The 140625-nt window shown below is 36.5% G+C and overlaps 1 protein-coding gene across 2 annotated transcripts; it reads right to left on the minus strand.

Annotated features, from left to right (window-relative positions):
- Nucleotides 1–39046: 39046 nt before the first annotated feature.
- Nucleotides 39047–117171, minus strand: LOC145663961 (uncharacterized). Of its 2 annotated transcripts, none has more exons than XM_081730194.1 (19): nt 117052–117171; nt 111359–111773; nt 107317–107459; nt 104812–104839; nt 99884–100098; nt 95500–96846; nt 89137–89369; nt 85179–85631; nt 82712–82816; nt 79327–79523; nt 75219–75405; nt 71473–71914; nt 63782–63927; nt 60184–60511; nt 55702–55823; nt 53714–53850; nt 49308–49511; nt 45754–45924; nt 39047–41093 (listed from the first exon to the last, which is right to left on the minus strand). In XM_081730194.1, the coding sequence occupies exons 2-19, from the start codon at nt 111740–111742 to the stop codon at nt 40977–40979; spliced, it is 4959 nt and encodes a 1652-aa protein (XP_081586320.1). In that variant the 5' UTR covers nt 111743–111773; nt 117052–117171; the 3' UTR covers nt 39047–40976. The 2 variants fall into 2 exon arrangements, with proteins under 2 accessions (XP_081586320.1, XP_081586319.1); XM_081730193.1 differs by having other exon boundaries at nt 104812–104982; nt 107289–107459.
- Nucleotides 117172–140625: the final 23454 nt, after the last annotated feature.

A 140625-nucleotide genomic window follows, 5' to 3' on the forward strand; every position in this document is an offset into this window, starting at 1 on the left:
ATGGATACCCAACAGGGAAAGCGTGGGAATGCTTTGTTCTGGATTTTGCGTTTCCGAGATCCAGCGTCACCACCATTCCCAAGAGTGAGAACATTGGGGGGTGCCAAAACCCCCCTACTCCACCCCACCCCAAAAACCTCTTTTGTCCTTCCACTTCAGTTCAGTTTCCACCATGCAAGGTTTCCCCTTCCTTTAGTCTTTCACTTCTTGCATCTCCACCCCCTTAGAGCGTTATCTGCCCTGTGGCCATGCCGCACTATTATTATCTTCACAAGCCATCTGCAGCTATCTGAGAAACCTCTCCAAGCCTTTACTTGGGATCTGCATCCCTAAGCAGTGCTCCCAACTTATGCTTCAGTTGAATTAGAAACAGAGAAAAAAATCGAATGATTTGACACTAACGAAGCCGTAGAGTCATTCAAACGAAACTCTTTTCTGTATCTCGATCACCCTAGTAGTCTTGCTTCAGTATAATTTCTTATTGTAATCTTACTTCTGCGGGTATAAAAGTTTCAGCTATTGTATAATTTTTCCCGTGTGACACACAATAAAATCAAGTAATTTGACGAAGGCCGCGGAGGCTTAGTGGTAGAGCGTTCAATTCTGGTGTATGGGATCCTTGGTTCGATTCCACCTCACACCAAGTGAACTTTGTAGTGGACAAACACCGTGTGCGTGGGTTTTCTCGTGGTTCTCCCGTTTTCTACCACTTTCTTCATCCCACCATTTCCTTCATTTCTCATCATCATCATCTCCTTTACCCTAGCCGGCATAATCGTGGGACGTAAAACTTAACATTTCATTCAGTTTACATAATTTGACCGTTTCACTTACCTGACCTGACCACTTCACCTATCTGATTCCTAATAGGACACAGCCAAGCTAACAGATGTCACTACAGGCGCTACCTTCCTGCCTGATGTCAATAGATGGCGCTAACGTGCAAGCAATTTGCAAGATTTAAAACTATTTTGACCTAGGCCTACTTGATTAATTTTCCCACATTAATTGTATAGGCATATACAGTTTTTGACCGAAGGCTGGTACTTACCCGTTTAATTAGTTGTCTAGCCGAGGAGACCTTTAGAAATGTTGGTATGAAGAATAATGGAGAATAGTATTATGCAGTCATGGAAAGCTGGTGTCTGACAACTATTTGTTTATTGAAGTTTAGCGTCCCTTTTCAGCACCAACGCTCAATGAGACGTGTACCTACAGTTTAAGATGAAATCCGAACCACTGTAATGTGTTCAATGCTTTCCCAACGATGATTGAACTCGGCACCACCATGTGCACCCTAAGGCGCGCATGTTAACTACTAGACTACCGGAGTGGGTTGTTGGACTTGTTACAAACAAAACAAACGGGAAGGTTCTTCCCCATCACTGTAATGCGCTATTACGCTGTTTCTAGGCAACCAAGGTCACTGGTCGCGCTGTTGCCGATAATTGAATATTGAATCAAAGTACTATTTTTTTTTTTTTTTTTTTTTTTTTTTTTGCAAATAATATTGCAAATCATCCATTAGAAACCATCCTGCCCGAATATTAAGGTCATAAAATTATGATTTGTTAAACTGCTTCTAAGTTTGTCGTCGAAGTTCCTGTCTTTATTGTCAAAGAGCCTTTGGCAAACAGCGCCTACAACACACCACGTATTCTGTCCAACTGTCAGACGTCAGCTCTCTCTAGTCGCACAATAGTTGAGTTAAGCGGAAAAATAATAAGCAAGTGATGGAAACAGTAAGGAAGAAAACCACATTATGTGTAATTAAAAACCAGAAGAGAAACTGGCTGGAACATTGACTGACTAGAAACTGTAACTTGAGGAACGTGATAACGGATATGGTAGAAGGAGAAGGAGGGAGAGATTGGAGACTATTAAAAGAGGGAGGGAAAAGGCTACAATTTGTGTAGGTAGGAAGGAAAGAGGCTATAGTTTATATATAAAGGCAGAAAAGAGGCTACAATTTATGTAGGTAGAAAGAAAAGAGACTATAGCTTATATATAAAGGCAGAAAAGAGGCTACAATTTATGTAGGTAGAAAAGAAAGAGGCTACAATTTAAGTATATAGGAAGAAAAGAGGCTACAATTTATGTAGGTAGAAAGGTAAGAATCTACAATTTATGTATATAGGAAGAAAAGAGGCTACAATTTATGTAGGTAGAAAGGAAAGAGGCTACAATTTAAGTATATAGGAAGAAAAGAAGCTACAATTTATGTAGGTAGAAAGGAAAGAATCTACAATTTATGTATATAGGAAGAAAAGAGGCTACAATTTATGAAGGTAGGAAGGAAAGAGCTGTAATTTATATAGATAGGAAGAAAAGAAGCTATAATTTATGAAGGTAGGAAGAAAAGGGCTGTAATTTATATAGATAGGAAGGAAAGAGGCTACACTTTGTGTAGGTAGGAAAGAAAGAGACTAACAATTTATGTATATATGAAGGAAAAAGGCTACAATTTATGCAATTAAAAAGGAAAGGGGCTGCAATTTATGTAGGTAGGAAGAAAAGAGGCTATCATTTATCGACGGCAATAAAATTTTAAAATGTTACGTCAAGACACAGAAGTTGCTATGAGACCCGTAGTACATGTAAATCATCTTGGTTTGGGACGAAAATCTTTCCAATAATTGTAGAATGCATATGATGAGGTGATCAGATAGAGATATGAAAATTTTACTTTGGTTTCAACAATTGACTATGAAACATCGGAAGGAAATTATCCAGGATTTTGTATTTAAAGTACTTTCTATTTAAAAGTATTAGAATGAGATTTTCAAGAACAGCAGATATAGAAGGAACAATTACCGGAATTCAATCCTTCGTCTTCTGAGTAACATTATTAATAAAGGATTGTGGAGTTTTCATTTGGACTTCATGTGAAAGTAGGATTCTTGTCTAAGGATTTTAGGTGAATGTGATACAGAGATAACCATTTTGTAGTTGATTCTCACTCGAGCTCGTACTGACTAATCACAATGAAGTTTCACACTAGCTGAGACTTGTACTCGATCGAGCTCGTGGTCACTACCCTCAACGATACTGACGCTAATTCGAACTCCCGCTCATGAACATCATTGAACTCTCGCTCGGTAAGAGATAAAGTTCGTTGTCATTACTGAGCTCCGTTATCCTCTTATAACTCATGTTCAAACGGGTTATTCTCATTTATTAAGATGGAGGCCGATTGAACACAAGAGCCCATTTTGCGAGTTTGGCTAACTGTAGTGATAGGCTAGGGCAATGGTTCTCAACAGGTGTGTCGCGACACATTGGTATGTCGTGCAGTCCCATAGAGTGTGCCGCGAAATTCTAAAATTTAATAAACCAATTAGAATCAATTTAGATACAGCCTGTGCCAGTCATTGTCTCCAAGGGCAACAATAATATCCAGTACTACATAGAGTCACTGCTTTTTATACACTTATTGTCTTACACTATTATTAGTGGAGTACGCAAGGAGGGTTTCGGGGTTTTATCCCTCTTAAGCAAGATATATGGAAATATATACATAAAGAATCCTGGAGCTAAATGAGATTTAGAGCTTGAATCCCCCTTGACGAAACTTCGTGCGCCACTGAATTACTTCTATAATTTATATTTTTTAATTTAAAAAATCCAACTAGTGTGTCGCGATGTCGTAGGTGTATGGTAAAGAACATCATTAGTGAAAAGAGGTTGAGAACCACTGGACAAGAGGTTTGAAATGGTTAGGGCTTTTGACTCCTGACACATACTTTGTTAATGGTATAGTGAAGGCAGTAGATAACTAAAGCGTAACATTGATACTTTTAAACAGAGAATATCATTGTATCATTTCACTGGTGAAACTGAGGCAAAAGTCAGAATATATGACTGAAAGATTCGAACTCTGGGCTTCTCGATTGCCGAGCAACAAAGTTCACAAAGGTCAACCCACTTACTAACTATTATTGACTTTCTATTTAGATTCCCTCAATTGTACTGTTTTACTAGATTTAAAGAAAACATGAACCTTGTTGTGATAAAATTAACCTAATTCTCGCCTGAATACAAAATAATTTTGAATACTCTCCTTCTCCGGCCTATTTAATAGAACAAAACGGTACTTTTATTCCTAAGAGCGTAGTTTGCGACAAATAAAATGGAATTATGTTCATAAAAAAAAAGAGAGAGCGAGGCTTTAGACACAAAATTCGCTTAGGTCACGTGAATATGATCTCCCCTCTGGAACTTAGCGAAAAATGGAGATTGCCTGAAAAGATGCCTTTGTGTTCAGCGTCCGATATGCACATCATGCAAGAGAGAAAGAAGAAAAAAAAAGAATGTTCTCATTGAATGGGGAGGCACGCGACCCGGGTGATGTCATACACTGTCAATGCGAAGAGAAAAGTGAGGAGAGGAGAGGTAGACAGGAGCGGACAGCTGTCCCTCAATAAAAGCAGTCACATGATCTCTGAAACTTGCTTGCTTCTATAGAATCCAATAAGCTTCGCTGGCTTTTAGAGCTTCCCCATCCCTTCTTTATATCCTGAGGAAGAACAAACCAACCCCTGGATTCTGTTTTCGGAAGACACTTGTTGGCTTAAACCTCATCTTTCTCCCCTCTTCCCAACATCCTACACTACGAAAAAAAAAGAAAAAGAAAGAAGAAGACCAGTGCTTGTGCTTTATTTTTCAGATTTGTCAATTGAAATGCAGATTGCTCTCTATTTAACATACAGGCTAATTTTTATAAATGCGAATCCAGTGAAGCATTTGTCTTACTTAAAACGCAGTTTGGGGTCTCCGGTGGGAACAGATGAGCTTTTATTCAATAGTAATACGACAGAAGTGGTTTCAAATTTAATGTAATTCTCTTTCTTTCTATCTTTTATCCTCATGGCATTATTGAACTATGTGAAAATTTAGGTTACTAAAAAACGTATCATTTCAATTATTTTTCTTTTTTCATTAAGATGATGTATGGTACTCATTTATCTCAGGATTTACAACGTTGTATTCAGTTGAATGATGTGTTGTCAGCGCATAGTTCCATCAACTATCTCCGAATCAATGTTAGCGTATTTGGTAATCCAGGTAGTTCATTAATTTCAAACCGAAAAATCGGGATCTGAACTCAGGAACCACGTGTTACGAAAGCAATGTGTTAATATTCTCAGTTATCGTGTGAATTGATCTTAGGGTTTTTCTTACCATCTCCCAATGATCTTCCTTTATATTGCCTCTCCTGTTCTTAATGCCTACCCAAAGATAGTTTAGAGCTGTGCTGTGATTCTGTTACACAGGTATCTTAGGGGTGAGATAGCATGGAATTGCGTATATTGTGAGGATTGATCTTGTATGATGATTGAATTTGTACTTTGAAAATTGAATTTTACTTAAAAAAGTAAAAAAAAAAAATCCTTTGCCTTTTATGCAACCAGCACATACGTTCTGAAATGTTGGTTGCATAAGCACCAGGCATTGACTTGCTTCATTCAGGCTATGTGAGACAGTGAGACGTTCTGAAGTGTTTGTTGCATAAGCACCAGGCATTGTTCTGTTTCATTCAGACTATGTGAGACGAGGACTTATAGCTTAAGGAATTTTAGTTTGCAACTGTCACTTGAAATATGACAACATTTCAAGTATTACACAGTTATTGTTACTAAGCTGAGAAGTTCGTTTTTGCACATACTAAGTTTTTTTATACTTAAAATAAGTATTTGAATTTTGGATTATAATTTAACTTGTAAAACTCAACCCGTAGATGGGAGCGCGTATGGAGAAATAACGTAGGTTTATTTTAGAACAATGCATTTTGCGTGACTTTGTGGGTGCTTTTTTGAACGACGACGACAACGGGTTTCGCGCCCAAGAGATCGTGCACAGCACTGATGATTTTTTTAAAAGTTAATTATAGCTTGTATATGCTTAGCTGGGAAAATTCCGATTTTTATTTGTAATATTGGGATCAAAATCATTGTTTAATTAGCTTTTAACTATAACAGTGCGTGGGCGACGAATGAGTGTTTCGAAAATTAAATATAGAGAGACAGTTACTAGAAACGTAACAATTGTGCGATTAGTTTTTTTTGACGTTTAATTATATATGGCTATAGAGTTGGAGGCAAGTGCACTAACACATATATAAAATATATTAAACCGATGAGAGAAGGTTTTGAGATTTTTTTTATGTATGAGGCTTGGTTAATTAAGTTTAAAATTAATGTTATTTTTCTTATTTTATTTAAATGCGATAAATGGGCTTGGGGTCGGTGATATCAAACAACACGTAAACATCAACTTCATGTGCAAATTCGGGAAATATGCTTCGAGACTTCGATAGCTTTAAATACGGTTAAGCACCATCAGATTTTGGCTCTTCCCAAAGTTAAAAATGGGCCTCAAAGGTACCCGTTTCGCCACCGTGGAAGAAATCAAAACCAACGCGACGGTTGAACTTCGGAAGATACCAAAAGATGATTTTCGTCATTGTTTTTCAGCAATGACAGGAGCAATGAAGAAAGTGTGTGTGTTCTGAAATTGCCTTTTTAAAGGAGACTAAGGTAAGTATGTATTTATATTGTAGTAAAATAGAGCTACAACAAAATTCCGAGAACTTCTTAACTGCCCCTCGTATTTCAGCAATGTACAGTGGGAGCGCAAGGGATTCCCCACAACGGGGAATTCCCAGACCCTACTCCCAACATAATGTAGATTAAATTGATGGTACTAGGTTAACTTTTCTCTGTAGTTCCGAGTCTATAGTAAGGTTTTGTTTTTCAGCTTCGTCAATTACATTTTCGTTTCCTTGTATTGTAAGCGACTTAAAGGTGGACCCAGAGTAGGCAAAAAGTAAGCATTGACAACAGTGAATATGGAAGGCGGGAAGGCGGAAGTATTAGAAACCTCATCTCCACGATTCTTCGTGTTCGGAATAACGCGTGCCGCGAAATTACTGATATATTTTGACATTATTATCATGAGAGCCCTCTCGTGGCAATATGGCTAGCGTGTGCATCTTTATGCAGAAAACCTGGGTTCGATTCTCGGCTGGAGTTCATGTTCAAACCCCCAAGTTATTAAAAACCAGATCTCAATTGCTAACTGGAAAAGTACTAACGCTTCAGCGCAAAAAAAATTAAATCATCGTTTACGGACCCCAACTGATTCTCACATACACCTCTGTTCAGCTACACTACTCGTACACTGTCTATTATGACTGATCACATTAGTCAAATTTATAATTAGACAACCTCAGGACTGCACTGTGCAGGATCCGTTGTGATTGCGTCACAAGTGCCAAAACTACAAGAACTTTCGGTGAACCTTTAGACTGGCTGTTGTATGCATTTTTGAAAGGTTTATGTATGATTACCTTTAAGCTAACATGTACCGCCACTTCACAGTTTCTCGTATTGGAAATAACGCGTGTTGCAATGTAGTTTTTGTACGCTTTTGGGCACGTAAGGTGAGTATACGCTGTTATACATCGGTATACGCCGTAGAACTATACTTCCGCATATGCCCCATTACTTCCCTGCTTATATGGAATATATACAGGGTGTTTCAAAAAACAACCGACAACGTTTGCGAGGTGATTCCTGACACCAAAATAAGACAAAAAGTATAGACCAACCTGGGTGCACAAATGCTTTCTTTCGGAGTTATAGGCTGCCGAAAACCTGTAAAAATGAACTTTAAAAGTTCATAACTCCACAACTATGGGATCTACCGTAGTCGGGTCAAGACTTCACTTAGAAACTAGTATGTGCCCTATCCAAATATCCAAGTTTCAGAATCCTGTGATACTTCCACAACAACTTTTATAGAAATAGTTAGAGAGTACTTCAAATTATAAGCCCGTAGCTACACTCCCTCTATAAAAATTACTTCATGAATACCTTAGGATTCTGAAACATATATTTCTGGATAGTACACATATTAGTTTGTAAGTGAAGTCTTAGCCCGACTACGGTAGGTCCCATAGCTTTGGAGCTATGGATCTTTAAAGTTCTTTTTTTCATGTTTTTGGCAGGCTATAACTCCGAAAGGAAGCATTTGTGCACTCAAGTTGGCCTATACTTTTTGTCTTATTTTGGTGTCAGGAATCACGTCCCAAACGTTGTCGGTGTTGTTTTGAAACACCCTATATATATATATATATATATATATATATATATATATATATATATATATATATATATATATATATATATATATATATATATATGTTAATAACCAACGACTTAGTTTTAATCCCATTCAAATGGTTTGTCTTGATTTTGTCGAAAACCATGCAGCATAATTTACCCTTCATACTCTGTACTGTCGTCTTGTCAGTGGCATAAGGGAAAAAACGTGATGCGGGTTATACCTTAGTATTAGTTGCATCTTAATAGGTGGCCTGACTCGCGAACAGCATCGATTTTTAAAGTTTACAAAGCCAAACTCGTTTTATCCGATTTTCTCAAAAAAAAATGAAATATTTGAGTTTTACGTCCCACTGATGACGTTGAGGCTAAAGGAGACGGTGAAGATGAGAAATGAATGAAATGAAGAAAGTGGAAGGAAACGGGAGAACCCCGAGAAAACCCACGATCACGATGCTTGTCTACCATAAAATCCACATGGGTGAGCAGGAATCGAACCAGGGACCCCAAGCACCGGAAGTGAACGCTGTACCACTGAGCCACCGCGAATTTCTCAAAAACTACGTGTGATGATTTACACTCATAATATAACTTTGTTCAACACAATGAGATTTATTAATTGGTACAGTACATTCTCGGTTAACCGGGCCCCAGTTATCCGAGATGGTTATTTGAAGTATTTATAAATACTTACTTTTATTTTAAGCTTAAACGTAATACTTTAGTGTTAAACCTTGTTTTCTAATTTTCTGAATTTCATACTCTAATAACTGGATATAAACATACACTATTAATTAAAAAAAAACACTTGGCGTAGCAGCCCTTTTTTGAAGAGCTGAGACGCTCCAACGCCATCCGTTAGCGACCAGCTGAACTATATCAAGCACAGCGACGAAAAGATGGTCAGGGCGCTGCGTCCCCGTCTCTAACAGCCGTGGCAGTAGCTTTCTAGACCCAGTGGTCATCACGTCTTTTATTCACGTGACTCCCCAGTTTGCCTCATGACGTTGGGTGGAGGCCGAAAATTGGGAAGCAAAGGCCGGGAATCGAACCCAGGACCACGCGGACGTGAGTCCAACGCTATAACCACTTAAGTACAGTATCCGTATTAATGTTAAATTTTAATACAAAACTGTACTCGGCGAAAATAAATTTTAAAAAATTAGAAAAATTAGGTTTAGTTCCACTTCATTGAAGACAAACAAGTTTACTTGGCGTTGTTTGAGTCCTCTGCCGACCGACCGGCAGCGAGAAACGAACATCCATGTTCACGTAACAACGGACCTTTCCGTTCCGCTTGGACTCTTTCGCCCATCCTCCCGAGTTCTTTCCGGCGGTTACAGACATCTCCTCCTTTTGCATCTGTAATTAAATTTAAATTTAGTGTTCTTTAATTTTAGTGAAGTAAATTTAGTGAATTAATTTTAGTGAATTAAATTTAGTGAATTAATTTAGTGAATTAAATTTAGTGAATTAATTTAGTGAATTAAATTTAGTGAATTAATTTTAGCGAATTAAATTTAGTGAACAAATTTAGTGTTCTTCACGAACAAATTCATTTTACTATATCATTGTTAAAACCTTTTTCCCTTTAAAATAATTTTCCTATACACTTAACACTTGAAGTGTATTGATTAATAAAGATACTTTACATTCATTTACTTGTTTAGAAACGTCTACTTATAAAATAACCTCAAAATGCATTTCACCTCCATATTATCTGAGAATTTCGTTATCCGAGGTAGCCTCTGTCCCGATGACCTCGGATAATCAGGAGTGTACTCTATACAGGGTGAGTCAAAATAATATTCCCGATTTCAATGAATTTTTGTTTTTAAATAACAAATATGTTTACACATATTGATTGATCAACTCAAAAAGTTTTTTCTAACATATTATAAATATTCTATATGTGATCCACTAGTTACATGATACACATCTAGTCTAATGAATCTCTCGAGATATTAGGGTTCATAATTAGAACTGGAAAGAAATTTAACAATGGTACTACACTAACAAAAATGTATTATGCCTATGTCCGATCAAAACTGGAATATGCTGCTGTGATCTGGAACCCATCACAACAGCAATACAGACACCAACTGGAAAAGGTCCGATCTAAATTTATCAAATACTTGATGTACAAGACAACTGGAATCTATCCATATTATGAAAATTATCTAACATTAATAGACAACTTCTGTATTTCTACACTTGAACAAAGACGAAATGTGACAGATTTGATTTTTCTCCATAAAATAGTACAAAACAAATGTAATTGTACGGATCTCATATCAACATTAAATTTTCATGTCCCGACACTTAAAACTCGTGCTAATAACTCTGGTCTGTTTTATTTCAAAAAAGCAAGGACCAACGTATTATTGAAATCACCAATTTGGAGAATGGTGTTCTACTTATAACAAAATATGTATCAAACACAAAGAAATTGACATCTGCAATATGAACTCTATGTTTAAGAAAACTATTGTAAATGTATTATGTAATACACCAACACTATAATTGGGCTTATGTCTGTTGTGTTGATGGCAAATAAATAAATAAATAATCAAGCTCTGCCAAACTGTTTCTAGCATGTCAGGGTCGATATCGGTCATAGTTGCAGTGATGCGCTCACACAATTCAACCACAGTTGTAGCAAGTGGCTGCACAAAAAACGCGGTATTTGATGAAACCCGAGAGGAAGAAATCGCATGGGGTGAGGTCTGGAGATCTTGGTGGCCATTTCACGAAAACCAAGCACACAACGCTTTCTACTGGCTTGTAAAAGCCATATTGCTTATTTCGACTAAACTGACTCCTGGTGGCGTCTACGTAACTACACCTCTGCAATAGAAAGATTTTTAAAAAAACTTTTTGAGATTATATTCTAGAAAAAAATATATTGACAAGAAAAGTTCATTACTGTTCAAACAATGAATTAACGATATCGGGAACATATTTTTGACTCAACCGGTATGTTTCATCTTTGAACATTTCCCCTCGTTAAACTTATAAATATTACAAAATTTGCCACAACCCATAGTTAAATCTCTTTTGGTGTACTTGTTGTACGTATCTGTAACTTACTTAACATTGACACAAGACATCACAATGATAATTCGGAACTGGAAAAGAAGGAATTAATCATTGAGTTGGTGTCGCAAATAAAGGCATTGGTTGACACTTTTCTCCCAATGTTAAGTCAATCTTCCCATTTGACAGCCATCGCAACTATTCACACGCCGTTGCCCTTTCGCTATTCCAACAATGACATAAGGAAGAGTGAGGGGGGAGAGAAACAATAGCTCCAGTGGAAATTACTAAGCAAAATGTAGTCGATGTGAAAGACCCTATCACCAATTATTCCAATCGAGATAGATGGACACCGCCGTTTGACAATCTCTTCCCACAGACTTTTGCTACATGTTCATTCTCTTAGCGCGCTCTTTCGTCAGTGTTGCCAACAGCTAAGAGATTAAACTAACTGTAACAAGTAGAAAACCTCCCATTCTATTTCAACTTACCTTTCCATTAGCTGTAATAATAATAATAATAATAATAATAATAATAATAATAATAATAATAATAATAATAATAATAATAATAAGAAGAAGAAGAAGAAGAAGAAGAAGAAGAAGAAGAATAGCGCTCCCTCGTGGCTATATGGTTAGCATACACGCACTCACAGCAGAAGACCTGGGTTCGATTCCCAATGGGAGCTTATGTGGTTTGGACTCCACGTTAATCTGTAGGTCCACGCTTGGAGACTCGGTGCAACAAGAGACGCTAAACCCCAAATCAGCAATAATAATGCAACTAAAGCTTTCCCGTCTATGAAGAGCTTTGGCACATTTTTAGAACTAAGTAGAACATTCTTAGTAAATTGATTTTTAAATCATTGAGAATAGTAAGCATTCTATTTTTTGTCCTAATATTCCTCCAAAAATAAATAAACATAGGAAAAACATCTTTGACTTGGCAAAACTGCATCTCCCCTTCGCGGTTCTCTACTTATTTGTCCAGCTGTGCGCGTAGTAGGGAAACGCGCGAGTGAGATTGTCTTTTGTCATAACAAAAGGCCAGTCAGGGTCATAACAAAAAAGAATCGTTTTGCAGTGGCCTTTTTTCTTCTTCTTCTTTTCCTTATAGCTATAATTAACAAAGAGTGATCAACGAAGAGAGAAATTGGGGAAAAGAATGGAAATTCCTCTCCCATCTAAATGAATTCTTGCCATCATGTTTCTACGGTGAATTTTGTTTCGTGTTCAATCTCAGTTAATGAGTGCAGTTATGAAAAAAGAAATTCATGACAAATACTTAAGGAATGTTGTTAGTTAATTGATTGTTGGCATAACAATGAAGATAAAAGAAGAGTCTACGATATTATCTCCTGTGTCGTGGACCCATTGTTTCTTCTTTATATAGGAAAGGGAATAGACTAATAGTTTAATACGCCGAGGTTATTCCCTGAGGAATGACGAAGTGGATGGTAAAGACACGCTAAACAAGAATAAAACAATTGAAGGAAGGAAGAAGGGAGGAAGGAAATGAGGAAATCATTAGAGAGACTATGAACACAATCAGTGGCGTGTTTAGGATTTTATTTCGGGGGGTTATGCACAACACTGGGAAGCAAGGGAGCAATTGCACACCTGAGTTTAAGAATTAAATGTATTTTAATTTAGGCATACCCCCCCCCGAAAATGGCAAAAATTGCAGACTGGTGAATCTTATGTGATATGATACACACAAAAATTTAACAGTGAATCTACATTTTATTGTATTCGTAGAAGAAAAAAGGAAGCATCCTCTTGGCCTACCTATTTTCCTGGGCTACTAATTTCCCCCTCTTGATTTTCTTTAATTCAAACATTTACCTTTCTTTATAACTAAACGATGGAAATATTCCTTTGCTATAATAACTAAAGTTCCGTTATGTTGATATCCGTGTAAATTGGTGTGGAACACCGGTTTGCTTATCAGCTCCTCTTAGTTTTTGGGTTACTGACGACTGACTACTTCATTCACAACTGATAACAACCAAAAGTATGATAGGAGAAACGAAAGAAAGTAACAACTAAGAAAAAAGAAACACAAGAGTAGGATGAACGAAAGAAGAAAAAAAGAACGCAGTTCTTACATAAAATGAAATTTAACAAATACAGTATTATTTCTGAACCAAGAGCAAAAGAAAATGGAAAGTCAATGAAATTCGTAGGAATAGTAAGAATTATTGTTGAAAATGGAATGCGAAAAACTAACAAATTTATTTCGGGGGGGGCTTGAACCCGTTATCTCCTAAATACGCCACTTAACACAATATACACACACATCGTGTAACATCCCACGATCATTCTTTGCGGCTGAAGGAGACGGTAATAATGACAATAAATGAAATAGCAGAATGAAGAAAGTGTGAGGAGACGGGAGAACTACGAGATAACCCACGCACAAGAAGTTCATCTACCACAAAGCCCACTTGACGAGAGATGGGATCGAATCTCGAACCTGACGCACCAGAAGTGAGGACATGTCCGCTGAGATGGACGCATTATTGTCCATTAAGTAAGTATATACAATTTTTACATTGTGAGTATCCATCATGGACATCCGCAAGGGAGAGCAAGGTGGTTCATGGCCCCTCCCTAGAATGCAAGTGAATTAATAATTTAAATAAGTTTCCAGGTAAGGGTAATATTTTGTAAATTTTTAACTGCCCAATATTTTCTTTTTTTCCTTTCTTTACGTTTCCAATATCCGTTGTAAAAATATGTGTTACATAATACTAGGCGATCATCAGAATACAAAAGCATTTTTTCTTCTTAAAACTATGAAGTGAATAACGGGCTTGTACCATGCAAATCCAGAGCTGAGTTTTATATGCCAGAAGATCATAAATATAATTTACCTTTTAAAAAAAGTTTGCCCCTTTTGCTAAAAATTCTGTAGACGCCCACGGTAACCCTCTTTATTCTATTAAATTGTGGTTTAAAACAAGGATGTTATAAAATAGAGGATCTGCCCATATATGTCCTATTAACCCAATGAAACCGAAAAACAACCGAGCATCGGCACGTCTAATTGCCTACTCTCGTTTCCGCCATGAATGTTGGCTCAAAACATGTCGATCTTATTGGGCGGAGCAAGCAGAGCAGAGATGGCGAAACTGTGACATATGGCTTCACTATTTTGTTCTATAGGCAAATCCTCTATTTTATAACATCCTTGATTTAAAATACTGGAGACATTTAAATTCATGAGTGGGGACCCTGAACAAGCTCTCATACACTTGTCATTTCTACTTCAAAATAAATACCATCATTTCCACTTAAAGCGGTAAATAGCAATATTTCTTCTTAGTAAAATACTTTTAAAGCATTAATTAAGAAGAAATTGTATAATAGAAGGTATGTTGAAAACAAAAGCAAAGAGAAGGGAGATAACTGATAGTACTAAAGAAGATAATCCTACCGCAAAAGAAAGAAATTAGCTTAGGATTGTAATTAGTGCTGGTATTATTTTGGCACACTACATTTTTGAAGATTTACAGGTAAAATTTAATACTTTGAATGAAAAGACATATTTATAGGGAACAAATTTTTGCAGATGACAGAATTAAATACAAAGTAATACGGCTGTGTTTTAGGTTTACAAGCGTAGAGTTACTAGTGTAAAATTATTACAAATGCTTCACGACAGATAAAATAAGTGAGTGCATATGAAAGATAACTCTATTAGATCTTATTTTCCGCACAGTGTACGGAAGCTGTATTTTATGTTTACAAGTGGAGCACTTCTCGTATGAAATTATGACAAGTGCTATTGAAACTCGTATCATTACCAAAACTCATTTCTTTTCACTACCCTCGCTTATGCGTATACCCACCATCGCTAACGCATGGGTCCACCAGTTTCGCCCTGCGCTGACTCGGTTAGATAGCATTCGTACTTCTTAGTATTTTTTTTTTTTATTTTAGTTTTTAAGTCATACATTAGAATGTCGTATTTATACGTAAATCGCAAAAGAATTGTAATTTTTCAACAACATCTTCTGATGGTCTTCTTTAATTTAATCTATGCTAAGTGAGGTATTTTCATATCGCCTAGCGCAAATCTTTCAAGGGATAAAAAGAAGGAAATTAGTGAAAGAAATATATTTTTTCAACAATTATTTTGAATGGTGTGCCAAAAGTAAACCTGCACGCCGTAATTCACAAAATTTACTTATACATTGCGAAAAGGGAATCCGAACTACCGTAATGAGTCTAAAGCTCTCCCGCTAGGAATCAAACCCAAAACCCCGCGCAATCAAAGGTACACACCCTAGTTACTAGAACAGCAAGGAAGGTGAAGCGAGATCTTCGTGGTTGTGTGGTTAGCATAGGGGCCTTCAGCACGGAGACTCGCACTTGATTTCCAATGAGAGCCCATGTGATCTGGAGTCCACGTTAAAAATGTAGGTTCATGACTCATATAGCCTCAGTGCTGCGAAAGAACTCCAAACCAATCAAGTAAACACAAAAATTAAGCTAACCTGAAATCTACAATGTATTTCATATTAGTAAAATCCTGGCGGGAGCTCATGTTGTTCGAATCACACGTTAAGCTGTAGGTCCCCGTCTCATATAGCCTCGGTGCTGAAAGGGACTCTAAACTCAAACTCAACCTCCCAACCAATCATATTAGTAAGCAGTAATTATTATGAGCACAAAATAGAAACATGTTCTAAATCCATAGATTTTCGCTCCGTTCACTCCTCAAATGATATATAAATTCGCGATAGCTGTTAAGTTGGAACAGTGGTGTGTTTACGATTTTGTTTCGGGAGGGGCTACGTGAATATGCACTTATATTTTTCCTTAAAAAATGCTAAGAAGGATTATTGTTGTACGTGGAATTTCGGGAGGAGGCTTGAACTCGATAGCCATCCCCCTAAATACGCTACTGAGTTGGAACAAGCAAAGAAATAATGTTTTTATTATCATTTTTTAAAATCATATTTTTATATTTGAATTTTTTTATTTACTTTTGTCATTTATTTGGGCATGGTTTAATAACACCCTCCTTCAAGTTTGGAGTATCAGAACAGTTAATGTTTATTTTTGCTGAAGAGATTTGGATAATTCCCGTTAATTCTACATTGATGGTTGAATTCATGCACTGGAAAGTTTTGGTTTTATTATGGATATTGTAAATTATATGCTCGATAAAACTAAGTCATCAAACTATCAGTCTCAGTCTCAGTCTCAGTCTTGTCTTCGCGGGTTTTGATTTGTTGAAGTGTCGGGCTATTGCCCCTGCCTTCCATTTCTTTTGTGTCTTCCTTGGCTTTGTTTTCTGACGTATATGTGGTGGTGGAGTCGCTACTGTCGCGCCCTCCTGTGTTTTTCCCTGTGGCTGGTTTGTTGGTTTACGATTCTCTCACGGGGGTCGTGGCATTCTGTAAAGTCTTCTTCGTGGGTTTGCATTTCCTATTGCTCTTATTGTGGGGTTGGTTGAGAGTTCTTTCTTTCTCCAGAATTTGGTGGATTGATGTCGTCTAACTTCCTCAAGCAACGGGAGGTCCAGGTCTTCGTGCAGTTGTGCTACTCGCGTGTCCCTGGAGTGGCCGGTTATGGTCCTAATCACCTTGTTTTGCAACACCTGCAGTGGACGTAGATGTGTTCTATACGTATGCTGCCAGGCATTGTGCCCGTATAGTAGTATCGGTCTAATGGACATCTTGTAGATGTGCCGCTTGATGTTTTGAGACAGGGACGCTGCGAGTAGCATTGGAAGTAGAGCCATGAAGCGCTGTAGTGCCTTCTTGGTGGTGCTCTGCAGGTGAGTGGCAAATGTTAGGCGTCTATCCAAGTGGATTCCCAGATATTTCGCCGTATCTGTCACTGTGAGTGCCGTCCCTCCCATCGTGAGATTTACTTCTCTTCGCTTCCTGTTACGGGTGAAGTCCACCACAGCTGTTTTCCTCGCGTTGGTCCTGATTCGCCAGTTCCGTGTCCAGGTTTCCAGGTGGTCGATGTGTCGCTGGAGATACAGCGTTGCGTACCTGAGATTGGAGTGACTGGCGAATACTGCAGTGTCGTCGGCAAATGTGGCGATCGTTGTGTTTGGTGATGTGGGGATATCGGCTGTGTATACTGCGTACAGGAGAGGAGATATGCAGGATCCTTGAGGTACTCCTGCCCTTGCAGTCCTTGGTTCTGTTGTGTTACCGTTGAATGTTACTCGGAATGTTCTGTCTGCCAGGTAGGATCTGATTGTTCGGATTTGATAGTGCGGGAATTCCTGCTGGATCAGCTTGTGGATGAGCCCTGCGTGCCACACCTTATCGAACGCTTTTTCGATGTCGAGAAATAGTCCCAAGGTGTGGCCGCCCTCGTTGAACCGTGCTGTGATTACTTCCGCTACTCTGACCAGCTGATGTTCGGTACTGTGTCCTGGTCGGAATCCGAACTGGTGGTCCGGGATTAGTTGATGATCCGATATGTGCTGTTGCAGCCTCCTCTGGAGTATTCTTTCGAATACTTTGCTGACGTGCGATAGGAGGCTGATCGGCCGATAGTTCGTAGGGTTGGTCCGTACTGTGCCCGGTTTCGGGATCATCACTATGTTGGCTTCCTTCCAGGTCGTTGGGAAGTGTCCTGTACGCAGTATACTGTTGTAGATGCGACACAGCAGTACTATTGCTTTTCTTGGGGCTTCTCTCAGCGCTGACGGAGGTATTCGGTCAATTCCAGGGGCCTTGCCGGGATGGATCTTCCTGAGAACTGTCCTGATTTCTCGTGGCGTTGTGAGTGCATTCGGCGGTAGTGGGTCTTCTAGTTGTGTATGCTCCATGCTGTGGTGGACGGCGAGGAGTATGCGGGCGTCTGGCTGGGTGTCGTTCTGCTGCAGTACCTCTTCGAGTGTGTTTGCAAAGAGCTCCGCCTGTTCCTCTGGGTCGTGCAGTAATCCTTGCGGTCCTTGCAGGGGGTAGGATCTGGAGCCGCTGGTCGGTCGTGAGATGGTTTTCGCCAGTCGCCAGAACTCTTGGTTGGGTGTCTCCATGGCTTGGAGTTTGTTTTCCCATTTTTGGATCTTCAGCCTTTGCAGCCGTTTCCGCACCCTGGTGGTAAGGCTGTTCCATAGCGATTTGTATCGATGGTCCCTGGTGCGTTGCCACTGCTTTCTTGCCCATCGTTTGAGTTGAATGAGCGCAGCGGTACGTAGTTCCTCGGGGCGGTTGTTGTTTTCGGGCTCGGTGGTGGTTGGTGTAGATGCCAGCCTGTATGCTGATCTTATGGATGCCGCGAGGTTGATTACTGCTTCTTCGACTTCCTCTGGTGTATTGACTGGGGTCCTTGTGTCCACAAGTTCTGCAAGAAGCTGGCGGTAGTTGTCCCAGTCTGTGGTGGTGATGGTTGGAAGCCTTCGGGTGGAGAGTTGGTGGTTGACTGAGATGGTCTGCAACACTGGTACGTGGTCCGAAGCCAGGGCGATTATGGAGTGGGGTCCATCCAGGAGTGCCAGGTTAGACGTCAGGATCATGTCTAGGACATCAGGTTCACCTCCGTTCTTGGGGTAGTGCGTGGGCTCAACAGGTGCTGCTGGTGTTAGGTCTACCCGATTAAGTGCTTGGAAGAGTATGTTGCCGTTTGCGTTGAAAACTTTGGAGTTCCACAGGGGGTGCTTGCAGTTAAGGTCGCCCCCTATGAGTACCCGATGGCCAAGTCTCCTCAGGTTCCGCAGGTCTTGTGGTTCCAATCTTGCTAACGGTGGTCTGTAAGCAGCAATGACGTAGACTGGTCCGTCCGGAGAGTGCAGGATAATTCCAGTGCCCTCGAGGGAGTGAAGGGTTGGGAGAGGAAGGGGCTCGTGGGGAATCGACGTTTTGATGAGGATACCTGTACCGCCTTTTGGTCCCTGGCGGTCGGTTCTATGGAAGGTGTAATTACGTATTTTGAATGGTATGTTGGGTTTAAGGTGGGTTTCTGTGAGCAATGCGATGTCCACACGCTCACGCTGTAGGAAGTCCTCGAGGTTTGGTTTTTGCTTGCGAATCCCATCCGCATTCCAATGTATGACCCTGAGGTCGCGTGCTACTTTCTGCCTCTTATTGGCTGCCATCATCGAGGAGTGAGGCGACTATCTCGAACATGATGGTGAACTTGGACGCTGAGTCTCTGGCATCTTGCATCTTTCGTAGGCCTGTCTTCACTGTGTCCAAGAACTTCTTTATGTTGAGCCCTTGGAGGAGGTCCATGATGTCCTTTATGGTGGCTACAAGGGATGCTGGGCTGTCAGTGGCGGTGTCTTCTGGATTTGCTTCGGGGCGTCTAGAGCGGCTGGTGGGCTGCTTGGTGGTGGTATCCTGTTGTCTGTCGTGCTGCGTCTGCTTGGCTGGTGGCTCTGCTGGGCTGTTGTTTTTCTTGTTAGTTGGCTTCTTGTCTGCGTTGCTTGGAGTTTTGTTGGGCTTGTCGTTTTGCGTGTCTTGTTGCGTCCTCTTGTTTTTGGCGGCTTTCAGGATGGGGCATCCTTTGTAATTGGCTGGGTGGTCTCCTTTGCAGTTGACGCACTTCGCCGGTTCATCTCTGTTTGTCTTCGGGCATTCTGATGTGAGGTGGGAGTTCTCACACTTCACACAGCGTGGTGCTGCTCGGCATGTTCGCTGTGAGTGCCCTACTCTCTGGCAGCGGAAGCACTGTAGAATTTCCTGCCCTCTGTAGTTTTCGACTTCCACTCTACAGTTAAGCAGGTACTTCATCTCATAAATGTCTTTGTTCTCTGGGTGTTTGTCCATTGCAACCAGGAATAGGGGGAACAGTGGGCGATTTCCATCGGGTCCAGCCCTGCCCCTCATTTGCGTGACGGAAGTGACTGGGTATTGCAGAGCTTTTAGGCCATTCATAATGTCCTGGGTATCAGTATCCATTGGTAGCTTTCGTATGACCACCTTCATGGGTCTGGAAGGCTTTGGGAGTTCGGTTGCGAATTCATACTGCTGTTGTGTGCAGTACGCTTCGATTTTCCTGAAGTCTGCCATGCTCCGGCAGTGAATTTTAACACACTGACTGGTGTTGATGACTTTTGGCGGTATGGAGCACGTTGCTGAGATGGTCTTGATGAACGTCATTCTTCTCACGATTCCGTAGATGTACAGAGGTGGGACGTGCTTCGCTGGGTAGCGTTGGTCTGCATCTTCTTGGGGGGAGGGGGGGTTTGGCTCCTTGCGTGAGGATCCGTGTTCATCACTGGTATCAATGCTTTCTAGAGATGCAAATTTGTTGCGAAACTCAATGTGGGAGTTAACTCCTTTGGTCTCCCGAGCACGGCGTGCCCTCTTCTTTGGCTTCTGGAATTCCCCGTCCGAGCTGTGATCTTCTGGTGTCTCTGGGTCAGTGTCGGACGCTAGGTCTGACATGTCGACTAAGTTGTCTTCGGTTGGTAGTGGCTGGTGCGCTGATGTCTCGTCACAGGAGCTTGGTTGGATACTATGATCTTGTGGAGAGTCCTGTGTGCTGGGTGTGGTTCTTTGCTTGCGGGGGTTGGCGGTTCTGCGCCGTTGTACTGCACCTAAGTTGCTGAAGTGTAGCGCTTTTAGCTGGTCCGCTAAGCTCATCGTGGGTGTGGGGGGCTTCCTTACGGGCACACTGCTTGAGGGGGGGGTTCCACTTGAGTTTGATGCGCCAGAGGCGTTGCTCTGAACGTGGCTGGTCATCTGGCTTTTGTTGGGATTTAACTGAAGCTGGCTCTGAAAGTTCACTGGGGGGAAAGAGTTTATTAGTCAGGGACCTAGTTTTTCTTTTGACTGGAACACTTATTCTGTGGTCCTGTATGCAGCGTACCGCGACAGTTCACGGCTCTGGCTTCACTTATATACACTATGAGCGGGCAATGGGGGCCTATGATTGGCCAGCGAAGTTGTGTTACTCCGACCAATCAGAGTCGAGCTTGTCGTTCACTCAGTCTCGGGTACACACAACTTCCTGAACAAAACTGAGTTTGTCTATCGAAATGGCGGCTGTGTGGCGTGCTTCTTTGTGCTAACTACAGCAAGCTACAACTAGCTACTATCATGCAGCATGCCACTTTAGCCACTTATAACACTAGCACTGCACTGAAACTTCCACAATACTCGCGCTAGAGGTTCCGATGAACGATAATAAAGTTTTTGGGGAAAATAAGAGTTTATTTCCACTGAATTTAAGAACGTTTACGGGAGCGTTAACAACACGCGTCTCGCGTAAATCACTATCCTTTTTGTTATTATCAAACTATTGTTTTATTTCACTACTATATAGCACTAATTATGCGAAGGAGTACCTCGTTCGATCAAACTGCATTGCTACTAATGCCATCTACCGGAGACAAGTAAAACTACGTCCTACAAACTAGAAACCAAGCCGCCGAAAGTGCAAGATAATATTAAGTTTAAATCAGTCGTTCTGAAGTAAGAAAGTAAGAATACAGCAGAATCTGTAATTCTTACCTCACGACAAAAGAAAAGCAATATATACATATAGGCAGTGGCGTATTTAGGGGGGTGGCTTCCGGGCTTAAGCCATCCCCCCGAAATCTTACTTAGTATAGTAAAGTAAATGAAATATCTTGCAGAATTTTCACATTTCCAGGCAAAGCCCCCCCCCCCGAAAGTTAGCAAAGCCCCACCCGAAACAAAATCGTAAATACGCCACTGCATATAGGCTATATTGAAATGGATGTAGAATAATATGTTCCAATAAAATCCAGTCGTAAAACTGGTTTGTTGGCCTTGAAGATTTCCCAAATGATCCTGAAGGCTTTATCAGTCATCACTGTCTCGCTCAAGTGTTTCTGAACCTCGGCTCATTTGCTAGCAATACAGATAATTCGTTTGTTTCCCTCTTTTTACAATAATAATAATAATAATAATAATAATAATAATAATAATAATAATAATAATAATAATAATAATAATAATAATAATAATAATAATAATAATAATAATATAATGTAACAATACTTCATCATAATCACCAAGTTATTTTTCCACCGACTATTTCCCACTTCCAAAATTGAAATTGCAGCTATAGGATGTACACAATTTTTGAATTTAGGAATTTAGGAAGGAAGGAAGCGACCTAGGACCTATATGTTAGGTCCCATCCTGGCATTTGCCTGGTATGAATGAGGAAAAACGCAGGAAACCTCACTCCGGATGGTTGGCCTAAAAAAAGCATTTTATACACTTTTTTGACCATATCCCCACCGGCAATCGAATCTGGGGCCGCTCACGCCAATTTTTGAGGCCTAAATGGCTTTGACTGATCGTTTAAAGAAGAACCACATAGAAGACTTCCACTGTCATAAAATGAAATGAAATCTTTAGGTTTTACGTCCCACTCTTATGCTGGCTAGGCTAAAGGAGACGGTGATGATGAGAAATGAATGAAATGCTGGAATGAAGAAAATGATGAAACAGGACAACCCCGAGAAAACCCACGAACACAGTGTTTGTCCACCACAAAGCTCACAACACAAGCTGGGATCAAACCAGGGACGCCATGTATCGGAGGTGAACGCTCTACCACTGCCCCCTCTACTGCCATAAAGTACAAGCATGGGATAAGTAATGTAAGCTATTATTAGTACATGAAAATATTTTTATTTATTTATTTTTACTGCCTAAGCTTTAAAATTTACGAAATTGTGTATATTTCTTTTCCACAGAATAACAACGAAAACTAAAGTTATTAAAAGTATGATCTTTCAAAATGTCAGGAAAATGAATGACTTTCTTTTTTAAGATCCGGAACCGGTTCTGAAAACCAGATCTCCAAGAACCGGTTCCTCGTGAAACCGGTTCCGCTGGAACCGAAACTTTGTGACCATCCCTACGCTAAACCCGAGCTGCTGGCAGACTGTGAACAATATGCTAGATGAAATGGTGGAAGCGACAGGCAGGCGCCCAGGCGGCGGCAGCTTGTCTCATTTGACTAAATAAACTGGGTAACTGGCCAACTCATTTGGCTAAACAGCCACTGATGGACCAAATTTTTTTCTGGGGGCACAAGCGGGTCTGGGCGGGGAAAACACAGCGCATGGTCCTCTTTGCATTTTTTTTTTGAAGGTGAACTTTGCGCCTCCTTTACGGGTCTTTGAGGGCTTTCGGATCCAGGTCTGGAACCGGTTCCTAAGATCCGGTTCTGGAACCGGGTTTTCAGATCCAGATCTGGAACCGGTTCTTATGATCCGGTTCTGAAACCGGGTTTTCGGGTCCAGGTCTGGAAGCGGTTCCTAAGATCCGGTTCTGGAACCGGGTTTTCGGATCCAGGTCCGGAACCGGTTCTGAAAACCGGATCTCCGAGAACCGGTTCCTCGTGGAACCGGAACTTTGTGGCCATCCCTAATTATAACCGGCCGCACATTGACCAGAGGACAGGTGCAGTTCTATGAGTAATGCAAGAAATCCTCGTACTGAATATCGACTCCAGCATTGTGATTAAAAGACACGGTCAACGCACTCAGGTCTCCGCATCATCTCCTGCTTCCTTCTGCCTTATCTTGGTTGTCCTGCCTTTTGATCAGTTTGCGGACGAACTAAAGCCTCGTAGACCGAGCTATGCGGGAGATTCTCAGTGTAAATGGAAACGGTCTTACGTACTATACAAGACGGAAATTACATATTAGCACCGAAACTTGTCGAGTCATATCTTTTTATAAACTTAATTATCAACTTCTATTCGTTAGAAGAACACACAAAGGAAATAAAGTATTTATCCTGAATCAACTTTTATTCGTTAGAAGAACACACAAAGGATATAAAGTATTTATCCTGAATCAACTTCTATTCGTTAGAAGAACACACAAAGGAAATAAAATATTTATCCTGAATCAACATTTATTCGTTAGAACTAGAAGAACACACAAAAGAAATAAAGTATTTATCCTGAATTAACTTTTATTCGTTAGAAGAACACACAAAGGAAATAAAGTATTTATCCTGAATAACTTTTATTCGTTAAAAGAACACACAAAGAAAATAAAGTATATATCCTGAATGATCGAAATCAACAAGCTCTAAAGCATTTTCATTTATTACATTTTTTTAAAATATATATATATATATATATATTGATTTGTTTTATAGATTAATTGAAGTTTAACGACCCTTTCCACCACCGAAGCTAAATGAGCCAAGACCTACAATATAAGTGAGATCCGAATCACTGTTAAGGATTTTATCCGAAGCATCAGGAATCAAACCGAGATTCTAAGCACATAAATCACGACCATTAATCGCTTGGTTTTGTCACAAAATATTCCTTTCATAGAAGTAAGAATGTACAGGATGTCCGAGAAGTCCCCATACTTCTAGGTTTGAGTATCACAGAGAGCAATGATAGTACAATTTTGGTTTATTTATTTAGTACACACTATAGTTGAGTACTTAAATGTAAGAACTATGTATTCAGTGGACCTGTACGTGCTCCGTAGTGTTGTACCCACAGAATGTCTCCATATTTTCCTCCTTGACATGTTGCGCAGTATCTGAGGAATTATCGTTCAAAAGGCTTCTTCCACACTTTCGCCCAATTCTTCATCTGTCCTGTACCAACGATGAAGGCCATGTGAGTTTCCAAATGATCTGTATGTGCTCCGTCGTGCTGTACTGTACACACAGATGTATGGGCCTCCATGTCCTCCTTAATATGTTGCGTACCGTCAAATAGGGTAAATAGAAACACATTTTTTGCTATATGAGTATATAATTATGGTCATATTAAAGATTTCACGTATTAGATTATTCAAAAAAAAAAAAAAACGGTCTTAATATGCTGATGAAATTCAGTAAACGTCATATTAATTTATCAACTCCACTTTTCTTCACCTTGATTTTTATGTTTCTATTCACCCTATGGGTAGGGATGAATAGAAACAATGACTTTATTTTCATTGTTGTTTCTTTTATATTATCGGAACGGTAAAAAGAAACAGCGTATTTGTTGAAACAAACTATTTATTTGATACCTGCAAGATATAAGTTTAATAAGACCAGTATTACATAAGTTACCAACTTATAAAACAATACAATGCACAAAGTAGGTACAGATGACCATACAGTTTTGATGATATTTGAAAAAGACTTAAGCCACTGAAATCACCAGGGAAACTTATCATATAGCTACTTAAAACATGCTGACGAACTCTTAATACTGTAGGAGCCGACAGTTTCGTCACAATATCCTCGTGTGGGACGAACGATTCTTCAGAAGTTTCTGAAAATGTCGTTGTTTTAGGTGCTCTCTTATGAAACACTCCCACATATCCACCATGTTCACATTTTCGCACTTGGGTAGTGCATACTCTCACCGAGTATTTTGCTTCCAATAAACCTTTACCTAAGCAAAATCACCACCTTTTAAAAAACCATAATCTAGTTCGTCATCGTCTGGAATGTTGTCTGGAGTGCTGTCTTTCACCTCTTCAGATAATATACCGGTTAAACTTAAATCTTCGTCACTGTTGTAAGCAGAATAATCGTCTTTTGAGCTCTCTGACGGCGAGTGTTCCACGTGCATAAACTTTCTTGTTCGTGAGAGATCCGTTCCATTACTGTCGGAGTAAGAGTGTCCAGGTTGAGTTTCGTTGTGATTTGATGAAGATGTATCATTTTCAGAAAACAAACCAAAATTCTTACCAGAAACAACATCTATTCGTACTCTCTTCTTTCGTTGTTTAGTTTTTTAATCTTCTCGCATGCTCTTCAGAACATCCATAACGGAACGGTCTACAGTCTGAGCTGCCTCTCGCTGTTCTGTTCCTTCTCGTTCAGTGTCTCTTTTTGGCACCATTCTCAGTACTTGGTCTCGACAAAGGGGGAAAATTCCACACTTCTTAAATCTAGCCCTGATATTTTCCTCCTTCAGTTTCTCAGACTTTTTTTTTTTTCAGAAGACTTGGAAATTTGTCCTTAGGGATGGTTAATTCATTCCTATCAGGTCCCTTTTTCCGCTCTTCAAGAAGTGTTTTTATTCACCTCACTAATTAAAAATTATAACAATAACCCATTATAGTTCTGAAAATTTTGATTAGAAATCATTTACAAAAGGAAAACGTTTACTACGAACCTCATTAATGACGCAACAAACTAAAAAAAAAATAAGCATATGTTCAAATGCAAGAAATATGAAAATGTCATACTTACCAACAAAGTTTGAGGAGCGCCAAAATACCGTGTAGAATTTCAGTAACACATTAATGCTGTTGGCGTCTACTTCAGTATTGCCAACTCACTAAAATATTTTGTCTCTGCTCTGAACACTTTAGCCGTATAAGACTACGTTAAGAAGCTTCAGTTTTGTTGATTAATTTATCGTCCAGATAAATCCAAAACTAATCTGGAAGATTTGTCCCTATTCACCCCATGTTTCAATTCACACCATTTGACGGTAGTATCTGAGGAATTATCGTTCGAAAGGCTTCCCCAGGGCCGGATTAAGGGGGGGGCTTAGAGGGGCTATAGCCTCGGGACTCCAGGTGGACAAGGGACTCCACTCTGCTCGAAATCTCAACTGGCTATCTAAAAAAAATCATCATCATAAAATAAAATACGACCAAAAATATGAAACATATTCCCTTAACTTTCCTACTGTAATTTCAAAGAAATATATAAGATAAAGTCAGCAGTAGCCACATATTTTTTCTAGCTCTGGGCCTCCAGATGGGTTAAATCCAGCCCTGGGCTTCCCCCTTACTTTCATCAAATTCCCCATCTGTCCTGTACCAACGATAACAGATATGTGACTTGATTATTCACACAATGAGTTGTCTGGTCTTCGTGGGGGTCATTTCATTACAGATGAAGATGTTGGAGAACCGCTTCCAATTGCTGGAAATCACGCAACTGAAGAGTGCAATGGGATAGAGCTCCATCATGCTGTACCCACACACAATCCACGATCTCCTTCTATTGCAGTTGAGATATTAACTATGTTTGCGGCATGTGTAAATAAAAATGTTCATTCACATATTCATAGATATTATCGTGATGTCATCCCAGCCCAAATAATTTCATGATATGGGTTTTGTTCGAACTTTCTGCACCTAATGAGGATTTTCCTTAGACCAATCGTCCTATGTGAACTACGATAGCCTATATCGCATGTTCGTCTGAAAATAATATCCGTGAGCGAAATAGAATTTGGAAAACATTTGTCATGAGGGTTTGGTGTTGTGTGAAAAATAACATGTCTAAAATGACTTATACTAGTGTCAAATTCAAAATTTACGGCGTCGTCGAGATGGATAGTAACATTCCCGATGCCGTTCAAGTCCAACTTTAGTCCCCATCGACAGAAGGGGGCATGGGAAATAACATGTCCAAAATAACCGATTTTAGTGTCGAATCCATAGTTCTCGATTGCTAAGCTGATTGGTGACGTACCCGCTTACTTTTAAGCCCAAGTTTATGCAAGAAAGGACATGGCAACCGATCCTAGAACTAACAGGAGCAACTCGATCAAGGACAAAAATTCGTGATAATTACAATGTTATACGAATAACATATTCTATTTGAAAATCTCAAAGCCTGAAGACAATTGAAGTTCTATTGTATGTAGAAAATTATAATCAGTTATCTTTCTAGTATTTCTCTCAATTGGGTTCTCTATTCCTTGAGACATTCCACACATTGACAAATTTAGAAACAAGCTTCTTTTTTGAGAGAGAAAAAAAGAAGAAAAGGAAGTGTATGACGTGTCTGTAGCAAATCAACATGAAAGATAAGAAACAAAAATTGTTAATATTTCGTGCTTCGCTCTGGTCACGCACTACCCCATGTCCTCATTTAGCAAATGTCATGTCTTCCTCTTTCTTCACATCATGCAGGCACGAATCGCGACTGATGGAATGTCATGGCACTCTCCGATTTTGGTGACATAATGTCTGAGGGTGGTAACCGGTGCTCAAACGGTGTTGCAACAGTTTTGCGGAAGTTTCCTTCAAGAGAAACATCTACGCAGTGCAAACATGATTTTGCAGCACCGTTTGAGCACGGTGGTATAAGGGAAGGAGCAAGTACATCCCCCCTCCTTAGAACCAATAGGTATCATAAGATCATCATTATTAAGTTTTTTTTTTAATTCTGGTGTGTGTGTTCTACCGAGAAAAAAAAAGTTCTAGTGCATTAGTGTTCTAACAGGTCTAAAAGGGACTTACAACTGATCTCGTCACGGGTGTAACGGGAACAATGATCACTCCCTTTTTTCTGTGATTTAAGAACAGTTAGAATACTAGAAATCTGACGTGTAAAAAATATGTTGAGCTGTTGTATGTATATACGATTGTACAGTTATCCTGTATCACATAGTGTCTGATAAAGCCAAAGAGTTAGTTGGCGAAACTGTAACACGTGTTGATTTTTAATGCAAATATATAGTTTTGCTCAGCAAATAATTAGTTTATATCTAAAAAATATGGAATTAAGATTTAGAGTACAACGTATGCAAAACTAAGAAGCAGTCCCTATATTATTCAAGTATTAACAACCAGGGCCGACACTACCATATATGCAACACGTGCACTTGCACGGAACGGCAACTTTCGAGGAGCGACGAAATCTGTCATAACTACGTATATTATTTAAAATAAATATTTCTTGTTGAAAACAGACTTCCTGATGATGGTAGTTAAATTTACTAAGCTGATCTTCTATTTGAATACTACAGTCATAAATCAAGTTTAGGTCGCAATAGTTTAAAGTCACAAGGGTAGTGTTAAGCAAATGGCCAAACAAATCCCAGCATAAATTGCTTGATTGTTGTCAAGTGCAAGAACTCAAATTTTAGAACAGTAGCGAACACCTGTTCCATTTAGTTAGTTATTACAGTTTTTTTTTAAATGTGAAAACTACTCTTTTTTGTTACAAACAAGTTTCTTATCATTGAAGGTGGAAACTTTTTTTTTTTAATTTGAAGATGTAGAAAGAAAATCAAGAAATAAAGATAAAAGAGCTAGATGCACTGGAATTGCAAACTAATGTATTGAGATTGAAGTTTAATATTGAATTTTTTAAAAAGGATTCATCATTCCTCTATAACTGTATTTCCTTTATCTTTCACTCACATAAAATATTACTTAAAGAAAAAAACAACCAGATTGTATTTGTAGTGTTTAGATCTTTCTGAGTGCGAGTGCTGTTTCCCTCTTCTTCGTTGTTCATGATGGGGTAGCTATTTAAAATCGTGGCTTTTAAGATTTGTTATTTCTGGAGAAAGGGAGGGCGGTAAATGATGTCATTGCACGGGGCGGTAAATTGCCTAGAACCAGCCGTTAACAACCCAAATCAATTAATATCTTCTCATATAAGGCATGCGAACATTTTAACCCAAGAAGCCAAACCCTTAATACAGTTATTTCCAAATGGTTATTGTATCACGTAGGAGCTTTTATGCTCGGAGGAGACATAAATAATAGGTGGAAAATATAACGGGACATGGTGATATAGCAGAAACGAATAAATTCTGGTAATGAAAAATCAATAAATTCTTGTAATGAGAAACGAATAAATTCTGGTATTGAGAAACGAATAAAATTCTGGTAATGAGAAAGGAATAAATTCTGGTAATGAGAAACGAATACATTCTGATATCGAGAAACAAATAAATTCTGGTAATGAGAAACGAATAAATTCTGGTAATGAGAAACGAATAAATTCTGGTATTGAGAAATGAATAAAATTCTGGTAATGAGAAACTAATGAATTTTGCTAATGAGAAACAAATAAATTCCGGTAATGACAGTAAATAAAATCACATGAAACTTACATTTATGAACGAATTTATGCTAGTAGTTGAACTGGTCAGTATTATAAATCCTCTCAAACCCAAGTACGCGAGATTTCAACTTCACCGATGTATTTTTTAGTTTAACTCCAAAAAAATCATATTTGAGATTAAAGTTGAGCCCGACAACAATAAGCTTGACTTTATATGATCTCTCATACTGCAAGTAGCCTATGTGAGGTTTTAACCTCACCAATATTTTGGGGGGATTAACCAAAAATCTATTAAACTCTGGGAAGCACATCTGCTTGGCATCAGTTTAAACAACAAAAACTTTTAACTTCAGCACGTACAGTATTTCTATGTATAAGAAATTAAAAAAACACAAATCTCCGGGTGTAGATGAAATTCCAGCTGGAGGCGAAAAATTGTGGAACAAGATACACAAACTCATTCTCCTTATATGGAACAAGGAAGAATTGCCACAAGAGTGGAAAGAATCAATCATTGTTCCAATTCACAAGAAAGGCGACAAAACAGACTAATAATTATCGAGGCATTTCTCTTTTGTCAACATCTTATAAAATCCTTTCAAATATTCTATTAGCAAGATTGACCCCTTACGCAGACGAAATTATTGGAGATTATCAGTGCGGATTTAGACGAAATCGATCAACTATCGACCAAATATTTACCATTCGCCAAATACTCGGAAAAAAGTGGGAATACAATACCCCGGTACATCAATTATTTATTGATTTTAGAAAGGCGTACGACTCGGTTAGAAGAGAAACATTATACAACGTTCTTACAGAATTTGGAATACCGAGAAAGCTAATTAGATTAATTAAGATATGTTTAAATGAATCCCAAAGTAAAGTCCGGGTAGGAAAATTTTTGTCCACGAGCTTTCACGTCGAAAATGGCCTCAAACAAGGAGATGTGTTGTCGCCATTATTATTTAACTTTGTGCTGGAATACGCTATAAGGAAAATCAAATATGGCAACCAGAGCCTAGAATTGAACGGTATTCACCAGGTTATGGCATATGCTGATGATGTAAATTTAATAGGGTATGATAGGAGAACAATAGAAACAAATGCAGAGATCTTATTAAACGCTCGCAGGGACATGAGTTTAGAAGTAAATGCAGAGAAAACTAAATACATGGAAGTGCGTCAGGACCGTAATACGGCAAATTGTGGATGCGTTAAAATATTAAGTAATACTTTTGATAAAGTGGATACTTTCAAATATTTAGAATTGATATTAACAGACGAAAATCATATTCACGAAGAAATTAAATGTCGACTAAAAGCAGGGAATTCGTGTTACTATTCGGTTCAAAATCTCTTGTCGTCGTGAATTCTGTCGAAGAATTTGAAGCTTAAAATATATAAAACGATAATCATGTCTGTTGTTCTGTATGGCTGCGAAACATGGTCACTTACTCTGAGGGAAGAACATAGACTGAAAGTATTTAAGAACAAGATCCTGAGACGAATATTCGGACCCAAGAGGAACGGGAATGGGGAATGGCGGAAACTTCATAACGAGGAACTACATAATTTATATGGTTCACCCAACATTTTTAGAGTCGTCAAGTCTAGGAGGCTTAGGTGGGCGGGACATGTAGCTAGAATGGAAGAAAGTAGAAACGCTTTCAAAGTCTTGACTGGAAGACCAATCGGAAAACGACCATTAGGAAGACCTAGGCGCAGATGGGAGGACAATATTAAGATGGATCTCGCAGAGATAGGAATACAAAGTAGAAGCTGGATCCAATTAGCTAAGGATAGAAGTCAGTGGAGAGCTTTTGTGAACGCGGCATGGAACCTCCGGGTTCCATAGGCCATAGAGTGAGTTAGTTAGATATGGTTAACCGTGAAAGTGTTAACAGATTGACTCCATCAACGAGCTTTGCCGATTTAATTGCTCTAGTAGTCTATTGCAAAAATAAATAAATAAATAAATAAAAATAAATAAATAAATAAATAAAAATAAAGAAATAAAGAAAAGAAAAAGTTCAAAATTTGCGTTTATGCAAGTCATCGTGCGGTATAACGGATGTACTAACATTACAATCTTATAAGGCCCACTAGCGTAATCTCAATAACATTACAATATCTTAAGTCTCACTGGTTTAATCCTAATAACATTACAATCTTATAAGGCCCACTAGCGTAATCTCAATAACATTACAATATCTTAAGTCTCACTGGTTTAATCCTAATAACATTACAATCTTATAAGGCCCACTAGCGTAATCTCAATAACATTACAATATCTTAAGTCTCACTGGTTTAATCCTAATAACATTACAATCTTATGAGGTCCACTAGCGTAATCTCAATAACATTACAATATCTTATGAGGTCCACTAGCGTAATCTCAATAACATTACAATATCTTAAGTCTCACTAGTTTAATCCTAATAACATTACAATTTTATAAGGTCCATTAGTGTGATCTTAATAACTTTACAATGTTATAAAGGCCATTAGCATTATCCAAATAAGATGTGTGTTGGCAATGTACGAGTAGCGCATGCTCAAAACTATCCATTTTTTTCTTTTAGCGTCACCTTTCCTCCTGTCTCATTACTTATTTCTCTGCATGTAGTTTGCTCAGCGTGCTAGCAGAAAATGGTGACGTCACAGACCTTCTAGTTGGCATTGAGTGCCTTAATACGAGAAATCAGAAAGTAAGGCTCTCTAATGCAAATCTTTTGTACTATTGCACGTAGGAAGTTGCTACTCGGCCGAAAAGTCCAGACCTTGACACACTTTGTGACAACAGAATCAAGTTTCAATGCCTCCAGACGTCCAGAATAAGACGTACATTAAATGGTCACCATGCTGTCTGCGTGCACACGAGAAATGCGATTTATTCGGGTTTTGTGGGCCAAAGAGTTGAGTTTAACGTCCCTTTTTTTCAGCAGCGAGGCTATATGAGACATGGATCTACTGATTAACGTGAAATCCGAACCACATGAGCTCCCGTCGGGAATCGAACTCGGGCCTCCCACGCCAAAGGCGCGTACGCTAACCGCTTAGCCACGGAGGAGCTCTTTGTGCGCAACAAAAGAGATGGAACCAACTCAGGTTAATAAAGAATTGCAGGTGTATGGCACAAATGTGATGACGGTACAAGCAGGATCAGTGTTTGATCGCGTAAGTGTGTAAGATGAACAAAGAAGCGAGCATTCTTGTACAACTGCAAACCTTTTCCTTGAAATTAAAAGGGTTGTACGACTCAATCGGCCAGTCTCATTGGCAGTTAGAAGTACAGCTTAATCTGTCACCTTGGCACAATGTGAGATTTTCCACGACAGTTTAGAATTCAAAAAAAGTGCAGCAGGTGGATTTCGCGACCACAAGAAAAACCGTATGAGGTGCATCCTTCACACATTTCCTCCGTTTTTATTATCATACTGACGATTTTCTGAGCCAAACCATCACTAGAGACGAAACTAGGTGTACCAATAGGGATTCGGGTTACCAATATGGAGTGCAATATCTAAATCAGAGCGCAAAATTTCCGGTCGCCATTGGCGAATAGAAATGTAGAGCTGGCGACCAGTTCAGTAGGAATGGTTTCTGCCTAAACTCACAGGACTATGTAGTTTTTGTTTTGCACAAAAATAATCCTTGAATTTGGTATGGAAAAATAAAACTGATTTTTAAGTACTTGCAACCAGATTTATATAATGAAAAAGTAGACCTTGTTTTAGCAGAGTGGACAGAATATAAACGTTGGTTTTCTTCATTAACGTTGAATCAGACACTGAAAACTCCATTGCGAGATTCCCCAAGTTAGCTTTCAATTGTCACATTTTGTGCAGTTTTACCTGAGTACTGCCTCATGTGAGAGAGGCCTGATCTAAATTTGCACATGGGGGCCGCGGTGGCTCAGTGGTAGAGCGTTCACCTCTGGTGCTTGGGGTCCTGGGTTCGATCCCAGCCCCCGCCAAGTGAACTTTGTGGTGGACAAACAACGTGTGCGTGGGTTTTCTCGGGGTTCTCCCGTTTCCTCCAACTTTCTTCATTCCACCATTTCATTCATTACTCATTATCACCGTCTCCTTTAGCCTAACCGGCATAACCGTGGGACGTAAAACTCAAAGATTTCATTTTTAAATTTGCACATGTGAGATACTGGCGACCATCATTTTTGGATTGGCGAGTACGTGTGACTTTGAAATTTTGTGCCCTGCTCTAAATCTTAAATGTTTTATTGTGAGAGATAGTATACATAGCAGTTTTGTTAAAAATACAGGAACATCAGATATAAATACCTATTAGAATCATCGTCAAAAACCGGTATAATAAACAACGTGGATAAAATTTAGATTAAAGCTCCAAATACCGTCAATCTTAAGGTGGATCACCACCCGGAAGTCAGTACATATTTTAGTTTATTTCCTTAACTACTGCGCAATGAAACGTTACATATTATAAATATTGTACTATAAGATAGAGTTATGTTTCAGTTACAACACAGGACACTGATTTATTTGGTTGTGTCTTCTGATATTGAAAAAGGAAACAAATAAAAGAAAATATTACATTCGTTTTACAATGAGCACACAAGATGGCAGTTGCTGTTAGATCTTACTAAAAGTGCTCATGTTTATGACATGTTTATTTGTATATGTAAAGTACACTGCTCCACAAAACTTAAGCAACTCGAAGAAAGTGGCAGAAAATAAAACGACACGATCACTGGACCAAGTATAATGAACAAACAGGCGGTCTAGATGCACAATGCAACACAAGTGAAGACGAACAATACAGTTAGGATGTACAGGGTGACCAAAACGTTCAGCACAACGATACCTCAACAGGTGAAGCTGGATTGTGCGAGGGCATAGGCTGTCAATATGGCGTGTGACCACCACGAATAGCTATACAGGCACGACATCTGGCCTCCATGCTGCAAATCAGAGTGTTTATCAAATCTTGCGGCAGATGGCGCCACTCCTCGAGGAGAGCTCTTTGCAGGTAAGGGAGAGTGCGTGCTGGTGGATTGCGCTGCTGTATTCGCCGCCCAAGAGCATCCCACACATGCTCGATGGGATTCAAATCCGGCGAATATGCAGGCCATGCAATACGCGTAATGTCTTCTCTCGCCAGATACTCGGACACAAGATGTGCACGGTGTGGGTGGGCATTGTCATCCATGAACAGGAAGTCCGGGCCAAATGTTCCGCGGAAACTGCACACATGTGTATTGAGAATTTCATCCCGGTACCGTTGTGCTGTCAAACTGCCATGTTGCACAATATGGAGGGCCGTTTTTCCATTCAGCATAATTCCACCCCACACCATAATGGAACCACCGCCATAGGACGGCCGTTTAGCAATGAAGTTTGGATGATAGCGTCCTCATGGCTCTCTCCACACTAAAGTCCGACCAGAATCTGACGCCAGGCTGAATCTCGACTCATTGGAGAACATGACACGCGCCCACTGGTGTTCTCCTCATGCAACATGTTCCTGACACTATGTGTAACGCGCACGTTTGTGCTCCAGTTTCAATGGCACACACAGCGTAGGCCTTTTTGAATACAGTCCTGCTCTATTGAGCCGCCGACGAACAGTTTCACGACTCACGCGTTGTCCTGTAGCCTGAAACAACACATTGGCCAGTTGAGGGCATGAAGCTTGACGGTTACATTTGACAGAAATTGTGAGAAATCGGTCCTCGACGGCCGACGTCTTCTTCGGACGGCCTCCTCCATGACGTCTACTGACTTCACCTCCATTTTGGAAGCGATTCCACAGCCTCGACATAACACTTTTGTTCACGTTGAAGTCCTGCGCCACTTCCACTTGCGACCGGCCCAATTCCAACCGCCCAATTATTCGCCCACGGTCAAAGTCACTCAAATGTCGTCTACCAGCCATTGCAAGGTGTGTACCCCACACAAGAACCACTAACTCAATGCTTGGAGCCTCGGACACTACTGGGCTGTGGTATACGCCTCATGGCATAAGTTGTTCACCGCGCTTGCAACGATGCTGCTTATGCGATAGAGTGGGTGCTCGCCTTGCTTGTGTGTCTCTGTGTATGTGCATGCCACTAACCAGTGTTGAATGGGCCCCACACGTCACTTTTACCATGTTCTCTCGGGTTGCTTAAGTTTTGTGGAGCAGTGTATGTTAAGTAACAATCTTATTATGAAATAGATATACTGTTTGACTGTTTCTCGTGTTGTGTTTCACATTTTATTTAAATATTAATTTACATTTAAGGAAATAGAGTTTGAAAAGAAACTTACTCAGAACGCCACAGTGCGTTGTTGCCGAATTCGTAATTTTAATTCCTGGATTGCAGTTCGAGAAACGAAACTAAGCTGTGAATTCCGGTAAGGATCTAAAATTAATTTCTCCAGTAAGTATCCAAGCAGAATTCCATTATAACTTCCTTTATTATCAGGCATAACTAAACACTATCTGGCAACGCCACACTATACAAGCAGCATTTAGCATAGCACCGGGAGCATAGCACCTGGTGATCCACCTTAAGAGTCTTCATCCCGGCGAAATTAAAATACCGCTAATTTTGCAGTAATTATGTGATATTTTCAAATAGATAAAAAATAATCGAAATGTGGAACAAGAGCGCCCTAGACAATATTATTTTAGATGAGAAACCGTTATCACGATTCACTTATCTGCTTTCGATTTCGAGCTATTTTGAAAATCGGCATTTATTTTCGCGTTTCTAAACAGCTGAAAACGGAAAGCCACTAGGTGACTTGTGATAACGGTACCTCACGCAAAATAATATTGTCTAGGGCGCTCTTGTTCCATATTTCAATTATCTTTTATTTATTTGAAGATATCACATAATTACTGTAAAATTAGCGGTATTTTAATTTCGCCGGGATGAACACTCTTAAGGAACTTTGGAGAATTCCAGAGCTACTTCGTGGCAAATTATGATCCACCGATAGATTACTCCTATCCGAAGCACTTTGGTATTGATGATGTTCCTGCTAAACTGAATAAACAGAGAGCTACTTCGTGGCTAAACGGTTAGTGTTCGCGCCTTTGGCATGGTAGACTCGGGTTCGATTCCCGGTGAAAGCTCATATGGTTCAGATTCCACGTTAATCAGTAGGTCCCGTCTTATATAGCCTTGCTGTTGAAAAGGACATTAAATTCAAAATCAACTCAACTGGATCAACAGACAAAAACTGTTAATGATGAGAAGACAGAAGTTCCAGCCTGCAAGAAGAAAGAAAAGCTTGTGAATATGACATCAGCATCAACTAAAAACAAGAGCACCAAGGTTGTCAAGGTAAGCACATTGTTAGAAATATTGCAGGGGTGGTTTGAAAATTAGTTTCGAAGCATGGAAAAGTGTATAATATGTGGTGAAAATTATTTTGAAAAATTGCTGTAAACATAGTCGCATTGCAAAACTTTTGTAGTCAACTTTGAGCATACAATGTGCATGTCCCCCCCCCCCCTCCAAAAAAACTTACTTTTAACATGGAGCTGGTAACACTGACGAGCTGCACATGAGTTGAAAAGGTCCCAGTATTCTGTCTACAGTGGATAAATAATTATCATTATGAACTTCAGGGATCGGAGCACCTAATGACACTGGAAAAAGGTACTTTGTAGACTAAATCAAAAAAGACTGTAGACTAATCAGTCTCCGATCATATACTTTACAAATTAACTCATTAAGAGATTAGAAAATGTAACATTTAAATTTTTTTTTTTTTTAAATGATTTACTCCTACTAAGATGCCGGTTAAGACCAGAAATAAAATAAACACATTTGCATACCATCCAAATTTTGATAAATAATTAGTTATTTTTTTTAAATTTTAATTTTGAAGACATTTGTAAAGAAAGCTGAATGATAACTTAGTTGCACAGTCTCCAATCGAACAAACTTTTATTTCTACCCCTGGATGAAGATTGGCTATTTTCATATTTACATCATCTGTAATTACATACAGCTCAGAAACAGAAAAACAGATAAAGCATTTTCATTTGAGTAAATTCCTCTTTTTCTTTATGCATTAAAGAATAATGTCATGAGAGAATGCCTCTTCTTTTCAACACTTTTTTTTTCTTTTCTTTGAAAAGCATGAATATCCTTGTATTCTTTGCGTTCCATTTCTTTCAAAGACATGACATCTTTCAACATTCCTTGAGCAATTTGTGCCTCCTTCAAGTCTCTCGAAGTCGATCTGTGCTTCACCAAGCAGAGAATTTTAAGATTCTATTTTATCATTGTGCATCCTCTTCCTTTCATTAAGCTTGTTTTCCATTTCTTCTATGTTCTTAGCATTTCTAGTATTTTCTAACCTCTCTTTTTCTACTTTTCTCAACTTCATTTTCACTTCCCTAAGCACTAGTCACTGTTCCTCCAGAAACTGCTAATACTTGTGAGCATTTTGACCCAAGGTAATCATTTTCTTAGAAATTGAAACGAGATGAGGATTATTATAATAAAACTTCAAAGTATCTTTCATTATCAGGATACTATGTAAGGTTCTACAAGGTATCTGTGTCTTATTCACTGTAAGAGCATTTCTTGATACGAAGAATTTTCTTTCAATATTAGCATTGCCATGAGACAGGCAGACTATAGCTTTTATCATTTCACTCACCAGAGGAAACTTTGGTGAACCATTCTCACTCACCAGTCCCATAAAGCCCAGTAACTGTCAATACATGAAGTGATTTCACTTCCAGCAGGTTCATCCTTAAGATGAAGACATTTCCATTCGTCAACAAGTTGATAAGGCAACGCTTTTGCTACAATTCTGATATATCTGCAGCTATTTTTGTGATTTTCCTACCTGAGGACTGATTTTCCTACCTGCAACTGTTTGTTTGATGTGAACAGAATGAGTTATTGAGCTTCTAATTAAACACTAATTTAACCTATAAAGTAAGACTTGGGCGCAACTACTACTAATCATAAATTCTATTCAATTAAGATTATTTTTTTAAAAAAACAAAGTATTTATTATATAAAATTATCATTATTACATTAATGTACAACAATAATTACAGTCTTTAAAAACATATGAACATTTACACAAATAGAGATCTTCCAAGACACAGCATTTGCACCAAGATCGTGTCTATATTTGGTCAGGAAATGCTTGCTGTAGAATTGGTATTGAGCCTTTTTTTTTTTTAACTTTCTTTCTTTAAATCTATATTTCTCACTATCAAACCACCACTGTATTTTTTTTTATTGCGTTCTGAATATTTTAAAATGTAATTCTTTGTACAGTAATTTGTACTATGAACGTTATCCATCACACAAAAATCATCGAAAAATGCTAAAAATAAGTACTGATGTGTGAGTAAACTACTAGAAGGAATTGAATATTAAATTAAGGGTGGGTAATGACATCACAACCTACAAAACGTTACTTCCAGAAATAAAGAAAAACTGTTCACTTGAGCATATTTAAAAGACCTGCCTATGAGTTGCTATAAAGAGGACAAAACTTCTTGAAATACCTTGTTAAGCTTACGGATTACAGTATTATAGTTAACAACCACGAATTATGTACTTTTATCTGAGAATTTCTAACTCAATATTTAATTTCGGAGTGGTTCTAAGCCACGACTTTTAACGTACCATATTTAAAATATATGTAAAACTAGACAGGGTGAGTCAAAAGCATCTATACAATGAAATTCTTTAAACACATGTAGTAAGTGGAAAATTGAAATTCTGAAGAAAATTCTGTTACAGAGTTGAACTTGAATTTGGCAGGAAATTAACAGAATGCATGACACATACATAAGGAGTTAATAAAAAGTATATACTGTACACACACACACACACACACACACACACACACAATCACATCAAAATGTGCACTGATAAAAATGATAAATTGTGTGTAGGCTGTTTTATAATTAAGTAGCATTATTATTTTATCAAAAAAGATCAACTACGTCAAGGACTAAAGTAATCAGTTATCAAATTGAAAATAGACCAAATATAATTTCTTTTAGCAATTCCCGTTTACTTTAACAAGACAATCAAATGGTCATGCTTTGTTGTATATTTCACGGACTTGAAGCTTTTATTATTATTATTATTATTATTATTATTATTATTATTATTAAAGGAAAAACAAATTATTTTCAACTAAAGAACAAATTGCCTTGATGCCTCCCTCGTCGCCTCCGAAAATATGTGCATCGAACAAGAAGTCAACACTTTACCTCATATTTTCTTGATGTAAATTTTTAATCTTTAAGTAGATTCCCACACAATTAGAAGTTTTCCACAATAACTGACTTGTTTTAGACAACATGACATTACTGCACAGTAACACTAATACGAAATAATTTATAAATATACTTTTGCTCATTATATACTTTTCCTTTTGTTAAGTGTCTATTTAAAGTATTGCCAATGAATGTATGGAGAAATACATAACGGTTCTCCACTTAGCAAATAAAAAATTATTTTGTTTCTCTACAACTGCAAAATTTAGTAATTGCAGAAACAAGTCTTTACGATACAAGATTGTCAATCAATGAATAACAGATATACTGATCAATTGTAGAGGCAAAATTTTATATTCCATTACTAGCTCTAAAAAAAATAAAGGAGAAAGAAAGTAAATACTTGTAAAAGTTTTAAATATGTCTTCAGAACTTCAATACTTTCCAAGATTATCTTGTAATCTGTGAGATTGTAAAATAATGAAAATCTCATATGTATAGAAAATTTCAGATCGCCATGCAATATTTATGATAATTAACTATGTAATTTCACTGTGCCGTAAACAAATAATATTTCGAAGTTAGTTGAAAGATCTTGGCCTCTTACAATTTTTCTCATATTGCTACAAATATATAAAAGAATTACCACGGTAATATTGAAAATACAAAATATTTTGCAAACATTACAAACAATTTTTCCCTCGTACTTGTATTTCTACGTCACTTGACGAATTCCTTACTGCGAATACACTCGATAAAAATTATACTCAGTATTAAAAAAAAAAAGTAAAACTGATATAAACAGTGGTGTCATATTATACAAAAGCGTATTGAAAAGAAAAAGAAATTACTGGAAGTGTTCTATTTTCAACTTCATGTTATAAAAATTTGAACACACTGGCCTCCTGAGATTTCTCATCAAATTTCCTATCCAGTCGTTTCTTCTTTGAAGATTTTGAGTCAGCCACATCTATGGATTTCCTTTTCGGCATTGCCTATAAAAGAGAAGAATTCATTAATTACTAGTAACAAAACAAACGAAATATATTTCAATACACAAACTAAATTCCAACGTCTAACAATCGAAAAAAGGGTTCGTCATTCGAACAGTCACGAATAGGTTTATTATTATTATTATTATTACAAACTGTCCTCGATTTACGTCAATACATCGTTCCAGACTTTTCAATTGTCACCACAACCTAAGATTTATCGCTATCATCATCATAGGTATTCTGACCTTACTGGCAGGCCACTTGCAGCAGCTGAGAAGCTTCCATGCTCCACGGTCCTCCGCTAACCTCTTCGTCTTCACGTATAATCTTTGTTTTTATATCATCCATTAATTGTAGTCTCCTTCGCTCCCTCCCTCTCTTTCCTGCCACCATACCCTCTAGGACGTCCCTCATGATACAATTTATTCGTAGGCAATGTCCCAACCAGTTTCTCTTCCTCTTCTTAACAATATCTAAAAGTGTCCGTTTCTCCCCCACCATTTCTAACACCCTCTCATTCATTTTCCGCTCGACGCAACTATTTCTTTCCATTCTTCTTCACACCCACATTTCCAGTTGTTTTTCATTACTTTTACGTAATGTCTACGTTTCCGCCCCATACAGTACAACACTCCACACGAAGCATTTTATGAGTTTTTCTCAACTTTTTATTCAAGGTCCCACAAAACAGACTTTTCTTCCTCCTAAAGGCTTCTTTCGCCATTTCTACTCTTGCTTTTATTTCACGTATGCACTTCATGCCATTACTAAGAATACTACCCAGATATCGAAAACTATTCACTTGTTCTATTTGCTCCCTTCCCACTTTTATATTTGGCACAGACTTCTTCGTTCTAATCACCATGGGTTTTGTCTTTCTAACATTTATTTTCATCCAATATTCTTCAAAGCCCATCCTCAGGTTTTCTAACATTTTATTGATTTCCTTTTCAGATCAACAAGCCCCATATCGTCTGCAAATCTTATGCATCTAATCATTCTATTTCCTACCGAAATGCCGTCATTATCATGTAAACTATTTTTCACTCTCTTCTAGATATATATTAAATAGTGTTGGCGAGAGGCAGCATCCTTGTCGAACTCCCCTTCCAATTGCACTCTCTTCCGTCAGTTCTTCCCCTATCCTAATACTCACTTGTTGGTTCATGTATAAGTTTCTTATGAGTCTTCGATCTTTCCATTCCAACCTTATCTTCTTTAGAACTCCCAACAACAATTCCCAATGCATGCGGTCAAAAGCCTTTTCTAGATCAATAAATACAACATACACCTCTTTCCCTTTTTCTATAAATCTTTTACCGATCGCCCTTAATAATCAAATAGTATCTCTTGTGCCCTACTTCTTCTGAACCAGAACTGCTCCTCCCCAACTTCATTTGTTCTTCCATATAACCTTCTGTTCAGTATTCGGAGCAAAATTTTAGCTGCATGAGATATGAGACTAATAGTACTATAATCCTCACATCTCTTGGGGTTCGATTTGTTAGCCATCGGTATCATGATCGTCTTCAGGAAGTCTTTTCGCCACACCCCTATTTCATGTATTTTATTGCATACTCGGAACAATTCTTTCTTTCTTTCTCTTGTATCCTATATTTTTTAATGAATTCGATTGATATATTATCTATCCCGGTTGCCTTTCCATTCCTAATCTCGGATATAGCCTTTTCAAACTCATCCCGAAGAATATTAAATCCTTTATCATCCTCGCCTACTTCATTTTCTATTTCAACATTTAGGCTACACAGTCTATCCCTACTCTCATGTAAGTCTTCAACATATTCTTTCCATCTTCCTATGACCTCATTTCTTTCGCTGACTACCTTCCCATTCTTATTTTCTACTAAAATCGTAATACACCCTTGTTTCCTCCGAAATTCCAGAATTCACCTCCTTATACATTTCCTCATATTTCCCAACTCTTTCTAATTCTTCTATATCCTCGCATTTTCCTCTGTGAAACTCTTCCCTCACTCTGTCTGTTTCTCTCCGTAATTCATTATTTAACTTTCTGTACATCTTTCTCCCTCTTCTGTATCAACCTGTTTCCACGTCTTCCTGTGCCATCCTCGTTTCAAGCACGTATGAATAAATACGAAACATTACTGTTTAATAATTTTGCAATGAAAACACTCCATAAATAGGGTACAGAACTTTATATCTTATATTTACTATAAGTTGCCTGGCATTAGCAGTTATTCAGCTCAATTAACTAGAACAACAGTGGCTGACTAACGTAAAAAATGAGTTCGTGAATAATGCGTTGTAAGAAGTGATTTTATAAAGGATTTAAATCTTGTTACATTTTGTAGTTAATAAGTTTACAGGGTTTTCCTACTGATCTGGAGAAATCTATTTCCCTGACTTTTGGCAGAAATTCCCTGAATTTCATGACAGGTGTCGAATGAAGTTGACATATAAATAAGGAATAAATAACGGTGAATATTTATATGAGAACGTTTATTCTATAGAGACAAATAGTAATCAATTGCTCATACATACATTCCACTCACTACTTCCCTTATAAAAATCTGAGCAATGTTCTATACTGTGATCATTAATGGTTGGCTAAGGTTAAATTGGTGCACAAGTAATGTTAGAAAAAATAAATTTTAAAAAATTTCCCTGATTTCCAGTCTTTTTCCCTGATCTTCCCTGACTTGCACCATTTTTCCTGAGTTTTCCGTGGCCAGTAGAAACCCTGGTTTACAGGGTGGTAAGAAACTATTTGAACAAACTTCGGGAGCTGATTTCCGACACCGAAACCAGCAAAAAAGTCCTTTGGATCTTTGGTCAGTGAGGGATAGTTTCGGCGATATAAGGTGCCGAAATCGTGGGAAAATGAACTTCAGAGGGCTGTAATTCAAAAACAACGCAACATAGAGTATGGTATAGAACATGACACTCGAACCCATACCTGCTCGATTGAAAAAATGTAGTTTCAAAGCTCCGCAAGATATGTGCGAGGTATTCCCCAAAGGAACTTATGGATTCCCTATAACCTGGCAAGTAATCCCTATGTTCCTTTGGAGAATACCTCGTTGCGTTGCTTTTGAATTACAGTCCTCTGAAGTTCATTTATCCCACGCTTTCGGCACCTTATATCGCCGAAACTATCCCTCACTGACCAAGTTCCAGAGGACTTTTTGCTAGTTTCGGTGTCGAGAATCAGCTTCCAAAATTTGTTCAAATACAGTGGAATCTCTAATTCGAAGTCCAAGGGGACACGAAAAAAATTCGAATTATCCAAACACACTAATTTTTAAGTAAAACTAAGGAAATAAAATAATTGTACTGTGTATGAAAAACTAATTAACACCTTACCTTTAAAGCAACACGTTTTTGTACGGAATTAGCATATGAGCCGCGATTCGACATTGTGCATAATGCCACCAATAGATCACAAACGAACCTTTTTGGCACTGCTTTTAGTTGTTAAAAAGAATTGCACAAATGCCTAGTACAAGTGATTTGCTAGTAGAGGACAGGGTTCAACGTAGTTCACACTTCTGCAGATGGGCTGGACACTTCCAGGTTATTGAGGAGGAGAGGAGATGCATACAACCACTTTCTGTCGGATTCTCTATAGCAGGAGGGAGTCCAGCGGAGGTTGTATTAACAAACGAAGCTTACCCTTTCCCACGGCTACCACTGGGTAAGATAACAGATAAACAAGAACCAGTTGAAACTGCATTGTTCTGTCGGGCACTGCAAATTTTTTCGTTGTAAATATTTCGAATTATCCAAACACGAGGTTCAAAAGTTCGATTTATCCACGATTTCTTACCATTGTTTTTAATAGAGTTTTCAAGGGGAATAAACTTCTGTTCGAATTATCCAAGTTCGAATTAAAAAGTCCGCTGTAGTTTCTTATCACTCTGTATAATGAATAGGAAGTTATCAGAACATTAACATGTGCTTGTACTCTAAAACGTGGTTGTATGACCACACTAAAATTACTAAACAATGTGGATGACTTATCTTTTCTGTCTCTGAAATAATACGAATCTAGAGCATTTAAAAGTGCGTATTCTGAATTTGTAAATTATCACCCAACGACATCAGTGACATAATATGTTGTTCTCTGCTTAAAAGATATAATTGGAGTACTGGCAATGATGAAGAATACTAAATAATTTATTTAGGTAACGTATCTTACTGTTATGATACAACCTGTAATAATTTCATAATTTCGTAGGTAATAAATAATTAATTTCAAATGTATTCTTGTCAAGTGACTTATGCTCACCCTATATTTCAAATTGTAACTAGTGTGAGTAAATAGTTGGATCTTATATTGTTTACTTAAACAGAACTATTATTTTTAAAGTTTTGAGCTAGTATACGGTAATCAAGCTAAGTTTTTTTTCAGTGATTTTAGTTTAGTGTCTCTTTCAGCAGCGAGGCTATATCAGACTTGGGGGCACAGCTTAATATGGGATCGAACATAAGCTCCCATCGGAATCGAAACCGGGACTCCCACAGTTAAAATAGTGATCTTGGCAGATTATGGCAAGAAAACCAGGAAAGTAATACCACAATACGATGTAATCCTAGGGCACATAAAAAAAGGTTAGTGATTACTGAACCGCTGATACCATCGGCACGAGAAGGAAACATACAGTGAAGAACAACTTACCTTCTTTCGTGCGCTATCCCCATCATCATCTTCCTGCTTTTCAGGACTAACTGCCGCAAACACAAAATTCCTTGAATGACGAGGACCAGAGACTGGGCCATCAGAACGGGTGAACTCTGCAAGTCTCTGCAATGCTCCATCATTTCTGTTTAGGAACGAACCACGCTTCCCCTGAAACAAAAAGAAATTAATCCAATATAACGAATTCTATGGACTACGAAACCTTAAATTCAATAATCATTGGATCCTATTCAACAATACAATATGGAGTAATTACTACCCTAACTAAAATTTAAATATACATAATATTCTCATGTTCCTGGCCTACCCTACAGGTCTCCTCCCCAAGACTTAATTAATCGTACATTAACGAAATAGTCAAAATATGAATACAATTATTCTATCATATTCTGTTTCAACAAGTATCACTCATTTACTTTACTCAGTTGGTAACATGGTAGCAGATTTTTGTTTCTTCTCAGATCCTTCCACCAATTTTTTTCTTTCTTTTCTTTTTCTTTTTTGTTTTTTCAAAATCATACTTTTAGTACGATTTTAAAAGCATCTTTTCGATCAAACCATTACAGAAAAAGAAAAAAGTAAGCGTAGGATTATTGTTTTGCTTTGTGCTCCCACCTCAAAAAGCTGTTTGCTAACAGCAATTTTCAGAGCAATAATGAAGCAGATTTTAGTTAATCACTTTCGGAGGTAGGACATTTGTACACTCACTCTGGTCTCAAATTTTCAAGAAGTGACATCACCCTCACACTATTATTATTATAGAATATCTGATGATGATCAGGTCAGTCAATTTCAAACTTTCTAATAAGTTGCCTTACTAAAATTTCTGCCAACGCCCAATCTCTCAGTGCGTTAACTCCTATCTAAAACAATCATTGGAGCTAGCTAAACATTGTAAAACCTCTTCTGATTTCTATGTTTCGCTGAAATCGCAAGTAAATAAATAAATAAAATAAAATAAAGAAGAAACATGAAACGAGAGGAGACAACTCAGATATAAACGTTCTTACCTTGCATCCGGGAATTAAAATAATCAAACCATTAGATATCCTCTGGCACTTTTGTCAATATCTTTACTTGTTCCTAAAACTGGTAACATGGCAGCCAGTGTTCTGTAAAACCCATTATGAGAGAAAAAAAAAATGAAATTCTCATTCACTTCACAAAAAATGTTGAACTGGGTACTTAAAAGAACATATTACGAAGTAAATAGGCTATTACTTCCCTATCTGAAGGTTGATATATATTTTTCTTGTTCGTAAAAATATTGGTGTAATGTTATTAATAGCGCTAATTCACTTGTCTGTCTCTTGCACAGAGTGTATTATGAATTCTGCTCTCTACTAAAGTTTATCAATATATGGCAGACAATGAAAGGTTAGCTAACTATATGCGACAGTCAGACAAGTGAATTACATTATTAAGAACACTGTACCAGTTCTTTTATGAATAGGAAAAATAAATATTGCAAGGTTGTCCATGTGCTTCCAAAATCGCGTGCTGGCTGTAAACACACTTCAGACAACCACAAAGACGGCGTCGTCAACCATCGCAAACGAACGCCAATTGACGTAAATTCAAGCAATCATTGACATTTCTGGATAGAAGGAGCCGGAACACCACAGAAGGAATCAATCTCCACCTATTGATCATCCATCACTCTCTACGACGCCTGGTCTCTGAGAGCTCCTTAACTCCCTCTCTAAGACGCCTGGTTATTGAGAGGCACCTATCCTAAACTCTCTAGGACGTCTGGTCTCTTTGAAAGTTCCTACTTGCTAAGATGCGTCTCAGCAAGCACTTAACCACTCCTAGGACACCTGGTCTCTGCAAGCTCCTTAACTCCCTCTCTAAGACGCCTGGTTATTGAGAGGCACCTATCCTAAACTCTCTAGGACCTCTAATCTCTTTGAAAGTTCCTACTTGCTAAGATGCCTGGTCTCAGCAAGCACTTAACCACTCCCTAGGACGCCTGGTCTCTGAAAGCTCCTTAACTCCCTCTCTAAGACGCCTGGTTATTGAGAGGTAACTATCCTAAACTCTCTAGGACGTCTGGTCTCTGAAAGTTCCTACTTGCTAACATGCCTGGTCTCAGCAAGCACTTAACCACTTCCTAGGACACCTGGTCTGTGAGGCCTCTCTAAGACGTCTGATCATTGCGAGGCTCCTACTTACACCTTGGCCGCCAGAGCCTTGGTTCCTATCGCCCTAAGATGCATGGTCATCGGGCTCCTACAAATTCACCAGCAAAGCACTAAGGTATTTAAAGGAACTTAGATTTTATCTGTAATATTTCTTACTATTGTATACAAGAAGAAACTTATATAATAAAAAGTGATGGGAAAGTCCAAACTCCCGTGTACCAGCTTTTAGCTAAAACAGAGAATTTTACAATATCAATCTTCAAATAGTGAAAAAGCCTATCCATTTTATACCGTACTTTTTCAAGTAGACAGTTCAACACATTTTGTGAAAGGGTTCTACAGTCAGGCAGGAACCTACCCACATTATACCAGTTTCCAAACGAGTAGAAGACATTGGCAAAGGTGACAGAGAACATCGAAATGAAATATGGATTTTTATTTTCCTTTTCTTTAACCCCCGGAGTAAGGTAAAGACGTTTATACCTAAGTTATTCAAAATGTATCCTCCAATTACAATTAGCAAATAAGAAGATAGTAAAGTTATATGGAACGCAAATATGGCTTTCTTTAGTCACAAAACAAAAGCAATAAATTTACTTGCATTCTTAGTTAAATCATGAAGAATTTAATGAATTATTCTATATCAAACTCGCCTGTCAAACTTCTTTGAAGGCAACACAATGAAGAAGAAAAATTTAAGTTCAATAAATAAGAAGCAGAAGACGAAGAAAATGATTGAAGCAATATGAGGGGCAATCAAAAAGTTCTCGGAATGACGATATAGTTCTGGCATTTGTAATGCAATCACAATGAATTTTGGACAATACAGTCCCTGGGTTGCCTAATTCTGAATTTAACAGGTGTGAACACGTCTTAATAAGTAGTATACGAGTAGTGTAGCTGAACGGAGGAATGTGTAGTGATCAGTTGGTACAATTTCACAGACTGAGCAACGCGTAAACATCAAGTTCGTGTGCAAATTGCGGAAAATCTGATTCAGAGAGTCTGAAAAACAGTTTAGCACCATTGGATGTTTGGCTCTTCTTAAGCTAAAAACTGGCCTTTTCCATTTCGCCAACATAGAAGAGATCGAAACTAACTCGACGGCTGAACTTCGGAAGATACCAAAAGAGGGCTTTCGTCAGGTTTCCACCAATTGCAGGAGCGGTGAAACAAATGTGTGTGTGTGTGTGTGTGTGTGTATAAAAGAATTCCGGGAACTTTTAGACTGCTCCTCGTATATACATGAACGTAAATAGTTTAATTCAAAATTTAAATTATGACTTGGGAGTTGAAAGCGAAAACATCAAATCTTTCTGACAGCGATCAGCCGATCTGATTTTATCTTCCAATCCAATAACATCTGTTTGGAAAACCATAATTACTCACCAATAAGTTGAACTGATTTTTACTGTCTGGAGATTGCAAAATCTCCGTTGCAGCCTTTTTGATCACAGGTTCTTTTTCTTTCTCCCGTGCGATTTCCTGAGTATTGTTACTAGAAGAGCTCATTCTCTTCAGAGCTGCTCTTCCAAGTTTCCACAGTTGACTATCATCATCCATAATAACGCCATCGTCCTCCCCCTTCTTCAGCTGAAAAGAAAAAAAAATAAAAATGTTATCAATTTACACTAGTTTTATCTTTCACTATTTATTTTCTTTTTACGTTCCAAGCTGGTACCCTTTACGCTAAAGGAGACTGTGAGGAATAAATGAATGGTAATAAATGGGCCCGGATCTTGTTGACAAGTCAACTTTTTTCTCTTACGCACAGGACAAGGCAAATTCAAATAAAGACATTATCCATCAACTCTACGTTCTAAAAATATATATTTTTTTTAGAGTCAACTTTTGGTCACTTTGCCGTTTTGAAGTTTCAGGTAATTTTTTAATATTTTAAGGTCACTTTTAGGTCACTTATGGGCTTTTTATTCTTTTTCTTCTACATAAGGAAATCTTAAAATGAAATCTCTTTTCACGCTTCTGACTATTGGGGTGGAAAAACTGCATTTTTAAACAAGTTAATGAAAACTAACCTGTACCAGGTTGACGAAAGGTGGGTGTTGGTAGGTGGCCAAACAGATAGTTTTGGGTTTGTGGACCACAAAGGATGTGGTCACGTGAATAACTTAAAATGGATTAGAAGGCGTACAAAGATTTTAAACATGGTTTTTATCTCTTATTTTCATGTAGTCTATACTTGCGAACTTTTATTGTTTAAGAGTGCTCCCTAGTTTCAACTCGGGAGTGAATTGACGCTTTCAGTACGTACAATGCCGTACAATGGACTGATCGATGGCATACAACTAACTGAAACAAAACTTTTTGAATATGAGTGAGAAAGGTTAATTAAGATCCAATAGATATTTTTAAAAATGTCAATGTTTAACGAAATAAACGTTTTTAAAAAAAACGCAAGTTTCAAGGTAAATTTTTGTGAGTTTTAGGGTCATTTTACAGGAATTTTAGTGTCATTTTATAGGTCACTTTTTTACAAAATTTTAGGTCAAGATCCGGGCCCTAGTAATAATAAAATGAATAGAGGACACTACTCATCATCCATATCCTGAGCAGGACTCGAACCCGCAAAATATACATCTTGTAACATATAGTCTAATGTCCTAAATCTCTTGACCATGCCAGTCGACTGTCTTTCATTATCTTGCATTTGCCAAATTGCTGTTGGGTTCAGTTTATCGAAATAACTAGATACTGGATTTCATGTGTAAAAACTAAGATTAGCAAAACAGAATCAGATAATATCTTACATTTGAATAATATTTCAACGCAAAGAATACAAATAAGTAAAAAAGAAGAATATACGATAAGAACACGAAATAAGTTACATACTTTTATAATTCGACATATTTTAATTGATTTCCTGGCGTTCCTACACCTGTTGTATACTTTTCTTTTCTCCTCTTTCTTATAGGGCTTCTGCACTGATGATGGTGACCGAATCTTGCACGAAATATCTGTTGGTAGTGTGTAGCATTTTGTTGTCGGAAATTTAGTATTTAAGGTAAGAGACTGATATGGGGTGCGTTATAGCTTTTTAAAGTAGTCGTCAATGTCTAAAATTCAAAAATGAAATGAAATGAAATGAAATACTTCAGACTAACGTTCCATGATTATAACTGTTAGGCTAAGGGAGACGACGATTAAAGCAAGTAAATGATGATGGAAGAATTGGTGGAATGAGAATATGGGAGGAAACGGGAGTACCCCGAGAAAACACGAGCACGATGTCCACTACAACCTTATCTGGCCGGGGATCGAACCAGAAACCTCACGCACCAGAGGTAAGCACTCTACCACTGAGCCAACGTACCCCCGCTAAAAATTCAATAATAAGTCTGCCACAAAAGACAATACAAGATAGGAAACACACAAACACAGTGACAAGAGCACTAGGGTATAATTATTTAAAAAATGAATAATAATTTCCTTTTGTCGCGGTTTAGAAGGCTCAAGTTAGTATGAATACTTAAGATAAGGTATTGTATTTTTATGTAGATTCTTAGCTTTCCTGTTCTTCATTGTGACAATAAACTTAACGATCTTACTAAACATGCCTTTTTGCAAGGCCCGAAGTTGAGCCTAAATAAGATTTCTCTGAGTTGAGACCTAGCTAAATTGCACCCGAGAGTGGTAGGAAAGCTGTTAAGGCCGACTTTCGAGAGAAAATTTATATGCAACTTCTGAATCCTCTATTCCTTATGTCACAAAGATTAATGCACTATGAAATATGAGTCCCTTCATAATGCTTTTAATGTTCTCTTTGCCATAATTCTGAGCATTTATTATGATTCTTGAAAATGGCATATGATCGTTTGGTCAAATTCGTGGTGAACATTTATGACATTACAACTAAGTATGCGTTAGGAAAAAGCAATAGTGTACTGTGACACATTTCTTTACAAACTATTACGAGTCTAAAAAGCCTTAAAACGTCAAACCCCAAAAGTTGTCAGAAATCTAAAGGGTCGCGACTTACCATTAACACAGGAACTTCAAGAAATGAAAATCAGGTGCCGAAGAACCAATTAGCTCGTTAGATAGACCTCATCATACTATCAGAACCCAAAAAAACTAAACTCAAAATCTAAAAAGTAGTTATAGTGCGTCCAGTAAGAGAACGTCTCTGACAGCTCGCAGTGACATTGCCACTACTCGCGTGTCAAGGTTTTTTTTTCGGTGCAACTGTAGTGGCAATTTAATTAATGGTATAAGACAGAGTGATCGTGGTTGGTAACACTGGTATCAAAGTAGGGGCTGCAATGTCCCACCGCATGTGGTAAGAAACGTCAGAGACCATCTCTTGTTGGCCGTGGTATAGAGAAACTCGACGTTAAATTTTGTGACACATGAGGCCAAAGTGAATCATTCTGAACATAAAATATAAATTAAAAATCAGTGCTTAATGGACCATAAAATTGAGTTAATTTCACCAAACTGCTTCCGACAAAATCGCCTCCGAACTTTACCACCTGCAACATTCACATACAGAAAAGGGGGCTTGTATAATGTGGGCCAAAAGTCATATGACAGTCCTAACACAGGAAAGGCTGTTCGAATTGAGCATCAATATTGCCCATAGATGATGTTTTGAGGATCTGGTAACCTCAGAAACACAAATGATCACTATGGCCGACACACTACTACAGCACAATCAGTACGGTGCAGAGATAGTCACTTCGCAATTTGGGCTTGCGCGTGTTCAGGTACATTATACTCAACGAGTCTCACGCTCACTAATTTTAATGAGGTTTACGCTTGCTCAGACTTGCACTCGATCGCACTCGGGTTCACTAATTTCAATAGGACTCGCGCTACCTTGATTTCGCACTCATAGATCTCATTGGGCACGGATTCCTTCCTCACTGAGACTCCCTATCTACTAACAGAGCTACTGCTCACACGGACTTACTCTCCATTATGGAGCCCATGAGCCAAACTCGCAAATCTGAACATCTCTCCTGCTGTGGTGGCAAGAGAGATGTATGCTACACAACACCAAATTTTACAACAGTCAATTATGGTAATACGAGGGCAATTTGAAGAAAGAAAAAAAAAAAAAAACCTCCGTTTGCGCATGTGCGAGAAATGGCCGGGAAGAGCAACATCATTCCTATGGCGCTGTGTGCAGTAGTTCAGTAGACAGTGAAATGAGAATGTGTTGCAGCCCACTCCTCCGCTATAACAACTGGAAATGAATGCTCCAATAGCAAAGCCCGCCAAATGTGAAGTACGTACGGTAATACAATTTCTGAGTACAAGAAAGCTTTTGGGAGCTGCAATTCATTGCAAACTGTCTGGGACCAAACGTGACGAGTGAAGGTGTAGTACGAAAATGATGTCGCATGTTTCAAAATGGGCGTCCACTTCTTGCCACATCACATACGCCAGCTCGTCCATCTGTAGTTAGCAATGAACTCGTGTAGGAAATTGACAAAACTGTCGGTAAAGTCAGTCGGTTCTTTTCACGCGCATGAAACAGTGGCACACGAAACATCGTTTAGATAATTACAATGCGTTTCACAATGCTGTCAGTGGGTGACTTCATTCCCAGGCGGGAGATTTTTTAGCAAAAGAAATTTAAAACCTTGTAAAATGTTATGACAAGTGCCTCAATTTGAATGGTGAAAACGTTGAAAAGTAATGTAATGTACTTTTTTAATGTTTATATTAGAATTTCTGTATCTGCGAGTGTATGTCATTGATAACCAAACGGTGGTTTTCCGAATTGGCCCCATAAAAGGTAAGCAAGAAGGAAAGAAGAAAAATCCACGTACTTCTTGTTCTCGAAGCAACTTCTCCCTCTCAAATCTCATCTTTCTCAGCTCTTCTTCGTCTTCTTCATCTTCATCTCTCCGTTCCTGACCCTCTTCGTCAGAGTCCAGAGCACGGAATTCACTCGGATCTACGTTATCTAGAAAAGAACATTTATACCTTTTTATATCTCTAATAAGAAAACACAAAACACTGACATCCAAAATAAGAGCCTAACTATTACTATTAATATTTGGTCTTACACACTTTTTCAATCCTCCTTTAAAAAATGATCAAAGATTATATATATATATATATATATATATATATATATATATATATATATATATATATATATATATATATATACATACATAGGGGCGGATCCAGGATATGATCAAGGAAGGGGCTGAACCATATTTTGCCGTTTTATTCAGTGTAAAACAGGATTGAAGCCCATTTTATCCAGTGTATATCTGAGCGTCAAGGGGAGGCTATAGCCACTATAGCCCCCCTTGGATCCGCCACTATATATATATACACCAATTGACAATCTCACTGAGCTGCACAAAATGATGTCGATAAGTCTAAAAACCTCATGTGTAATTCTCGAGAAGAAATTCATTTATAAACCTAAAAATTAATGCTGTACGCGAACCACATCTATTAACTGAATTGTTGAGTTGATTTTGAGTTTAACGTCCCTTTCAGCAGCGAGGCTATATGAGACGTGGACCTACTGATTAACGTGGAATCCGAACCAGATGAGCTCCCGCCAGGAATCGAATCCTGGTCTCCCACGCCAAAGGCGCGTACGCTAACCGCTTAGCCACGAAGCTCCCACATCTATTAAGACGACATTCATATTGAAGTATACCTTTATCAAGTTATTCATTGTAACACTGGCAAGACAACAGTACATAGTGTGCTTCATGAGACTTGGCTCGAAATTATCATTAACCCTTAAATTTTAATTTCTGTTTAATTAAAATATTACCAAAAGACAAGACACCCATCACTTGATAGATCACATCGAACTGAAAAAATCAGATGCTTGAGCGTAAATTTTCATATGTAGTTTTCGAAAAGAAACTAATTTTTATAGCCCTAAAACGTATGTTGTTCATTGCCAACAATTGGTAGTTTTTACTCTGTTTCTACCGTTTTATTTATGTAACGTATATGTAGAAAATACAGTGTTAACTATGTATAGTAAATTTTATCTTTTGTTCTTCTAACACAACACACATACCGGTATTCTAATAATTAGCCCAATACTACTTGTGATAAACATCATATGCCTTTACAGAACAAGAAAGCTACTGTATCAGTAGATGGAGTAAAATCAAACAGATGTGGATCTTCTTTGGTTAAATAATATTTTTACTTGAACTTCAAGTATTAACTTTCTCTACTTATTATTGTTGCAGAAATATTATATATATTTGCAAAATTGTGCATACAGATTCTGCATTGCTGTAGTTAGTGAGCGAGGTAGACTAGAGCAGTTGGCTTGCTGTGCAGAAAGGGTTAGAACTACAGCTCATCTAGAATACAAAAGCAGTATACGATTAATTTGTCTATGGACAGTACTTTCAAAACACGTTGGTTTTTTTGGCTTGCGTTAGGAAGACACGGAAAATGAAATTACGAGAGAAAACCATGAGGTTCATCGCCTAGGGCTGCAAATTCAAAATTCACTATATTCTGTCGCGGCTTTCTATGTAGAACGACAAATTCACAGATCTAAGCAATAAAGAACCTTAGATTTACCTGGCAATTTCATTTTCAGTTTATTTCTAACATAAGCCAAAGGAATATGACGGACTTTGAAACCTACTATTGAATTTGAATAACTTGAAAGATTAGTTCGTACCAGCCATTCTTGCAATCACCAGCCCATACAATTCTATTGATTTCAGTTTTCCTATTTCTGTGAGTATACTAACGATACTTTCAAGTAAGATTATAAGTATAACTACTGTAAGGAACGACTAAAGCTGAAACTTACCCAAGTTTTTCCAACGGAATTTTCGTTCTCTTCCTGGTCCGTCTGAGTGGAATTCACCATCTTCAAGGAATCTTTCTTGTAAAAGTCGAACATCTCTCTGATCCTCATCTAATACTCGTCGCCTGTAAATAGTCGAAATCTTTGGGTTATTCAGTTCTGTGTATAATTTAGTAGCAATCTCTAAATTTACGTGTATTAGTTCCTTTAAGAAATAAATAAATCAATTTTTTTAGGAGAGAAAAGGGTGCTTTTCGCCAACATCTTTCGTAGAAAGGCCAACTGGATTACACACACCTTGCGAAGAAATTGTCTTCTTCATACCAAAGAAAGAAAATGAGGAGTAGGAAGAAGAATGTAACTGATCGATGATTTGAAAAATAGAAGAAAATATTGGGAGTTAAAGAGGAAGCTGAAGATTGAGAAACGGGGAAAAAACATTTCCGGGCCCAAACATAAAATTAAAATATGTCGTTAGTCCCGCCAGGACCTGCCAGAAGACAGAATCGTGATTCACTTAATCAGTGTCAATTCATCGAATATTTTTGTATCGCTTCGTTGGTTGAATTTACTGTCTCTTTTCAGCACCAAGGTTGTACAACGCACAATCTACTGCAAATTAGCATACGAATTCCCCACATTTTATATTCGAGGCTTAATACTCCCACTGTGAATCAAACTCGGGACCATGCACACAACACAATGAACGGTAAGAGAGAGTTATTTTTTTGTTTTTAGCATTTAAGTCCATCTCTTCGTTTCGCACTTTTAAGTATCTGAAAATAACGCTTAAAAGATCTTTCCAAACTTCCAGCTTTTTTAGATTCTATTTACCGATCTTTATTTATTAGAATTGCTTTGTTCCATTTAGTGTCTGAAATAATACAGATTCTGCTTGAATTACTTGCACATTTAATTTTTGATCATCTATAGATCACTAGGCAGACGAGAAAAAACATGGCCAATAAAACCATGATTCATGTAACCTGACTGCTTCCTAACAAGAGAGAATGAATTTCCCCAATGTCCTTTCTTTCCTAATGATGATTTAAACAGACCAAAAATACGCTAAATAACTTGAACCAGATTGCTTTTCGTATGTACGATGTTTACTTCTGACTTACTACTGTTACTAGTCAAATAAAAAGTTGTATGAATTATTATATAAAAAGACTAAGCTGTTAAAAAAAAAAAACTTCAGGTTCATCACCAAAATTTCTTCCGAAGTAACGTGGTCTTACAGTTTCTGCGCATTTAAGTTCTATTCTGACTTAAGCAATATTTAGATGCTACTTAACGAACTAATATGATATATATCGAATGTTCATAAAGTTTGTACTTAGCGACGGACCCGAATCGTAAAATCAGGGTTCAACTGAAATTCTGGTATTGATTTCCATTATTTTTCCTGAATTCCCAAGACTGAGGTAAATCAATTTTTCCTGACCCGCAACACCGTTAATAGTATCATTTATGGTTAGGTTTAGAAAAAAAAAGTCATTTTATAATCTGTATCCACCATCCCCATAGTCGTCCAATGTTCCATTTTTTATTATTTAAATACATTATAAGCTAACTTTATTCCTGTAAATACACATAATGAATGGAAGTTCTTGTAACTGCAAGATAAAACACTACTACCGAACAATAAACACTAGCAATATCTTAAATATCTCAGCATTTTGAATACACTGATAAACTTAAACAAGTAAACATACAGGGTGGCCCATAATTATGTATGTTTGACTGACTGTGGTATTTGTAATTCTGGACAAAAAGCTTTGATATGGCAACACTGTACAGCAGAGTGTCTACTAAAATTCCAAAATGAAATTTCGTGACTTTTTCGTGACCTTTTCTTTACCAAACCATAAAATTTCCTAACATTTTCAAGAACGAATTTGGGTGCGAATTAGGCCGAAATTTCATCCATGCGATAGAAACGTACTTTGCTTGTGATTTGGCAGCGCCTACAACCGGCCATAGACATTTCTGAAGATGAATTTTGACGTTTTATTGAACAAGATTTTCCAATCTGTACTTACATTTGTACAGTTAAAAAAAAAATCGTGACCCAAAAGCTAAATTTCGTGACTTTCGTGACCGATAGACACCCTGTATAGCCTGAGAGTGGGGATAACGGTCACACTATGCCATACCAGTGCGAGAATGGCTGAACGAAACATTTCCGAACCATTGGATTGATTGATGTGGATCTATGGAGTGGCCAGCTTGATCTCCCGATCTGTTACCACCTGACTTTTTCTTATGGGGTGTTTTGAAGGACATGAAGTGTATCAACATCACATAAGCAATTTGGCCGAACTAAGGGAAGCTATCACTCAAAAGTTCCACAGAATATCCATACAGGTCCGTCAAGCTGCTTGCGATAACGTTGTTCTTCGTCTCCAGGCTTTGAGGTGCATTAGTGGACCATGCCATGGAGAACAGAGATTAAAATTCTTGTAAGGAAACGTATGAGAGTAATGTGTTTATGTTCACTTTTATGTTCAAGTTATTGGGTCCATGCAAAAGTTCGTGTGGTTCTTATATTTTATTTTTATTCTGCTGTTCTGTTAATTCAAATACAAATACAACATAGACATAACATTAATATATTCTACGAGTGTAACAATACATTGCATACATTTTGCTGTCACTCACGTTAACTCCCAATCACTCAGTGATGTATTCATCTCCACTATCTATGACCTGTCAATGTTCAGGTAGCAGTTCAATGCCCCGCCTATAGAACTGTTTTGGTTTTGACTGGAAGAAATCTGTTAGCCATTGGTCAAGAGAAGCTTTTCTGTGCTGTTCTTTCAGCAGTTGCTTTATTCCCGTACACTGCAGAAATTGTTCTCGCAGCTTCTGCTGCACTGGATCCTCGATTAAACTTTGAAAGTAAAATGTGACGGAAATGATCACTTTTCTCAACTTGACATTCCATATTAGTTTGTTTGAAATATATACAATAATACGTTCAGAATCAAGAAAACTTGTGTTTCAAAATACACAAACTCCAAACTACGGTAAAACAACGGAATAACAATAAACAATCGCTTCACGCCGCATTATTGCCAACCCAAAAGAAAACCGCACCAACTTATGCATCGACCCAATGTGTTGCTAGTTTCTTTATCGCAGTCTTTGAAACATAATATACATAATTATGGGCGACGCTGTGTATCATAATTTGGCCTATCTCTGTTTACCACGAACAAACCTAACTTACTTTTCTTTTGTAGCATTTAAATTTTTGATTTAACCTATTCTTCTTTCAAAGCTTGAAGTTTTGTCGTCTATCAGCGCTCCTCAAGTTTCTTTATTTTTACAGATATTTATCTTTCTGTAGCTTTTCCCTTAACATTTTTTTTTAAATCTGTTCTCATTCTTTGAAGTGTTCTTCGTATCTTCTGTAAGCAGGTTTAAAAAAAAAAATCCCTCTCCTCTGTGAAGTATAGCAGATTTCTCTGACTTTCGGCACATTTTGAAACATTCCCTCACACATTTTAATTTCCCTGACGTACCCTGGCTTTTTTAAGATCAACGTGAACCCTAAAAATCGAAATCTTGAAAGTAGATGTTTCAAGAGACAACTTTTCGCTTTCTTCAATACCAATCCTTTAAGAATACCTTTCTACTCCCCTTCACACTAGAAACAATTTTAACTGAGATCTTTTCTTATTAATTATTATGAGTTTACTTCTTTACTTTAAAAATAGCATTTAATTGAACACTGTTATGATATTCAGAGTTTCCTCCATTTTACATTTGTATTGCTTTCTCTATATCTGAATTCAAAATCAGTTTATACGAAAACAGTCCAGTTTATAATGTTTCTATAGCGCAGGAATGTTACCGATAATGTGATTCTTTCAGACAACATAGATTTCTTGAAGGATTCATACTGATCAAAAAAAGTTGTTGCTCAAATGCCTAGGTTAAGGTTAGATTTTTACCATTCAGGTGCTTCGATAAGTATAAACTTTATATTTAGATACTTTAGTAAAATTTAAATAAAATATAGGAGAGTCTCTAAAACTTGGCACTCGATAATCCGGCAGTTCACACCCTGGCAGCCAGTTTTTACAAAGCTAATTTGTTAATTTTCATTATAGACAGCTTTATGCCTTCATAAAGTATTTTTCTGAGATATCTCTTATCAAATAAATTACTGTACAGTGTGTATTCATTAATTTTCGTTTTCATGTATAGTAAAGGCTCTATGACTTCATAGAGTACATACTTTTCTTTTGTTTAAGGATAATTGGGCAGTTTATTCTCTGTTGTACTTTCAAGCAACCAATACATACGAGTACAGTACTATATTTTCTAAGAAAACACTTGTATTTTTTTAAACCCCATTCCCGATAATCCGGCATTTTCAAAAACTCAGCCATCCTTCGATGCACATTAGGCCGTTTTCGGGACTACTATAATAACATATGGAAAAAAAAAGGAAAAAGAAAAAAGAAAACTTACATATGAATTTTTTCCAATTCCTCTCTGACTTCATCCTCATTCAAATCATCCTTATCTCCTTCTTCTAACTCCAAACGGTCCAATCCCCTTTCATCTTCATCTTCGCTGTTCCAATCGGATTCCGAAAGCTCGGCTTCATTCTCCAAAAATTCTGGACGGAATAAACCTTTCTTCCCAGCGACAGTAAAACCTTTAAATTTCTCAACGTCTTCTTCCTTTTCTCTTTCATTTTCTTCAGAGTCATAATCGAACAATTCCTCCTCGCCTGCTTCTGGTTCCATCACCTCCTCCTCCTCCGAAGTATTATCTTCCTCCTCGGATTCGTCGTCTGCAATAGTACACAAACGTGTATTAACGAAATTATAAAAATGGACCCTTTAAATGGATGATGATACATAGTACAGGGCGCAAAATTTCCGTTCACCAATGGCGACTAGAAATGAAATGAAATGAAATCTTTAAGTTTTACGTCCCACGATTATGCCGGTTAGGCTAAAAGAGACGGTGATGATGAGAGATGATGACTGAAATGGTGGAATGAAGAAAGTGGGAGGAAACGGGAGAACCCCGAGAAAACCCATGAGCACGGTGTTTGTCCACAAAATCCACACATCGCAAGCTGGGATCGAACCAGGGACCCCAAGCACCGGAGGTGAACGCTCTACCACTGAGCCACCGCGCCCCCAATGGCGACTAGAAATTTAGAGCTGGCGACCGGTGTTCAGTAGGAATGGTTTCTGTCTAACTCACAGGGCTGCGCAGTTTGTTTCGCACGAAAATAATTGTCACTGACAGAGAAAAAACGGGATGTGAAGTTTTCATAATGTTGTAATTCACCCCTCCTTACTGAATGATTTGCTGACAATTTGGACACTGATCCGATAACTGCAATCGACAACTAGTACCTCAGTGCAGAGAGAGAGAGAGAGAGAGAGAGAGAGAGAGAGAGAGAGAGAGAGAGAGAGAGAGAAAGAGAGAGAGTGTGGTTACACAAAGTATTAAAGTAAGATTTTTTTAACATGTATATGAACTGTCCAATTCAAAATTGATTATCCTGAATCTAATTGTCTGGTTTTAAAATTTTATGCCCTGATGTAATCTCTTTCTTTGTCAAACCAAAGGCCGTGAGGGAAGGGGACCTCTCATAATTTATACGTGAGAGATACTGGCGACCATCATTTTTGGATTGGCGAGTGAGTCTGGCTTTGAAATTTTGCGCCCTGACATAGAAAATTATATTGTAATATCCCGCGCATGGCTCTGTTTACTAACAGTCACCACGTGCTCATACTTATGAACACCAGCCATGTGCGCCCTACTACGACTTACTACAGTGGCAGACGACAGGAATACCAGTGACACCACTGGTCATATGACGACGAACAACTAGCGCCACCGCCATACTGGAGCACCAATAAACCCAGGAGGATCAGAGCGGCTGGTCACCTCCACTCTCTCAGCTTGCCTGGAGCTGTGAGAGGAACCTAACCTAAAGCATTTAGCTTGCTCGGAGCTCTAGGCCTCCTTTCCCACCCATTTTGCTTGCTCGGAGCTCTGAGGGAATCCCTAACCTCAGTCACCTAGCTTAGGTGGAGCTTCGGGACTTTTAACTCTCCTCTGCTTGCGTGGATCCTAAAACCACTCCACCTAGCTTGCTCAGAGTTCTGAGGAAATCCTTTTCTAGTCTGTTCGGGCCTTGGGATACCATACTTTACCTAAGTATCAAAGGATTTTACATCATAGTGATTTTTGTAACATATTGTTCATAGATAATCGCACGTCCAAATCTCGTAGCTTACAAGAGTTATCTGGATTGGCATCACATCTCAAAGAAAATAACCACAACATTGTCAAATTCATGTTTGTTCGAAAAAGCAAAAACAGCAACTGAACGGAAAATTAAAGAAGCTTATTACATTCATAAGGAGAAATCGGCACTCAATTCAGATAAAGGTGACATAAATGCCATTTGGAGCAATGTTTTTATTACTCATTTTCGCCGTCTGGAAGATAATGAAAAAAGAAAAAACAGTAAACAACAGTGAACAGTGACAAGTAAATTACTATTAACATATGTCTTATTCTAGTGACAAGAAGATTTTTACTTCGTACATTTTTAAAATTCTTTTTATGGTTTAAATCCTTTTTAAAGGTGCCTAGGCTGACAATGAAGACTATGTTCTTCGAAAGTACTTCCTAGAGATAAGGTTTGTTTCTTGCGGTGACTATTAGCCTTTTATTTACATTATTTCTGATTGAATCATTATTTTTTTTATAAGCGTTATTATGGTTATAATGGTCTTGTTTTTTCTTGGTTGGCTTTTGGGCATGAAAGTATAGCTGCATTTATGCGATTTCTTGACAAAAGGATGGCTATAATTCATATGAAAGGTTTATTAAATGGAATGTAGTGGAATCTCTCCTCTTACAGGAGCAGCGTTGCATTGCTCTTCCTACAAATGATTTGAACTGTACTTGGGTTCACATCCATACATAGGAAAAAGGAAATCATCATCAATAAAAAGGAAATTGCATATTTTTATTGCATGAGTCGTCACGCAAATTAGTAACATTGTTTACGCCACCATAGCAAACCATCCGACTCATCCTACTAACCAATTACGTTACAAGTCCGTTCTATGTAATTCACTCCGCCTTATCCGTATTTCGGGTGTTATCCGGCCAACACCCTACCCGTAGTATATATGGACAAAATATACAAGAATACGTGCTCTCCACTCTCCGACTAGCAACAGCTAAGGGTCATTCTCGTGAGACACCATGCCATAAGAGGTAAATATATATATATATATATCTTTGACTTTGCTATTGACAAAGTTGCTATAATCGCAACTTCTATTCCCCTAGATAACATTAATCTTGTTGACTTAAGTAATGTTTTAAAGTTTCTCGGAGCCATGACTTACAAAATTTCTAGATACGAAGACTAGAACAGGTGCCAATTGGCAAATAAATGTTTTGACCTAGAGGATCTATTATGATAAAAGAATGAGGTAACTCTTTTGCTATGTTGTTTTATCTAAATTCTCTTGTTCGTGTTAATGTTTTTTTTTTTTTTTTAATTTTGGTTATTTTTATCTTATTTTAATAAATAATTATTACAATTAATCTGCATTATTTTGTTAGACCTGTAGTAAATAAAATTTCTTTCAAGCATATATCATCTGAGATTTCAACAGAAATCTCGGGTACGTGACTTCTGGGATTGTTCAGGAGGGGTAACAATGAATGTCTGCTATTTTATCCCGGACATCCTGAAAAATCGTTTCAGTTCCAAGAAATGTGGTATTAAAAATAAATCCAGGCAGAACTAGCTATCCAAACTAACTGTAAATAGGAATGTCATTTCCTATTTCGTACGTAAGAAAAGTTTAAATACAGCAGCTGGTCCCAATTTATATTGGAAACAATAAGAATGAAAATTGGATAAGAAATTAGCCAGCCACGAAATTAGAATGCGGAGCAACTCGATAAAAAAAACATAAGAACGCCAGCCGTTCATCTATTTGAAGCTGTACTCTCGGCTCTGAAGATATGTTCTTAATGAAGATTAACAGTTTATTGTGAGATTTATTACCTGAGTAATCAAGCTTCCTTTTCTTCCACTTTTTCTTCCGGCGACGGGATTTCTTGTTCAACACTGATTCTTGTTCATCATCTGACAGTATTTTCAACTGATCCCAAACTGCATTATCATTACCTCCTTCCCCAACTTCTAGAGTTCTAGGAAAAACAAATGTTAATAGATATAAAAATCAATACACAATTTACATGACGTTAAAAACTATTATAATTTATAACCTTTAAATTACTGAGTTAGCGTAAATGATTAGTTTTGAAAAGACTATATTTTCAAAACTATTACACGTACACAAGCACACATATGAAAGATATATGAAAAGAATCACAAACTCACCAAGTTTGCAGTGTGCGGCAGCACGAGTCCATCATCTTTCCGATCGGGTGTGGCAGTACGAGGTTAGTACCTGTCGAAAATGGAGGGAAAGCAAGAAAAGAAAAAGTTTTTGTGTACTTGAATATGCCAGATGTTTGTTTGTTATAGCTGCGCAACGCGCTTTCAGAGAAGAGTATGGAAAACAACCGCCATGTAAACGAAGTATTTTCCGGTAGTAGAGGCAACTCAAGGACACTGGTTGCTTGTGTAAATAAAAAAAAACACCTGGCCTCCCAGATCTCCTGATTTAACGCCCTGCGACTTCTTCCTGTGCGGATACGTTAATGACATTGTTTAAGCACCACCACTACCGCAATCCTTAGTCGAGCTCAAAGAACGCATCAGTGCTGCAGTGCAGACAATTGACAGGACTATGCTACAAAATGTACGGAATGAGTTCGAGTATCGTCTGCACGTGTGTCATGTCATCAAACATATTGAACATTTGTAGAGGGTGTATAAACTTGGTGAGTTTGTTGTTCTTTTCGTATGTGTAATATTTTTGAAAATATAGCCTTTTTAAAATGAATGAATCATTTATACTAGTCTTGTAGTATTAATAAAAATTTCCTTAATTTTATATAGGAATTATCTGGTATCTATTACACTCGGCGCAAAATAAGAAACGAATTGACATTTGAAGAAACAAGTTGCCACGTCATGAAAAGTCTGCTGAGGCGTCCGCTATAATACTCTCTCTAACGAAAATAGAGAAGAAAAAAAAACTTAACTTACGCTTGTTTGGAATGATAAGAGAGGTGTTCTTATCTTTATCTGTGTGAGAGGGAGAGAGACAGAGAAAGAGGGAAACAAAGACTGTTTATTTACGACTAAAAAAGAACAAGTTTTAGATTTGTGTGTGTAGGCGTATATGTAATAGGACAATTTTTAAAATAATAAACGAAAAAGTAAGTATTTCTTTTTAAAAAATCACAATACATGTAGCCGGGAGAAACAGCTACATTGTACCGGTTTAAAAAAACAAAAAAAAAAAAAAGAAAGAAAGAAAGAAAGAAAAAAGGAGATGTGCAAGAATGTAGCAACTACAGTGGAATAAAACTTGTGAGCCATGCAATGAAGCTCTAGAAGAGAGTTATAGAAGGAAGATTGAGAGAAGAGACTGAAATTACAGCAATTTGGTTTCATGCCAGGGCGATCGACAACGGATGTAATATTTGCACTTAGGATGCTAATGGAAAAGTACAGAGAATACCAGAAGGACCTTCATACGGTTTTCATCGACTTAGGAAGCGTATGATAAGAGTGCCATGGGATCTTATTTTGTAGGCACTGAAGAAGTGTACTTCGAACACATACATCTGTATAATTCAAGATGTGTACTGTATAATGGATGTAGAATAGGAGTGAAGAGCGAGTGCGGAATAACAAGAGAGTTCGCAGTTAAAGTAGGACTTCATCAGGGATCTTGTCTTAGCACATACTTTTTTGCAATTGTGATGGACGAACTTACAAAAGATATACAACAGTTAACACCGTGGAATATGCTATTTGCGGATGGCATCGTGCTGGTGAGAGCAAGGCGGCTCTGCAAGAGAAACTTGATGTCTGGAGAGGAGTATGGGAGAGAAAAGGGCTTAGAATTAGTAGAACCAAGACAGAATATTTACAATGTACTGTGAGGAAAAATGTAATCGGGAATACAAGGATACGACTGGATGAAAATAGTGGTGGTAATGAAGAAGAAATGCAAGTATCTGGGATCAATTTTGCAGGAAAATGCAGGAATAGAAGATGTAAACAGCAGAATTAGCAGCGATTGGATGAAGTGAAGAGAAGCGGCAGTAGTGTTCCGTGACCATAGGGTACCAATACACCTTAAACGAAAAGTTTACAAAAGAGTAGTGAGACCTGCCTTGTACAGAGCGGAATGTTCGACGACGAAGAGAGAGAGAGAGAGAGAGAGAGAGAGAGAGAAGAAAAAGAAATTGCATGTTGCAGAGATGAAGATGCTGCGATGGATGTGTGGAGTGCCACGGAAGGACAAAATTAAGAATGAAACTATCCGGGAAACAGTAAAGGTGAAACCAGTAGCAGAAAAACCTGCAAGAAAGTAGACTGAGATGGTTTGGGCATGTAAGACCCTTGGAATACGTAGGTCACCGAGTGGATGCTATAGAAGTGAGTTGGAAACAAGCCTAAGGCCGGCCAAAGAAAAAGTGGAGAAATTGTATTAAGAATGATATACTGCACTGTGGTGTCACAGCGGATACGATACAATGTAGAAACAGGTGGAGGACAGCGATTCGAAAAGCCGACCCCAGCTAACTGGGAAAAGGCTTAGAAGATGATGTAGCCAGAACCTATATCTGGATTTGAAGGTTTCCTTAAAACCAATAGGAGTTTTGGTTTTGTTATGTTTAAATTTACCTCTTTATCTCAACACCATCAATATGTGAGACATAAACCTACAGCTAAGTGTGAAATCCAAACCACAAGGATGTGAAAATAGAACTCTACACAACTTACCACTATGAAGTCGAATATTTAACAATTTTTTTTCTTCAACTGATCAGTCTATTCATTTTTCCTGTGCAAAACAATAAATTTCACGAATTATCACGTAATTACGGAAGTTATTACTTAATATAAATATTCAATATAAGGGAATACACAAAGCAATGAATTTAAAGCGTGAAATCTAGATTATATACAAATAGTAACGAGAGAAATTTATACAAGTATACACAACTAAAAAATTAATTCACGCGCATAAAAAAACCACACGTATAGCTTTTCCAACCCGGACGACAAACACTTTTGAACACATTTTACAAGGCAACAACATCGTAATGTTGTCCATTTCTATGGAAACCCTCACGTGAAACTACCACCACGATGTCTATGATTGACCCCTCTCTGTGACCTTAATAACCCTGTGACAGATTCCCTTATCAATAGAAATTTTCCCATGGTTTAGAACTGTCAATTCGATAGATTTAGCGTCCCGTTCAACAGCGAGGCTATATGAGCCGTGGACCTACACCTTAACGTGAGCTCCCGCCGGGAATCGAACCTGGGTCTCCCGCGCCGAAGACCTATACTAACTATAACTGTTAATTCATGTCTAATTTTCCTACACGTGTAGTCATGCCTACGTACGATTCGTTGCATTTGCATATAGCTTTATAAACACCTGAAGTACTACGAGTACTTTTTAATTTAATGATAATGGATATAGAAACACTATTCTCTCTAAAAGAAAAATGGGCGACGCTACATGCTCACTACTTCAATTTTCCCATTCTCAGAAGGGTTCAAGACACACTAATCTAATCTACTGAATTTCGATCTTAAATACTAAATATGTCCCTTTTTTCGAAACACAAGAAAAAAAATACGAATTAGGAAGCAGTTCAAGAAGTAATCCGACGAATAAGACTAGATGAATAGTAAGGTTCCCAATATATATTGTAGGAAAATAATAATACCATGTAAATTATTTGCTCTTTCTATAAAAATTTCTAAGTTTATTTATAAAACCAAAATCAAAGCAAACCACTTAGCGTAACGACCCATTTGTGAGCCTAAGCCTGCTCCAGCGCCATCTGCTAGCGATCGGCCGAACCACGTCCAGCCTAGCGGCGAGCATGTGATCAGTGCACTGCGACGCCTTGTCCCTAACAGGCGCATTCTAGATCTAGTGGCCTGTCACGTCTTGCTTTTCACGTAACTCCCCAGTCTGCCTCACAACGCTGGGTGGAGGCCGAAAATTGGCAAGCATTGACTGGGAATGGAACCCAGGACTACACGGACATACGTTCGACGTTCTAACCATTAGACTACGGTGCTCCCTAAGTTAATTTTATAGGTATCTAAATTCACCTCAACATTCAATGCAGGGAATTCTTTACATAATTAAAAAAACATTGAGTAGCATGGAAATTGGAAACACTAATACAGGGCTCATAATGATCTTGCCTCTAGTAAATAGTTGAAAAGTGACCAAAAGCACACGAAAAAGTTACAAAAAACTCATCATGCCCCTTTTTTCCTTTGTCAATTTCTCCATCACTTCTTTCTTTGTTTGTCGTTTTGTTTCATCTTTACTACTTCTTTTTGAGCTTCCTCCTTTCTTAGGTTTTCCAAGTATGCTTTGTAATTACGGTAAGCAGACTTAGCAGATGTAAGAAGCTTCTGAGTAAGTGGAACCAGTTCTGGCCTATTTAACTTCGCAATGAGGATTCTCAAAGCCATGAAATATTCAAATTCATCACCTGCTCTTAAGACGAACATGATGAACCACACAAACACACACAACGTTGAGCGGAGCATTAACTCTTATGATAGAAGAAAGAATAGACACAGAAGGGTTCTCAACCTCACTTGAGAGCTTAAGCATCCACCAACCATCCACTGTGCTTTAGAAAGAATAAAAGCTGAAGTGAGAATAAAGCTAACTATTTCACATGTGGCGGCAAGTACTGAAGCTTCCAGAAGAGTAATGGGTAACAACTTTCTGCCTTTTTCCATTTATTTTTGTATTTTTCTTAAAAAACTGGAAATGCAAAACATAAATCACACGGAAAAGTCACTTGACCTCCCAAAAAAGCAGGGTTTGAAAAAACCCGGGCTTTTTCCCTGGGCCCATATGGTTTTTTCGGGTATTTTCGGTTTTAATTGGGTATTTTCGGGTTTTTTCGAAATATTTCAATGTCTTTGGGGTAAAAGTGTTAAAATATGACTTATATCTGTGATTTATATTTCAAGATTGTCATTGTCACAACTTGCAATAATTTTCTACTTACTGCTGTTTTGATAAAATGGCCGCCATTTTGAAATTTTACATTCGATCACCGAGAAAATCTATACAACAAATTTAGCATATCTCGTGCTTCCACCATCAAAATTTCAACAAGACTGAAAATTGCGCTTCGTAGCGTGGATACTCGCTGTTTTGAAAAAATGGCCGCCATTTTGATATTTTACGTTGATATGCCACCAAAATCTATACAGGAAATTTAGTGTGTCTCGTGCTTGTATTCTGAAAATTTTTAGTTAAAAGGCCAAAAGTTGTACCCTGCAGTGTGTGTGGTAGAGGCAGACAAACGAGTTGAGTTGATTTTGTGTTTAACGTCCCTTTCACCAGCGAGGCTATATGAGACGGGACCTACTAATTAACGTATAATCCGAACCACATGAGCTCCCTCCGGGAGGCAAACCCGGTCCCACGCCGAAAACACGTACACTAACCGCATAGCCATGAAGGAGCTCGGCAGACAAACGAACAAATGTAGATCAAGTCATCCAGAAGCCTGACTGACTTTCGCCAAATATGAATACCGAAAGGGGTCTATTAATTTAAAACAAAGATACAATTCATGTTGTATGAAATAAATAAATGTTTTAAAATGTCTTATATGAAATTAACATCTTCCAGCGTAAATGAACCTGCCATATTTTCTTAATGAGAATACGGGGCACATCAGATCCCCCCCCCCTCCTCAACTTTCCAACACAATGATATGAACTGTAGTCTGGTTATGAACAAAAGTATAATAGGCCGCGGTGGCTCAGTGGTAGAGAGTTCACCTCTAGTGCACATACAGAACTCAAATCCATTATTATTATTATTATTATTATTATTATTATTATTATTATTATTATTATTATTATTATTATGTTCCGGAGAGGATCCGAGTTTCCATCAAGTGCAATGGAAAAGTAGCATTGCAAATTTCGCTCGCTATCAAGTCAAACAGGGTGGTGTTATAACTTCCTCGAAACTGTTACATGCAACAGCGTACTGTTCATTCACTAATTACAGGATTCCCAGCCAATGTCAGAATTTTTTGTTTTTTACTTTTCGAATAAGCTGATATTGACAGCAGAAATGGAACGGAGTTAAAATATGGGATATTTCCCTGTCCCGACTAAATTTACGGGGACGCGGGACACTCGGGCCCAAAAACTGGACACTCCCGTTTTTTACGGGACGTATGGCAGGCTTAAGCGTAAAATAAATAGTTTTATTGTTGAAGTATTCATTTCCGATCCTTCTGCGTTTAATTCGGGAATTTCCCGAACACTTCTTTCACGGTGTGCACATCAAAACTTCTACTAGTACGGAAATTTGAACTCAGCACTTGAAATAGTAAGCGTTACAAAGTCTTCGGAACTCCGAGCATTAAGCTTCTTAAATTTGACAAGAATTTTTACGCTACTGCTGGTGTTGATTCTACAGAATGCTTATTTGAAGAGTAGCAACAAATGACTGAATTAAACTGTTATTGTTGGAAAACCAAATTTTAGTTGAAGAACCTTGTGTTTTACATCAAAGGTAAGAAATAATACTAATAGTTTTACTAATGTATTTACATATGTACTATTAGTACCGGCACCTATGACCTTAAACCCGTCAAACGTATGAGTGATAACGTCTCTCGGTGTCGCCAAGTCGACGAGCATACTATTCACGGAAAATATTTTCTAAAGTACAAAATTGCTTATTTTACTTCAAATTGGCTATAAGCATAATCCATACATTAATTTGTTCTATAACTATCTTAAGCTAAGGTGCTTTTTTTTTTTTTTTTTTTTTTTTTTTTTTTTAATTCATTTAGTGAATTCAGAACTTTATAAAGGTCTTATGTTGAATGTTGTTGTATACCTTAACGTGAAAGCCTCTAATTCGTTCAAGGAAAGTCTAAAATCTTAAAAACATCACTTACAATGTGATCACCTTAGTTGTACCAATAATATACTAACAAAAGGTCAAAAACCCAGGTGGGTTTTAAAGTGGTTTTTTTCAGGTGGGCCCACTTGGACAAACCTTGCAAAAAAGTAACTTTTTTTTTTTTTTTTAAGGACTCTCTATGAGCCCTACTAATACTAAAATGAAGGACCTTCTTGGGAGACTAGAAATAGTTTAAATATTCATCTTATCCTCATTAAATCCTACAAATTCAGGATAAAACCACACTCTGAGAAGACGAGTTAGGTATGTGATCGAGTTCACTTTCCAAAAAACAATTAGTACGAACGAAGGCCTCAGGACCATTAGAGGTTGAAATATTGGCGATGAAACAAATAAAATGCACTAAAATGATAATTAAAAAAAAAAAAAAAAAAAAACATTACGAGTGCGCACAATTAATAATTAAAATTTGAATCAACAACCTAGTTCATTTGATAGCATTTTACAATCATCATCATCTTAATTTTGTTAGTGAGCTATTTAGAAAAATCAGGAAAAGAGTGCTGAGTATACAAGAAAAGAAAAAACTAAGTCGTAAAATTAGAAATCAATGGTAAGTTTCAGTTATTATCTATAGCTATCTGCTATGAACACCCACCTTTGAGAAACAGGTACTTCTACAGTATCCTGTCTTTGAATGCTGCCAACAACATTAGTGCTTGTGTTGGACTTCGTTTTGCCGTCATGAAGATCCGTCGTAGTATCTTCTGAAAACGTAAGTTTGAAGTCCTGCGAATCTTCAAAAGGTATCGTACTTTGATACGAAGCTTGTCCCTCCACTGCCTCCATTACGGAAGAACTCAAGGGCTGAGTATCAAATTTTCCTGAGCACAACTCAAGTAATTCATCTTCAGCATCTGCTGCGTTCGCATGATTAACGAACTTGCTAAGTTCTTTGGGGAAACCCTCCGGCTCTTCGGAATCGTTCACTTGGGACGGAAACTTTCCAGAACATATATCAGCCAGATTATCAACTTCGGGCGTTATTTTAGGATCAATTAATTTATTAACAGCTGCCGGGAAGTCCTTCTGTGAAGTACCTGTAACGTGAATATAACAGATTTTACTTTGTTCACTTAGTGCCAGACACACATAAAATACTGTCATGTTAGGTACAACTAGCCACTCTTATCCTCCGCTCCGGATACCCACACTATGAAGCATTGGGATGGTGCGAATGAGATGTCCGTTTTTACGCCTAGTGGGAAACCACCCTCTATAACTCAACCAATGAATAGGACATCAAAAATTCCGTACATTCAGACATTGCAAAACCACGCTCAGGAATTGTAACCACCATTCTACTTACACGTTTCTGTAATTCCTGAATCTTTAGAGTTCCAAGCTTTCGACTTTCCCCTGGAGTCTTGGTCACGGATAGTGTTGGAAAATTTCATGAAAAGTTTAAACATGAAAAGTTCGCGCGAAAGTTCGGCTCATTTTTTTAAATTGTCCATTTAAAAATCCCTGTAAAGTTACAAACATTTTGGTATATAAAATGGCTATATTAAAAATCGAAGTAAATTTTAGTTTCTTTTTTCTCTTTCTAATAGTACATAATTTTCACATTTTTTCAAAAGACGTTACGGAGCGTTACAAGCATGTATTTCAAATTCCAAGCCTATATCGTAAAACAGTATGTTTTCGGCAGAAACCTTCAATTTTACATGATGCTGACAACCGAAAACTTAAATTTGACTTGCACAAACAAGTTTATATCATAAACTCACGCATTACCAATACAAAATTAAATCATTTTATTTAATATTTTTTTTCTTTGTGGAAAGCACTGATTCAGTTACAATAATGTGTTTTACGTGTTTATCCATATCATGTATAATATCAATGTGTGTCAGTCCATCTTTTATCATTTTGGTGCAAATAACTATACTGTATAACACGTAGCTAGCTCACAGTCATCACACAATGTTCAGAATAAGTTATTATAAAAATGAGTGTTGCTAATTAGTAAATGAAGAAAAAGCGAAAGTTCGGGAAAAGTTCGGAAACGAACGTTCGAAAACGAAAGTTCGCTCATTTACATCTCTAGTCACGGATGTTAAAAACAGGAAGAAAAAGAACAGAAATATCAGGGAATAAAAAAGAACGGACTTACCAAGGGAAAGAGATGTACAAAAAACACGTTGTCAAGAGCGTCAGCGAGCTGCAGATGATGCTGAAGCAAAGTAAAATATGGCGGAGTTAATATGTGCGTCTTTCCTGTTTTTTGTTGGAAGGTTGCCAAGTCATGTTGTTTTTATCGTCACGCCAAAATGCTGTGAAAATTTTGTAATTACCGTCTCCAATTCGTCACTCAGCCATTCCTTGTCTAGATTTATTTTATTTTATTTTAAATGAATAAATAAATTTTCAAAAACCAGTCTCTCTACTTCACTTCTAGTTTTTTTTTTTTTTTTTTTTTTTTTCTGTGTTGCGCTTCTTTTAAATGTTTCTATAAACTTGACACCGGATTTTCCGCTTCTAAATCTCCAATGTGTTCCTTTACTCATACTTTTAAATTTCTCTTCGTTTTATCTATAAAACTCTCTTGGCAACTGCATTTTATTTCGTAAATACCCGATTTTTCATTTGGATCCATGTAATAACTCTTAAATTGGTTGATGTTCTTTTCTAAAAGTTTTAGGTAGTTTTAAAGCTGTACGAAAACTGTATTGTGTATAGATTCTATCAGGGTTGGCTGGTTTAAACCAAGATTTAAACCAGCTGTTTTTTTTTAAAAAAAAAAAAAAAAAAAAAAAAAAAACTGGTTTAAACCAAAAAACAAAAAAATGTTCGTAAAAGTGTAAGTGTTTGTAAAATCTTGATGAACACACATTTGTGGGTTATCACGTTTCACTCCCGTATACTATTCGTATTATATTCAGACCTAAATTCCCCATTCATTACTCAAAAAGATTATACTACAAAAGCAACTTTTTTTTTTTTTTTTTTTTTTTTTTACAAGTTTATAAATGTTTATTTTGTGATTTTTTTGTAGTTGTTATTATTGTTATGTAATTGCAATCGAAGAAAAATTCTAAATATTGTTTCGTTTCAATGTTTACTATTGATAAAATACATCGAAAATGCCGTACTTTTTTTTGTGTGTGTGTGTGGGAGGGGGAGGGGTCATACAGACCCTACGAGAGGCATTTAGTATCTTTGGTATCTATCTATGTATAAATGAGTTTGAGCCAAAGTGGACTCAAATAATTCGTATCTTTATTCCCTTTTCTTATTGATATGCAGATTAAGTCGGTGTATTTCTTTAATTTGGACCAATAAAAGTCGTTGTTAACTAACTTGAACTAAATTAGTTCTTCTGTACTCCGTAGTACTTTGAAATTGTTCATATGTAATTCTGTGTAATGGTTTCACTTGTGCAACTGTTTATCTTTTTGTCCTTCTGAAATGCCTCTTGACAGTTATATTAAGAAGCATGTAAAGATCAGTACAACGTATTTTTTTATCAGGATTCCTTCGTGAGTGAGTCGGCAGACGTATCGCATTTGTGGCCAATTAGTCCTGGTTGCGAGTTCAAATGAAGAACAATTTCTCTCGGATGTAACTCGAGAAGCGGTTTTTATTCCGCTTTAAGCTTATGTGACCCCTTCCAGCATAACCCGGTTGTTGCATAATAACATCAAGGCGAAACAAACTTATTTCTGTCCATATATGATATGAATATAGAGCAAATCATTTAAACCATAAAAACCTGGTTTAAACAAAAAAAAAAGTTTTTTTTTTTTAAATAAAAACCATGTTTTTGCCAACCCTGGATTCTATTTAATGCAGTTGTGAATCTGGGGAAAAATAGGCAATCCAATCCATTTTTTATCCTTTTATGTCAGTTTCATAACTGTCAGAAAGCGTGGCACTCTAAAGATACAGAAATTACAGAAACATGTACGTAGAATAATAACTCCGTACATGTTCAGAACAGAAAAAAGAAAAGAAAATTAAGTGAAATCTTAAAGTTTTACGTCCCACGTTTATGCTGTGTAGGCTAAAGGGGACGGTGATGATGAGAAATGAATGAAATGGTGGAATGAAGGAAGTGGTTGGAAACGGGAGAGCCCCGAGAAAATCCATGCACACGGTGTTTGTCCACCACAAAGTTCACTTGGCGTGATCTGGGATCGAACCAGGGACCCCACACACCAGAGTAGAGAACAGAAAAAAATTAAGTTCACAGATACACCATTTTTTAACTCAAGAGTACAATAACTTTTTATCTGTACTTAGCATAATCTAAAAACGTGAAACATTTCATAAATAAATAAGCCTCTCTTTTCGGATTGCTGATTGCTGAGTGTTTTAGATTTTATTTCTATTTCTTATTACCTGAGGAGAATTGTCCAGAGCAGAGTCCCAGCAACTCATCCATATTTTTGTCTGAGTCCGTTCCTTCATCATCAAACAATTTTTTGGGACTTCCATGTCGACGATTTCTGTTAGCTGAGTGGTCCTCTCGTGGAGTGCCTGGCAAAGAATCACACTGTGCGGATGACGACGATAGAGATTCCGTTGACTGAAATCATACAACAATTTTTAATCAATTACTTCAAAAATAACTCTATTTACTCTTCTATAACTAAACATTTAGTTATTTACACATATTATCACACAAATATATAAAAATACAACTATGAGTAAGCACTTCCACTTATCACTGCATGAAAGAAAGAAACTAAGGGAAAGGAAAGTACTTTAGGAAAGTCAGTCTTGGCACCACACCAGAATTTCACGTGATAATATTGTTAAGGTGGTGACAATAGGTTAGAAACTCAAACTATTTGACTGAGGAAGTGTTAAGAAGGAACAATTAATGGAATGTTGAAATATTACTTTGAATTTTAAATATGGTGCCCAACTGTTATTTTGATTTTTTTCCTATTTGGATCTCTCCTCCTCTTTCCCTTGGATCCGCCTATATGTATCCACAGTCTCAACATACGAGGGGCAGACAAGAAGTTCCCGAAATTTCGTTGTAACTATTTATTACCACATATAGATACATATTCACTAATCGCCTTCAAAATGGGTCTCCTGAGAACACAAATACTTATTCCACCGGTGCTACCATTGCTGGAAATAACGCTGAAAGTCCTGTTTTGGTATGTTCCGAAGTTCAGCCGCCGTGCTGGTTTGGATGTCTTCTACGGAAGCAAAACGGCTCGCAAAAACGAACATTCCTCTCCATTAGCCTTCCTATTCACCGGATTTAGCACCAGCGGATTTCTAGCTCTTCCCCAAAATCAAGAAGGGCCTCAAAGGTAACCGTTTTGCTACCGTAGAAGATATCCAAACCAATGCATCGGTTGAACTTTGGAACATATCAGAACTGGACTTTCAGCGTTATTTTCAGCAATGATAGGAACGGTGGAACAAGTGTGTGTTCTCAAGGAGCCTATTTTGAAGGCAATTAAGTGAATGTGTACCTATATGATGATAATAAATAGTTACAACGAAATTCCGGGAACGTTTTGACTGTCCCTCGTATAACACTTCAATTTTACAACACTCACTTCCATAAAAATTTGTGTTTCGGCTTAAGTCATGAACGTCATACTTACGGGCTGTGTGTAAAAAACCTCGCGTTTGGTTGCGCCTTGCATAAGGATACGCAATACAACGCATACAATCAAGAAAGTTGGCATCCCCCAACATGGTTACCTACGTTAATACCGTATATTTGCGTTCTTTTTCCTCTGTGACTTAGTTGTGCACTTATGTTTTAAACTGTGATTTAACAACCGCATTAGAATAACTAAGAGACTTAGAGTAGGACGTTTTCAACTTACACCAAACTTTAGTTTGCAACTATCGTAGGAATGAAACTGTGTCGTAACCCGAGGATTCTCTCTATACAGATTAAAGAAAAAATAACTAAAGAACATCAAGATTCGACGCCGTAACAGCATACAGTCACGTGATAATGTTGCTTGGTTGAAAGGGGAGAGAATTCAATGAAGGTAAGTAATTAATAGAAGAATGAAATATTTGTAATACACATTTTGTGTATCTTACTCAACTAAACTGTCTGCTCTTTCAACCAGCCCAACACAGTAACGTGACTCTATGCCATTATAACGTTTCAGCTTATTTTCCTTAGTTTGTTCTTTCTTTCATTTTTTCGATAAAGGATTTATCCCCACCCCACCCCCCACCTTCAGTCTGATGAAGTATAAACGAATGTACTTACTTACCCCTCCGTTCAATCTTTTTATTTCGAATCCTCGAGGAGCACTTTCTCAAAAGCTGCAAAGGCAGGGATAAAACTGGCAATCAGAATTAAAACAAAAAGGCAAAATGGCAACAAAGGCTCCAAAGCTCACCCATTACAAGCTTTCTTAAGTTATTATTATAGCTTTTCCTGACGATCACGAGAACTAAGTGGCACAGCAAATTTGTCGTTGTATACTTTTAACGATACTAATTACCAGTTTTATGACTTTTTATTTTTTGATACAAAATCCCGCCAAGTTTTAAATACAGGCTGGGCGATATTGATGGAACACATTTAAAATGCATTTGTGGAGTATGTTGAACACAATATTTATTATCAACTATGTGGAACACATTACCAAAGGATGGGAATTTTGCATTACGTTCAGTGTTTGGAGATTACATTCCTTAGATGGGCACCACCTTGACGAGAATATTCTTTGGTCCTAACATTAATGTTCAGCATAGTTTCAGCATAATCGATGTGTTTACGTGAAATTACAAAAGTCAAGCGGCGGAGCCTTGCTTGGGTGGGTTGTTATCTGCATTAACCTCAGGGTTGCCAGACTAAAGGAGGAGCAAATGTCAGTTACAATCACAGCTGTTTTAATTGCTATTTTGTAACATTTTTCGAGACGAGTGTTAGGATTTGTAGAAAAATAAATACATACATACATAAAAATGCTTGAAAATGCCACGCAAATTATTTTGATCCGATCCGAGAAAAAATAAAAATAATAAATAAATAAAAATAAAATGTTGAAATTCTGAAAAAAATAGAGCTCTTATTGCACTAAATAATGCAACAAAAAGAGATTACATCCTGTGTACATTCGGCATAGAGCACTGTGGGAACTATTATCGAAATCGGTAGTATATAGAATTATCTGGCCATAATGTTCTATGCCGAATAAGCATATATATAAAATAATAAATAAATAAATAAAAAAAAAACTTAAAAAGAGTTTTGAACAATCTTATTCTTGTGTTCCACAAATTTTAATCTAACATCTTTATGAATGTTCTTTATTTATCAACTATTTGTAGACGAAAAATAAAATTATCCTAAATGAAGTATCCAACTGCTGACAACAACTTGAGGCTACATTTGATTGATGATATAGGGTAACTGAAAAGTAGCATCAAATTGCCATCAACATTAGGATGCTTCAGTCAGTATAGGTTCATTTTTTATTAATATGTCTTCTGTTACGTCATTAAGTAATTTAATGTACACTTTTTTTCTTTTAATGGGAGTATCAAGTTAACTGTTATCTAAATGATTTTAATGTTTGATTCTACGTTAAAAAGTTTTGAATTTTCAACTAACAAACCTACTTTTATGATATGTCTTAAATTACACTGCTCTTCCAATTCATATCGTTTTCGAGAGTGATGTTTGAATAGCTTCAGTTTATTCTTTTGGTTTCTTAAACTTGGTGTACTGGCAAAAAGTTGTAAAGGTAGAAAAGCCAAGAGGAATAGCATGAGCTATGACCTTGAGGACCACAGTCAATACGGTTAAAAGATACTGGTGTTACCAATAGTGTTGCTAATCTAGCATAATCATAAACTAGACTTTGACAATGTCTAGCATTACTGGAGAGAAATGATTAAACACGCTTTGAATCTATCCTCACGCTTACTTTCCTCGCTTTCATTTAAAACGATCTGATCACTTACATTCATCTGTCCTAGTATTTAATATTTATTTAACTAAACGTTCAAATACATTTTTTTTAAAGCGTGGATAGCACAGAAAACAAAATTTGAGAGATAAGATAAGGAGTAATAAAGGTTTGCTTCTACCAATATCCAAAGGACAAAGCGTAATAATCATGCATACTGGCGGAGAAACTTTATTATTATTATTATTATTATTATTATTATTATTATTATTATTATTATTATTATTATTATTATTATTATTATTATTATTACTATTATTATTATTACTATTATTATTATTATTATTTATCTTTACAAAAATTTTATCTTTTTTTATTTAATCAACTTTACTTGAGAACTAAAAGTATTGAATTTTGGTCAAGTTTGTATCTGGAATGCGCGTAAGGCAAAATTAATTAATTAATCAATTATGAATAAATGAAAGAGAAAGAAAAAGAAATGAATGCAAGAAAAAAAAAAAAAACGAAAGAGATACAGAATTGTGAAAGCCAAACTTCCCACATTCAGCATCACAATTATTAAAACTATAACTTACCTTGCTTTTCGACAACTGAAAGGGAGTCAATTTCTGAATTGGTGTCAAAAAATCGAACAGTTTTCTCTGGCCTCCTACTGGTTTCTCTGGCTTCTTTAGAACAAGTGGGCCTTGAGGCAAGGCAGAACTGAGGAAATCAAAACTGGAGTCTCCTGAGCATACACTTGTGTCAAATTCCTGGTCCATATTCTTTTCGACTAGATAGAAAAATAAAATAAAATCCTCAGAATTTTTACCACTTACAAAACAATTGTTAAGAATAATATATTTTATATTCTATAGATTAATGCCAGGGCCTTTTTTTTCACTAGAAATGCAAAAATGGCAGTAAAAAAGAGTGTCTATTTGCAGGAAATTTCTCACTCCTTTTACTCTCTTGACTTTTTAAATTAAAGAATACCAACTACTTTAGTAAGCTTTCATTGTTCACCACAGCTGCTAGACTTATCTCCATGTTGTGTAACTGTTATTAATATTACTAAACAGTATTTTCTTGTCATATTAATAAAGCTTTTCATTATGACACTAACAAGAAAATGAAATGAAATTTTTGAGTTTTACGTCCAACGGTTATGCCGGCTAGGCTAAAGGAGACGGTAATGATGAATAATGATGGAATGAAGAAAGCGGGAGGAAACGGGAGAACCCCGAGGAAACCCACGCACATGGTGTTTGTCCACCACAAAGTTCACTTAGCGAGAGCAGGGTTTGAACCCAGGACCCCAAGTACCAGAAGTGAGCGCTCTACCACTGAGCCCCCCTTAACAAGAGTACACAGTATGATAAATGAAATATATAGCCCCAAAATAACAAACTCTTAAATTTTTATTTTTATTTAACTACAATATTGTCCAAAGACAAGAAATATATCAATCGATAGATTAGGGGAGGAGAGTGCAAATTAGAAGGGGAGTTCGACAGTGATGATGTCCCTCGCCAACAATATTTAGTTGATTTTGAGTTTAACGTCCCGTTCAGCAGCTAGGCTATATGAGGCCAACAATATTTAATATCTATCTAGAAGAAATAGTCAAAAAGAGCCTACAAAATGAAGATGGCATTCCAATAGCTGGTAGAATGATTAATTGTATACCGTTCGCAGATGATATGGCGCTTGTTGCGGAATATGAAGAGAAAATCAATAAAATGTTAGAAAACTTGAGGAAGGGCTGTGAAAAATATGGGATGAAAATACTTAAATGTTAGAAAGACAAAAGCCATGGTAATTGGAACAAAGCGGTCGGTGTCAAATAAAGAAGTAGGAGGAGAGAAAATAGAACAGCTAGATAGTTTTCGATACCTGGCTAGTATTATTAGTAATGATATGAAATGTAGACGTGAAATAAAAGCAACGATAGGAATGGCGAAAGAAGTTTCTAAGAGGAAGAAAATATATTTTGTAGGACTCTGAACACAGAACTGAGAAAAAGACTAGTAAAATGCTTTGTCTAGAGTATTGTGCTGTATGTGTCAGAAACTTGGACATTACGCAAAAAGGATGAAACGCGACTGGAAGCCTTCGAAATGTGGGTGTGGAGAAGAAGGAGCGAATTAGCTGGGTCGAGCAGAAAACAAGTGAGAGGATTTTAAAAATGGTGAGGGAGAAAAGAACAATTTTAGATATTATTAAGAGGAGCAAGAGAAACTGGTTGGACATTGGGTAAGAAGGAACTGTATCATGAAGGACGTGCTAGAGGGTATGGTGGCAGGAAAGAGGGAGAGCGAAGGAGACTACAATTAATGGACGATGTCAAAACTGAAAAATTGTACGTGAAGACGAAGAGATTACCGAAAGACCGTGGAGCATGGAATCTTCTCAGTTGCGGCAAGTGGCTTGCCCATAATGACAGAATACCTATGATGATGATGAATTATTACATTGTACCTAATACTAGCGTGACACAGAAAAAAAGTGATCCGTGGACCGACGAAGACTAGTTATTAGTATTATTTTCCTTTACGCCCTTTTTCAACTCTCAAAGTATGAAGATTAGATCTATTTTAAAGTGGGATCAGATCCCTACTGGGTTTAACTCTTCAAGTAAAAACCCGAGTAATCGTTTGAATCCCATTTTAAAACAGCATGTCCATTCTTAATATATATTTTGAGTAGTATAAGTAAGTAAAGTGAAAATTATAACTAGTCCCCACCAGTTAAAATTTAATTATAAGCTTTGAAATATCATTTTATACTTTAGGATAGGAAATGACAATTTTAATCTCATTCCCTAAGCTGGAGATAAATGAAACTTCAAAACGTGCACAGAATTCTTGAAAGAAAGTAGAGGTAGAGTAGGAGTAGAGGCAAGATTTTGAACAGGAAATATTTTTGTAACACTGATAAGGAAAGTGAGTGAAATGGTACACGAAGATCTGATGTTATATATCGTTGAGAAAGTCACACCGAGTACACCTCACACGTGCAGTATCTCGCTTGAATGGTGCCTATAGGGGGCCCATTTGATAATCCGAACAAAGCAAGCTCCAAAGCACCAGAAAACGTGAACAAAATAGGAAGCTATGATGTATGTTTTGAGACATGGTATATATAGGTTTAAAAGGTAGCTGAATACGAATCTGACATCAAATGTTTACAAATCAAAATGGTGCATCCAACAGGCGGACACAAATTACAAAAAACAAGCTATAGATCTACTACATGTATAATAATTACATTACGTTCTGTACACATCCCTTGCACTTTTTGTCCACCATATTGGATCCGTCATGTTGCATTTTGCACTTTTGACATTGGATTCGTACTCCGCGACCACTAAAAACTCTACCTACCCGCTTTCAGTTCCATTCCAGTGATTTCCATTTTGTCCGCCATCTTGGATCTGCCATTTTGGATTTTACAATTTTAGTATCCGATTCATACATAGTGATGTTGAATATCTCTATATACCCAATTTCATAGTTTTTTCCCGTCATTTTGATTTGTAAACATTCGTATTCAGTCAGATTCGTATTCAGCTACCTTTTAAACTTATACATACAACGTCTCAAAACAATTACATCATAACTTCCTATTTTGTCCATGTTTTCTGGTGTTTCGAAACATGCCTTGTTCGGATCTTCAAATGGTCTCCACGCTGCCTACAGGCCTCATTCAAGCGAGATATTTCATATGTGAGGTGTACTCGGTGTGACCTTTCCAACAATATATAATATAAGCAGATCCCCGCGTACCACTTCACCCACTTCTCTTGTAACAGCACATATACGAGTATACTAAGAAAAATTTCGTGTGTCTCATTCCGAAATGTACCTTATCATAACTCAACTACTAAATTATTGAGAAGTTTATTCTGTTTCACTAACTTAATTTAAGTTACCAAAGAAATGTATTAAAAACGTTGTTGTTATGATAAATATAACTTACGTTGCGCTGGGACCATAGAATCCGAAAGTTTCTCTGTAATCTGTGACGCCTGTGATTCAAACAGATCTGACGTAACTCTCCTCACAAGAGTTGGTGTTCTTGGCTCTGAAACAAAAATGAATGAGTTTAATCGGCAAATAATAAGATAACTGATTAAAAATGAAGTGAAATTTTTGAGTTTTACGTCCCACGGTTATGCCGGTTAGGCTAAAGGAGACTGTGATTATGAGAATTGAATGAAATGGTGGAATGAAGAAAGTGGGAGGAAACGGGAAACCCGGAGAAAACCCACGAGCACGGTGTTTGTCCACCACAAAGTGAGCTGGGATCGAACCAGGGACCCCAAGCACCGGAGGTGAACGCTCCACCACTGAGCCACCACGCACACTGTTTGTCCACTACAAAGTTCACTTGGGAGCAGGGTTTGAACCCGGAACCCCCGTGAAATTAGAAAAAAATGTTTTACGTCCCATTGCTGTACCTTTCAGGCTCAAGGAAATGGATGATTAATCAAAGTAAATGATAAAATAATCGGTGGAATGGGAATGTGGAAAAACCGCAAGAAAACCCACGAACATTATGTTATCCACCACCAACTTGCATCGTCTGGGATCAAACCTTGATCCCACGTAGAGAGATGTGCGCTCTACTACTGTCCCACAGTGTCCCGAAACATTATAATGATGTCTTTTTAAAGCATCCATTCGATACATACTAAAAAACCCTTGTATATCAATTATTTATTGATTTTAGAAAGCCTTACGACTCGGTGAGGACGGAAACCGTGTATAACATCCTTACAGAATTTGTAATACCGTAAAACAGGTCAGATGTGTTTAAATTAATCCCAAAGTAAAGTCCAAGTAGGAAAATACTTGTTCACGAGCTTTCACGTAGAAAATGGCATGAAACAAGGAAGGAGATTTGTCGTCGCCATTATTATTTAACTTTGTTCTGGAATACGCTATAAGGAAAATCAAAGATAGCAACCAGGGCCTAGAGTTGAGTGGTATTCACAGGTTATGGCGTATGCTGATGATGTAAATTTAATAGGGGATGATACGAGAATAATAAAAAGAAATGCTGAAGTTTTATTAAATGTTTGCAGGGACATGAGTTTATAAGTAAATGGGAAAAAAGTAACTAACTACATGGAAATTTGCCGGGATCGTAATACTGCAAATTATAGATACATCAAAATATCAAATAATACTTGATCCATAGGCCATAAAGTGAGTTAAAATTTCTTGCAATCATCATTATAACTAACTCACGTAATTCTTTTGTATATATATATATATATATATATATATATATATATATATATATATATATATATATATATATATATATATATATATATATATATATATATATATATATATATGTGTGTGTGTGTGTGTGTGTGTGTGTGTGTGTGTGTGTGACGGTGTAATTAAAACAAATATAGCTGAAATTTGATGTTATTTTTAAATTTTACCTCTCTGCCCTTTGGGATCTAGGAGACGATAAGACATGATGGTAATTTATGATTATACCTATTCAGGACAGATTGGTACGAATCCGAAACTACTGTAAATACATATTAAAAGCAATAAATGGTCAATGAAAAATGCAGAGAATGTGGAAACACATTACAGATTCAGCCGTATGATGGATGGCTTCCACAGATTATACGAGAAGACGTTACAATGTTGCAACAAGCTGCACCAATTTCTAGTCCATAACATGGAGCTAATCAGCGATACTAAACATTACAAATATAAGCCAAATCCAGTACTTAGGAACATCAGATACAAATTATACTGATATCTAATAATCAGAACGGATGTACCAGTACTTGCCAACAGACTGGACATTACTATCATAAATAAAATAGACAAGTGCCATTTACAATATTTAGTACAAAAATTAGCAAGTATCAAGATATGGCAGGAGAAATCAAAACAATATGGAAAACCCTTCCAACACAGGGTTTCTACTAATCTGGAGAAATCTATTTCCCTTATTTCTCCCTGACCTTTGGCGGGAATTCCTGGATGACGTTGATATACAAATAAAGAGTAAAGAATGGTGAATATTTATATATGAGAACATTTATTCTATAGAGGCCAATAATAGTCAATTGTTCATACGTACATTCCACTTACCATCCATAAAAATCTGAACAACGTTCTATACTGTGATCATTAATGGTTGGCTAAGCTGAAATTGGTATAAAATTAACGTTAGAAAAAATATATTTAATAAAAATTTCCCTGATTTCCAGTCTTTTTCCCTGGGTTTCCCTGACCAGTAGGAACTCTACAATAATCTGCATTTGCTAGAGATAGCCATCAGATTACTAAGCTAAAACTGGTTTAAAAATCATGATATAATAATAATAATAATAATAATAATAATAATAATAATAATAATAATAATAATAATAATAATAATAGCGTAGTATAACGACAATAGTACTTACCTTCTTGTTTCATGTCCAATGTGGGTTCTAAACCAAGGTCTTTGTCAGCTACTTCTTCGTCTTTCAGTGGCAACTCTTCTGTAAGTTTGTCATTCTGTACTGTATCTTCATCAGAGTCATCCTCTGGAAGGACTATTCTAGACGGTTTCCATTCCTTCTTTGGCTCCTCTATATCATCTTCATCTTCATCACTATCATCTTCACTATCGTCTTCCTCATCATCTTCGTTATCATCCACGTCCATGTTCTCTTGCCCCTCTTCATCTGTTTCTTCAGCCTCATGCTCAACATAAGCACATGACTTCTTCTTGTTCTTCTTGTCCAACGCAGCAAGAATTCTCTCCGTTTCTTCCTCGTCTTCCTCATCCTCAACCTCTTCCTCGTCAGTGTCTGATTTGTCAGTTAATTCGTGTTCATCATCCAACAGAAGTTTTTCCTCCAAGACTTCCTCATCTGTACAAAAAACAAAGTATTGACAATGACAAGATTTCTCATTCAATGACATCTTCCTATGATCTAAAATAGTCTCTTAAATTTTATACCAAAAACAGATTTCTTTCTTACCATGTCTCTTGTCAGAAGAACTCTAGAGCTGATCTCTTAATTCTCAAGTTATGTACTCATCAGATAATTATATACTGAAAATGACACATCGCCTTGCAAGTGGTTTCCGTTGACCTACCAAGTAAACTGTTATTATGTTGGCGTAATTAATTGGAGCTACACGACTGACGTAGAAGTGGAGTTGGAGCAGTAAGTTAGCATTACATTCCGTATTAATCTGCGGAAACATGGAACATGGTACAGCAAATTCGTCGTGCCTATGTTTGAATAGCACGAGGGTTTTTTTCGGCAGGACAGAGCTTCAATGGAAGATGATCCACGATCGGAAGGGCCTTTAGCAGTAAATTCCATTGAAAATGTAGGGCATGTGAGAAACTTACTTCAAGAAGACAGTCGTTGATTGGCTGGTTGGTCTCTTTCAGCACCTAGGCTGTATGAGACGTGCTCAATCCGAGCCACATGATCTCCCGCCGGAAATGAAACCCGAATGTATCGCACCGGGGAAGACCGTGTTACTGTTCATATCTACGAGAGAGTGGAGGGATTACGTCCCTCAGCGAGCACACTATCCGGAAAAAGGGAAAGAAAAAGGATTGGGGAAGGAAGCGGCCTGGGACCTATAAGTTAGGTACCACACCGGCATTTGCCTGGTGTGAATGAGGAAAACCCAGGAAAACCTCATTAAGGGTGGCTGGCCTGAAAAAGCGTTTTACTTTTTCGACCAAGTGCCCCCACCGGGAATCGAACCGGGACCGCTCACATATGCGAGATACTAGTTTTAAATACGAATGTTACCATTAAATTTTACGTATTTAGAGAAACGAAAAAAAAAAAAAAAGTCCTGATGAACTGTTCGAAAAGGTTATAAATAACATGATCAACTCTACTGCCGAAAATGAAACTTGGTACTGCGAATATGGCCCCCAAACGAAGCGATAACCAAAAAATAAATAAATTACATTACATGTTCACTGATGCAGCAAGTGTGATCTGAGGGATGCATCGATCTTTCTATTCTGTGCCGGCGAATGAAAAATGCCGCTGAAAGAGAACGATATCAAGATATTCAAAGCAGTCCAAAAGATTAGAACAGATGTCCATGAGAGTATTACGCTCAAAGATCGCGCTGTAAAAAAAGGAGAAAAATATCGGTAAGCGAAAAATGAGTCGAATCCCTTCTTGATCCCGACTTTATAGAGAACTCGAATCAGAGACTAGTAAGCTTTCTAAATATTCAAGCTGATGTGAAACAGGAAATCCATTGAAAGATCTCCATAATGACAGGAACAGATAAAAACAACAGTATTGGCGCTAGAACTGAGTATCGTACTTGTAAATTTAAAATCTTGCTTCTTACTATATAAATATTTTTAAAAATCCACGAAACATCATAGAACATCTTCCAGCGTCAATACAGTTAATCTTAACAAAATGTGTCAGATTGTCTAACATTCACCTAACTGGAGTCTAGCATCCAGTTCAGCACCGGAGGTATATGAAACGCGGTTCTAGAAGTTAATGTAGAACCCGAACCACATGAGCTCCGGTCGGGAATCGAGGCCGGGTCTCTCCCGCCAACGGCTCATAATTACGCTAACCATATAGCCACGAGAAAATCCGACATCCATCTAAGAGGAATATAGGATTAACTAAGCGGAGAACCAGAGTAAAAGAGCATATAAAAGACGCTAAAGTTCAGAGATTTCTGACTTAACAAAACATCTAGGTATATCCAAATAACTTAAAAGCTGGCTCAAGTTAACTAGAAAATGGCATCACCAGTACAAAGAAATGTGTTTGATTCAATTTAGATTAGGAAAAAAATCCCACGTTAAATTTGGACAAAAGAAACATCAACAAGAACTAGAATTTTAGGACTGTTTCATTCAAAAATGCAAACCTTTGTTACATTAAATTGTACAGGTATAAGTTAACACAACATTTTAGACTTGTACATAGGCAGATTTATATAAGTTAATGCAATTTATCTATGAGTTAAAGAGGAAAACAACTAAAGTCAAGTGAAAACAACTCAAGTTAAATAAAACATTTTAATCTGTATGCAAGTATGTAAATAGTAATATATGAGTTAATGTAGAGTGATCACCAGCATTTAAGTAACTTAATTGTTGATTATTAATGCTTCTATGAAAAAGGAATTAAGTTGAATAAAATGTGCATTTTTTTAAATGAAGCGTAGTCAGTGTGTCAACTGAGTTTCATTATAAATTCCAGTATATTTCCAGTATATTCAGTATAACTATCAGCAAAATTCCAATACCTATTACAATGATTTTTTAAAAACTCCTTTAGGAATAATAACACTCTTGATGATTTCAGGTTTATAATTGTTTCACCATCAAAAGAATATTTTTAATAAATTAGTTACCCTTGATTTTTTTGAAATACAATGATTTTTTAACATTTTTAAAGGGCCTCGCAACTCCCTTCACAGCTCTTCACTCCACCCATTGATTTAAATGTCTAATTACAATACAACTCTTGCTTTGGAAAAATTTACAATCTCAATGAATACAAAATTGTTTCTAAGACTATTAAAACAATTACGAAAAAAAGGGGTTGTTGACAAATTACCAGTTCCATGACTTTCCAGTCTGTGGATCAAAATTCCAGTATAATTCAAGACTTTCCAGTATTTCCAGTATCAGTAGACACCCCGGTAGTTCTTCATTAGTGCCGTTAATAAAATCATACTAAGAACGTAACCGATTAGAAAAATGAAAATTTTCATTTTACGTCCGAGGATCACGCCGGCTAGGCTAAAGAAGACTATAATAATGAGAAATGAATGAAAATGGCGTGAATAAAGTGGGAAGAAAAGGGAGAACCCCGAGAAAACTCACGAACACGATGTTTGTCCACCACAAAGCCCACTTGACCCGAGCTGGGATCGAATCAGGGACCACACACGCCTGAGGGAATGCTGTACCACTGAACTAATGTGCTCCGCAACCTGATTAGGATTCCCTGGATATATATAAGAAGCTACTGTTAATTAATCTTAGTAAAACAGCTTATTAATTTCTCTTTAAGCGAAATGTGAACCATAATATTAACGAAGAAAGAAAAAAATTATCTTTCTTAGAAGCTCATAGGTGACTAACATCTAAAGCGAAAATTCGTATTAATTTATATTTGCATAGAACAGCTAAAACTAAAAACTAGCTCAAACAAAAAGAAACATATATAAAGTACAACAAAATATAGAAACATACATAACGTCACTTACCACCCATCAGTAGTCCTATTCTCAATTCGTGCTAATCTAACCCGATCAGAATTATTCACTTATACATCTTCCTAATAGCTTGCTAAATTACAAGTTTAAAATAATAATAATACTAATAATAGCAATACAATACTAGTAACTTGCCTTCGACTTCTTCTTCGTTGTCAAATTTATGTGCCTTCACTTTATTTTTCCATTCTTGCTCTTTTTGTTTTACGATTCTCTTCCGTAATTCTTCCTTCAATAGAAAGTGTTTGGCTCCAGGCAAAGACGGACTCTTGTCGATTAATTCGTCAGGTTCTTGGTCTAGTACTAATGAAATATCTTCTTCCTTAATCTGCTCCTTGCCTTCTTCAGTCTTTTCCTTCGTCTCGATTCTGGAAAGAATAATAAAATATAAGTGAAATAAAATCTATAGCTTAATGCCCCACACTTATGTCCCTTAGGCTAATGACGCAAAGGATCGAAAAACTAAACAACTAACGGACTTTTTGACCGGGGAAATTTTAGGATTTGTGTCACTTAAATTGAGAAACAGTTTCTTCGTATTACTGTTCCCATTATAACACAAGAAATAGTTACAGTACACTGGAGAATACTAAAAGATGTTCAGTAATGTTGGAAAATAGTAATTTCATTGGGAAAAATTAAGGACTCGGTGTGTCCTCTCACATTTAATAAATGCATTGTAGATTCGTGCTTCAACAACAAAAAATTTTTCAGTCGAAACATTTAAATGTCAATATTAACTACACTGAAAGTATATTGATCACATTTTCAAAATTAAATCATCCAAAAAATATATATCATAAAAGAAGAATTGGCAACGTTGCTTTCTCCTTTAATATAAAACGTCTTAACAGTGTGAAGCCCAAACGGACACAGAAACCTAAATAGATTCTAGCCCAAACAAGCGCCCAGCAGTATGACAGAAGTTAAATGTTCGGTGGCATCGACAGGGACTAATTTGAATAAAGATAGGTGACGTTTTCGTTTACTGCTGTTTCCGTTGACACAGTCATTACACTCGTTTACTTATCTTCCAGGAATACTCTTAGCATACAGGGTAAAGGAACTCCACTTACTACTGTTCTACCAACTAGCTTACCCGCCCAATTCTGCTAGGAAAACGATCTACAAATAAGTTACGACAGAATATTCACCCACATACACACACACCTTTTTCCATGTGGATGAAAGTGAGAGACAAATATTATTGCATTTTAATGAGGAAAAGCAAAAAGGCTACTACTCACCACAAAAAATAAATAAATAAATAAAATAAAATAAAAAAAAATGTGGCAGAATAATTTTCTTCTACATGCATATTTTTGCGGTGAGTAGTAGCCTTTTTGCTTTTCCTCATTGAATATTATCACCGCTCGCAATATCGTGATATTATTGCATTTTGTTTAAAAAGAAAAATACTGAAATGAGGAAAACTACAGTGTGTCCATAAAATCTGGGTACATAGGAAATTCTAATAATTTGTTTTTGTTTTTCCAGATTGAATGATGGTTGTCTAAAGAAGAACGAATTGAGTTGGTACTCTTAAGTGAACGAGAAGGATGGTTGTATCACAAAATTGCGAAAGAATTTAACCTTCGACGCTCTCGTCAACCTATGTTTTACTCCGTCGGGAAATTAATCACCAAGTTTAAAGAAATAGGCAGTGTGTTGGACAAACCCCGTTCCGGACGACCAAAGACTTCAGACGAAACGAAAGAGACGGTCTTGGCTAAGGTTCATGCTAGACCCCCCCCCCCCCCAAAAAAAAAAGCTCCAAGTTCAACCATCCACAAAATCCTGGCAGAGAAGAAGTTTCATCCGTATGTGACAGGACACGCTGCCCCATCAGCATTTGTGTACCCGTTGTTTTCGCAAGTTTTGCGTTTCGCTCACTTCGAGCAGTGTGACTGAGCGCTCCGCTCAGTAACCTTCTGAACTCCACCAATGTCTAAACTTCACTGGCAACACTGTCAACACATGATCAGGAAGCAGCAGGTTGAATCGAGAGCAAGAGGAGCAGGTGGCAGGCAGCTGGAAAAGAACAGAAGAGAAATGCAGCTGAAAAATCATTTTAAGTGATGTAATAGTAAACTGAGAAGCATAAGAGGTACGATAAAATGTAAATACGTGCTTCAACCTGCCGGTCAAGGTAAGAAAACTGAATGTGCTCGAAAAATAACAAGTAAGCCATATTCGTGAAGAAACAAGACCCTGCAAGTAAACATCGCATGTTACGTACTAATGTCAACGAAAAAAATTAAAACAAGTGATATTTGTATACGGTATACGACACATTAAAGCATGCTTGGCACTCGTAACCTTATAGAATTCTGTTGATATTACCGTAAAACATATGCGCATATAAAAAGTAAATCTAAAATAGTGATATATTATTTATATAAGCCAATATTATAATATTCATTTCAAATACCTCACTCATAACCTAATCTATTTTATTGGATACTGCATATCAGTGCTACAAAAAGTAAATATAAAGTTTCTTGCGTCAGTCAATATTAGTAGAAGTAAATAATTTGTAGACACTCTAAAGGATCAGTAAATAAAGAACGTCGTGCATATAATGAGCGCACAATATGAACGCATTCCTTTGTATTGAATTATTTTAGTCGTAAGCTCAAGTTTGAAACATATATACATAAAAAGCGCTTAAAACAAAATCAATCTATATTTGATATAGGCCTATATAATAGCGGAATATTACTTCAATTTATAGCTATAAAAATATCCAACAACCACAGTAGTACTATAACATCGTTACGTAACTGCATTATTTCTGGAAACTGTGCTAGCTAACATATTTCTCTGTGAAGAATGTTTGAAATATCAGTAATAAGTTGAATTCGATTTAAATAAAAGTTCGCCAGTCGCGACTATCAAGCGTCAGTTAGTTAGTCTCTTTGCATACAAATTAGTATTTCACTAGTGAATCACCTGTTCAGGCAAAGACAGAACTGAAGATAGAAACAATTATACCAAGCGGCAAGTATAATATAATAGTTTAGTGCATCCGTAAAAAGGAAATAATTAAAAATAAAAATAAATAATAAATATAAAAATAAATAAGAGATCAAGCTTCTCTAAAACAATTCTTTCTGGACTTATGAAATAACATAATTTGCTACTGTCGTCTGGACTTTCCTTTATTCTAAAAAGACTAAATAGTAGAGAAACCTTATTGCATGTATTATTATTATTTTTGTTGTATATAGTATTCTGTGTGTTTCATTGTTCTAAATATCATGATCCTTTTAATTACTTGTCAATCTCAGTTTTATGTTGAACGGTATCAATAATTAAAGTGAGTGACGTTATCAAATCATTATTGAAGCTACTATTTACGTCAAAAGATTGTTCATTTGTGGTGAGCATTATCTGTTGTGTATACGAATACTATTTTGTGATAGAATATGGTATTATAAAAAAAAATAGTAAATAAATACATGTGGTTTTTAGCAAGTTTACGCAATTGTATTCTGAGAATTCTGAGTCTAGATTGCATCATCTCTCTACGTCCACGCTACGTCTTACAACTTCATGAATAACACCAGTGTGGAGATTTGTATTGAAGGCTCGAATGGTAAGTTGTCGATTACGATCCAAGAGTGTTGTAGTATTAATATTAGTATTCTTATTTGAATTCACTATTTCTTGATACACTGTTTTCGGAGCGTGCGCTCCTGCTACCGAGATTCCGTATAACAGGAGGTTATTAAAATTTTGTTTCATATTTTAATCACTAATACCCTCCACCGTTATCGTCACCGAAAATATGAAACAAAATTTTAATAACCTCCTGTTATACGGAATCTCGGTAGCAGGAGCGCACGCTCCGAAAACAGTGTATCAAGAAATAGTGAATTCAAATAAGAATACTAATATTAATACTACAACACTCTTGGGTCGTAATCGACAACTTACCATTCGAGCCTTCAATACAAATCTCCACACTGGTGTTATTCATGAAGTTGTAAGACGTAGCGTGGACGTAGAGAGATGATGCAATCTAGACTCAGAATTCTCAGAATACAATTGCGTAAACTTGCTAAAAACCACATGTATTTATTTACTATTTTTTTTTATAATACCACATTCTATCACAAAATAGTATTCGTATACACAACAGATAATGCTCACCACAAATGAACAATCTTTTGACGTAAATAGTAGCTTCAATAATGATTTGATAACGTCACTCACTTTAATTATTGATACCGTTCAACATAAAACTGAGATTGACAAGTAATTAAAAGGATCATGATATTTAGAACAATGAAACACACAGAATACTATATACAACAAAAATAATAATAATACATGCAATAAGGTTTCTCTACTATTTAGTCTTTTTAGAATAAAGGAAAGTCCAGACGACAGTAGCAAATTATGTTATTTCATAAGTCCAGAAAGAATTGTTTTAGAGAAGCTTGATCTCTTATTTATTTTTATATTTATTATTTATTTTTATTTTTAATTATTTCCTTTTTACGGATGCACTAAACTATTATATTATACTTGCCGCTTGGTATAATTGTTTCTATCTTCAGTTCTGTCTTTGCCTGAACAGGTGATTCACTAGTGAAATACTAATTTGTATGCAAAGAGACTAACTAACTGACGCTTGATAGTCGCGACTGGCGAACTTTTATTTAAATCGAATTCAACTTATTACTGATATTTCAAACATTCTTCACAGAGAAATATGTTAGCTAGCACAGTTTCCAGAAATAATGCAGTTACGTAACGATGTTATAGTACTACTGTGGTTGTTGGATATTTTTATAGCTATAAATTGAAGTAATATTCCGCTATTATATAGGCCTATATCAAATATAGATTGATTTTGTTTTAAGCGCTTTTTATGTATATATGTTTCAAACTTGAGCTTACGACTAAAATAATTCAATACAAAGGAATGCGTTCATATTGTGCGCTCATTATATGCACGACGTTCTTTATTTACTGATCCTTTAGAGTGTCTACAAATTATTTACTTCTACTAATATTGACTGACGCAAGAAACTTTATATTTACTTTTTGTAGCACTGATATGCAGTATCCAATAAAATAGATTAGGTTATGAGTGAGGTATTTGAAATGAATATTATAATATTGGCTTATATAAATAATATATCACTATTTTAGATTTACTTTTTATATGCGCATATGTTTTACGGTAATATCAACAGAATCCTATAAGGTTACGAGTGCCAAGCATGCTTTAATGTGTCGTATACCGTATACAAATATCACTTGTTTTAATTTTTTTCGTTGACATTAGTACGTAACATGCGATGTTTACTTGCAGGGTCTTGTTTCTTCACGAATATGGCTTACTTGTTATTTTTCGAGCACATTCAGTTTTCTTACCTTGACCGGCAGGTTGAAGCACGTATTTACATTTTATCGTACCTCTTATGCTTCTCAGTTTACTATTACATCACTTAAAATGATTTTTCAGCTGCATTTCTCTTCTGTTCTTTTCCAGCTGCCTGCCACCTGCTCCTCTTGCTCTCGATTCAACCTGCTGCTTCCTGATCATGTGTTGACAGTGTTGCCAGTGAAGTTTAGACATTGGTGGAGTTCAGAAGGTTACTGAGCGGAGCGCTCAGTCACACTGCTCGAAGTGAGCGAAACGCAAAACTTGCGAAAACAACGGGTACACAAATGCTGATGGGGCAGCGTGTCCTGTCACACGTACAAGTTATAGATATTGCATCACTTAAATGAAGATGACCCCGATAGACGCATGCAGATGTGTGAATGGTTTGCAGATAAAAAGAATGAAAATATCACTTTTACTAAAGACTGTGTGTTGTTCAGTGAACTGAACAGACAAAATCTTCGATACTGGGGTCTCAAGGCGACCCACATTGAATGAGTCCATCTAAACAGCAGGGCTACCAAAATGTGATGGTGTGGTGTGGTTTGTGGAAAGCTCATGTGCTAGGACCTTTCTTCTTTTATAAACATTTAACGGGTGAGACTTATCTGAACATGCTGAGACACATTGATGCCTCAAATTGACCGTTTGGGTGAGGGACTTCCAGAATGGTTTCAGCAGGATGGGGTCCCTTCCCATTTTGCTGCAGCTGTTAGAGATTGATTAAATGACAATTTTCCTCACTGGATTGGGAGAAGAGATTATGTGGAGTGGTATCCTCGTTCGCCAGACCTTTTTCCCCTTGATTTCTTTTGTTGAAAGAGAAAGTTTACTCGATGAAGATTAGAAATTTAAACCACCTGACAGAACTCATTACCGGTCAATATGCTGAAATCGAAGACAATTCAGACCTATTCCATCGAGTTCACCTTACTCTTGCAAAGCGCATCAAATTATGCATTAAACAGCATGGAAATCATGTTGAAAATATTATTCATTAACATTGTAAATTGACTAAAATGTGCTTTTTCCCATGTACCCAGACTTTATGAACACCCTGTAGATATCTATGACATAAATAATCTACTATACATTACCTAAGAGTCACTTCTTTCGGTGACGTATTCTTATGTTTTTTCGCAGAAGTATGTTCAAAGAACCTTTCCATAAACTTCTTAATGCCCTGGGCACTTGGAGTCTTCTTTATTGACTCACTTATTTCTAAATCGATGATATTATTCTCCCCGCCACTCAGCCGAGGTTTCACGATTGGAATGTCTCGTATAGTCTGAAAACATGAAGCCAATCTTTGAAGCCTCTCTTGACTCTTGGTTAAAATACTACTGGGTTTCTTTTCGTTATTCACATTATCAGAATTTTCTTTGTTCTCACTACTTTCTATGTTATTCAAGTCTTCACACTCCATTTGTTCGGCTTTATCATTTACTGTATCAAAGTCCAGTCTCAAGTGGAAATTTTGCGAGTCCATTTTGTTCGAAGAAAACTGCTGAACGGCTGAATCGTCACAGTTTATACCACTATCACTTTCTGTCGCCACAATTTTTGAAGCTTCTTGGTTCAAAGTTTCTGTATCAAGTTTTAAGTGAAAATCCTCCGAATCTATTTTAAGGGAAGCTGATTGCTCACTCACGACAGAACAATCATTTATGATTCCGTTCTGCTTTTTTGATCCACTGTTTTCACTATGTTCATAATCAGACGAATCGGAATTTAACAAAGCATCGTCATCAGCATCATTACTGTCACTTTGAAACCCTTCAGTTTCAACTGAATCCAATACTTTATTAATAACTACTTCCTCGTTGTTTGATTCGTTCGAGTCAGTTTCATTTACATCTTTCATAACTTTATCACTATCAGTTATATCATCCACTTGTTCCGGTTCTTTAGTTCTATCACTATTAGCATCAATATCTTTAGAATCACTGATATCATCTACATTTGCTAAGTCACTGTCATTGTCCACTTTCGAAACAGATTCACCATTTTCAGTTATATCAGCTTGTTCCACATTACACTGCGGAGTTTGTTCTAAATTGTCCAATGCACTTTGTTCTTCACAAATGATACCTTGTGCATTAAGATCTTGATCTGTCCCCTCATTGTTCTTATCAGAAATAAGTTCCTTGCTTCCATTTGCTTCAAGGATTTGCAAAACAGGAACAGAATCAAAGCACTGTGAGTCATTGTTTGGCTGTGAACTATCACTGGATGGAACATTGAGACAAATTCCGGAGTCGTGCTGATTGTCTTGGGAACAACCACCGTTCTCCGCATTCTCGTTGTCTTGATCCATTACACTCTGCTCTGTATGTTCAGAAGGGGGCACATTAGCTTCTGGCTTCGAAGCCTCAGCATCGGAATCGTCGGATTCAGACTTGTAGAATTCCTCTACTTCTTTCTCTCTTTCCTCTAACTGTTTGCTGTAATAAAAAGAGAAAAGAAATCGTTAGTACCTATTCAACACATTTTGAAACATTCTCGTAAAATCGTCATACATAAACTCCCTAGAAGAAATAAGATTCGAACATGTGATGAAAATAAACGATATCCATAGCTCCATAAATCTCTCTGAACTGGATTATCAAATGTTTTCAATATAGAATATGAATGGAAAGGCTTAACCTTTAAATGCCGAAGGTCGCAACTGCTGCATCAAGGCTTTAAACCCTAATAGCCCAGCCCCTGATTAAGCTAGGAAAATAATTTTGTTATCAATGTATTCACGAAGGATGAATCTTGCCGCCGATATCCATTTTATGTATGCGGAGGGTACCACGGTGAAGATAGGGGAGAGTAAATTTCGTGAATTTTTTTTTCCTATCAGGTTTGTGTGGGGGTTCATTTTCCCTACGGAGGTACAGTCGTAAAAATTGGTATGTGAAGCAATGAAGGAGTTCACTACAAGTTAATACCCTGCAAAAGTATTTGTCGCTTATATGGGGGGGGGGGGATAGGGAAGGGGCAAAGTTATCCAATTTTTTGAGTCTCAGTTTTTGACGTAAATTACATTTATTTTCTGGACGGTTCCAAATACGACAAGTTATATTTTTACTTAATTGAAATAGAAGCATAATTCTTGTTTTTGGAATCTGTGATCCAAAAGCTTTCGAACGATGTATGAACCATGACTCTGATAATTAAGGTCGCCAGGGCCAACAACGTGAAGGTCTACAATAGCCCTTCGAAAATGACGTACAGGGCGTTATTATAGGAATTTTGCTCTGAATTTTTATCTCGCTTTGTATTGCAGCAATGGCTACCATTTTTTTTTATATGTATATATATATTATTGTCACAAGTATATTTCCTACACATTAGATTCATTTTGTCAGCGTAAAGATTGCCAAGTCCCCCTCAAATTCTTTTATTGATATTTTTCTCCTTCTACGAATAGGGCGGGAATTGCACAAGTGTTACCCCAGTTGGAACCATTGTTCCATAAACTTTCCAACGAGGTATTAATCATTACCCTGTGATAATTAGGGGTTACCAGGGCCCCGAACGTTCGAGTCTACGATTTCGTTCAAATCCCTGTTCAGTGTATAAAGGTTAATGATGCTGCTCTGTTCATATGCGACAATAAACATGTTTCACTAGACACGTTTCTTCCCTTTCTCCTTTGTATCTATCGATATCTCTAAATAGTAAAATGTTCTGATCACGTAAACGTCCAACATACACGATAAATTAACAAGGTCGGCATAACGTTGTTTCAATGAGTTAAGTTCTAACAGACAGGTACCAAAGTTAATAGGTTTTAATTTTCGCCAAATGGGCTTTGTAGTGGACAAATGCCGTGTGTACGGGGGTTTTATTCGCATTCTGATCTGACTGCTCTATTCTTCATCATTTATTAAACACACAAAAAGTTAATACACAAAGAGTGAAAAATACGTATCTAGACCAGGATTCGAATCCGCAATAGCCATACATTCTATCATCCGAAGTCGGTGCTCAGTCATTCAAACCACATACTAGTTCTTAGTGCATCGGCATAGTAAATGAAATGAAATATTTCAGTTTAACGTCCCGCGATAACATCCTTTAGGCTCAGGGAGATGATTAAGGTAAATGAACGATGATAGAAGAATTGGTGGAATGAGAAAGTGAGGGAACAGGAGTACCTCAAGAAAACCCACAGACAATGTTGTTCACCACAACCTTACTTGGGCGGGGATCGAACCAGGGACCCATGCACCAAAGTCGGCAAGGTAAGTCACGCATTTATTTATTTATTTATTTATTTATTCGTTGTTTGTCTATCATTGAATTTCTACCTAAAGAAGAATTCCTGACATTAAATCGATTACTTCCTCTATTTATCAATATAGCACACAACAATTGTTCCAAGTAAAATTAGTATTATATTTCCCTTTGGAAACAACTACATAAAAGACAATATAGAAAGTGGAAGAATACAGCCTTCTATGAAACAGAATCGGAAAGAGTTTGGGATATATCATCTTCGACATTATAAAATGATCATGACGCGTTCTCAACTGAAAATAATAATAATAATAATAATAATAATAATAATAATAATAATAATAATAATAATAATAATAATAATAATACTCTATTCAAGCCAGAAGTGAAAGAAAGAAATGTACTAATTCTAGTTTCAACATTGATTACTGGAAAGCAAAACCAGTAATATACATTGCATTTTTTGCAGTTTTTGATATGGATTCAGCGCTCCAAGAAGCGTCTCCATCCTTCTGTCTCTATTAAAACTGGAAGCGGTACAAATCAATTACTACTACTTCCGGTTTCAATATTGATCTTATATTGCGGTAACGGTAGGAGATTGCGAGAATTTTTTTTATATACAGGGTGAGGCAAAAGTCCAGCACCACTCTAAATTTTTAAAACGGCTTGAGAAAAGATGAAACTCTGGGTGTGGGTAACTGGAGTGGGGACGCACCAGATGGTGCCATTTGGCAGGCGGCCATCTTGAAACCCGCTATTTTGAATTCAAGTCCAATATTTCAAGTGAGACGGGGGGGGGGGGGACATGCGACACATGATTTTAGGCTAGAATTTCACCAGAAATACGAATCTGAAGTTATTTTTCACTTAAATTTAATCAGTAATGAAATCAGTATTTCTGGCGTCCCCACCCCCTATTACTCACATCCAAAGTTTCGTCGTCTTTCCTCAAGCCGTTTCAAAAACAAAAGAGTGCTGCTGGAATTTTGTCTCACCCTGTAGATTCAGCGTCCCAAGCATAGCTTCCATCTCCACCTCTATTAATCCTCTATTTACACTGGAAGTGGTAGAAACTTACCATTTCCGGTTTCACTGATCACTATAGAGCAAAAAAGGCAATATATAGCGGGAAGTAGTTTTTGTTATGGATTCGCGTACCAGGAGTAGTTTCATTTTTTAATATAACAACACTAATACAACATACACTTGAAATAAATAAATAAATAAATAGGAATAAAATGCACTTACCATACTGAGCCAATTTCATCAGATGATAATCGCAAAGATTTGGCTGGTAGAGGTGTAAGATGTCGTCTGTTGAGAAATTCAGTCAGCGTGCGCTGTTTCGGACGATGGTATGGCAAAGAAATTCGGGATTCTCTTATCATTCTTTGGGTTTCACTATGGATTTCTTGAACTGCTTTCAAAGCTGAGGCGCGCTTAGGCGGTTTAGTTTGTGCAGACTAAAATAAACAGCATATTAAAGTGATATTTAGTTAACAACGTGAATAATTTCATAAATAATAGTTTGTTCCAACATTTTAATATACGAAGTATATGATGCAAATTTATTGGATAATACCTTAAATAACATCTAAGCATAGAAAAAAACTCAGCAGAACCAAGAATGAAACAGACTGACCTGACTTTGAAAACCTGTTAAATTTCCTTTATTAAAAAATAATAATAATAATCAAAGCACAACATAGATATTTGATGGGTAAGCAAGGAATTGGAGACAGTAATTAAAAAGTACACTGGTCAAAACAATTAGAGGAGCAAGGCATGAAACGCAAAAACGACCGACAGACATGAAAATATCTGATGCATTTCGTTCTGGGGTTGACTTTGATGATTCCGATGCATTTGTGCTGGATATCCGCATGAATGAACGCAGTTGTGACATTACACGAGACGAGACACAACTTGCGATAAGACGGTGGGCTAGTGTGGTGTGGTGATGAATAGGAACAATGGCAGCACATGATTTAGCAGAAGCTGTGGCATGGAAAGTCAAAGGCAGGTTGGAAGCTTGACAGACATAATGTGTGGTCGCTAAGACCTTCAGCATATCTCGCACCGTCATTTCCAAACTCTTGATATACTTTCAACAGTCGTGAACAACACATCGGAGACTAGGACAGGTCTCCCACGAACAACGTCAGTCAAATGAAGATGGTTATTTAGTGTTATCGGTTCGGAGAGACAGGCGGCGAAATACAACTGACCTGCAATATGGACTTCAACCCAACCGTGCGCAACTCGCCGCAGGAAAAAGATATTTATGCGCGAAATCCGACGGTGTATGTCTCTTGAACCGTCTAACAGCACAGGGCCCGCAGAAACTGGGATGCTCAACATAGCGAGTGAGGGCATGTTGAGTGTGGCACTATTTTGTTATCGGATGAGTTACTTTTCAGCTTACAATCAGACAATCAACGCATTTCCATCTAGAGAGCACGTGGATCTTGGAATAATCGATCCTAATGTGCAGGAAGTATCGCAATATGGAGGTGAAGAATAATGGTATCGGCAGGAATCTGTACTGGACGACGCGCAGCCCTGCAGATCATCCGAACGTTACTCTAACAGCTCAGCAGTACAGAGATGAAATCCTCAGGCCTCACGGTCTTTCTATGGTTGCAGCAATCAGCATTTTTATGGACGATAAACCCAAACCTCAACAAGCACATGTGATAAGATATCATGTTTCAGGCAGAGGCTTCCGAACGGATAGTAGGGCCAGCGTCCTTCCCAGACCTAAATCTCATTGAATACTTGTGGTACACACTTGGAAGATGTATTACTACTAGGCTAACACCACATGGAACAGTTAGAAATGGTCTACTGGAGGAATAGGGACACGTCCCACAAGTTAGTATCAACAACCTGATTCAATCAATACCAAACAGATATGAAACCGTACACATAAGAGATATGTTTAATTGTGAAAATGTACATTTCTGCCATCTTCAGGGTTGGCAAAAACCATGGTTTTTATTAAAAAAACAAAAAAAAACGTTTTTTTTTGTTTAAACCAGTTTTTTTTATTTAAACCAGGTTTTTATGGTTTAAATGATTTGCTCTATATATTCATATCATATATGGACAGAAATAAGTTTGTTTCGCCTTGATGTTATTATGCAACAACCGGGTTATGCTGGAAGGGGTCACATAGGCTTAAAGCGGAATAAAAACCGCTTCTCGAGTTACATCCGAGAGAAATTGTCCTCCATTTGAACTCGGAACCAGGACTAATTGGCCACAAATGCGATACGTCTGCCGACTCACTCACGAAGGAATCCTGATAAAAAAAAATACGTTGTACTGATCTTTACATGTTTCTAAATATAACTGTCAAGAGTCATTTCAGAAGGACAAAAAGATAAACAGTTGCACAAGTGAAACCATTACACAGAATTAATTACATATGAACAATTTCAAAGTACGACGGAGTACAGAAGAACTAATCTAGTTCAAGTTAGTTAACAACGACTTTTATTGGTCCAAATTAAAAAATACACCGACTTAATCTGCATATCAATAAGAAAAGGGAATAAAGATACGAATTATTTGAGTCCACTTTGGCTCAGACTCATTTATACATAAATAGATACCAAAGATACTTATTTCACTAAATGCCTCTCGTGGGGTCTGTATGACCCCCCCCACACACACACACACACAAAGTACGGCATTTTCGATGTATTTTATCAATAGTAAACATTGAAACGAAACAATATTTAGAATTTTTCTTCGATTGCAATTACATAACAATAATAACAACTGCAAAAACATCACAAAATAAACATTTATAAACTTGTAAAAAAAAGTTGCTTTTGTAGTATAATCTTTTTGAGTAATGAATGGGGAATTTAGGTCTGAATATAATACGAATAATATACGGGAGTGAAACGTGATAACCCACAAATGTGTGTTCATCAAGATTTTACAAACACTTACACTTTTACGAACATTTTTTTGTTTTTTGGTTTAAACCAGTTGGTTTTTTTGAAAAAAACCAGCTGGTTTAAACCAGCCAACCCTGGCCATCTTATTGTGATGTCTTCCTGTATATGTTTCATTCAAGTGCATAGATCACTTCTAGGGTTTGTTAGTGTTGATCACTGCAGTGATCACGGCAACAACCCTCTTAACCACACACATCGTCAATTTCGATTTCCTTAGGTCGTTTTTGCTTTTCCTGGCTTGCTCCTTTAATTGTTTTGACAATGTACATAAAATATTGGCACATAAATATCAACATGAGCTGGCAATCTTCACTTCTGGAACAAAAGAATACAAAAATAAAGTACAGTGCGCTGCTCCACCATTCGACGCGTGACAAGCACCTAAAAACTCTATCCCGGTGAATCCGTCCCTTTTATTTTTCTGATATTATTTTTCCTCCTGTTTTTATCCTCCGTAAACAAGACTCGAGGGGAGAGCCGAAAGCTAGGAAGTACAAGAGACTTTCAGGAATCAATTGCAAGAAAGTAAAATTGTTATTTCGGGTGGTTTATACACCATTCTCAAGGGCCTTTTGTTCCCATTTCCCCTCTGCGTTCTGAATAAAGACACTCATACCTTATGAATATTGACATACAGAAAACAGCGATGTTCTTTAAAATTAATTGACAGACGAGATAATAACAACTTTTGTTGTTGTCAGAAATCTGCATTTGAGGGAACCTGAAGTACCCATGTATGTTTTCCATTACTTCCGTAGTTTGTGTTTGCATAAATTTTGTTTAATTTTATTTAATATAGTCGACTTACATACAATAGGAAAACACTATATGTTTAGCTTAAATGTCATTGATATTACATAATGGGATCCACAAATCTATAAGAGAGATACTACAATTTTTGTGTTAAAAACTATTGTTGAAATCACAATTGTCATACAACAAACAAGTTGTACACCGTCTGATTGATGAAACTGATTTTACTGTGACAAAACAGTGAATGGAATCCGTAAACCAATATGTGCGTTCGAAAGAGTAATCTCTCCTCTACAATCTGGCAACACCGCATTGTTGCGCGCGAAGAATGACGGGAAATACGAAGCCATTATCAGCAGACACTTGAGAAGTCCTCCTTACGCTAGCAGCATGGAACATCTGTATAAGCTTACAAAATAAATGCCCAGTTTTTTAAAGCGTTTTGGAGCGTTTCATGAAGGGAATTCGTCGTGTTCGGCCTAAATACTCAGCTCCAGCCTGCTGGTTCCTTATCTATGACAAGGCACCCGCCTACCAGGCAGTATTTGTTCAGAAACAATAGGCCAAAAAACAAGTATGTGTGCTGCAGCACCCCCATATTCTCCAGATACGTCCTCTTGCGACTATTTTCTGTTTCCTAAACTGAAGTTACCATTAAAAGGACGAGTTTCTGACGAAGTTAAAGCCATCCAAGCAGCTGTGACAACAGCATTACAGAACATACCACAAACTGAGTTGCAGAGGTCGTTCTACTTCTTGAGTGATCGTGCCACTTGCTGTATTGACGCAGAAGGGATGTACTTTGAATAATAAACCGGCATTATTATATTATCTATGTCTGTTTGGTCACAATAAAATCAGTCTCATTACTTAATTGTCGGGCAGAAATTTAATATCTTATATCTGTGGATACGCACAGAGATTTTGGGGTACGGCTGCGAATAGAAATACTTTTGATGTGTTATTTCTATCCGAAGACTTCTATCCATAGGTGCGAAACTAATAAAATTCAAAGAATGAAAAGTATTACGATTGAACCGCGAATCGAACGCAGTCTCCAGTTTGGCTACGTTCAATACTACGTTAACCAGTCCACTTCGTAATCAGATTTGACTGTATGTGTTATACCTTTTTCAATCTCAGTTTCAATGAATTAGTACCTATAGAGAACAGAGCGTGGCGTATAATAAATCCGATTCCTCAACATTTCATAAATCATAACATATATATAGCTTTTAAAATTATTAACATCTCTTCAAATAATATACTGCGGTTTTCTTCTTGATCCACAGTTCATTATTTCTCTATTCAGAAGATACTTTGTTGACTATTATCAGCGACCTTACGACACTGGATCAACGAGAAAAAAATAAGTAATTCAAATAAAAGCTTTATCGTAATTCATTCAATACGAAGGGTAATAGATAATGGCATCTCATAATCATCACTTACCTGTTTCCCCGCTTTCTGTGCTTTTCCTTTAACTTTTTTCTTGATGTTTTCTAGACTACATTCTTCTTCATCATCATTATTTTCATTTTGATGGTCATGAATTTTTTTATTATCTTCATCATCAGAACCTTCGGCATCATATAAATCATTATTTAGTGCAAGCTGAAACCTCTGAAATAATAAATACGAAAGATTCTGAAATACTGTACTTATTTTCTACTACACCACGTCACCATCGAAAGTCTAAATAATTCGGACAACAGTGTTTGATCTATTGTGTAAAAGAATGTGATTGCTAAAAAATTAACCAAGGCAATTTGGCAAAATTTCTATTGGGGCTCAAGCACACCAGTGGCCCATGTCTTTTATTTAGAACTTAGTTCTTAACTGTTCAGGGTGTATTTTTTATTTCTATTTATTTATAAACTAACAGACAGCCTGGTAGAACAATTTACCTATGTACACTAATGTCCAAATTATCGCATGTCTATAAATATGTTTTGATAACGAATTCGCCTGGTATTTCTTATAATGTTAGTATGTGTATAATCGGTAAAGGCATGTATGTGGCAAATTTCATGACAAAAGAGCAGTAAATAAGAACAGTAAAACGAAAATAAAACTTTCTGCTCCATTTAGCAACATTTTGTTTTACTCATTTTAATTTTCGTATTTATAATTCCTTTCCTATGAAATTTACCACAAATATACATTTCCCGATTTATACACATAGTATCAGTATTAAAAGTTCCCTGCAACATCATTATCAAATTATATTCTTACAAGAAGACAATTATAGATATGCGACAATCATTTTGGACATGAGTGTACATGGGAATCATTAATAGTTAACATCTATGGCAACAATGAGAAAGGAAATCAACCAGGGCCTATATTGAAAGGTACAATCTTGCCATTCGCGTTGTACAACTGAGTAAACCTCCTAAAGAAAATTGTCAAGATTGTAGCCAGTGCATTCGAACCGAGAATCTCTAGAATGCGAAGCAAGAATGGTAACCCTTAGTAATGTCAACCGGCTTGGTTCCGTTCAACTGAACCAACAGCTCGAACCGGATCGATTGGAATGAGCCGTTGGCTCGCCTCAGGTGAGTCATCGAGTTGAGCCGGCTCGGGTGAGCTTGGTTGGGTAAGCTGTTGGCTCACTTCTCGGTTCGGCTCGGTGGTGATTGAGCCGTGACCGAGCCGCTGGAGCCGTTGACAACACTAGTAACTACTAGCATACGCTCGCTAGATGGCAGTGTACGAAATATACGAACTCACACCATCCACATATTATTTGGATCTTCATTATAAATGTCAATGTTGAGCAAAGGAAGATATTCTTGCCATAACGGTATGATTAATCAGATACCTCTATTGATGTTGGGAGCTCACAGGAGCAACATACATTTCAGAACAAAATATGCACAATGGACGCTCGGTTAACTCTACTTTCATGGATTACTATACAATGAGTGCTTCGGTCAGACAGCTTGATCAGAATACGACCAATACTGCTCTTGGTGTTGCTTTGTCAATGCACGTAGCGAGGTTTATTTCCGTTCATCAGCCACAGACCCACTTTCCTAAATTTTACAATTACTTGAAACGTTGCTGGTACAGCCTTGTTCGGATAACGGTGAATAAAATAATCTACTATTACCCATGAGCTTCGCTCTTCTGAAACCAACATCTCAGTTAGCTTTGCGTGAGTCATAACCATGCTGTGTTAGTTCCTCACATACAACAGTAAAAAATGAATGTATTAATAAAATAAAAAACTTATAATTTAGTCATGGTTGATGCTAGAACAAAAACATACATACCTTTCAACTCATGAGAAATTTTCACATAAGAACAATGCATCAAGCAATGGTTTCCATTTAAAATTTCAAGACGGAATCCATCCTTGTCACATAGCCTATAAAATATTCCCCACCTTCATCACAAAATTACAATGTTAATTTTTCCTACGTTATATATTTTTGCGCTTTTATTCAGATGTTTCAACACTTTTATAGCACTATGATAAATGAATGAAACAATCATTGTTTTCACACACCACATGTTCTATAGGTATCAACTTACTAATATTTAAAAAGTGAAAAATAAGCAATAGATTGGAAATCTGACCCCAGAAGACACGTAGGTTATGAAGCCCAGTGTAGGTTCGTAATTAGCGCAGGCCTCAATTCGCCGCCCAGACATGCACTTTCATTCGCTGAATTTCATTAAATTACACTATAGAACACAAAATGTAAAAACTCAGTTATATAACATATATATATAGCTCTTAAACTTACTAACACATCTTTAGATAATGCACTGCAGTGCTTTTCCCCAATCGACTGCTCACTGTTACTCTATTCAGAAACTCTCGTCGTTTTACTAGAAAATCATAAAAGCTAAATCAGGATTCAATTAACAAAAAGGACAATAAGTAACAACATGTATCAATATATACTATTCTCACTTACCTGTTTACTTGCTTTCTGTGCTTTTCCCTTAACTTTTTTCTTGATGTTTTCCAAACTATAATCCTCTTCTTCATCATTATTTTCACTTTCATTATCATGGAACTTTCGATTCTCATCATCATCAGAACCTTCGGCATCATATAAATCACTATCTAGTGGAAGCTGAAACTTCTAAAACAAATAAGTAAAAAGTAAAAATGTAAGCTGTCACAATTATTTAGAGTTACTGCATTTACACTTACAGATACAGCCTGCAACGACAATGGACATTTCCACTGATTTTTTTATTGCTCTTAAAAAAAAAAAAAAAATCAGAGCTAGCTGATTACGGAAAACACTTCCTTTCGCTCATATGACGATTCTAACTAATCGAAATTTGCGATTGAATTCCGGTCTGCTACTCGTGCGCTTAAAACAACGACCACCATGTTTGTACATCACAGGTCGGTACAGGGGAAAAAGTCTGCGCCACTCACTAGATAAACGGCTTAGCGAAAGATACGATGCATGTTTTTCAAATGTGTACGACGTTGCTAATAACACAAAGAATAAGAAAAGTAACTGAATTTAAGGTTTATTTAAAAAGCATGCTATTTGTTTATTTATTATCAATTATTTGAATATACTTGACTATCTTAGTACAAAGTTGAAGTGTACTAATTTGCTATATTATTGATATTGTTTGCAGCCTGAAGTAAGAAACTAATTAATATTCTCATGTTTCGGTCACCGACCGCTCTTACGAAGTGAATTTTATTCATTCTTAAGGAAAAAATGAATAATATAGAAGCATAGTTATTTGATAGTAGAGTGCTAATTTCTTTTTTGCAAGTTCATCGTGGATTCGATAGTTAGGCGCTCAGGGGAATGCCTAAGGAAATTAATACATGGAAAAAAATTTCTCCAAGTAAAAATAATCTAAATTCTTTATTGAGTTCAACACAAGGACGCACAAACTTACGATGATAGTTATGTTCATGAGCATTCTGATAATTTACCAGTGCTATTATCAAACTACACATTAGCAATATTATTTCATCATAATATCTTCGCGCTTATTGTCGTTTTCTTTAGCCCATGAAACATACTCGTAAATTCCTTATATTAGTCTATGTGAACATTTACAAATTGACTGAATTGTTTTGAACACATGAGTTTACATTAAAACCAACAAATAAACAGGTATGGACTCACAGTAACGATAAACTAGTTATAGTGGCTTCTTACTGAATAAAATAAAATGAAATTTCTACTTTTATGTTCCTCGAATTATCCTGTAAGCAAAGGGAGATGGATGATTAATGAGAGTGAATGATTATAAAAGAATCGGTAGAATGGTCATGTGGGAGGAAACGTCTGAATCGTGAGAAAACCCACGGATACGATGTTGTTCATCAAAAATTCATACGGCATGAATTCGAACCAGTTACCACTCACACTAGAGGTGAGCACTCCACTATTGATCCACTGTGTCCTTTGATAATGAGTGTTTGTGATATGTCATGACGAGTAATGAACACAATATTCTGTTCCAGTGAGTGAAACAATATAAGAGAAATCAATCTATTGGACGAAACTTATCAAAGGCTGAACTTTTTTTTTTTTTTTTTTTTTTTTTTTTTTTTTTTTTTTTTTACTTGTCAAGCTCAGAACATAAAACGCAATACCTTTAACGATATAATCTTTTGCAAACGTACCACCGTATACCAAACATTAATCATCTCAGAGCTGAGGGCAGACTTGAAGCCACCCCAAAAATGTACGGCGGTCCTGTAGAAGTTAGGGGGGCTAATCCAACCATATTATAGTTCATCACCATATTATGGTTTATTTGCAAGCCTACCTTGAAAAGTTTAGGGGGCAGTAAAAATTTAGGGGGGCAGTCTCAGGGCGATACTGGCCTATCTGAAGGGGAGAAGAATATAAATAAACTTATGTTTATATACTTAGAACACTATTTCGTGTGAGGTTATTGAAAAGAAAAGGCTCAAGATTTCAAGTAACAACATAAGTAACACACAATGAATTTCTGTCAATATTCCTCTTGTTCAGGCTCGAAAAATCCTGGACGCCAGGTATTCAAGGCGATTGGAAATAGGAGTCTGGGTCATAAATTAAATCAAAAATAAAATTATGAAGGCCCATATATGAAATTGTATTATGGTGCCTAGGTTTGAGAACCGGCGCCTAGGTCACAAGAAAAATTCTCGGGCACTTATCTTGTTTATGATGGTCTTTTGGCAGCCTAACCATCTGTCTGCCTCTATTCGCTACGGCTTCCTTCAACTTCAAACCACCGCGGTAACCAAGCATTTCTCTCATAGAAATATAAGAAAGTAAAGCGCTATATAACACGATTCTTGTAGCATTAAGATAAGAATAGTTGTAGCAATGGTGTGGGGTAACCGATTGCTAATATGCAGAGTAAATAGTAGAAAAATGAAAGGATGTAATAGGAATATTTTTAAAGGGATTAAGAGCTTTTTGGTGCAGAAAGTGCTTATTTGTAGCCTTAGTATAATAGCATGGAGATTCACGGCAAACCTTCACAATAAAGGAAAGCTATATGATGGCCTAGATATTCTCAATCTGCGCATGAACTTATATAGTGCTTAGGTTCTAATGTTTTTGGGGTAATACAATAGTAAAGTAATCCTCCTTAAGTGTATAAGTATCTAAAATATTTATAATGACAGAATATTACAAATGACCATTAATGTATTTCAAGCTAGGAAAATAGGTCTTATTAACATGTTACGTTTATATACAGTAAGTGTATTACTTATTTTGCCATTTTTCCTTTCACTATTCTACTAAATCTATTTGTAGTTTGCAGTGACAAACTGCAATATGAAAAGATTCCCTAAAGCTTCCAATGACACTCACAGAGCGCTACGGACCTGTGACGTCACGCCAAAACCCTTGTCTGTGTTGCCGTGACGTAAGCAGCTCACTTTTCCATTGTTTGAATCGTTATATCTCCGTAACGAAGACATATTTTTCTGAGATTTTTGGTATGTGGTATATTGAAGACTAGTTCTACACGATGGTGTTTTTAAATTACAACCTTTGGTTAAAAAGGAAATGTCCATTGACACAGGAATCATTAATAGGCAACAACTATAACAACAGCGGAAAGGAAGTCAGCCAGGGTCTATACCTTATCCCTGGCCTATATCTTAGAACTAAGCAAACTTCCTAAACAAAGTCAGGATGGCCAGCCACAGCACTCGAACAGGAACATTAATGCTGCAAACCAAGAAAGGTGATATTCTGAGATAATGAACTTCAGAGACAGAATTAACCAGACATCTTTACTGGTTAACCTATCTTTGATATTCGCTATCCTTACATAAAATCTGGACATTCAGATTCTCGGATCTCAAGTCGCAAGCAGCGAACGTTTCAGCTTCGCTCCTTCAGCTCAATTGTTACGTCACATAACTGTACCCTATAGAAAAAAATAAATGATATTAATTCCAAGAGTGAAAAATGTTCGACGAAACAGCGAATCGAACGAGCAACGTAAGCAGCAGACATGGGTTCTACTCTCGGTCAAGTCAAATACTTTTTTCATATTTGAATTCCAATAAATTCACATCGTAGAAAATACAGTATGAGGGACAAAAAATTGGCAGTTTCCTTTATTTACCATATGATAACCAGGAAATCCAATCACTTTATTTTATTTTTTAAATAGCTAAACTGTATTTTGAGTGGCATCCCTTGAAACCCCATTGCTTTCATTTTATCAACAATCCAATTTCATTTCGCACTTTAAACCCACCTTCAGTTTCTCAAATCAAGCGAATGAAAGTAAGTGAAAATGAATTCCTTCAGTTTAACGTCCCAAAATGATGTCCTTTAGACTAAGGGAGATGATGATGATGATGATGGAAGAATTAGTGGAATGAGAATGTAGAAGGAAACGGGAGTACCGGCTGATCACGTTCCCAGCGAGGACCGAAATATTCAAGTAAAGTAACAAACACGGAGACACAAGGTAAGCCACTTTTCTTACGAATATGTACCCTATACCTTTTGTAAGTAGATAATTCAAAAATAGTTACCTTCACTTTCTGTTCATCAGATTTGTGATTTTCGACTACAGGATCTTCAGAACCGTCCGACTTAAGTTGAGCTTCTTCCGCACCCTGGTTATCTCCGTCATCTGAATCTGCATCATCCCCTCGTAGAATCCTCTTCTTTCTTTTAACTGGTTGAGCAACTGCAGGCGTCTCCTCGTCACTTTCAGAAGAAGATTCTCTGGATTTCTTTTCCGATCTGGCTACGATCCCTTCATCATCATCACTATCAAAAACATGCTGAGTATGTTTCTTCTTACGTACAATTATTCCTTCATCTTCAGAGTCTGAATAACCTGCTTTGGTTTCACTAGGATCGTTTGCCAATGTCAAAGATACTGGAATCACAGTATCTACGATATCAGCCATCTTGATCTGGTCTCAACATCAACAAAACGAGCTGCAAATTGAGAAATAATAATAAAATTAATAGGCAATTAAAATAAACTTTACAAATCCTACAGGCAACGTGAGCATATAATAAATGCATGTCAATAAAGAAGCAATAATTTTTCAAAACACACGCAAAAATTTCTACATAAACTGGCGTACCCAGAAATGAGTTGTATTGAACTAAGAGCCACGGTATGAACGATAACTTCCGTTTTCTTTAGTAGGTATCGCAGTAAACTCCGTTTTCATATTGTGAGAATATCAAATGTCAGCATAAATGAGAAAGAATGCAATTTTCCCAATTTGACTATATTGATAAATGGAGGAAATAATACTTTTATTTCTCTTTAGATGCGAATTCAATGATACGCAACGAGCGAAAAAAAAAAGCACGCTTGGACTGAGATTCGAACCCGACTTTCCGTGTCGATGCGTTTACCACTACGCTGCCCAGTCTGCTCCCTGAACAGGCTTGTATTCGTTCAGTCACTCAGATCACAAGGTTGTACAACTTCTATTGTGTCTGAACAACACCAGAGCGCAAAATTTCCGATCGGCAGGTCGCCGCTGGCGACCAGTATTCAGTAGGAAAGGTTTCTGCCTAAACTCACAGAACTGTGCAGCTTCTGTTTCGCACGAAAATAATTGTCACTGAATGAGAAAAAAAACACGGAATGTGAAGTCTTCACAAACGGACATTGATAGTGAAGAAGAATTAGTTGTGAAAAATATAAAACTGCTTTTTAAGCACTTGCAACCAGATTTTATACAGTGAAAAAGTGGAACTTGTCTTACCAGAGTGGGCAGAATATAAACTTGTTTTCTTCATTGACGCTGAATCAGATACTAGAAAAGATTTACTGTAAAAACTTCATTAAAAGATTCCCAAATTTGCTTCCAATTGTCATATTTTGTAGTTTTACCTGTGAGTACTGCTTCATTGTCAGAGAGGCCTCAGCAACCCACAGGAATTCACTGAAGACGGACACACTGGGCGATTTGCTGACAATTTCCATCAACGGCCCTTTACTTAAGGACTTTGATTTGAAAACTGCAGTCGACAACTGGTACTTCAGTGCAGAAAGAGAGCGTTACACAAACGTGATGTCTTAAGGTAAGATATTTTTTAACATGTATATGAATTGTCCAATTCAAAATTCATTATCCTGAATTTAATTGTCTGGTTTTGAAAGTTTATGCCCTGATGTAATCTCTTTCTTTGTCAAACAAAAGGCCTTAGGGGGAGGGCGAATATCTCATAATTTGTACGTGAGAGATACTGGCGACCATCATTTTTGGATTGGCGAGTGTGTCTGACTTTGAAATTTTGTACCCTGAACACAGTGTCTACATTACAGAACATTTTTGTATTATGCAGCACCCTCGTAGCTATATGGTAAACGGAAGCGTCGGAAGGCATGGGTTCGATTCGCGGTGGAAACTCGTGTGGTTCGGATCCTACGTTAAGCTCTAAGTCCATGCCTATGGTGCGCTAAAATCAACCAATCACCCAAGCCCCCGAACTACATATATATTATATTGGTGAATGGAGAAAATAACAGACTTTATATTACACCAATCCTTCTTTAGGTGCAAATTCAACCAACTTCAAGAGTGATAGAATATTTCGCTGTTTAGGGAGAGGACTGGGTACTGTAGTGGTTAGCGCATTGGCATGGGAAGCCGGAGATCCAAGTTCAAATTCCGGTCTAATCGTGCATCTTTTACATTTTGTGTATCATTTCTCAATTTGAAAGTAAAATCGTACACGCTTAATCTGCAATTGCCCTCAATATGCAACAGCTATGATGTTAATCAAATTTTTATGATTATATCTTATCCACAATTCGATCTCTGTGCTTCTAATAATTCTATAATTATGTACCTATGTGTTTTCAGATTTTGCCTCGAAACAGTTTTTGAGCAGACCGTTAACAATACAACTAATTATAGGCTCTTAGGTATTCGAAAACTCAGTTTTTTCCCCAAAATTTTCGGTCATACTTTCAGGTACATTATGAAACAAAAAGGCCTTTTGGAAGGCATGGTGGCTCAGTGGTAGACCGCTTACCTCTGGTGCATGGGATTCCTGGTTCGATTCCCGGTCAAGTTAGTTTGTGGCGGACAACATCGTGTCCGTGAGTTTTCTCGGGGTACTCCCGTTTCCTCCCACATCCTCATTTCTCTAATTCCTCCATCATCATTCACTTACTTTATTATTGTCTTCCTTAGCCTAACAGGTATAATCGTGAGACATCAAAGTACAAAATTTCATTTTTTTCAAAAGGCCTTTTGGTGATAAACTAAACTTTTGACTCCACATTGCGTACTCAAAAATTTCTCTCGATTTTTTTTTTTTTTTTTTTTTTTTTTTTTTACCTTCCAGATGTGCAAAGTTGATGAAATGATGAAATAGTTTGTCTTATAACCTCCATACTTTGGTTGGTTTGATTAAAAACTGACGCGGATAAGCTCAATTATTCACTGATATCTTCCTCTCTGCAGGTAGATGATTGGTGTTACTGGACAGGCAAGACGCCAGAAACAGAAGAGAAAGAAACAACATTTAGGTGTTATGATGTACATATTTGTTGCTAGTAATGTATGAATGATGGATTAAAGTAGACAAGGTCTAGGGTGCTCATCTCGCTCACTCCTCGATAACTAAGGCCATCGACCCAAATCATCTAGCTTTAAAGCTGATAACCGTTGGTGATGTCCTCTGATTGGCCGAGAGCTGTTGGAGAATCAAGCTCCCGCTCGCGATAGACCATAGGCTTTATTATTTTCAGATTGTACAATGAACACAGGGGGCGCGGTGGCTCAGTGGTAGAGCGTTCACCTCTGGTGCTTGGGGTCCCGGGTTCGATCCCAGCTCCCGCCAAGTGAACTTTGTGGTGGACAAACACCGTGCTCGTGGGTTTTCTCGGGGTTCTCCCGTTTCCTCCCACTTTCTTCATTCCACCATTTCACTCATCTCTCATCATCACCGTCTCCTTTAGCCTAACCGGCATAAGCGTGGGACGTAAAACTTAAAGATTTCATTTCATTTTTTTTTTTTTTTTTGTACAATGAACAATAGGGTAAGTACATGTTTTATACAAGATATGGGCTATCATGTAAAGCATCGGTATATGACAAATGCGTTAAACAATAGACTACAGCAAGACTGTTACAATATATATAAAAGAATTATATACGCATTAAGTTCTGATTAGTTATTTTGAAGAGGAAAATGAGAAGTTAGATTAAGTTAGTACTGTGCACACATACAGTAGTACTTTAACCACTGCAAGACGTAATACAAATGGATGTATCTATGATTAAGGAAACTCCATTACTGCATCGGTATTGTCTACCGATTAATAATTATATGCGAGTTGTCACCCTATAACATTGAATTCAAAAGCAGAGGATCGTAAACAATATTTACAAGAGATTTTCTCTAACTCTGAAAAACTCTATCTCTGATTTGACTTGACTTTTTGAGTTCAGCGTATTAATATAAGACTCGTCTCAGCAAGGCAATATGAGACGAAAACCTACAGCTTAACGTGGGAACCGAATCACATAACCTCCTGCCGGGAATCTAACCGGGCCTCTCATACCAAAGGCGCGTACGTTACACACTTAAACCCGAAGGAGCTCCACCTATGTATCCGAAACTATATGAGCTAAAGAAAAATTTTACATAGTTTACTGTACCAAGTGGCATGAAAATCTGAATTGATGGGTGACATATCCTGGATGAATTGAAATAGAATGACCCGTACAAAAACTATTTTGCAGATCGATTTAGTTATATAAATAAATACACGGTACTGTGAACAGTGTCTTCTGACAAACACATTTGTCCACAATGTATTTTAAAGAAATGCCATTATTATTAACAGTGTCATTTATTTCCTACTTCTGATAGTTTTCATTAGAAATTAATCTGGACGTCTCCATAATCATTTTCAAATGCACCGATAATTACTCACATATTTCTACATTTCTTCTGCAAATTTTTAAATTCGTACTTCCGTAACATGAAATTAACGTCTAGAACTCAATTCCTTGATGGTACATCAACTTTTGGGTGCTATCACATTTCAGGTACCGTTTCCGCAGATTTGTAAAATTTAAAGAAGAAATATCGAATGTTATTTTAAAAGCGGTGTATATAAGTAATTAAAACATATCTCTTCTCTCACCCCTTACCTCTGACACCCCTGATGATGTAAAAAAAAAAAAAAAAAAAACTAATCTGTAGTGTACGCTTCTATGCACGTAATAATCCAGAAGGAAATCATGGTAGACTCAATTTGTATGTGAATGCACAGTAAATAATCTATTACGGTAAAGCTACCTGACACGTAAAGAATCCAGTACCACGAGGAAAAGGGTTTCCACTATCCACTTAGGATCCTGCTCTCTTCAGACGCATACAATGCCGGCTACCAGCCTCGTCCTGCTCTGACTTATCCAGATAGTATTCGTGGTTTTTAATTGTTACCTAGTACAGGTTGATTCGTGTTTCTTTGACTGTCATTTTCAAGGCATATGTCAAACAACGGTCAAGCCCTCTTAAAATGAATCTGCACCCATGAACGTAACTACCCAATAGGAAACAATAAGGCATTATAACCCATTTCCTGGAGAGATGTCATAATTCATGAATTCAAGTATGGTTATCTAAACTGGGATAGTACACTTTTCGTTATCAGCCATCCAATAGTTGGCAAATATCTATCGTGAAATGCGTACCCAGTAAACCTACTCTGCGTTTCAAATGCTGAAAATTAAATAATTTCCAAAATCGACACTCTACCGTTAGTCGAAATGTACATGGTTACAGTCTACGCGTTGTTAATTGCCAATTTCCAAAACTTAAAAAAAAAAAAAACTAATCAAACTACATTTTGTGATGTTGGAGTGAACATCATTACGATACAAAATCGGTGATCAAAAAATTGAGCTTACATTCCTTTAACTCAATGTCATCGAGTGTTCCACGTATACGTGGCCAGGTTCAAGGCATTAATATAAACGGTAAATTATTTTTGATAATTTCAAAAGATGGTAAACCGTCAGTCTGTGATCGATGTCTCGAATTGAAGAAAGTAATCAGGCACCAAAACGTGCCTTACGTGTAATTTAAATGAATTTCATATTCACAAACGGTAACATATAATGAAAAACACTACAACGACTGATGACATTCTGAAAATACTGCAGACGAATAACAATTACAACACAAAAATGAATACTTAAGAAGACTAGTAGTAAAATAAACAATATACCTTTTAAAATTTAACGTAATATACACAAACACATATTGCTATCAACATTAAACCAAACAAATTCAATCAGCAACGTACTACTACTGCCGTCGCCTCAGAAATTCGCGCCAGACATACCTGTCAGTGGTACCAACTCAAAGGAAATTACCCATATCGAGGGCAAACCAGATCACAATTTTAGGTATGTGAGGGACTAATCCTTTAAAAAGCTGAGGAAAAATGGGAGCGTGTGGTGTACATGTCACAACGGTTCACATCAATGCACATAGGCGGAACTAAAGGGGCCAGGTGGGCCACCCCCCAGAAGCAAAGCTGGCGCTCCCCAGAAATTTTTCTACTGGACGAAAATAATGTTATTAATTTACCTCAATTTACACATAACGGACCTTATGCACAGTCCTTCTGACTTCTGACGCGTGATTTGTGCCATGCTAGAGAGTTCGACTAACATATGTTTCCTTCAGTAGTCAGGCCTTTAGTATGACGAAAATCATATGACAAAACGACTCTGCATAAGGCGGAACAATTTTAATGATGTTTCACCATTCAACATATTTAATAGTGTCTATACTCACCCGCCCATCGACTTTTTTTTTCTTAATACAGTCTGGTGCCTGGATATAATAAAATCCCTAGACCAATGTGATAGTGGACACTATAGTGACCTCTGAATTTGCACTATATGCGTTTTTTTTTTAATTTGATAGCTTTATTATGTAAATTATTTTTGGTATGACGTAGTAAGTTTTTCTTGTTTATATATGTATGAAAAATCAGTCTACAGTCTTATTGTTATTATTTTATTTATAACATAGTAATGTTTGAATAGTTAAGATTCTCAGAGCAAATTATTAAGGCACTCTTTAAAAAAGCAGAAAGAAAAGAAAAAAGAAGCCAAACTCTTGCACTGCTAAACTCAAGCAATTACTTTCTACATACAAGCATATAATACCCATTCAAAAGTCAGTATTCAATATCGTTTGTTCCTCCTCCTCCCTTTTCTTCTTCTTCTTCTTCTTCTTCTTCTTCTTCTTATTATTATTATTATTATTATTATTATTATTATTATTATTATTATTATTATTATTATTATTATTATTATTAGGTATAAACTACAATTAGGCGCGGACCCAGAAATTTTTGTGAAGGGTGCCGAAAGTTGGGAGGGGTACAATATTGCAAGACACAGACATGACGTTTTTCTGCATCCGATCCGAGTAAACGATAAATAATTCCCAAGTAGCGGAAGTTGTGCACCCCAGGAACACTTTTTATATTTTGCTTTTGAAAAGGGAGTGTATTTGTGTTATGCTAAAGAAAAAAATATGTTCCTGATAACCTGATATTTCAGTTTCATGCTGTAAAAGTTATATGGGTATCGCAGCAATGACAAGCAGTGTCTGTAGTTTGAGGGAAATTTCCCTAATCTAGAGAAATTTTGTAGGTAAATTTAGAAAAGGGAAAGAGGGCATTTTTCGATAAAACGTGAAAATCCAGGGAAATTCTCGCTTATTGATTGGTCAATATAAATACTTAAATTTTTCTTTGTTCTTCAGAAATAAATCAATAATAACTTCACTGTTAAATCAAGTATAGTTTTACTAAGGAAATGCACACATGTCTGTCAAGTTACAGATTCCATGCGGTCCAAATCGGATGGACTTCCCATGAGTGCTCCCTGGTACAGACAAAACACAATCATTTTTTAAAAAATAAGATATTTTTGAGGGTCCGGGTCCGGTGGATCCCTTTGTGGGTATCCCCTGGCTGTAGTCATATTTCCCGACGGTTGACACTAACGATGTAACTACAACAATACGTTAAGAAAGCTCATATGACCTAATTTAGGAATATTACAAGAGTTTATATATATTCTCTCTCTCTTCTTTCTCTCTTTCTGTTAAAATATTGGGATCAACCTTATTATCAATCAATTCTCCTGGTTGAATCTTTGTTTCATTAAATGTTTATTGTTTTAAATTTTAAATCACTTCTGGTTGTCCAGGTTGGCCAGTTATCATATGTCCTCAAGAAAATTTTAAATTGTAAAATGTGTAATTTAATATTTCATTGAAAAGATAATGGGAAACATCTCTTATATTAAAATGAGTCCCTCAAGTCCGTCTACAAGTCCTCTCCTCCCGTATTGTTGACCTTCTTCTATCTAATTGTATTATTATTATTATTATTATTATTATTATTATTATTATTATTATTATTATTATTTTAATATATAATATTTAAGATTTACGGGAAGTTAGAAAACTGTATTTATCCGATTCGGTAGTTTTGTATAAGGTAAACACTCCAGTGATGGATATGGATAAATTCGCCGCCAGTAATGGACACTTCGGCGGAAATGCGTGAAAAATAAGACAGTGTCTAACGCAGGGAAGTTTGCATTGTGTTGGAAATTATCTACGTGATATACTGGTTCCACTCAAGATTGTTAGGCTGTCGTCTGCTAAATTTACGGACCCTGTAGTTGTGGTAAAGTCGTGGTGTCAATTGTACGCGCTTGTTTTCACATTGTGTTAAGAAGTTGAATAAGCTAAGAAATCAGGCAGCTCTCCTATAGTAAAGCTATGAACAAAATGAAAGGTGTGTGCTTTTCTACGCACTAATATTGGTATAAGAAAGGCATAAGTGTGGCAAATATATATATATATATATATATATATATATATATATATATATATATATATATATATATATATATATATATATATATATATATATATATATATATATATATATATATATATATATATATATTAAAGCAAACTCCAAATATATAGGCGGCTTGCGCGCGCAACAAAAAGTGGCTGGAGAGAGCAACAGCCAACTAGCAACCTACGCACTTGCCACATTTACATTTGTCTTGCTCAGTCACTGTCAAGGTTTCATGGTTCGCGCGAGTGTTGAAGATTGGTTACGGCAGAACACAGGCTTTGAGCTGTGGCTAGGTAAACGGCTGTCGTCTGCTTACTCCTGCAACAGGAGGGGAAGAAGGTGGCACATGACAAGGGAGAGTTGACAACAGCGAGCTCTAAGGTGCGCGCGCAACCCGCCTATACTTTTACGACCCGCTCGGGAGAGTAATACTCCCGGAAGTACGTTTTTTCGCGTGCTACTCTAGCCAGCTGTTTTACGCGCTATCCTAGTCAGTTGTTTTAAGTTGGTCACAAAATCTATATCATTTAGTACAAGGGGAACAAAACGAGCCTTATATCATGGAGTACAAGGGCAACAAAACGAGCCCTGCGGGGCTTCTAACCCGTTCGTACTACTACCTACTACTTATCTGCACAAAAGTAAGTAAATCACATTTTTGAGTATTATTTTCGTATTATTTTAATTTAAAAAGTGTTATAAAAATGTAAAAAAAAATCTTTCCTCGGGCCGGGTTTGAACTCACGCCAAAAGAGATTTTCGTTACTAGCATATAGCGCTAGCCCACTCGGCCACGAGGACCGACAACAATAAACGTCTGAATTCTGCTATTTGAATGCAACGTGGCAAGGCATAGATAACTCCAACCAATCAGAACTGTGTTTTTCGTTCCTACTTCCGGGAGCATTACTCTCCTGAGCTAGTCCTATACTTTTGGCGTTTGCTTTAATAAACCTGAACCGTCAATATTTAGGGTGTCCATGACTGGTAAGATCAAGGTGCTATTTGCCAATGTTGAACGGGGCGCGGTCAAAATCCAAGAGGACAAAATCCAAGCTAAATTCTGGCAAGGCGGACAAAATCCAAGCGGATAAAATCCAAGGAACAGTATCATGTGAGTAGTGCCTGTAAACACCCTAATTAAATTGTACGTTTGTTTCTTTCTTCAATTGTCATCAGTAGCGTAGCGTGATATTCCGAAAGGGGGATGCCAAAGTTAGTCATTTGTACGATATAGTACTACTGCAAGCAGCAATACATAGCTATTCCGAATGGAAATATAGGGTTATACAAAATTTAGGAGGAAGCCCCCCTAATTGGAGGTCTAGTGGGCCATAGAGAAGCGAATGCGTGGATTACGTTAGAATTTAATAACCAATTGTCTCAGCTCCGTCTTGCCACTACCGTTGTGACGAGAAAACTAGGCCCCACGTCAATCTCGTTCTTTCAATATATATATATATCGCCCAGAAATTTGTCATCTTGGGTCCGGAACTCAGACGCCCGTTCGTGAATATGGGCCTGAGTGTATATATCATTTGAAGATGTAAATACAAAGCACTTAAACCAACTCTGGGGGCCTGTTTCTGTATCCAGATACTGAAGTCAAGAGCGCAAATCTGTCTTCAATGTTCGTGGGATGGGTAAGACTGTTCCCATAATCCTTTCCTTTTTTTTAACGATGTTCAAAATATTTATGAAGTTGAAAAAAATGCTGTGGAGGATTAGGGGAGCAGAGTTGTCTATAACATCGGCAGGAGGGCACATTTTAAGGCTTATTGTGGGGGGAGGGGAGAAGAGACTCATATTACAGTAGATGAATCAGATTTCTGAGGTAAATCTGTTGTACTCGTATATTATATACCAAATGATGTAGATGAAATAGTGGTATATATCATTATTACAACTCAGTGCCGTGAGCACATTCTGAAATTTGAATATATGCATAATAATAATTGACATGTTTCTACTTACGCATCCACAAAGTAGTAATCGCATGACTTGGCCTCACTTTTTGGCCCCTGGGTCCCTGCCTCAGGACCCATGGTCCCTGGCCCAGGGTCAATGACCTAGGGGTACCTAGGACCACCCCCTCTAAATTTTGGCAGGGGTACCTTGGCCCACCCCCTAAATTTTGGCAGGGGTACATAGGACCACCCCCCTTAAATTTTGGAAATTGCCAAATCTAAAAATTTGGTATGGTAGCCTAGGACCATAGTATGTACCTCTATCAGTATTGGGGGTCTATGTCGTTCCCTTTCATGGGTAAAAAATTGCCAAAAATTCAAATTTCGGGGGTTTTTGACCTAATTTATCCTCTTGGATGAGGTGTTATTACCCTATATGGTTATATGCGCGTATACAGGGGTTCATTCCCTTTCATAAGACATGGGTATATTAATGCACCCCTTGAAAAATTTGGGAAGGGTACCTTGGCCCACCCCTTCAGTTTTGGAAATTGCCCAATTTCAACATTGGGTATTATAGTACAGGACCCTAATATGTACTATGATAAATTTGGGTGGTCCACCTCATTCCCTTTTAGGGGTACATAGGACCACCCCCCTTAAATTTTGGAAATTGCCAAATCTAAAAATTTGGTGTGGTAGCCTAGGACCATAGTATGTACCTCTATCAGTATTGGGTGTCTATGTCGTTCCCTTTCATGGGTAAAAAATTGCCAAAAATTTAAATTTCGGGGTTTTTTGACCTAATTTATCCCCTTTGATGAGGTATTATTACCCTATATAGTTATATGGACGTATACAGGGGTCCATTACTTTTCATAACATATGGGTATATTAATGCACCCCTTGAAAAATTTGGGAGGGGTACCTTGGCCCACCCCTTAAATTTTGGAAATTGACCAATTTAAACATTGGGTATTATAGTACAGGACCCTAATATGTATCATGATAAATTTGGGCGGTCCACCTCGTTTCCTTCCAGGGGCACAAAATTGCCAAAATATAAACGTAAGCAATACGTTATACCACGTGTTTGATTTTTGGTCGATTTTATCCCCTTTGATGAGATGTTATTATCTTATATGGTTATATGGTCATATATAGGGGTCCATTACCTTTCATAAGATATCGGTATATTTGTACACTCCTTTAAAAATTTGGGAGGGGTACTTTGGCCCACCCCTTAAATTTTGGAAATTGCCCAATTTAAACGTTTGGTATTATAGTACCGGACCTTAACATGTATTATGATAAATTTGGGTGTTCCACCTCGTTCCCTTTTAGGGGTACAAAATTGTCAAAATATAAACGTAAGCAATACGTTGTACCACGTGTTTGGTCTTTTGGCCCAATTTATCCTCTTGGATGAGGTTCTATTACCTTATATGGTTATATGGTTATGTATAGGGGTCTATTCCTATCATAAGACATAGGTACATTTGTGCACTCCTTTAAAAATTTGGGAGGGGTACTTTGGCCCACCCCTTAAATTTTGGAAATTGCCCAATTTAAACATTTGGTATTATAGTACCGGACCTTAACATGTATTATTATGATAAATTTGGGTGTTCCACCTCGTTCCCTTTTAGGGGTACAAAATTGTCAAAATATAAACGTAAGCAATACGTTGTACCACGTGTTTGGTCTTTTGACCCAATTTATCCTCTTGGATGAGGTTCTATTACCTTATATGGTTATATGGTTATGTATAGGGGTCTATTTCCTATCATAAGACATAGGTACATTTGTGCACTCCTTTAAAATTTTTGGGAGGGGTACTTTGGCCCACCCCTTAAATTTTGGAAATTGCCCAATTTAAACATTTGGTATTATAGTACCGGACCTTAACATGTATTATTATGATAAATTTGGGTGTTCCACCTCGTTCCCTTTTAGGGGGTACAAAATTGTCAAAATATAAACGTAAGCAATACGTTGTACCACGTGTTTGGTCTTTTGGCCCAATTTATCCTCTTGGATGAGGTTCTATTACCTTATATGGTTATATGGTTATGTATAGGGGTCTATTCCCTATCATAAGACATAGGTACATTTGTGCACTCTTTAAATTTTTTTGGGAGGGGTACTTTGGCCCACCCCTTAAATTTTGGAAATTGCTCATTTTATATATTTGGTATTATAGTACTGGACCCTAACATGTATTATGATAAATTTGGGTAGTTCACCTTGTTCTCTTTTATGCGTAAAAAAAATTGCCAAATTTTACTACAACCACGTGTTTGGTATTTTGGTTCACCCCTTGGATGAGGTCCTATTACCTTATATTATTATATGGTTATGTATATTGGTTCATTCCCTATTATAAGACAAGGGTATATTGATGCACCCTTTAAAAAAATTTGGGAGGGGTATCTTGACTCATCCACTCAGTTTTAGAAATTGATTAATATAAGCATTTGGTATCTTCGTACAGGTCTTCAATATGTACCACTATAAATTTGGATGGTCCACATCGTTCCCTTTCATGGGTAAAGAACTACCAAAAATCAAATTTCGGATGTTATTGACCCCTATTTAATACGTTATATGGTTTATTACCTCTATATGTTTATGTTCTCTTTTAAATTTGGGAATTATCAAATAACAAAATTCGGTAAACGTTTTCTAGGACCCATTGGTATTCCTCTTATGGCCAAATATTCAAAATTTAAAGGTTATTGACCGGCTTTATTATTGAATAAGTACAGGATTTATTACTTTTTCATAAGACACAGGTGTATTTGTGTACCAATCTTAAATTTTGGGAGGGGTACATTTCTTATTGTCATATCAATAATTGGTAATTGTTCTTTGGGTAAATCATTGTGATCACGTGATCAGTTATTGACCTATGATGGGATTAGGAGTCCAGGACATTGGTACATTTAAACTTTGTAGGATAATTTGAGAATGCGTCATTGGTATTGATTATTCCCCGCCAAATATAAACGTAAGCAATACGATGTACCACGTGATTGACCTTGATGAGGTAGTGTACAGGGATACATAGCTATCCTTATTGAATCTTATGACTCATAGTCTTAAGGGAATACATGCTACAACACTGGCAAAGTTATTGTTAATGCAATTTCATTGGTTGATCACTATCTTTCGTGCAATCTGATTGGTTGCTGATTTTCAAATCTTTGCTGTATTCAGTTTTAAGTTTTGTTTGAAAATTTTTTGTTTCGAAATTTTTTGTTTGAAACTTTGGTTTGAAATTTTTTCGTTTGAAATTTTTAGTTTGAAAATTTTGTTTCTAGTTTTGTTTAAAAAAATTTTTGTTTGAAATTTTTGTTTCAAATTTTTTTTTGTTTAAAAATTTTTTGTTTTGAAATTTTTTGTTTGAAAATTTTTTTGTTTGAAATTTTTTTGTTGCAAAATTTTGTTTGAAAATTTTTTGTTCGAAATTTTTTGTTTTGAAATTTTTCGTTTCCAAATTTTTTTGTTTAAATTCTTTTTGTTTCGAAAGTTTTGTTTGAAATTTTTTGTTTGAAACTTTTTTTTGACATTTTAAAAGTTTGTGCACTCGTTAGTAAAGAACCGGAACTGTTAGAACTAAAACCTCTGGCAACATTGTGGTGCACGTCAGAACATGATAATGCAACGTCATCAGTTTTGCATCATCGTTCGAGTTAGTATTCATGATAACGTCATCATGGCTACTTGTCTGCAGTTTCTAAACACACGTGATGTGATGAAATCATTTACCAAGATTACTGATTTACAACAGAATGTACCTTATAGAATCTTAGCTAGCCAAATGATCCCTACAAAGTTTGGATTAAGAATCGTAGTGAAGCTTGAAAATGATAAGAATATAATTTTACCAGCAAGATATTTACCCATGGAAGCATCAAAACAAGAAGAACTGCTGCGTTTCTTAAATACTGGATCTGTATCTTTATGTTACAAAGGATTCTTGGGTCGAAGTCATCAACTTGAATTTAGTACACAGCCAAATTCGTCAGCCATTGTGATGAAATCATGAATCAGCACATTTCTTTCTAATGACGTCAGCTGTAGTTGTATGAATTTGGTTGGTCGGCATGACGTCAGCAACTGTGATGAAATCATGAATTCAAATGTCAGCACATTCCTTTCCAATGACGTCAGCAATAACTATAAATCAACCAATACCGTGAAATCATTTGAGCAAGTGCTTTTCAGGAGGAAAGATGTGTACTTCTAACGATAAAGAGTTCATCTTCGCAAGCTATTATCCAATAAATATATTTCAAACAAAACATGTGATGATTGGTATCAGTGCTAGAACATTTGAACCTGTGATTCGATTGGGCAAAGCAGAACAATTTGGTGTACAAATGACCTGTGAAGAATGGCAAATATTATGTTCACGAATCGACCAAATGAACGATTATTTTCATGATGAGCTAAATGTGACCATAGTCAAATCATTAGGCTCAAATCATAAAGTGGTGCTGCGTACAGTCCTCGAAGAGAAGATGGTGCTGTTACGTAAAAAGAGTACATTCCATGTCCCTCGCAACATGGTGTATCTAACACAAAAGGAATGGAACAAATTCATCAGCGTATTTCAGTGTGTGAAACATGCAGTGGAAGTGTGCACAAAACTAGTATATTCCTAAAAAAGTACTATTTTGAAAAATGTGTTATGCATATTGTACAACATGTATCTAGATATTGTGATGGTTGTCAACATCGTTCGTGGGTGCATACCTGTATTGATAAACAGTTTATTTGTGATCAAATGGACATTGAGTTTCCACCAATTGATATTGCATTAGACCTTAAAAGACTTCAATTGGAATTAAAATTATATGCTAAAGACAAACTAGTGCAAGAAGTTCAAAATACATTGTATCGACAATATCCAGAACCACTATCTGGTATGGATGTATGTGGAGTGTAATAAAATGATCCATTTCAATGAATTGTGTTTTTTCATTTCAAGTACAACCCCAGGTTCTGACGTGTACTATTGCACCACAATGTTGTCAAAGGTTTTTGTTCTAAACAGTTCCGGTTCTTTACTAACGAGTGCACAAACTTTTAAAAATGTCAAACCAAAGTTTCAAACAAAAAATTTCAAACAAAACTTTCGAAACAAAAAGAATTTAAACAAAAAAATTTGGAAACGAAAAATTTCAAAACAAAAAATTTCGAACAAAAAATTTTCAAACAAAATTTTGCAACAAAAAAAATTTCAAACAAAAAAATTTTCAAACAAAAAATTTCAAAACAAAAAACTTTTAAACAAAAAAAATTTGAAACAAAAATTTCAAACAAAATTTTTTTAAACAAAACTAGAAACAAAATTTTCAAACTAAAAATTTCAAACGAAAAAATTTCAAACCAAAGTTTCAAACAAAAAATTTCGAAACAAAAAATTTTCAAACAACAAAACTTAAAACTGAATACAGCAAAGATTTGAAAATCAGCAACCAATCAGATTGCACGAAAGATAGTGATCAACCAATGAAATTGCATTAACAATAACTTTGCCAGTGTTGTAGCATGTATTCCCTTAAGACTATGAGTCATAAGATTCAATAAGGATAGCTATGTATCCCTGTACACTACCTCATCAAGGTCAATCACGTGGTACATCGTATTGCTTACGTTTATATTTGGCGGGGAATAATCAATACCAATGACGCATTCTCAAATTATCCTACAAAGTTTAAATGTACCAATGTCCTGGACTCCTAATCCCATCATAGGTCAATAACTGATCACGTGATCACAATGATTTACCCAAAGAACAATTACCAATTATTGATATGACAATAAGAAATGTACCCCTCCCAAAATTTAAGATTGGTACACAAATACACCTGTGTCTTATGAAAAAGTAATAAATCCTGTACTTATTCAATAATAAAGCCGGTCAATAACCTTTAAATTTTGAATATTTGGCCATAAGAGGAATACCAATGGGTCCTAGAAAACGTTTACCGAATTTTGTTATTTGATAATTCCCAAATTTAAAAGAGAACATAAACATATAGAGGTAATAAACCATATAACGTATTAAATAGGGGTCAATAACATCCGAAATTTGATTTTTGGTAGTTCTTTACCCATGAAAGGGAACGATGTGGACCATCCAAATTTATAGTGGTACATATTGAAGACCTGTACGAAGATACCAAATGCTTATATTAATCAATTTCTAAAACTGAGTGGATGAGTCAAGATACCCCTCCCAAATTTTTTAAAGGGTGCATCAATATACCCTTGTCTTATAATAGGGAATGAACCAATATACATAACCATATAATAATATAAGGTAATAGGACCTCATCCAAGGGGTGAACCAAAATACCAAACATGTGGTTGTAGTAAAATTTGGCAATTTTTTTTTACGCATAAAAGAGAACAAGGTGAACTACCCAAATTTATCATAATACATGTTAGGGTCCAGTACTATAATACCAAATATATAAAATGAGCAATTTCCAAAATTTAAGGGGTGGGCCAAAGTACCCCTCCCAAAAAAATTTAAAGAGTGCACAAATGTACCTATGTCTTATGATAGGGAATAGACCCCTATACATAACCATATAACCATATAAGGTAATAGAACCTCATCCAAGAGGATAAATTGGGCCAAAAGACCAAACACGTGGTACAACGTATTGCTTACGTTTATATTTTGACAATTTTGTACCCCCTAAAAGGGAACGAGGTGGAACACCCAAATTTATCATAATAATACATGTTAAGGTCCGGTACTATAATACCAAATGTTTAAATTGGGCAATTTCCAAAATTTAAGGGGTGGGCCAAAGTACCCCTCCCAAAAATTTTAAAGGAGTGCACAAATGTACCTATGTCTTATGATAGGAAATAGACCCCTATACATAACCATATAACCATATAAGGTAATAGAACCTCATCCAAGAGGATAAATTGGGTCAAAAGACCAAACACGTGGTACAACGTATTGCTTACGTTTATATTTTGACAATTTTGTACCCCTAAAAGGGAACGAGGTGGAACACCCAAATTTATCATAATAATACATGTTAAGGTCCGGTACTATAATACCAAATGTTTAAATTGGGCAATTTCCAAAATTTAAGGGGTGGGCCAAAGTACCCCTCCCAAATTTTTAAAGGAGTGCACAAATATACCTATGTCTTATGATAGGAATAGACCCCTATACATAACCATATAACCATATAAGGTAATAGAACCTCATCCAAGAGGATAAATTGGGCCAAAAGACCAAACACGTGGTACAACGTATTGCTTACGTTTATATTTTGACAATTTTGTACCCCTAAAAGGGAACGAGGTGGAACACCCAAATTTATCATAATACATGTTAAGGTCCGGTACTATAATACCAAATGTTTAAATTGGGCAATTTCCAAAATTTAAGGGGTGGGCCAAAGTACCCCTCCCAAATTTTTAAAGGAGTGTACAAATATACCGATATCTTATGAAAGGTAATGGACCCCTATATATGACCATATAACCATATAAGATAATAACATCTCATCAAAGGGGATAAAATCGACCAAAAATCAAACACGTGGTATAACGTATTGCTTACGTTTATATTTTGGCAATTTTGTGCCCCTGGAAGGAAACGAGGTGGACCGCCCAAATTTATCATGATACATATTAGGGTCCTGTACTAGAATACCCAATGTTTAAATTGGTCAATTTCCAAAATTTAAGGGGTGGGCCAAGGTACCCCTCCCAAATTTTTCAAGGGGTGCATTAATATACCCATATGTTATGAAAAGTAATGGACCCCTGTATACGTCCATATAACTATATAGGGTAATAATACCTCATCAAAGGGGATAAATTAGGTCAAAAAACCCCGAAATTTAAATTTTTGGCAATTTTTTACCCATGAAAGGGAACGACATAGACACCCAATACTGATAGAGGTACATACTATGGTCCTAGGCTACCACACCAAATTTTTAGATTTGGCAATTTCCAAAATTTAAGGGGGGTGGTCCTATGTACCCCTAAAAGGGAATGAGGTGGACCACCCAAATTTATCATAGTACATATTAGGGTCCTGTACTATAATACCCAATGTTGAAATTGGGCAATTTCCAAAACTGAAGGGGTGGGCCAAGGTACCCTTCCCAAATTTTTCAAGGGGTGCATTAATATACCCATGTCTTATGAAAGGGAATGAACCCCTGTATACGCGCATATAACCATATAGGGTAATAACACCTCATCCAAGAGGATAAATTAGGTCAAAAACCCCCGAAATTTGAATTTTTGGCAATTTTTTACCCATGAAAGGGAACGACATAGACCCCCAATACTGATAGAGGTACATACTATGGTCCTAGGCTACCATACCAAATTTTTAGATTTGGCAATTTCCAAAATTTAAGGGGGGTGGTCCTATGTACCCCTGCCAAAATTTAGGGGGTGGGCCAAGGTACCCCTGCCAAAATTTAGAGGGGGTGGTCCTAGGTACCCCTAGGTCATTGACCCTGGGCCAGGGACCATGGGTCCTGAGGCAGGGACCCAGGGGCCAAAAAGTGAGGCCAAGTCATGCGATTACTACTACTCACAATGATCCACATTAAAATTTTAGGACATTTGTTTTATAACAATACAAATAATGACTTCCCCAAAACTATGAAAGAAAATCAATCAGGCCTATATTTGGCGCAACAATACTCTTATCTGAGCAAAATTATGATTACCACAATAGCATTATAGGAATTGTTACAGGAATTAAACAAATAGTTGAAAATAGACTACTAATAATTAATGACAATGAAATATTAAAGAATACAATTCTTTTTTAAAAATGAAACAAGTCAAAGGACATCAGTTTCCTTTGTGGCAGTCGGATAGAAATCATCATCATCACAATCTCAAATCGGATTATTGGGGGGAACAAGATTGTAGGGAACATGTTCCCCTTATGTCCCCGAGATTTGTGCCAGTGACTGAAGGGCCCTGGCACAATCTTTGCGAGTGACGGGGAGTGGTGGCTCTCTTGTCCTACCAGATCGGTGACCGTAATTCTACAGAATGCTTTAAATTTATGCCTGTGTCTGTGAGCTCCTTTACGATGAAGATTACAATTACGATGCATTTAGTTACGATTAAGGCATAACTATTTTAATACTCTTATTTACATAACCGGCATGCTTCAAAAATGCGTTGAACTAATCATTTCCGTTTTGTTCTATTTCCTGTATATTAGGGTTCGTACGTTCTGTTCAGAAACTATAGCTTAGTTCAAAATATATACAGTTGGAAATACTTGAATATGCCAGCGTATATCTAAAGCAAATGTACGGTTGCAAGGGATGAGGAGGAGTGAGAAGGGAAGTATTGCGCATGCGCATTCAACAGAAAGCAGACGAAAACCCCGATGCTTTCAGTAGGCCTGGAAGCCCGAGGAAAATAGCATACGACAGGAGGAAAGACAGAAAATATGCATCTGAGCGACGCGCATGCGTAGGTTCCTCTTGTCAAAGTAAGTCGAGAGAGCGCGCCAGAAGATTGCAGTGGAAATAATTGTGATAATTACAAGCAAACAATTTATATATAATGAAATACGTCCTTTTTTTTTTAACAGGGGATGCCGGGCGTACCGGCGTTCCCTTACGCTACGCCGCTGATTGTCATGCATTCTAAAGTTTTATCTGTAATTCTTCAACACTACACTACAAAAAAAGGCTTCTATATGCTATCTCATGAATATGAAAATCCAATAAAACATGTGAGATTTTCCCAATAAGAATGCAGATGAGCTTTAATTACTTATCACATCCATATGAAAAGTTATGTTTTAATTGTCTTCGCGAAACGTCAGTTACACTTGTCAAAATAACAAATAACATACACATTGTTGGATTGATTGATTGATTGGATTGGACATAAGCATCCATCCATGTGGAGTGCAATCCAAGTTATCAGGAAGGATCAAATTCTGGCCGCTACAGTGATAGAGCAGGCAAAATTTGGCGAACCACCAAAGAAAAGGGTAAAAAAGTCAACAGTTCATTTTCAAAGAATAATTCAGAATTTGTGCACTAGAGTAAGTGTAAGTGATTTTCTGAAAAGTGCATCACGTTGTATACATTTAGATTGAAGCGTACTTGGTATGTGATTGACGTACATTAAGTTGTAAACTATGTATTTTCATTTTATTTATATTATACATGTAGTAAGCATATAAAAGCCTTTTCTGTAGTGTTGTATGACTATTTTTAAATAATGTACTTTTTTGACTTGTGAGTGTATGACTTGTGTGCTTTTTTAAATAATGTAATAACGTATGTGAATTTAATAATGCAATATCTAGAAAATCGAAATATGAAAATGTATATGTTATTAACTATTTCGGCAAGTGTAACTGATGTAAATACTTTGAAGGTAATGAAGTAAATTTGTTTTTATCTAAATTATATTGGATTTTCATTCTCATGGGATAGCATATAGAAGCCATTTTTGTAGTGTTGTATGATTTCTTTTATAAAAATTTAATTCAAATGTACCTATCAAGATCAAAGCCTTTTTTGTAGTGTTGTATGATTTCTTTTATAAAAATTTAATTCAAATGTACCTATCAAGATCAAAGCCTTTTTTGTAGTGTTGTATGATTTCTTTTATAAAAATTTAATTCAAATGTACCTATCAAGATCAAAGCCTTTTTTGTAGTGTTGTATGATTTCTTTTATAAAAATTTAATTCAAATGTACCTATCAAGATCAAAGCCTTTTTTGTAGTGTTGTATGATTTCTTTTATAAAAATTTAATTCAAATGTACCTATCAAGATCAAAGCCTTTTTTGTAGTGTTGTATGATTTCTTTTATAAAAATTTAATTCAAATGTACCTATCAAGATCAAAGCCTTTTTTGTAGTGTTGTATGATTTCTTTTATAAAAATTTAATTCAAATGTACCTATCAAGATCAAAGCCTTTTTTGTAGTGTTGTATGATTTCTTTTATAAAAATTTAATTCAAATGTACCTATCAAGATCAAAGCCTCTTTTGTAGTGTTGTATGATTTCTTTTATAAAAATTTAATTCAAATGTACCTATCAAGATCAAAGCCTTTTTTGTAGTGTTGTATGATTTCTTTTATAAAAATTTAATTCAAATGTACCTATCAAGATCAAAGCCTTTTTTGTAGTGTTGTATGATTTCTTTTATAAAAATTTAATTCAAATGTACCTATCAAGATCAAAGCCTTTTTTGTAGTGTTGTATGATTTCTTTTATAAAAATTTAATTCAAATGTACCTATCAAGATCAAAGCCTTTTTTGTAGTGTTGTATGATTTCTTTTATAAAAATTTAATTCAAATGTACCTATCAAGATCAAAGCCTTTTTTGTAGTGTTGTATGATTTCTTTTATAAAAATTTAATTCAAATGTACCTATCAAGATCAAAGCCTTTTTTGTAGTGTTGTATGATTTCTTTTATAAAAATTTAATTCAAATGTACCTATCAAGATCAAAGCCTTTTTTGTAGTGTTGTATGATTTCTTTTATAAAAATTTAATTCAAATGTACCTATCAAGATCAAAGCCTCTTTTGTAGTGTTGTATGATTTCTTTTATAAAAATTTAATTCAAATGTACCTATCAAGATCAAAGCCTTTTTTGTAGTGTTGTATGATTTCTTTTATAAAAATTTAATTCAAATGTACCTATCAAGATCAAAGCCTTTTTTGTAGTGTTGTATGATTTCTTTTATAAAAATTTAATTCAAATGTACCTATCAAGATCAAAGCCTTTTTTGTAGTGTTGTATGATTTCTTTTATAAAAATTTAATTCAAATGTACCTATCAAGATCAAAGCCTTTTTTGTAGTGTTGTATGATTTCTTTTATAAAAATTTAATTCAAATGTACCTATCAAGATCAAAGCCTTTTTTGTAGTGTTGTATGATTTCTTTTATAAAAATTTAATTCAAATGTACCTATCAAGATCAAAGCCTTTTTTGTAGTGTTGTATGATTTCTTTTATAAAAATTTAATTCAAATGTAAATATCAAGATCAAAGCCTTTTTTGTAGTGTTGTATGATTTCTTTTATAAAAATTTAATTCAAATGTACCTATCAAGATCAAAGCCTCTTTTGTAGTGTTGTATGATTTCTTTTATAAAAATTTAATTCAAATGTACCTATCAAGATCAAAGCCTTTTTTGTAGTGTTGTATGATTTCTTTTATAAAAATTTAATTCAAATGTACCTATCAAGATCAAAGCCTCTTTTGTAGTGTTGTATGATTTCTTTTATAAAAATTTAATTCAAATGTACCTATCAAGATCAAAGCCTTTTTTGTAGTGTTGTATGATTTCTTTTATAAAAATTTAATTCAAATGTTCCTATCAAGATCAAAGCCTTTTTTGTAGTGTTGTATGATTTCTTTTATAAAAATTTAATTCAAATGTACCTATCAAGATCAAAGCCTCTTTTGTAGTGTTGTATGATTTCTTTTATAAAAATTTAATTCAAATGTACCTATCAAGATCAAAGCCTTTTTTGTAGTGTTGTATGATTTCTTTTATAAAAATTTAATTCAAATGTACCTATCAAGATCAAAGCCTTTTTTGTAGTGTTGTATGATTTCTTTTATAAAAATTTAATTCAAATGTACCTATCAAGATCAAAGCCTTTTTTGTAGTGTTGTATGATTTCTTTTATAAAAATTTAATTCAAATGTACCTATCAAGATCAAAGCCTCTTTTGTAGTGTTGTATGATTTCTTTTATAAAAATTTAATTCAAATGTACCTATCAAGATCAAAGCCTTTTTTGTAGTGTTGTATGATTTCTTTTATAAAAATTTAATTCAAATGTACCTATCAAGATCAAAGCCTCTTTTGTAGTGTTGTATGATTTCTTTTATAAAAATTTAATTCAAATGTACCTATCAAGATCAAAGCCTTTTTTGTAGTGTTGTATGATTTCTTTTATAAAAATTTAATTCAAATGTACCTATCAAGATCAAAGCCTCTTTTGTAGTGTTGTATGATTTCTTTTATAAAAATTTAATTCAAATGTACCTATCAAGATCAAAGCCTCTTTTGTAGTGTTGTATGATTTCTTTTATAAAAATTTAATTCAAATGTACCTATCAAGATCAAAGCCTTTTTTGTAGTGTTGTATGATTTCTTTTATAAAAATTTAATTCAAATGTACCTATCAAGATCAAAGCCTCTTTTGTAGTGTTGTATGATTTCTTTTATAAAAATTTAATTCAAATGTACCTATCAAGATCAAAGCCTTTTTTGTAGTGTTGTATGATTTCTTTTATAAAAATTTAATTCAAATGTACCTATCAAGATCAAAGCCTTTTTTGTAGTGTTGTATGATTTCTTTTATAAAAATTTAATTCAAATGTACCTATCAAGATCAAAGCCTTTTTTGTAGTGTTGTATGATTTTTTTTATAAAAATTTAATTCAAATGTACCTATCAAGATCAAAGCCTTTTTTGTAGTGTTGTATGATTTCTTTTATAAAAATTTAATTCAAATGTACCTATCAAGATCAAAGCCTTTTTTGTAGTGTTGTATGATTTCTTTTATAAAAATTTAATTCAAATGTACCTATCAAGATCAAAGCCTTTTTTGTAGTGTTGTATGATTTCTTTTATAAAAATTTAATTCAAATGTACCTATCAAGATCAAAGCCTCTTTTGTAGTGTTGTATGATTTCTTTTATAAAAATTTAATTCAAATGTACCTATCAAGATCAAAGCCTCTTTTGTAGTGTTGTATGATTTCTTTTATAAAAATTTAATTCAAATGTACCTATCAAGATCAAAGCCTCTTTTGTAGTGTTGTATGATTTCTTTTATAAAAATTTAATTCAAATGTACCTATCAAGATCAAAGCCTTTTTTGTAGTGTTGTATGATTTCTTTTATAAAAATTTAATTCAAATGTACCTATCAAGATCAAAGCCTTTTTTGTAGTGTTGTATGATTTCTTTTATAAAAATTTAATTCAAATGTACCTATCAAGATCAAAGCCTTTTTTGTAGTGTTGTATGATTTCTTTTATAAAAATTTAATTCAAATGTACCTATCAAGATCAAAGCCTTTTTTGTAGTGTTGTATGATTTCTTTTATAAAAATTTAATTCAAATGTACCTATCAAGATCAAAGCCTTTTTTGTAGTGTTGTATGATTTCTTTTATAAAAATTTAATTCAAATGTACCTATCAAGATCAAAGCCTTTTTTGTAGTGTTGTATGATTTCTTTTATAAAAATTTAATTCAAATGTACCTATCAAGATCAAAGCCTCTTTTGTAGTGTTGTATGATTTCTTTTATAAAAATTTAATTCAAATGTACCTATCAAGATCAAAGCCTCTTTTGTAGTGTTGTATGATTTCTTTTATAAAAATTTAATTCAAATGTACCTATCAAGATCAAAGCCTTTTTTGTAGTGTTGTATGATTTCTTTTATAAAAATTTAATTCAAATGTACCTATCAAGATCAAAGCCTTTTTTGTAGTGTTGTATGATTTCTTTTATAAAAATTTAATTCAAATGTACCTATCAAGATCAAAGCCTCTTTTGTAGTGTTGTATGATTTCTTTTATAAAAATTTAATTCAAATGTACCTATCAAGATCAAAGCCTGTTTTGTAGTGTTGTATGATTTCTTTTATAAAAATTTAATTCAAATGTACCTATCAAGATCAAAGCCTCTTTTGTAGTGTTGTATGATTTCTTTTATAAAAATTTAATTCAAATGTACCTATCAAGATCAAAGCCTTTTTTGTAGTGTTGTATGATTTCTTTTATAAAAATTTAATTCAAATGTACCTATCAAGATCAAAGCCTTTTTTGTAGTGTTGTATGATTTCTTTTATAAAAATTTAATTCAAATGTACCTATCAAGATCAAAGCCTCTTTTGTAGTGTTGTATGATTTCTTTTATAAAAATTTAATTCAAATGTACCTATCAAGATCAAAGCCTCTTTTGTAGTGTTGTATGATTTCTTTTATAAAAATTTAATTCAAATGTACCTATCAAGATCAAAGCCTCTTTTGTAGTGTTGTATGATTTCTTTTATAAAAATTTAATTCAAATGTACCTATCAAGATCAAAGCCTTTTTTGTAGTGTTGTATGATTTCTTTTATAAAAATTTAATTCAAATGTACCTATCAAGATCAAAGCCTTTTTTGTAGTGTTGTATGATTTCTTTTGTAAAAATTTAATTCAAATGTACCTATCAAGATCAAAGCCTCTTTTGTAGTGTTGTATGATTTCTTTTATAAAAATTTAATTCAAATGTACCTATCAAGATCAAAGCCTTTTTTGTAGTGTTGTATGATTTCTTTTATAAAAATTTAATTCAAATGTACCTATCAAGATCAAAGCCTTTTTTGTAGTGTTGTATGATTTCTTTTATAAAAATTTAATTCAAATGTACCTATCAAGATCAAAGCCTTTTTTGTAGTGTTGTATGATTTCTTTTATAAAAATTTAATTCAAATGTACCTATCAAGATCAAAGCCTTTTTTGTAGTGTTGTATGATTTCTTTTATAAAAATTTAATTCAAATGTACCTATCAAGATCAAAGCCTTTTTTGTAGTGTTGTATGATTTCTTTTATAAAAATTTAATTCAAATGTACCTATCAAGATCAAAGCCTTTTTTGTAGTGTTGCATGATTTCTTTTATAAAAATTTAATTCAAATGTACCTATCAAGATCAAAATATTAATATGGTAATGTTAGAATGCTGAGGTTTTTTTTTTTTTTTTTTTTTTGCCCGTTGCCTCCCACCGGAATAAATTGAAGAATTACAGATAAAACTTTAGAATGCGTGACAATTGAAGAAGGAAACAATCATACAATTTAATTAGGGTGTTCACAGGCACTACTCACATGATAATGATCCTTGGATTTTGTCTGCTTTGCCAGAATTTTGCTTGGATTTTGTCTTACACTCGCCAATATGCAGGGGTGTAGCCAAGGGGGGGCATATCGGGGCCTGGCCCCCAAAATGACCAGCTTTTAAAACATCATAGTAAAATTATCTCGCTTCATTCATTTAAAAGTAACAAAGTTTATTGACAATTAATAATTTATGGTAAAATAGTATGGAGAAATATTGTTTTTCCATACCGATTGAAAAATAGTATAGTATCTCTTCCTTATACTGATCGAAAAATAGGATGTTTTTTGTGACAGCAGATTACACAATTTACTGCGATTTATATTTGACAGTTTGAAGACAAACGTTTTAACAAGGTACTACAAATACAGCCATAAAACAAAGGTACTAAACTGATTTGTTAGTACAGTATATTTTTATATGTTTTAACAAGTGTTTTAAGACATAGAGGATGGAAAATTTGGTGAGAAACAATGCTCTTATTCAATTTGGATTTCATTCGCTCTCTCTTTTATTTCTACTCAGTGTAATAAAATAATTGGAAACCGTAAAGAAATTAAGTGAAATTTCAAAGAAAATCAATCTTGTGTAGATAGGTTCTATATAAGGTCTTAGATTTAAATATAAAGGTAACCAAGAAAAATTTTGTTGCTTTTTCACCCACCACCTTCGAACATCGATATGTCACCTAACCTGGAAGATCAAAAATAGTCCCCATCAGCATCCACGACTTTCTGAAAACGTTTTGGAAGGCCATGGAATCCATCGCGGTAGAACTTGGTGGGCCGTGAAACGAAGAAAGTATCAGGTGCATTTTGAACTTTTACTAGGGATTTGAACTGGCGTTCTCTAAGGTGATTGTCCAAAGAATGGAACAAGTGATGATCGGACGGTGCAATACCCGGGGAATATAGTGGTTGCAATGTTGTTTCCCATCCAAGGCGAAAAATGGTGTCCTGAGTCATCCTAGTCACGTGGGACTTAGCGTTGTCCCGTAAACGAGGACCCATTTGCAATTCAGAAGTGATGGCTCCAGAGTTTTGAGTTTTTGTTGGGCACAGCTCAACTGCTGACACTTCACATTTGCACTGATACTCTGACCAGCTGGTAGCAGTTCCCCATGCACGATGCACCAAACACAGAGAAGGACCTTCTTCTGGTACAGTGCTGGTTTCGGCTGTTTTGAAATCGGTTCATGGGATGCTAACCAATGATGACGGCACGGTGGAGCTTCGTATAGGACACACTTTTTACCACATGTCAACGCCCTGTCCAGAAATGGCTCCGCAACAGTAAATAAACACAGGCGACTGCCACGTTGCCTTCTGGCCCGGAGACAAAATATGAGAGACCCATCGACCCAACTTGTAGTGCTTCACAAGTTGATGGATGTACTGCCGAATGGTTTCTCCACACACTGAATTGTAGTTCCAGTTCCTCTTTGTACATGTGTTGGTCTTCTGGCACATGGTGTTTTCGGGTGTTTCGTCATCGTCCTTAAACTTGTTAAACCATCGATGCAATGTCCGCGTCGTCACGACACCCTCACCAAAGGTCTGGCATATCTTCTGTCCCGCTACAGCGGCGTTTGACCTCCATTTGAACTCGTTTAGCATACATGCTCTTATGACGCTCTGTGGATGTCCCATGTTCCCTCTGTCTTACGCAAGTTCACAGTGTGTCTGAATTGCCACAACCAGGTAGTATGTTGGATATATCCACACCAACAACTGACGTTCGCCTTATCTCCACTCGCATTCAACTCACGGTGTGAGGTCCAATTGAACACAGACCTCCACGAAAAGGAACAGAACTTTCTTGGTTACCTTTCCCAGATAGCAGAAACAGCTTGCCACAAGCATGATATAAGCTTGTCGTGACAAGGATATAAGCTTGTCCCAAGCTTGTTACGACAAGTCTGTAAGCGTATATCAAGGCTGATTCAAGCGACGAAGTTGACAGGCGACAAGCATATTGTAGGCTTATACTGTAAGATTGTTTCAAGCTTGTCAGCTCAAGCTTATTGCAAACTTGTTACATAAAGCATGCTACAGGCTTGTTACCTCAAGTTTATTTCAAACTTGGTACGTAATGCTTGCTCCAGGCTTGTTACCTCAAGTCTATTTCAAACTTGGTACATAATGCTTGCTACAGGCTTGTTACCTCAAGCTTATTGCAAACTTGTTACATAAAGCATGCTACAGGCTTGTTACCTCAAGTTTATTTCAAACTTGGTACGTAATGCTTGCTCCAGGCTTGTTACCTCAAGTCTATTTCAAACTTGGTACATAATGCTTGCTACAGGCTTGTTACCTCAAGTTTATTTCAAACTTGGTACATAATGCTTGCTACAGGCTTGTCACCTCAAGCTTATTTCAAGCGGTCCACTTCAAGTTTAGCACATGCTTAATCTGTCTCGTTTATTGCAAGCTTCTCAGTAAAGCTTGATACAAATTTATTTCTGCACGTGAGAAAATGATTCATCTGCTTGGCGACATGTATAATGTTTGATGTGAAGGTTAGTATAATGTTCAATGTGTAAGTTACATAAATGATGGTGTGTATTCTTTTGCCATCTGAGGTGTTTAGATATTGCCATCACTTTATTGGCATTATTTTAAATATATATAGGGGAAACCATACCATACTTACTATTAATAGTAAACATAGTAGTAAGCTATGGTTTCTGCAATATTTTTAAAAGAATGCCAATAAAGTGGTGGCAATATCCAAACACCCTCAGATGGCAAAAGAACACACACCATCATTTATGTAACTTACACACTGAACATTATACTAACCTTCACATCAAACATTATACATGACGCCAACCAGATGAATCATTTTCTCACGTGCAGAAACAAATCTGTATCAAGGTTGACACTACTGGGCCTCACATCAAATCTTATACAAAATGAAATTAACCTCATATAGACAACAATCCTGCAAAAATAAACGTAAAGGTGACGACGAAAGAACTGTTAAACCTACATAAGCAATGTTCTGAAAAAGAATAGTTGTGTTCGGTCAAAATGAAAGCAAAATAATGTATACTTTCACAATCTGTATTATGCTTCTTTCCTT

The sequence above is a fragment of the Thermobia domestica genome, chromosome 11 (genome assembly GCF_964235325.1).
Source record: "Thermobia domestica chromosome 11, izTheDome1.hap1.1, whole genome shotgun sequence".
NCBI lineage: Eukaryota > Metazoa > Arthropoda > Insecta > Zygentoma > Lepismatidae > Thermobia > Thermobia domestica.

What these genes read in the sequence shown, in the direction of transcription:
- LOC145663961 (XM_081730193.1), bottom strand. Translation starts at nt 111,742, where the DNA reads ATGGCTGATATCGTAGATACTGTGATTCCAGTATCTTTGACATTGGCA. An exon ending in TTCAGTTGTCGAAAAGCAAG is followed by an intron (nt 75,406 to 79,326) that starts GTAAGTTATAGT and finishes GTATGATTTCAG; the next exon opens with TCAACGGAATCTCTATCGTC. An exon ending in CTCTGGACAATTCTCCTCAG is followed by an intron (nt 71,915 to 75,218) that starts GTAATAAGAAAT and finishes TTCACGTTACAG; the next exon opens with GTACTTCACAGAAGGACTTC.